The sequence below is a fragment of the Hylobates moloch genome, unplaced genomic scaffold (genome assembly GCF_009828535.3).
Source record: "Hylobates moloch isolate HMO894 unplaced genomic scaffold, HMol_V3 SCAFFOLD_4, whole genome shotgun sequence".
Taxonomy (NCBI): Eukaryota; Metazoa; Chordata; class Mammalia; order Primates; family Hylobatidae; genus Hylobates; species Hylobates moloch.
In genome coordinates this window covers 160299948-160444126 of record NW_026652279.1, presented here as the reverse complement: position 1 = coordinate 160444126, position 144179 = coordinate 160299948, and the positions used below count along the sequence as shown (strand labels likewise).

Genomic DNA, 144179 nt, shown 5'->3' with positions numbered 1-144179 from the left:
AACAATAAACCCTGGGAAAAGGGAGAAATCTGATTTCCAGAGTTGCCCCATTATATTACTTAAAATGTCCAGTTTTCAACAAAAATATACAAGACATGCAAAGAAAAAGAAAGTAAGACCTATACACACAGGAAAAAAGTAGTCAGTACAAACTGTCCCTGAGGAAGTCCAGATGGACTTACTAATTAAATCATCTATTTAAAGTATGCTCAAAAAACTAAAGGAAACTATGCATAAAGAACTGAAGGAGGCCAGGTGCAGTCGTTCATGCCTAGAATCCCACTACTTTGGAGGCCAAGGCAAGAAAATCATTTGAACCCAGGAATTCAAGACCACCCTGGGCAACACTGCAAGACTCTCTGTCTCTTCAAAAAATTTAAAAATTAGCTGGGCATAGTGGTGTGTGCCTGCAGTCCCAGCTACTGGGGAGGCTGTGGCAGGAGGATCACTTGAGCCCAGGAGCTGCAGGCTGCAGTGAGCTACGATCTCACCACTGCACTCCAGCCTGGAGACTCTGTCTCTAAGAGAAAGAAAGAAAAAAAGAACTAAAGGAAAGTATGAGAATGATGTTTCAGTACACAGAGAATATCAATGAAGAGATAGAAACTACAGAAAAGGGCCGGGCATGGTGGCTCATGCCTATAATCCCAATACTATGAGCGACAGAGGCAGGCAGATTGCTTGAGCCCAGTTCAAGACCAGCCTGAGCAACACGGCGAAACCCCATTTCTACACAAAAATATGAACAATTAGCCAGGTGCAGTGGCGCACATCTATAGTCCAAGCTATGTGGGAGGCTGAGGTGGGAGGACGGCTTGAGCCCAGGAGGCAGAGGTTGTAGTGAGCCGAGATTGCACCACTGCACTCCAGCCTGGGTGACAGAGTGAGACTCAGTCTCTAAAAAGAAAGAAGTTCTGGATTAAAATGAAAATGATTTGAGCTAGAAGAGGGAGGAATCAGCAAACCTAAAAACAGGTCGGCTGGGCATGGTGGCTCACACCTGTAATCCCAGCACTTTGGGAGGCCAAGGCAGGCAGATCACAAGGTCAGAAGATCGAGACCATCCTGGCCAACATGGTGAAACCCCGTCTCTACTAAAAATACAAAAATTAGCTGGGCATGGTGGCACGTGCCTGTAATCCCAGCTACTCAGGAAGCTGGAGCAGGAGAATTGCTTGAACCCGGGAGTCAGAGGTTGCAGTGGGCAGAGATCGCGCCACTGAACTCCAGCCTGGTGAGAGAGGGAGACTCTTTCTCAAAAAAAAAAAAAAAAAAAAGACAGGTCAATTGACATTGTCCAGCCTGAGGAACAGAAAGAAAATAGAAGTCTCAAAGACCTGTGGGGTTCCATCAACTACACCAACATATACGCAATGGGAGCCTCAGAAAGAGAAGAGGGGGGTAAGAGAATAGACTTTTTTAAGAGAACAATAGCCAAAAACTTCCCAAATTTGATGTATACACATCCAAGAAACTCAACAAACTTCCAAGAGGATAAATTCAAACAGATCCACACACATCAAAATAAAACCACTGAAAGACCAAGACAAAGAGAATATCTTGAAAGCAAAAAAAAAAAAAAAAAAAAAGACTCATCACTTACATAGAACCCTAATAATATTAACGTCTGAATTCTCATTAGAATAATGGAGGCAAGAAGACAGTGAGATAACACACTTTAAAATGCTCAAAGGAAAAAAAAATGCCAATCAAGAATCCTATATTCAGCAGGCAGACATGTCGAGAACAGAGCCAGTGTGCTAAGCGGGGTGAAGAGCACTGTGAGTTAACCCCCAGCGTACTGGCGTGGGGACTGTGTGTGCCCACTCGCCCCACTACTGAACAGGCCACAGAGGCTGGCCCCCTCAAAAGGAGCCAGAAAAGGACCCTTCTGGACCAGCCTGGATACGCTGCCTGAGCTGCTCCTCTGGGGCGAGGGGTGACTCCCCTGTGCCAGGGGCAGTGGAGGAAATGGGAAAGTGGCATGCATAAGACTAGGTGGGTCCTCCGATAGGACATGGATGACTGAAGAGTCACAGTGCAAGAAGACGTAAGAAGTTCAGACTCAGGCCGGGCACGGTGGCTCACGCCTTTAATCCCAACACTTTGGGAGGCCGAGGCGGGTGGATCACCTGAGGTCAGGAGCTCGAGACCAGCCTGGCCAACATGGTGAAACCTCGTCTCTATTAAAAATACAAAAATTAGCCGGGAGTGGTGGCGGACGCCCTGTAATCCCAACTACTCGGGAGGCTGCGGCAGGAGAATCACTTGAATCGGGGAGGCGGAGGTTGCAGTCAGCTGAGATGGCGCCATTGCACTCTAGCCTGGGTGACAAAAGCGAAACTCCATCTCAAAAAAAAAGAAGTTCCAGACCACCAGGCCGGCCATGGTGGCTCACGCCTGTAATCCCAGCACTTTGGCGGGCTGAGCCGGGTGGACTCTTTGACGTCAGGAGTTCGAGAACAGCCTGGCCAACATGGCGAAACTCTGTCTCTACTAAAAATACAAAAATTAGCCGGGGGTGGTGGTGCACACCTGTAATGCCAGCCACTCGGAAGGCTGAGGCATGAGAATCGCTTGAACTCGGGAGGTGGAGGTTGCAGTAAGCCGAGACTGTACCATTGTACTACAGCCTAGGTGATAGAGCGAGACTCTGTCTCAAAAAATAAAAATAAATAAATAAATAAATAAAGAAGTTCCAGACCAGGAGCCATACTCTTAGTGTTTGAACCAAACTCTCTCATTACTGGTCATAGGGCTTTGAGAATCCTTAACCTTTCTGACCCTGTTTTTTCATCTTTATGAACACAACACACAACTTCTTCACATGGTGGTCAAGCGAACCAAATGAGACCTTGTATGTGCACGTACCTAGGCGATGGGCAAGTGCTAGACCAGCGGTTCTCAAAGTGTGGTCCAAAGACACCTGAGGGGGTCCCTGAGACCCGTTGAGAGGGTCTGCTTGGTCCTCCCTTTCCCAACTAATATCTGCATCTGCATCTGCATGAGCCCAGAATTTCTTTCAAATACTTCCTCCAAAACAGCTGATATGAGACTCCAGCTGTCCTTTATTAAACCAAAGAAATTTTCAAAAATATAAAAACCATGAGCCAATCTTCTCACTTTTCTTTTGAGAATAGTTATTCATTAAAGTGTTATTTGTATTAAAAGTTAATGGGTTTGTTATAAGTGAATACTTTTTAAATTTCTGGTTTAATTCCTCATGCCACAAAAATCAATAGATATAAGCAAAAGCTTTGGGGGTCCTCAAATTATTTTTAGACGGGTCCTGAGACCAAACCGTTTGGGAACCGCTGTGTTAAACGAACCGCAGGTGTTCTTCACCAGGCAAGCTGCCTCTCAGAGATAAAGATTGGCGCGTTCACGTTTGCCATTTGTGGGAGGCAGGCAGTTTTGTTTCCTGGGGCTGAGTCCAGGTAACTCGACTTAAGGTGTGTACCCATTTTCCGGGTGCAACAAGGGCCCTCCCAAAGGGAGGCGCGGTCGGCAGCGACCTTGGACGAGGTCGAGCCAGCGCGTGGGAGGCGCATGGTGCTCCCGTCCGGCTGGGTTCCCGTGAGGGCTTGGGGAGGCCGCGCCCGGCCCGCGGCGCTGCAACGGGAGCCGACCCGCGGCGACACGGGCCGGGAAGGCGGGGAACGGGGACCTGCACTCACAGCCTCAGCAGCGCCGCCGCCACAGCTCCGCGCGCCGCCCTCCGCAGCAGACGTAGCGCCATCTTCCCGACGCGCGCGCCCCGCCCTTTGCCTTTAGACATGCCCACCCCACTTTCCACGCCCCCACGGCCACACCCGGGTCCCAGTCCCCGCCTCTCTCTGTCTTCGCCCCGCCCCGCCGGCCCCGCCCATCCCCGCCAGCCACGCCCTCCTTCCTCCCAGCACCCGCTCCGCCCCGCGGCGAGTCCCGAGGTCAACTGCCCTTCCCGGCCAGGGCTCGGGACCTTCGTCTCCGCTGTCATGGGGGACAGAGCAGAGGATCTGAATGGATGGCGCCTCTTTGAGGGGCCTCTCTGGTGACCGAATCCAACTTTCCCTGAGCTTCTGAGTTTTTGAGGCAACTGTTGACAGACTACGTTTTCCCAGCCAGAAGAGCCAACATTTCTAGGGATTTCTTCGCAGCTTTGTTGTTAAAATACCGCCTAACACTTTGTGAGCCCCACCATGTGCCTATCTTGGTTAGCAATTAATCTACAGTGGTCAAAGAGAATGCAAGAAGGCTGCATCCTGGAACACACGTGCCTGCAATAGGTCAGAGCAGCTGTTGGCACTCTCTGGGCAGGGAAACTGACAGCAGCTCTTTACTCTGCCCCCTGCAGTCGTTCTGCAGCGGTGAGAACACCGAGGCGAGGCGTTAAAACAGGCTGGGCCCTGCCCCTGCCTCTTCTTTCACCTTCCCTGATCCAGCCGGCCTCCACCTGCCGACCTTCACCTGCCCGGGCCCATATTACCCCTTAACCATGTCTTTTCCTTGGCGCTCGGCATATTTCTTTTTCAGCTGTGACTCCGTTCCATTCATGCTCTAGACTTACACCTGAAACCGTTTCTCAGAACCTTCCAGTGGAAGCTGACTTTTCTCTTGGATGCAAAAAGTGGCCGTTTAAACAAACAAAAGCCTGTTCAGCCAGAGTGGGTTCCAAGATTTGGAAAAGTCCAGGTGACCGGGAACATGGATGCTAAACTTCTGCTGAGCCTAATAATTATTGTTATATTCGATACCAATAGGAGAGACTGCTCGACCCCTTGGTGCCCTCCCCGAGCTCCCACGCCTGTTCCACCTCAGGCCTTTCCTGTCTATTCCAATTTGGTCACTTTCTTGTCACCACCTTAGTCCCAGCCAGTGCCCGGCCCAGCCATACTGAAGCCTGAGGCAAAGGCAATTTCAGTAACACCAATCCTGTCTTTAATTAAAATTTTAATATTTTGTTCATAATGGGATTTTTCCATTATCTTGGTTTTTAGTTTAGAATATTACCTTTTTTTTTTTTTTTTTTGAGACAGTCTTGCTCTGTCGCCCAGGCTGGAGTGCAGTGGCACGATCTCAGTTCACACACTGTAACCTCTACCTCCTAGGCTCGAGTGATTCTCATCCCTCAGCCTTCTGAGTAGCTGGGACTACAGGCAAGTGCCACCCCTTCCAGCTAATTGTTTTGTATTTTTAGTAGAGATAGGGTTTCACCATGTTGGCCAGGCTGGTCTCGAACTCGTGGCCTCAAGTCATCCATCCACCTCAGCCTCCCAAAGTGCTGGGCTTACAGGCATGAGCCACCACACCAGGCCAATATTACTTATCTTTTTTTTTTTTCTGAGACGGAGTCTCGCTCTGTCGCCCAGGCTGGAGTGCAGTAATTACTGAGACTTCTCCTTAAATTTTGCATCCCAGGCTGGGGCTGCACTCGCCTCACTCAAGTCTGATTCTGGACATCATCATCCTTTACCTGGATTATTTCAAAGCCTCCTTGCTCCCATTCTTCCCTCCTACAATCACCCCTTTGCCATAAAACCTGGCTGACCTTTTAAAAGCATGACGCAGCTCCTAGTTCCAGAGTTGACTTGCTGTGTGACTTTGGTCAAGTTCCTTAAGCTCTCTGTTTCCTCATCTATAAAATGGAGGTATAAATACCTCATCACCTCATAGGGTTGTTATAATGATAGACTGAGTTTACACATACATAGAGAGAGACTGCACACTTAAAATCTAAGCAAGTTCTCAGTAGTGTTAACTATTCCTCATTATTATTGTCATTGCATCACTTCCCTTCTTAAAACCCTTCAGTGGCTTTAGAATAAAATCCGAGTTCTTCCCCATGACCCTTAAAGCCTCACACGTCTGGCCCCTGCCAGCCTCTCCAACTTATCTCCAGCCCCACTCGTCTTCTGTCTGTGTTTTCTAAGTCCGCGAGGCTCTCTTCCACCGTGGGGCCTTCACACATGCCATTCCTCATCCCCAGAATGCTCATTGCTACACCTGTTCATCATCCAGGACCTTCAGCCTACGTGCCACCTCCTCACAGGGGCCTGTGCTAATAACCTAAAGATCCCCCACGGCCCCTCGCATCTATTTCACTGTCACAGTGCCTGGTCATCTCCACCACAATGTCGATATATGAGTTTGTGAATTTATTAGGTTGGTGCAAAAGTAATTGCGGTTTTTGCCATTCAACGTAATGGCAAGAACAATTTCATCTTATATGTATTGAATACCTGCCAGGTATGAGTCACTGAGCCAGGTGCTGGGTACAAGGTCCCTGCTCTCAAAAAACTTACAGAATTGAAAATAATGGCAAAAACCGCAATTGCTTTTGCACCGACCTAATACTTCTTTATCGTGCCTTTCCCCAGCAGTTCTCAGAGGGTGGGGTGGGATGGGATGACTAACCATCTATCAGGTGGGCTTTGGGATGCAGTATTGTCGTTTAGTGGGCAGGGCTAGTGATGTGCTGGGCAGCCCCCTTGGGAGAAAGGCTGTTGGTGTCTTGACTTAGAAACACCTTCTGTAGGATGAGAAGCAGGGACCTTATATGTCTTTGAGACCTTATAACTTCTTTGAGAGCAGGGACCTTATATGTCTTGTCGCTGCTGTGCCCCCAGCACCTGGCTCAGTGACTCATACCTGGCAGGTATTCAATACATATAAGATGGTGGCTCACGCCTATAATCCCAGCACTTTTGGAGGCCGAGGCGGGCGGATCACCTGAGGTCAGGAGTTCGAGACCAGCCTGGCCAACATGGTGAAGCCCTGTCTCTATTAAAAATACAAAAATTAGCAGGGTGTGGTGGCGTGCGCCTGTAGTCCCAGCTACTTCAGAGGCTGAGGCAGGAGAATTGCTTGAACCTGGGAGGCGGAGGTTGCAGTGAGCTGAGATCACGCCACTGCACTCCAGCCTGGATGACAGAGCGAGACTCCATCTCAAAAAAACAAAACAAAACAAAACAAAATATATATATGATGAAAATGTTCTACCAGCCTCATTACAGTTGAAAACTGCTATATAACTAGTTATGCTTATTTAAAATGTCTTGGATCTAAAGTAGGTCCTACTATGTCTTATTTGCTAATTGGTTCAATTTCAGATTCTTCTGGAAGAAATTGTAACCGTGCCCATTCTCATCAGCAATGGTATGGGGTTGTTGAGTTTCTTCACAAGATTACTGACTCATGCATTTTGCTAATCAGTAGGTAGGTTAACAACTAACTGTTTCCTAATGCTAGTACATGTTAAAATAAAGCTTTATTAACTTTATCTACATAGTATGTGGGTGTCTGGAGGACAAATGTATTAGTCCGTTTTCACACTGCTATAAAGAACTGACTGAAACTGGGTAATTTATAAAGGAAAGAGCTTTAATTGACTCACAGTTCAGCACAGCTGGGGAAGCCACGGGAAACTTACAATCATGGCGGAAGGAGAAGGGGAAGCAAGGCACCTTCTTCTCAAGGTGGCAAGAAGGAGAATGAACACAGGAGGAACTACCAAACTCACTGAGTGAGTTCTCCGATCTCCGATCTCGAGAACAGCATGGGGGAAACTGCCCCCATGACTCAGTGACCTCCACCTGGTCTCTCCCTTGACACGTGGGGATTTGGGGGATTACAATTCAAGATGAGATTTTGGATGGGGACACAGCCAAACCATATCAACATATTTCCAAATATAATAGAGAAAGAGATCCAGAGTTCCTCCTTTAGGGCAGTCAAATCTGTCTTTACTCACAGCTTCCAAAACTGAAAAGAAAAGAAAAGTACCAATTTTCCAAGTGCATTAAGAGAGCATATGAAATTTGGTAGGGTGAATAATTCCGAAATTCACTATCCTGTTGAGTTGAGCAGTCTGGAGGAATAGGCACTTGGCAGAGACGTGGGAAAGAAGGATGGGGCGGGAGCATACCAGGGATAGGGAGCAGCCCCTTATGCTCTAGAGGTTTGATGTTTCTAGCCTACTCATTCTAGGTTTCTGCACGAGGCCCCTGAAATAAAATACAAACTAACAAAAGAAAAACATACGAATGTATTTAATGTAAATTTTACGTGACATGGGAGCCTTCATATGAAAATGAAGACCCAGGCCGGGCGCGGTGGCTCAAGGCTGTAATCCCAGCACTTTGGGAGGCCGAGGTGGGCGGATCACGAGGTCAGGAGATCGAGACCATCCTGGCTAACATGGTGAAAGCCCGTCTCTACTAAAAATACAAAAAAATTAGCCGGGCGTGTTGGCGGGCGCCTGTAGTCCCAGCTACTCGGGAGGCTGAGGCAGGAGAATGGCGTGAACCCGGGAGGCGGAGCTTGCAGTGAGCCAAGATCGTGCCACTGCACTCCAGCCTGGGGGACAAAGAAAGACTCCGTCTCAAAAAAAAAAACAGAAAATGAAGACCCAAAGAAAAAGTGAAACGTATATTTTTTCATGCTTAGGTTTAACGAAGAGTGGACAGTCGTGGAGAAATATGATTGGAGGGCAAAAGCATCTGATCTAATTGTGATAACCTGGAAGGAACTTAGCAAGGCCTGTTTGCTCAGGCTCTTCTCTGTGTCTTCACAGACAAGGATGTTCCTTTCCTCCACCTAAAGGTGGGGGAGACACTTAATCCAATGAGAATCTTATAACCGCCAGGCGCAGTGGCTCATGCCTGTAATCCCAGCACTTTGGGAGGCCAAGGCAGGTGGATCACCTGAGATCAGGAGTTCAAGACCAGCCTGGCCGACATGGCGAAATCCCCTCTCTACTAAAAATACAAAAAAATTAGCTGGGCATGGTGGTGCACCCCGGTAATTCCAGCTACTCAGGAGGCTGAGCCAGGAGAATCGCTTGAACCCGGGAGGCAGAGGTTGCAGTGAGCTGAGATCGCGCCACTGCACTCCAGCTTGGGTAAGAGAGCGAGACTCCATCTTTAAAAAAAAAAAAAAGTCTTATAACCTGCTTCAAGGGAGAAGGGCAGGAGAAAAGTCAGACAGTCCTTCCTGCTTCTGCTGTTTTTCAAATGCCAAGGTGCCATATTTTGAGGAAGTGTGTCTTGAACCCCGTCAACCACAATAAAAGAAAATTTAAAAAAAAGTTTTGTAGACATAGAGTTTCACTCTGTCACTGAGGCTGGGGTACAGTGGCATGATCATAGCTCACTGCAGCCTTGAACTCCTGGGTTCTAGCGATCCTCCTGCCTTGAGCCTCATGAAGAGTTGGAATTACAGGCACGAGCCACTGAGCCTGGCCAAACAACTTTTCAAAGAAGTCATCTGTGTAGTGAAAGAGGTAGACAGATAAATGGGGAAAGGATGGGTTCTGTGGTCCACGGGTGGTATGGGGGAATGGGTACAGAACTGCTGCAATTCCTTCTGCGTGAGGGGGCAGGGAACTGGGGGGCTTTGCAGAGCAGGGAATGGAGACCTGAAATGTGGTGGAGACTGAATTAGTGAAAGTCTTCAGAGGAAGAGCAGAGCAGGCAGAGAGAACACAGCGGGGATCCGAGGGATAGTCTGGGGCCAGACTGTAAATGACCTGAATGCTCAAATCTTAGCCAATGTGACTCTCAACAAATACAGGTCCCCTGAAGAAATGAGTTACATTTTCACCATGTGGTTTTGTAACTGTGATGATCTTGTAACTGTAATTGTGATAGTAAATAACTCTCACTTAGAAATATTTGGGTTTTGTATTGGCTCATTTTTTGGCAAATAGGCACACCCAAGGAGATATTGGACGAAAACATCTAATCAACCTATGGTTTACCGTAACATGTAAATAACTTTCACGTCGCAAGGTGCAGGAACGATTAGGAAAATGAAGCTGAATTCTTCTTTAGTGATCAACACCAAAGGCTCTTTATCAGAAGCCGGTTTTTCCTTCCTTTTGGTGTCTGGCCGATACAGGTTATTTTCACCAAAGTTGAGTCTCAAAGGCTGAGCGGGACCTGTGTCACTGATTTAAGACATCAGAATACTGCACTGAGAAAGAGGCATATTAGAAGTTCTGTGGAATGATTTTTAAACAGTGGCACAGATAGAACTCCACTCTGAGATCATCCATCCCTCCTGCTGCTATGATACAAAACCCTCCCAGCCTCACCTCCTGGCAGAGTCGCCTTTGATAACACTGATGACTCTGTCTGGCCTCCTTGGGGAGAGAGGAGGGGACTGTCTCTCAAATTTAGGCCAAATGCAGAATAACTAACGACCACCTTGTGGCCTTCCGGGCCGTAGCTTCCTCTCTCTAAACTAAGGGAGTTCGTCTACGTGACCTCTAAATCCTTTTCTTATCTCAGCCCCCAAAGCTGTGCTGTAGCTCCCCCTAATGTCAGCAGGCAGATGGTTACCCCCACACGGCTCAGGCCTCTCCGGAGCCCCCTTCCCTGATCCCCCCTTCCTTTTTTCATAGCACATCTGCTTCTAATTACTGAAGAATGTACTTAATATATGATGCCTCTGTTGAACGTAAGACTTTTGGGGGAAGGGGTTCGGCCTGTTTTGTTCACCAATATATCCCGAGCACCTGAAACAGTGCCTGGTGCCTGGCACCTGGTGGAGACCTAAAACATATTTGTTGAGTTCAAAGTGTTGAATCTTGAGGCATCTTCTGCCAAATTTATTTTTTTCATAACTTCCCCTGTTGTTTTTCACTTACCATGTAGGTTGGTCGTTATCTTGTTCCCCAGTGCTGATTCTTAATTCCTGTTGTTTTGTAGGTTGGTTGTTATCTTGTTCCCCACTGTTGATTCTTAGTTCCCTGGTGTGGTCGACCGAGTGATTGCCCCATAAAAATGTCCACATCCTAATCCCCGGCACCTGTGAATATGTTACTCTGTGTAATGAAGTCAAGGATGTGATAAAGTTAAGGATCTTGAGATGGGGACATTATCCTGGATTATCTGGGTGGGCCCAATGTAATCATAGTTTCTTCATATTGATAAAGAGATAGAAATTATAGAAAAGGGCTGGGTGCAGTGGCTTGCACCTCTAATCTCAGCATTTTGGGGTGCCGAGGAGGGCACATTGCTTCAGCCCAGGAGTTCAAGACCAGCCTGGGCAACATGGCAGAACCCTGTCTCTATTTTAAATTATAAAAATTAAAAAAAAATTTCCAAGACTGCTTTTCAGGCCACTTATAAGTCCAAAGTGACACTCTATGATTTAAATGACCACAAATCCCTCTGTTGATGTCTGGCAGAACGAACAGGCTTTTGCTTTGACCAGAGCTTTCTTGAATACAAGAGTTTTTAAAGACAGTAGCTTCAGTAGTTTTTCAAGATGGACTTGGAACCCCTTGTCTGTATGCTGTTTTAAAAGGGTTCTCCATTAAAGACTTAAATGTAAAACCCCAAACTATAAAAATCCTGGAAGACAACATACACAATACCATTCTGGACATAGGAACAGGCAAAGATTTCATGGGGAAGACACCAAAAGCATTTGCAACAAAAGCAAAAATTGACAAATGGGATTTAATTAAACTAAAGAGCTTCTGCATAGCAAGGGAAACTATTAATGGAGTGAATGGGCAACCTATAGATGGGAGAAAAATTTTGCAAACTATGCATTGACAAAGGCCTAATATCTAGTATCTATAAGAAAATTAAACAAATTTACAAGAAACAAACTAACAACCCCATTAAAAAGTGGGCTTAGGACATGAACAGACACTTTTCAAAAGAAGACGTTCATGCAGCCAACAATCATATGAACAAAAGCTCAGCATCACTGATTATTAGAGAAATGCAAAACAAATCACAATGAGATATCGTCTCATACTAGTCAGAATGGCTATTATTGGCCGGGCGCGGTGGCTTATGCCTATAATCCTAGCGCTTTGGAAGGCCGAGGTGGGCGGATCACTTGAAGTCAGGAGTTCCAGACCAGCCTGGCCAACATGGTGAAACCCCGTCTCTACCAAAAATACGAAAATTAGCTGGGTGTGGTGGTGAGCACCTGTAATCCCAGCTACTAGGGAGGCTGAGGCAGGAGAATCACTACTTGAATCTGGGAGGCAGAGGTTTCAGCGAGCCAAGATCATGCCACTGCATTCCAGACTGGGTGACAGAGCAAGACCCTATCCCCACCAAAAAAAAAGCTATTATTAAAAAGTCAAAAAACAGCAGATGCTGGTGAGATTAAGGAGAAAATGGAATGCTTATATGCTATTGGTGGGAGTGTAAATTAGTTCAGCCATTGTAGATGACAGTGTGGTGATTCCTCAAAGACCTAAAAACAGAAATATCATTCAACCCAGCAATCCCATTACTGGGTATATACCCAAAGGAATATAAATCATTCTATCAAAAAGACACATGCATGTGTATGTTCATTGCAGCACTATTCACAATACCAAAGATATGGAATCAGCCTAAATGCCCATCAATGCTAGACTGGATAGCAAAAATGTGGTACATATACACCATGGAATATTATGCAGCCATAAAAGATAATGAGATCAGCTGGGCATGGTGGCTCACGCCTGTAATCCCAGCACTTTGGGAGGCTGAGGTGGGTGGATCACCTGAGGTCAAGAGTTCGAGACCAGCATGGCTAATGTGGTGAAACCCCGTCTCTACTAAAAATACAAAACATTAGCTGGGCATGATGGCGGGCGCCTGTAATCCCAGCTACTTAGGAGGCTGAGGCAGGAGAATCGCCTGAACCCAGGAGGCAGAGGTTGCAGTGAGCCGAGATCACGCCATTGCACTCCAGCCTGGGTAACAAGAGTGAAACTCTGTCTAAAAAAAAAAAAGAATGAGATCATGTCCTTTGCAGGAAGATGGATGGAGCTGAAGGCCATTATCCTTAACAAACTAACACAGAAACAGAAAACCAAACATGGCACATTCTCACTTATAAGTGGGCACTAAATGATGAGAACTCATGGGCACACAGAGGGGAACAATAGATGCTGGGGCCTACTCGAGGGTGGAGGGTGGCGGGAGGGAGAGGATCAGGAAAAATAATGTATAACATATACTGGGCCTAATACCTGGGTGAATAAATAACCTGTTCAGAAAACTCCCATGACACAAGTTTACCTATATAACAAACCTGCACATGTACCCCTAAACCTAAAATAAATGTTAAATAATTCTTTTAAAAAATATATAAAAATAAAAGGGCTCTCTGCCCTGAATTGTTTAAGTAGGGATGCAGAGCATTATCACTGCCTGAAATTATACTATTAATACATATTTATATTTATTGCTTGCCATTACTGTCATTTCATTTGCTTATGATCTGTTACTTCCATGAGGGTGGGAACTGAATTTACTTTGTTTGCTACTGTATTTCAATGCCTGAATTGATGCCTGAGACTCCCTAGGTACTAAATAAGTATATGTTGAATGAATGACTGAGAGTTGACTAGTGATGAAAATGCAAGAAATTATTGAGCAACACTTTGGGCTACTTCTCGGAAGAAATAAATGATTGCAATCCACATGCAGTTTTAAATGATGAGATTAGAAAAGCAAAAGCAAGCCATCTTGGTTTGTTAGTTGTGAGTGTCAAGAGGCAATTAAAAAGGAAACCTGTTGACATGTGAAGGATGAACTGAAAAAATAAATAAAAGAAAAATAAATTAAAAGGAAACATGTAAGCATGGGGGGTGGGCACAGTTCTATCCAGCTTTAGAAATTAGCCTTTGGCAGCTGGGCGAGGTGACTCACGCCTGTAATCCCAGCACTTTGGGAGGCCGAGGCAGGCAGATCACAAGGTCAGTAGATCCAGACCATCCTGGCTAACACGGTGAAACGCCGTCTCTACTAAAAATACAAAAAGTAGCCAGGCGTGGTGGCGGGCACCTGTAGTCCCAGCTACTGGGGAGGCTGAGGCAGGAGAATGGCGTGAACCCGGGAGGCAGAGCTTGCAGTGAGCCGAGATGGCGCCACTGCACTCCAGCCTGGGTGACAGAGCGAGACTCCGTCTCAAAAAAAAAAAAAAAGAAATTAGCCCTTGGCTGTCTCTTTGCAATTCAAGTATTGGGGAAATAAAAGAGGACATGGGGCCATTATAAAAATCTATTAAGAATCTTGGGTTTTGGCCAGGCACAGTGGCTCATGCCTGTAATCCCAGCACTTTGGGAGGCTGAGGCGGGAGGATCACGAGGTCAGGAGATCGAGACCATCCTGGCTAACACAGTGAAACCCCGTCTCTACTAAAAATACAAAAAAATTAGCCAGATGTGGTGGTGGGCGCCTGTAGTCCCAGCTACTCAGGAGGCTGAGGCAGGAGAATAGCGTGAACCTGGTAGGTGGAGCTTGCAGTGAGCCGAGATCACACGACTGCACTCCAGCCTGGGTGACAGAGTGAGACTCCGTCTAAAAAAAAAAAAAAAAAAAAAGCCAGAATCTTGGTTTTTGCCTTACGAGTCAGTGGGAGAGGCCCCTGTCTTGGCCACTGTGTTAGTCCGTTTTCACACTGCTATATAGATGCTACCTGAGACTGGGTAGTTTATAAACAAAAGAAGTTTAATTGACTCACAGTTCTACATGGCTGGGAAGGCCTCAGGAAACTTACAATCATGGCAGAAGGTGAAGGGGAAGCAGGCACCTTCTTCACAAAGTGGCAGGACAGAGAGAGAGCACAAGGGAAAGTGCCACTTTTAAAACCATCAGATCTCGTGAGAACTCCCTCACTATCACGAGAATAACATGGGGAAAACCACCAGGTTTCTCACCAGGTTCCTCCCTTGACACATGGGGATTACAGTTTGAGATGAGATTTGGGTAGGGACACAGGGCCAAACCACATCAGCCACTACTAGGCAGCCCTTTTAAAAAGAAATAATCATAACATAGGAAAGAATTTATGTACAAGGTGACTCATGGCATCATTTTTTATAGCAAAATATTGAAAAAATAAAAATGTCCATCAATAGGGAGTCAATGTTTACAAATATGGTACACAACACAACAGAAAAGTATTCAACTATAAAAAGAATAAAAAGGGTTCACTGCACATAGTAATATAGAAAGATCGCCAAGATGCATCATTATGTAAAAAAGACAAGGCTCGTGGATACAGGAAGGGGAACATCACACTCCGGGGACTGTTGTGGGGCGGGGGGAGGGGGGAGGGACAGCATTAGGAGATATACCTAATGCTAAATGACGAGTTAATGGGTGCAGGAAATCAACATGGCACATGGATACATATGTAACAAACCTGCACATTGTGCACATGTACCCTAAAACCTAAAGTATAATTAAAAAAAAAAAAGAGATACAATGAAGAAAAAAAAGACAAAAAGACAAGGCATGGAACAATCATATTATGTTCCATCTTCTGTGTGAAAGAAGGAGGATACAATAAAAATGTATTTCACGGTTTTTTCTTTTGTTTTGTTTTTCTGAGACGGAGTTACGCTCTTGTTGCCCAGGCTAGAGTGCAATGGCATGATCTTGGCTCACTGCAACCTCTGCCTCCCGGGTTCAAACAATTCTCCTGCCTCAGCTTCCCGTGTAGCTGGGATTACAGGCAGCTGCCACCACGCCCAGCTAACTTTTTGTATTTTTAGTAAAGACGGGGTTTCACCAAATTGGCCAGGCTGGTCTTGAACTCCTGACCTCAGGTGATCCACCCACCTCGGCCTCCCAAAGTGCTGGGATTACAGGCGTGAGCCACTGCTCCCGGCCTGTTTTATTTTTTTATAGTGGTAAACATACATAAAAAAATTGACCATTGTAAGCATTTTAGATGTATAGTTCTATGACATTGAGTACATTCACATTGTTGGGCCACCAACATCATCATCATCCATCTCCAGAACTTTTTCATCATCTCAGAGTGAAACTCTGTCCCCATTAAACATGAACTCCCCATCCCACTCCCCGCAGGCCCTGGCAACCCCCATTCCACTTTCTGTCTCTGTGAATTTGACTGCTCTAGGAACCTAATGTAACTGGGCTATATTTGTTCTTTTGTAACTGGTTTATTTTACTTAGCATAATGTCTTCAATGCTCACCCATATTTGCCTGTATTTATCTTTTTTTTTTTTTTTTTAACTCTGAAAGGATACAATTGTGCTGATGACAGGGATTACCTGTCAGGGAAGTAGGAATAAAGGAAGAGAAGAAAGGGATAGGAAGAAGATTTTTAAAATATCCTTTTCTGTCATTTAAAATTTTTTTAGCCACTTCATATATTACTTATTCAAAATGCCAAATTTTGAACACCATGAGCAATAAAGTGAAAGGAAGAAAAAGGAAACTTCAGTCTTTGCTCAGTGAAGGTGTGGGTCATTAGCTGGACCTGACCCAGAGCCCCTGACGCATCTTTGTGGCCACTGAGTTTTTATGTTGGTTCCATATCCCATGATGGATTAAAAACTCCCCAAGTCCAGCCTGTGTTTTGCACAGGGTGGGGGGCCCAGTGACTTGCACAGTTGACAGAGAGCTGGCAGCCTCTGCAGAGGTGATGCTTGGTAAGACGCGTAATGTTGAACCACATAAAGAAGGCTGTTTGGCTAAGACCCTCTGGGTTGTGTGGAATTATCTTTAATGCACCAGACAAGAAGATTGTTAACCAGCCTTGTTACCAACAATTTCTTATGACCATGGTAGGGCAGGCAGATGATTTGAGGATTATCGGGACGCTGACAAATCCCCTGGGCCCTGACAATCTCATTTAGAAAAGAATCAAATCTGTTTATTGCTGATAATAGATGGCATGCCCCCAGGTTTGCTTGTAAGTAATATGTGCATTGCTTTTTATTTTTTTCTTTTAGCAACAGGAGCCAAACTTGGATTCATCCTGATAAAGTAGACATTTGGGACTTCGTGTGATCTAATTGCTCTGAGCTGTTCCTTAATCCCCATTTGCTAAACCTTTGCATCGCTGCCCACAATGGCATAAACTACCTTGATACAGGATTGCAAAATGGTCCACCCAAAAAAGGAGCCTCATAATTGCTGATGTGGCTGAGATTCTCTAGTGCACCCTTCCTTGTTTTTATTTGTTGTTCTAAGAATTATTTAAGTAAAAGAACAAAGCAAATCTTAAACTTGTCTCTGTGATAAGGTGAACCTCGGAAAGCAAAGTCCATTTCTTCATTCATCTCTGCTTTCACAGCAACAGGTACAGTGGCTCATATATAATAAGTTCTTGACAATGTTTGTGGGATTGCCTCATTCATAAACTATCATAATTGCTCCAGTGAAATGTTCTCAGATATATGAATTTTGGTAGACAACATTTGGAAAACCAAATAGAGATTAATTTTAATTAGATCTGTAAATCTCTTGGATTTATAAGAAATACAATGCCAGCCAGGCACGGTGGCATGCATCTGTATTCCCAGCTACTTGGGAGGCTGAGGTGGGAGAATCACTTGAGCCCAGGAACTCAAGTCCAGCCTAGGCAACATAGTGAGACCTCATGTCTTAAAAAAAAGAAAGAAGGAAGGAAGGAAGGAAGGAAGGAAGGAAGGAAGGAAGGAAGGAAGGAAGGAAAGAAAGAAAGAAAGAAAGAGAAAGAAAGAAAGAAAGAAAAAAGCTATATGACAACATCTAAACCTATGCATATTGCTAGTATTTCTTACTTTTTTTTGAGACAGCGTCTCATTGTTGCCCAGACTAGGGTGTAGTGGTGTGATCATAGCTCACTGCAGCTTTGAACTCCTTGGCTCAAGCAATCCTCCCATCTTAGCCTCTTGCGTAGCTGGGACTACAGACACATGCCACTGCACCTGGCTGAATTTGTTCGTTTTGTAGAGATCAGGGTCTCTCACTATGTTGTCCAGGCTAGTCTTCAACTCCTGGCCTCAAATGATCCTCCCACCTTGGCCTCCCAAAGTGCTGGGATTTATAATATTGCTGGTATTTAATCTTATCCATAATATCGCAATGAATTTTTCAAAGTATCTGCACAAGAAAAAACTTCTAAGCATATAAGTTAACATCTCCTTTAGCAGGATCTGCCTGAAGCTTGAAGGTCTTTTGACTGCTTCCATAGGTAAGTTGCAGATAAAATCACTTACACAAACTCCAGACTCAGATACCTCTAGATGTCTATACTGTCCTTCTACTCTGGGGATCCATTAGTGCCAGCCTCAGGAAGAAGGCATTTACTGGCCTCTAAACTCATGCTTTCTCATGTTTCTTCATTCTAATTTTCTGCCTAGTGAAACAATATTGTTAGCCCTATGATTTCCAGCATCAAACAAGGCCCCACATGGGGATTTTGTTACTAGTTTCCCTAGACTTAGAGAATTTTTACAATTTCTCAGGAAGAAAGACCAAACCGTTAAACATCTATTTCTTCTGTTAAAAAAAAATCCCATTTAGTATTATAAGTAATAATATGTTTATTATAGACAAATTGAACTTGCAAAAATAAGTAGGTACATAGGCAAAAAGCTAACACCTGCTATGGTTTGGATGCACCCTTCAAAACTCATAGTGAAGTTTCATTGCCACACGCTTAATAGTCCCAGCTAATCTGGGGGCTGAGGTGGGAAGATCACCTGAGCCTGGCAGGTCAAGGTGCAGTGAACCACTGACTCTGGACTGGGTGACAGAGTAAGACACCATCTCAAAAAAAAAGATGAAGTTCAGCCCCTATTTCCTCTCAGTCTCACACACTCACTTGCCCTTCTGCCATGTTAGAAGGCAGCACAAAATCCCTCACCAGATGCCAGCACCATGTTCTTGGACTTCTCAGCCTCCAGAACTGTGAGGAATGCATTTATTTTCTTTATAAATTAGTGTTTGTTTGTGCTATTCTGGTATAGCACTAGAAAATGGACTAAAACGACATCTGGGGCTGGGCACAGTGGCTCACACCTGTAATCCCAGCATGTTGGGAGGCGAAGGCAGGTGGATCACCTAAGGTCAGGAGTTCAAGACCAGCCTGGCCTACATGGTGAAACCCCATCTCTACTAAAAATACAAAAATTAGCTGGGTGGGGTGGCAGACGCCTGTAATCCCAGCTACTCAGGAGGCTGAGGCAGGAGAATTGCTTGAACCTGGGAGGCGGAGGCTGCAGTGAGTGATCATACCACCTCACTCCAGCCTGGGCGACAGAGCAAGACTCCATCTCAAACAAACAAACAAACAAAACTAACACTGGAAGGTAACTTCATATTCTGTCTTCCTTATAGTCATGTCTTGTGTCCTTTTTTTTTTTTGAGACAGAGTCTCGCTCTGTCACCCAGGCTGGAGTGCAGTGGCATGATCTCAGCTCACTGCAAGCTCTGCCTCCTGGGTTCACACCATTCTCCTGCCTCAGCCTCCCGAGTAGCTGGGACTACAGGTGCCCGCCACCACGCCCGGCTAATTTTTTTTTTATTTTTAGTAGAGACGGGGTTTCACCATGTTAGCCAGGATGGTCTCGATCTCCTGACCTCGTGATCTGCCCGCCTCAGCCTCCAAAGTGCTGGGATTACAGACTGCGCCCGGCCGTCTTGGGCATTTTTATTCTAGTGCATTTATATATCTCTGGGAAGATATATAAACACGCATATATAGTTCTTAGCAAAAGTAACATCACATATACATACAGTTTTGAAACTTGCTTTTCTCCCCTCAATAAATCACTGAAACATATATTTAGGTAATACTGTAAAACCCATACATGTGAGAATATTCAGATGTTTGTGGGAAAGAAAAGAAACAAAATATATATGGAAAAATACTAAAAACCAATCTACAGAGAGCGCCTGTGTAAGCTGGGAAAATAAGTTCAGAGGTTTATGAAGTTAGTTTCCTTTAATTCAAACTTTTTTGCTCTGGTAAACTTTGAAAAATATTTTCACAGCATATATTCTTTATAAGAATACAGCTGGGAAATTCTTCCACTGTCATGCAGTCTTAAGCTTAAAGTTTGCAAAATATAGTTTTTGCTTCTTCTTTTTCTTCTTCTTCTTTATAAAAAGCCTTTTAATTCAACTTATTGACCCCAGTATTTTTGCTACGTCCATTGCTAGGATCAAATCATTATACTTTTCAAAAGCGTTCCTTTAACCTGAGGTCAAACGAATGTGAAATAGGAGGAAGTTATAAAAAGACTGAAATCTAGAACACCCATAACCCTGATGTACTTTATCCAAATTTTTATGACTTTGAAGTGCACTGAATACAGAAAGAATGCAGAGCTTTTATTTTCCAGCCAGAGAAACCACACACAAAAAAAGAATAAAAAAGTATTTCTTTCTCATTTCTGTAGCCAACCTCTCAATCCAAAAAAAGGAAGTGGGGGAGGATCCAAGTCAGGCCAGCAAAAATAAACTGTTGCCATTGTTTATAGAGAAAATAATTCCTAGAGATATTTTTCCCCAAAAAGCCAAAAAAAAAAAAAAAAAAAATCACAAAGAGAATCCCTGGCTCAGTTTATTTCCTAGAGGAGAAATTGTTTAAGATTTGTTTATTTTGTAAAAACTACCAATAACAAGTGGGCCCAGAAAATTCCTCCCTCTTCCTCATGTGGTGGGAAAGCGAGACCAGGCGAAACTGGGCCTACTGTTGGAACATTGCTCACTGTCTGGAACTGCCCAATCCTGCCTGACTTCTGTGAGATTCCCAAGATCTGCGACAACCTGAAGTCCCCAAGGGAGGGATTTGAGTTAGATGGATGTGGCGGGGCCAGACAATGGTCAGCCTTGACTTTCCCTGTTGTGGATTGGATTGAAGGCTCCAATTCTTGCCTCTTCTCTGCCTCCACATCCTTGTCATGATCTCAGTGTGGGAAGAATATACCTTTCTGTCCCTTAACTTTGAGCTCTGCCAGTGACTGTGTGCCATCTCCAGCTGCAGCCTTGCCCTCTTGCCCTGCAGCCATCGCTGTGAGAAGAGCACGTCCTAGCAGAACCCGTGATGGAGAGGAGGTTGCCCTGCAGTGAAACAGAGCTGCTGCAGCTGCCCAGTCTGCTGCGGAGCCTGCAGCCCAGCCCAGCCCGGGTCAGCCAAACTACAGCAGACTCATGAAGGCATCAGCAGTAATAAATACCTATTGTGTTAAGCCCGTGAGTTCTGGAATGCTCCACATTGCTGCATTGTTATGGTAATACAAATGAATACATACTTTTAAGTAAATATAATAATAATAATAATATATTATTATTATTATTATTCTGAGATGGAGTCTCACTCTGTCACCCAGGCTGGAGTGCAGTGGCGCCATCTCGGCTCACTGCAACCTCCACCTCCCAGGTTCAAGCGATCCTCCAGCCTCTGCCTCCCAAGTTTACAAGCACACGCCACCATAACTAGCTAATACGGGTATTTTTAGTAGAGATGGGGTTTCGTCATGTTGGCCAGGCTGGTCTCGAATTCCTGACCTCAAGTGACCCACCCGCCTTGGCCACCCAAAGTGCTGGGATTACAGCGGTGAGCCACTGCACCTGGCCAGTTCTTTTAATACTTGTACTGTAGGGAGTTTAATATGTGGCTATGTATAGGATAGACTGAAGTAGGGAACAGATAGGATCATGATCCAGATGTCAGGTAATGGACCCACAAACAAGTGTGGAGATTGTGGATATGGGAAAGAACAGGAAGAGGAAAGAGATAGACAAAAGGTTGGCTGCAAGAAAGAAGGAAAAGGCTAAATTTTCACGCTTGGGAGACGAAGGAAATGGTGATAACTTTTGGAGAACTTGAACTTTGGAGATGATTTTAGGAAAAATAATAAGTTTAGTTTGTGTCATCCTGGGTTTGAAGTGACAACAGTTTAATCTAATGGTAGTGTGGTGTAGTGGAAAGGGCTGTGGTTTTCAAATAGACCTGGCTGCTGATTCTGGCTTGGCGTCTTACAGGGTGAGGGGCTTTTCTGAGTAACTTAAACTCTCTAAGCCTCTGTGTCCACCCCTGTATCAGCCCTCAGTTTGTGAGGACTGTGCAGGTGGGTAGTGAGGTAGGCATTGGTGGGCGTTTGGTCTTCTTAGCATCTTTCCTGTTGAGAATGCCACTCTGCTGGTTGGTGGGCTGTAATTTACATGACCAACTTCTGTGTCACCATGATGGATCCAGGCATGGGCACATGACCCAACCAGCCAGAGTCCATTTTGGGGAGATGGATATGAACGTTTGGTGAGAAAGGGGTCTTTTCTTCTGCTATCAAGAGTAGTAAGATCACTGTAAGCCTCATAGTATTATCTTCTAGGCTGCTCTGGGGAGAGAGATTGCCTGAGAATGAAGCTCACACAGAGAAAAGCAAAGATGAGAAATGGAGAAAAAGAGGAGAGAGAGACCCTTATTGATATTGTTTGAACTCTTTTATCAAATAATGTCATTCATTGAACTTCGCAGCTGCCTGAACTAATATGTGTGTATTTTTTTAATTAAGGGCATTTTAATTTGGTTTTTGGCTCTTGAAACCAAGAGTCCTGACTCAGCAGGTATTCACGTAATAGTATGGGAGGCCGAGGTGGGCGGATCACTCGAGCCCAGGAGTGTGAGACCGGCCTGGGCAATAAGGTAAAACCCTGTCTCTATGGAAAAATACAAAAATTAGTTGGGCATGGTGGTGCATGCCTGGGGGCCCATCTGCTTGGGAGGCTGAGGTAGGAGGATCACCTGAGCCTAGGAAGGTTGAGGCTGCAGTGAGCCATGATCATGCCACTGCACTCCAACCTGGGCAGCAGAGTGAGACCCTGAATGAAAGAAAGAAAGAAAGAAAGAAAGAAAGAAAGAAGAAAGGAAGGAAAGAAAGAAAGAGAGAGAGAAAGAAAAGAAAAAGAAGAGAGAAGGAAGGAAGGAAAAAGAAAGAAAAGAAAGAAGAAAGAAAAGAAAGAAGAAAGAAAGAAAGAAAGAAAGAGAGAAAGAAAAGCTAAACAGCATTCAGTGGGGAATGGCCCACTTACAACTTGCCTGACTTCATATTCCCTTCTTCCTGCAAATGACTTACAGCCAAATGTCAGCCAAAAAGGTATGAAGAAGTCTGCATCATTGAAATAGATGTGGATTCGTGGGCCTTTGAAAGGAGATATGAAGAGGTTCATACTGTGAGATATGAAGACATACTACAAAGACATAATAACAATAATAAAATGTGCTCTTGGCAGAGAAACCAGTAAGTAAACCAGTGGAGCAGGGTAAAGAGCTCAAAAGCAAATCTGTTGACTTATGAGAGGCAACAGCACAAACCCGTGTGGGAAGGACAGGTTATTCACTAGATGGTGCTGGGAAAACTGGTTCACTCTATGGAGAAAAAGAAACACCATATGCAAAGGTCAGTTTTGGATAATCCCAAATCTAAATGTGAAGGTAAAAATATAAAATCAATAGGAAAAAAGATGTCCAATAGTTTTGTCATCTTGAGATTGAGAAGGACTTCTGACATCAACTCAGAAGGCACAAGCTATGAGGCAAAAAATTGATGAATTTGAGTCCATCAAAATTACATTGTTCTGCTCAAAAAATGACACCATAGACAGAGTGGGGGAAGATAATCGTAATGTCAGAATCCAGCCAGAACTTCTCGTGAGACAGATTTGTCGAGAACAGCGAACTATGGCCTACCGGCCAAGTCTGGCCCCTCCACCTATTTTTATAAGCAAAACAAAAGTTTGGCCACAGCCATGCCCATTCATCATGTACTGTCTCTGCTCTTGAGCTGAAATAGCAGAGCTGAGCTGGTGCCGCAGAGAACTTCTGGTCTGCAAAGCCTAAAAAAAATCTGCTACCTGGACCCCTTACAGATAATTTTATCAACACTTCATCTAAAATATACAAGGAAATCATCTAGAAAACAAAGAAATTGTCTGGACCCCAGTAGAAAAATGGGGCAAAAATATGAAGAAATGCTCAATCTCACTATTAGAGAAACGCAAATTATAGAAAACAATGAGCTACCACTTTACACCCACGACATAGGAAAAATTAGAAAGTCAGATGATAGCAATTGTTGACAAGGATGTAGGAAAATGGATATTATTATGCACTACAGATGGGAGTGCAGACTGTGTAGTCTTCTGGGGAACAGCCTAGCAGATCTCAGTGAAATTCATCTGTGTACGCCCCATGACCCAGCCGTCCCGGGGTGTAACGCTGAGAAACGTATAGCCAGGTCTGCAGGAGAATGTGTACAGGGATGTGCATCCTGGCCGTTTGTGGTAGCTGGGCCCTTAGTGTCAGCCTCGTAAGGTGAAGTGGAGGAGAGGAGAAATAAACTGTCACTGGTGCTTCCTTGGGGAGGGCTAGGCAGCAGTTAGCAATGAACAAGAGGCACATACAGCCACATGGCTAGATATTAAAAACATACTGTGGATGAGAAAAGACAGACACAGAGTGAGACCCACAGCCCAACACTGTGTATATGTAAAAGTGTGTATGCTACATACACAAAACAATGCTAGGTCTTTTTTGTAATTCTGTACATGTCCAAGCGCATACACCAAACACATTACAGGAGATGGGGTAGTAGAGGAGAAGTGGGAGGGGGTTTTGGAAACTAAGAAACAATTAAAATAAAAGAAGAGAAGGGCCTTCCGTATACAGACGATAAGAGTGGAAGGAACTTAATTCTGTGAATCCGAGGTCCAAACATTTGGCTATGAACTAGAGGATCTTCAGAAAAAGCAGCAGCTTCCAGCCTGTAATAAGACTTGGGTGGGCCGCAGTGGCTCACGCCTGTAATCCCAGCACTTTGGGAGGCCGAGGTGGGTGGATCACCTGAGGTCAGGAGTTCAAGACCAGCCTGACCAACATGGAGAAACCCCCATCTCTACTAAAAATACACACACACACAAAAATTAGCCAAGCATGGTGGCGCATGTCTGTAATCCCAGCTACTTGGGAGGCTGAGGAGGGAGAATTGCTTGAACCTGGGAGGCGGAGGTTGCGGTGAGCTGAGATCACGCCATTGCACTCCAGCCTGGGCAACAAGAGCAAAACTCCATCTCAAACAAACAAAAAAAAGACTTGGGTGAACAGACAGGGCTAGAGATGAAGAGTTGAGAGTTCTCTGTAGAGTGTTGTCACTGGAACTCTGCCATGTGTGCACTTTCTTTTTTTTTAATCAGCAAATCTTCCAGTTTATAAAAGAACAAATGACAGTTAGTGTGACAGCAGCCGACTGGGAATTAAGAAAACCTGACTTGAAATCAAGTATAATTGTCCCAGGGAATGGAGGAGCTAAGACTAAACCCGCATTCCTGAGGAGGTTGTTGGGCCAGACTAAATTTTTATCCTGGCTTGCCTAACTTCCTTCCCTGACCAAAGCCAGAAGTCTGAATTTGGCATTGACTTTAGAAGTAGCAAATTTAGAAGTTTCAGTAGATGAGGGCAGAAAAGTGACTTAATTTATGTACAAATAAAAATAGGAATAATGAAGCAAAAATATAGGCTGTGTGGGGAGGTTGTCATATATCTGAAAATTAAAACATGTGATTCAAAATGTGGGAGATTTCTCGAAGAACTGAAAACAGAACTACCATTTGACACAGCAATCCCATTACTGGGTATATACCCAAAGGAGAACAAATCATTCTACCAAAAAGACATACACTCGTACGTACATCGCAGCACCAGTCACAACAGCAAGGACATGAAACCAACCTAGGTGTCCATCAAGGCAGGTGGATTGCCTGAGCTCAGAAGACCAACCTGGGCAACACGGTGAAACCCTGTCTCTACTAAAATACAAAAGAAATTAGCTGGGCGTGGTGACATGCGCCTGTAATGCCAGCTACTTGGGAGGATGAGGCAGGAGAATTGTTTGAACCCGGGAGGCAGAGGTTGCAGTGAGCCGAGATAGTGTCACTGCACTCGAGCCTGGGTGACAGAGCAAGACTCTGTCTCAAAAAAATATATATATATGAAATCATGTCCTTTCTAGCAACATGAAGGCTTTGGGCTACAAATGATCCCATCACCCAGGTAAAGAGCATAGTAACAAACAGGTAGTTTTTCAGCCCTTGGTTTCCTCCCTCTCTCCCCACTCTAGTAGTTCCTGGGGTCTATTGTCTCTATCTTTGCATCCATGTGCACCCAATGTTTAGCTCTCACTTATAGGTGAGAGCATGTGGTGTTTGGTTTTCTGTTCCTGCATTAATTGGCTTAAGATAATGGCCTCCATGCGTGCACTTTTACAGGTCATGTATCTAATTGGACTGGCTCTTCCACTGTGGAGTGTCCCATTTGAATCAGTTATTGATGTATGGCCTCCAAGCTCCAGATCCACCCTTCCTGGCCCTGCTGGTGACATCAGAGATGGACTCTGTAAATGTGTCTCCCTTGCCACCTGCCACGATGTTACATTTTGTCAGTAGACAGCCATTGAGGGACACTGCACGTGGCAGAGGCTTTCTTCCTGGTGCCAGTGTTTTTCCTCTTGCTCCTGCAATACAGCAGCTCGTGGGGCCAATGGGAGACCCGGAGATGTGAACCCTCCTGGAAGGTTCACTGCCACCCCAACAGGAGGCTTCCTGGAAAGTTTCCCCAGCACCCAGCAGGTGGTTTTCTGCTTGCCAGCCATGGTCTGCAGCACCTCAGCAAACTCTCATCCCATCCAGTGGCCACATCTGTCATCAACGATGTGCATCTCCGCCTTGGAGGAGAGCCTTCGTCCAAGCTTGTCTTCCTTGAATATTTTGCCTCGGCCCTAGAGGTAGTGTTTTTTCTCTACATCTGCTATTCCTATAATCTGTCTTGTTTTGTTTTCTAATTGAAGTCCCTTTCTGGTCCTGCTTATATGAGTGGCGGTGACCAGGTGAAAAGGGAGAGGAATCAGCCGGCCCAGGGAGGGGTCACCTCCACCACATTCCACTCACACACAGAATGGAACACACAAGCACAGAGTCAACAGTTATTGTGATTAGAAGTTGGTAGCATGGGGTGGCCAGGTGCAGTGGCTCATGCCTGTAATCCCAGTACTTTGGGAGGCTGAGGTGGGTGGATCACCTGAGGCCGAGATAAGCCTGACCAACATGGAGAAACCCCGTCTCTACTAAAAATACAAAATTAGTGGGGCATGGTGGCGAATGCCTGTAATCTCAGCTACTCGGGAGGCTGAGGCGGGAGAATCACTTGAACCGGGAGGCAGAGGTTGCAGTGAGTCAAGATCACGCCATTGCACTCCAGCGCAGGCAACAAGAGCAAAACTTTGTCTCAAAAAAAAAAAAACAAAAAAACAGGGCTGTTGTTAAAAAAAAAATGTAGGCTAGGCTGGGTGCAGTGACTCGTGCTTGTAATCCCAGAACTTTGGGACGCTGAAGTGAGTGGGTCATCTGAGGTCAGGAGTTCAAGACCAGCCTGGTCAACATGGTGAAACCCCATCTCTACTAAAAATATTAAAAAAATTAGGCGGTTGTGGTGGATGCCTGTAATCCCAGCTACTAGGGAGGCTGAGGCAGGAGAATCACTTGAGCCTGGGTGGCAGAGGTTGTGGTGAGCCGAGATCATGCCACTGCACTCCAGTCTGGGCGACAGAGTGAGACCCTGTCTCAGAAAACAAACAAACAAGCAAAAAACAAAATACAGGCTCCTCCCAAACTAGGGTGCATGAGGGGAACTTGGTCTGTTTCAATCCAAGAGGAATTAGAAGGTCAAAAGTGGCCTGGGAAAGCCAGAACCATCAGGGATGGAGGGAGGAGGAAGGCCTGGGGGTGAGGGCTATTTGGTAACTGGGGTGAAGGGATTATCCTCCCCTTGCTGGGATCCCCCAAACCTCTCTGGTCTTGGAGGAAGGGGACAGACAACTCTCTGCAGACAGGTCAGGGGCTGCCAGATGCTCCAGGCAGGGGGCTGGAGGGGGTTCACAAAGGCACGCCCTCCAGGAGATGATGGCGCTGCCTCCAAGCTTCTCTGCCAGGGTGCTATGGCCCTTGACCTCCTTGTGATTCATGCTTGATCTCCATCAGCTTCTCCTTGATGACGTCCTTAGAGCTGGCATAGGTCACTTAGCTCTTAGAGGGTACAGACTCAGGGCCCCGGAAGATAAACTCCAGATCTTCCTCCTTGCTGTGCTTGGTCTCAGGTTGCGTCACAGAGGGTGGAGGAGCAGTCCTTGTCTGGCGGCATCTTGACTAAGGTGGCATAGGGCCATCAACAGTCTGGCCTGCACCACCTACTAGGATCTCCTTGCCCCTTCCAGGGTGACATTCTTCTTGGCCTCATTATGTCAGAAGAGCACTACCTTCTTGCACTGCTTCACCTCCTCTGAAGTCACCAACTCATGTGCCTTCATGTCATTGGACACCTTGATGTCGCCATCAGAGATAGCCACACTGAAGGCCATGTTTCTGGAAGTGAAAGGGAGATGTCAGAGAGGGCCAGAGAAGATAAGAGCTGTTGCAGCTGCTGCTGGAATCCTCTATTTCGGTGTGTGTGTGTGTGTGTGTGTGTGTAAGACAAAGTCTTGCTCTGTCACCCAGGCTGGAGTGCAGTAGCGCAATCACAGCTCACTGCAGCCTTAACTTCCCAGGCTCAGGCGATCCTCCCACCTTACCCTCCTGAGTAGCTGGGACTATGGGCGTGCACCACCATGACTGCCTACATTTTTAATTTTTTGTAGAGACAGTGTCTCCCTATGTTGCCCAGACTGGTCTCGCACTCCTGGGCTCAAGCAATCTGTCCACCCCGGCCTCCCAAATTGGTGGGATTACAGGCATGAGCCACCATGCCTGATCTATTACTGTATTTGTTAGGGTTCTCTTTACTCCTTTTATACACACGCACACACCCCAAAATGGACGATTCCAGCAGCAGCTGCAACAGCTCTTATCTTCTCCGGCCCTCTCTGACATCTCCCTTTCACTTCCAGAAGCATGGCCTTCAGTGTGGCTATCTCTGATGGCGACATCAAGGTGTCCGATGACATGAAGGCACACGAGTTGGTGATGGTTAATTTTATGTGTCAACTTAACCGAGCCACAGGATGTCCAGATATTTGATCACATATTTTTCCAGTGCGTCCGTGGGGGCGTTTCTGGAGGAGATGCACCTTTGAATTGGTGGACTGAGTAAAGCAGACCACACTCCCCAATGTGGATGGGCCTCACCCAATCCACTGGAGGCCTGGATAGAACAAAAAGTTGACCCCGGCCCAAGTAAGTGGGAATTCTTCCTGCCTCTGGACTCAGACTGAAACATTGGCTCTTCCTGGATCTCGAGACTGCCAGCCTTTGGACTGGCACTACACCATCACCCTTCCTGGGCCACCAGACTGGCACTTGCCAGTCTCCATACTCTCGTGAGCCAATTCCTTATAATAAATCTCTTTCTGTATCTACATATAACACTAGTACTGTAATATGTGTCTACATGTTATATATCTATATATACAGATACCGCTTAATAGATACATAGATATATATAATGGATAGATATATCCTATTGGTTCTGTTTCTCTGGATAACCCGAATATGGTAGTTAATTCCCCTTTTACTAATTTAAGAACTCTTTACGTTAAATGTTCCCTGTTTGCATTACTGGTGTGCTTTCTGTCTCCTGACTGGGCCCTGGCTGCTACACCATCCTTACAGTAAAACAAGAAACAACAACACAAAACAAACCTTTCCTGTCTTTCTTACACTTCACAGCTGACATTCACTCTCCTTTGCCTCATCTTCTCAATTCATGGCAATCTGACTCTCCCAATTGAAATAGACATTTCATTGATAAATTCCTAATTGTCCAAAGAGGCACCTGACAGGACTTTCCTCTCTTAATCACCTCCTTCTGAAAACATTCTTCTCCCTGATTTCCTCATTGTGTTTCAGACCATTTCTTTTGAGGCCAATGTGGTTCATATACAGTAGGAAGAGTAAAAAGCTATTGGAGATTAGACAAAGCTATCGAAGTTGGACAAAGCTATTGAAATCCCAGCTCTGCCCTTTACAAGTGATATGACCTTGATCTCTGTGAGCTTGGTCAGCCTTCTCATTTGCAAATTTGGGATAATAATAATACGTAGCTTGCAGTGTTGTTTGAAGAATAAATAGGCTGGGTGTGGTAGCTCATGCCTGTGATCCCAGCACTTTGGGAGGCCAAGCAGGAAGGATTGCTTGATACCAGGGGTTTGAGCCCAGCCTGGACAACATAGCAAGACCCCATCTCTACAAAAAATAGAAAAACTTAGCTGGGTGTGGTGGTACAGCCTGTGGTTCCAGCTACTCGGGAACTGAGGTGGGAGGCTCACTCGAGCCCAGGAGGTCGAGGCTGCAGTGAGCATTCATTGCACCACTGCACTCCAGCTTGGGTGAGAGTGAGACCCTGTTTCAAACATAAATAAACAAATAAATAAAGTAATTTATGTAAAGCACCAAGACATACAGCCTGGCACATAGTAGGTGCTCAATAAAGGTTAGTTGCTCTGTTCTCCTAATGACCTCCATCTACCCCGTGGGTTAAGCTGGTGATGCTAGGGGCTCCACTTTTCCACTCTCTCAACTCACTTTCTCTGAGCAATGTTACCACACTTGAGGCATTACGTACCACCCCTTATCCGAAGCTGTATCTTCTTTCCAGACCTCTGTTCTCACCCAGATTGGGGGCTGATGTTGCCTGAGCCCCTATCACACCCAGAAACCCCTGTGAACCACACAACTGTCAGGAGCATCTTGCCTGTGTCTTCAAGGGTCTTGCCACAGCTGATTGCACCACGGGCTGGTGCTGATCTTAGACTGGTCACGGTGCAAAGGCCCCACCCAAATGCGAGAGCTCTGTACGGACACGGGATGTAGAAAGACCCAATTAGAGCCTCTCTGTGTGCTCTTTGAATGTGAGACGGAGGGAAGGAACTTGGTATTGGCAGCCAGAACTGAAAGAAAACAAGAAAATCCAGGACATAGCTTCCTCGTGGCAACCAAACCTAGGGGTAAGCAGCAACATTGAGGAGAAGCAGAAATAGTAACAGTAGAAGCTGAGACATGCATGTGCAGGGGTTCCTAGAGCCAGTGGCAGAGGATGCCTGATACTGTGCAGGAGCTGCTGGGAGTCACTGCTCGTCATGGAGGGCACCCTGAGGCCCCATGGAGCCAAGGTGTTGGGACAATTTCCTGTCTCTTACTTTTCATTGCTTCGTTTCCCTCTTTCACAGAAATATATATATATATTCACCCCTCCACCCCCGATTGTAGTTAAAAGACGCTCATAGCCGTCATTTTGCTACAATACATGCTCTCATCTGAAAAAGCTTTCTTTGCTCCTTAGAGCTTGACCAACACACCTTCAGAGCTGCAGACCCATCTAGACTCATCCACCATAGTGACTATAGGATATCCTTTTCTAGAGTCTGCTGAATGAATGAATGGATGAATGAATGAATGAATGCAAACACACATACAAACAGGGGGATAAAGGAGGAATGAGCCAGACGGGACATAATGAAAAAGCAGGGAAGAATTAAGAAAGTGCAGAGCCACGGGCAGCAGTGATTGAAGCTTTGATGCTCAAGCATCTGTGAGCTCCTCATTTCTGTAGTGGGGAGTAAACACAGAAGCAAAACAGGGCGTGAGTGGGCATCAGAATCACCCCATGGCTTCTCAAAACCCAGATCGTTGTCCCCACCTGCAGAGCGGATTCAGGTCTGGGGAGGGCCTGAGACTTTGAGTTTCTAACCAGTTCTCAGGTGACGCCTGGGGACCCACAGACTCAGCAGAATTCCGAGAAGTGAATGTCTACAAAAGCCAAAGAACTCAGAGGTGCGGCAGGAAGTAAGGGACAGGTTGGGGGAACTTTTACGTTGTTGGTCCAGATAGCGATTTCCAGAGGACAGCAGATTTTGCAGCTTCCTGCCCCCTGAAAAAATACAAAATAAGGATTCCTGTCCCATTGTTAAATTTTGCAGGCAGGGAGGGCGAGTTGTCTTCATTCAAGCTCTTGTCACACTGTCCCCAGCACCTGGCCCCGACTAGGAGAACGACCTGCCTTGGTTAATGGGTCATTCAGCATTCAGTGTTGTCTCACTCAGAATCCTGCACTTTCAGCTAAAACCCACCTCAGGTCAAAGGCACTGAGTGCAATAAAGGCATTTGTGCTCAGAATCCAAATATCAATAGAACAGACACTAAAAATAATCAAAACCACTGAAAGGAGGCAAAGAGTCCTGTCCTGAAAACAGCTATTATCTGCCCATCCTCTAGGTTACAGTCAAAGTAGGACTCAGGAAGCGAAGGCTCTAGAGCTCCCTCAGATGGATATTTTTATTTCAGTTCTATCCCCATGTCAGAGTGTATTTCATTACTTACTAGACTTGGGACGTTATTGGTTGCCTGCTGTATGAGTTTCCGAGGGCTGCTGTACAAAATACCGGCACTGTGCGGCTTAGCAACAGATTGATTCGCTCACAGTTGTGGGGTCAAGGTCCTGAGATCAAGGGCCGTGCTCCCTGTGAAATCAGTAGGGAAAGATCCTTCTCTCTTCTCCCAGCCTCTCATGGTTTGCTGGCGATCCTTGGCCTGCTTCGGCTGCAGCTGCATGTCTCCAATCTCTGTCTTAGCTGTCATGTGGCATTCTCCTATTCTTATAGGGACACCAGTCATCTTGAATTAGGAACCTGTTCCACTCCAGTATGACCTCCTCTTAGCTAATTACAGCTACAAAGACCCTATTTCCAAATGATGTCATGTTCAGAGGTACTGGGGGGTTAGGACTTCAACATATCTTTTTTTGGAGGGGACACAATTAATATCGACCCTAGACCTTTACCGTTTTCTCTAGTCTAATAAATCCCAGATTTTTCCAAAAGCATATTAGCTGATAGGCCTACAAATAAAAATACCCAAGCAGAGACTGGGAAGACCCTGCCAATGTGGTAATGGCTCGTCCCAACAAGTTATTCCTTGTGCATAATAGTTCTTGGGCTAAGCCACAGAATGTGCTCTTTTTATGTATTTACAAGATTAGAAGATCTTGCTCTGTCACCCAGGCTGGAGTCCAGTGATACAATCATAGCTCACTGCAGCCTCTAACTCCTGGGCTCAAGCAATCCTCTTCCCCCAGTTTCCAGAGTAGCTGGGACTACAGGTGTGCACCACCATGTCCAGCTAATTATTTTATTTTTTTTGTAGAGACGGGGTCTTGCTATATTGCCCAGACTGGTCTCAAACTCCCAGCCTCAAGTGATCCTCCTACCTTAGCCTCTCAAAGTGCTGGGATTACAGGCATGAGTGACTGTGCCCAGCCTCTACTATTTCTTATAACTGCATATAAACCTACAATCATCTGTTAAAAAAAAGAAAAAAGAAAAAAAGAAACAGAAATGACCTGCTGGGGTTGGGGTGGTAGGGAGGAGAGCTGGGTCCTGGTCTCCTTTACAGTAACGTGCTTTGATTATGTAACAATTGTGGAGTTCTGGGTCCTTCTGCAGCTGGATCTTTCTCTGGGGATTGGGAAGGTGAGAAAGATAGGGCAGGGAGAAAGTGGGGGTGTTGCATTTACTCCCTAGACCACCCTACGTTTCTATGTGAACGGGACAATGAGCTGGGCCATCCTTCCCTAGGAGAATAACTGGTCACCCGAGCCCAGCAGCAACACCTCAGAACCTTCCAGAAAGCCCAAGAAATCACAAAGTCATGCTGCCAGTGGGCCCACAGGTCAGCACCATGTTGCCAGCGGGATGTCCTCTCCTCAGCCACACAGAGACTTGGATCTGCCGCTTCTGAACGCAGGCTCCCACCCAGGGGAGATGTCTGTGGGTCTTGCTTCAGCCATGTTCCCCCAGGATGCTTGGCCTGGCTCAGGCTCCCCCTGAGCTCCAGCCCCCGAGCAGCTTCTAAAACTTGCCTTTGCCAAGAGGCCCATCAAATTCTGTTTGGAGGCAGGAGGGTTTGTGTGCCAGCAGGATGGTTGCTATATTGCCCAGGCTGGTCTCAAACTGCCCACAGAGAGTTCTGGAATGTCCCCCATGGCATCCCATCCACTGGGAACCTTTGCCCTCAGGAGCTTCTGGGGCATTCACAGACAATGGTACTGTTGGCTTCCTGCTCCTCCCAGTGCAGAGCAGAAAACAAGTCATAGGAACTGAGGGCCATGCCTTGAGCTCTGCCCACTTCAATCAAGAGGCCACTTGGCTTTTTCAGCTAGGCAAGGTGGCTCACACCTGTAATTTCAGCACTTTGGGAGGCCAGGGCAGGCGGATCACCCGAGGTCAGGAGTTCAAGACCAGCCTGGCCAAGATGATGAAACCCTGTCTCTACTAAAAATACAAAAAATTAGCCGGGCGTGGTGACGGGTGCCTGTAATCCCAGCTACTCAGGCAGCTGAGGCAGGAGAATCACTTGAACCCGGGAGGCAGAGGTTGCAGTGAGCGGAGATCACGCCACTCCACTCCAGCCTGGGCAACAGAGCGAGAGTCCCAGGAAAAAAAAAAGAGGCCACTTGGCTTTTTCGGAGAGCAAGAGGCATGATGGCAGGGAGTCAGGCAGATGACTTCATAAAGGAGACCAGTTCACTGCCCTCGTTGGCCTCCCCACACATTGTCTTAGGTCACCCTTCAACTGCTGCGTCCTCTCCTATGTTTGATTGGTGTTTTCAAATGTTCAGCAGCAAACCAGTGGTGTTGGGCTTCTCAGCCAGCAGCTCCCAGTCCATGAGGTCAACCTCCAGATTGGTTTCCACAGTAAAACCATCCTTTCCTCTGATTGGAAGGGATTTAGGCTCCCCCCAACCCCAATCAGCAGCTTGCACCCTCAAAATGAACTACTCCTGCTGAGCTGCCTGGGAGCAAGATTGGGGGAGACACTCTCCTCTCTGCCAGTGAGTCACGCCCTCTAACAATTTCTGTCCTGCTCATATGGTCCCATTATGATTGGGGAAAATAAAGAAAAATATGTTACTCTTTATAATGTATAGAAAATCTAAATATTGTAGCAAATCTGGTAAAATCAACATAAATATTGCCAATGCCAAACCACTGTGTCTGTGTGACTAGAACATGATGAAGGTCACAGGTAGTCCAGGCTTATTGTTCATCTCTACCCAATTCCCTTTCCACCGCTTGTTCCTTGTCCACAGAATTTCACATATATTTATTCACATGTCACTATAGCAACCTCAAGATGAAATATCTGAATGTAAATGTAAGAAAGGATAAAAGTAGATTTCACAGATTTTTCAGCGCTTTGAAAATAGGCTGCATTTCCTTCTGTTTCTACGTGACGGTAATAACCTGGACCATGCTTGCCCAGGAAAACAGGGCAAGGCAACCCCTGGGCACTGGGGTGCTGGGTTGGGCCCCTCCCCAGAGCAGCCTCCACCAATGCCGCCCTTGAGCCAGCATGAGGAGGTGCCTTTGCTTCCTGGGACCATCCTGGGGACACAGGAGGATGTTGTAGGGGCATTGCTGGAACCTGGAGCCTGCATGGGAGGCACCTGAGGTGCGGATGCGCTCGGCCCCACCCTACCTGAGCACAGGTTGGGGAGATTCCTAACCCTATCCCTAACCCCAACCCAACAAAAGGGCATTGCCTTCAAACCAGCCCAGGCTGGCTGCTCCAGAGCCAGCGATGAGCCATCGCCCTGCTTCCAGGTGAGTGGAGGACACAGCCCCCTCCAGGGAGCTGCATCGAGTGTGCTGAGAAGGACCTGTCCTCCCTACCTGTCCACACTCATTTTCTGATTTTTGTTTTTAATATGAAAAGAAGCTTCTCGTTCCACTGTTACTCATATGGTTTTAAAAACTGCCCTGATTGATAGAGTTTGAACAGAAAGAAAAAAATTCACACTGGGGTGGAAATAAACCACAGGGCGACTTCTCCCGAAATGAAGTTTTTCAGATGAAACTGGGGGCTGGGGGAAGGAGCTCCAGGACAGCGTCCCTCTAGGGAGCAGAATCGGAAGGCCCGCGTGCATACAGACGGGCACCTGTACATCACAACCAGACACGTGTTGGGTTTTTTTTTTTTAGACGGAGTTTCACTCTTGTTGCCCAGGCTGGAGTGCAATGGCACAATCTCGGCTCACTGCAACCTCCGCCTCCCGGGTTCAAGCAATTCTCCTGCCTCAGTCTCCTGAGTAGCTGGGATTACAGGCATGCACCACCATGCCCGGCTAATTGTGTATTTTTTTTTTTTGAGACGGAGTCTCGCTCTGTCGCCCAGGCTGGAGTGCGGTGGCGCAATCTCGGCTCACTGCAAGCTCTGCCTCCCGGGTTCACGCCATTTTCCTGCCTCAGCCTCTCTGAATAGCTGGGACTACAGGCGCCCGCCACCACGCCCGGCTAATTTTTTTGTATTTTTTAGTAGAGACAGGGTTTCACCGTGGTCTCGATCTCCTGACCTCGTGATCCGCCCACCTCGGCCTCCCAAAGTGCTGGGATTACAAGCGTGAGCCACCGCGCCCGGCCTGTGTATTTTTAGTTGAGACAGGGTTTCTCCATGTTGGTCAGGCTGGTCTCAAACTCCCGACCTCAGGTGATCCGCCCGCCTCGGCCTTCCAAAGTGCTGGGATTACAGGCGTGAGCCACCACGTCTGGCCCTGTGTTGTTTTTACATTGCTTTTCAGAGATAATTAATAAGGGGGCCACATTTCTGGGTAGCAATGGGCGAAATTAGATGATGCATTGATTAGTTGGTTTCTGACAACGCATTTATTAGAGACGTTGTCATTATGTACTGACTGGGTGGTTGATACGGAGCAATGGTTTCCTCTTCACATTTTGTATACGCTCATTTCTTTCCCCCAACAGGTCCTAAGAGGTGGCTTATGCTTCTGTACATATTTATTAAGTATCACAGAGGCATCATGCAGTAACACCGTCAGCAATGCTTTGTATTAATGTGCTGAACATCCTTTACATGGTAAGAACACAATATCCACAGCTGCCTCTCAAAAACCCACGCACCAGGCTGGGCATGGTGGCTCACACCTGTAATCCCCAGCACTTTGGGAGGCCGAGGCAGGAGGATCACTTGAGGCCAGTATTTCAAAACCAGCCTGGGCAGCATAGTGAGACTCAGTCTCTACAAAAAAAAAAAAAAAAAAGCCAGGTGTGGTGGTACAGGCCTGTAGTCCCAGCTACTCAAGAGGCTGAGGTGGGCAGATTGCTTGAGTCCAGGAGTTCAAGACTAGCCTGGACAACATAGGGAGATCCCATCTCTACAAAAATTTTAAAAATTAGCCAGGTGTGGTGGTGCAAGCCCGTAGTCCCAGCTACTCAGGAGGCTCAGGCAGGAGGATCACTTGTTCCTGGGAGGTTGAAGCTGCAGTGAGCTGTGATGGCACCACTGCACTCCAGCCTGGGTGACAGAGTGAGACCGTGTCTCAAAACACAACAACAAAAAAACAAGCCCTCACACCGATTTTGAAACTAAGTATCATTAATACTGTTATCAAATAGGAATCCAAATAAGAGGGTTTCAAGGACCTAAGTTAAAAATGAAGGTTAGGCTGGGCACAGTGGCTCATGCCTGTAATCCCAGCACTTTGGGAGGCCGAGGCGGGTGGATCACCTGAGGTCGGGAGTTTGAGACCAGCCTGACCAACATGGAGAAACCCCATCTCTATTGAAAATACAAAATTAGCCGGGCGTGTTGGTGCATGCCTGTAATCCCAGCTACTCGGAGGGCTGAGGCAGGAGAATTGCTTGAACCCGGGAGGCGGAGGTCGCGGTGAGCTGAGATCACGCCATTGCACTCCAGCCTGGGCAACAAGAGCGAAATTCCATCTCAAAAAAAAAAAAAAAAAAATGAAGGTTCAACTTCTGGAAAGATACCTAGGGGATGGGTAATAGTGGCTGTCTCCAGGAGAGAGGACTCGGTGCTTGGGACATGACAAGAGTCTTAGTTTTTTCTTTATTCTTTTGTGCATTTTGAATTTTACCTATTCCAAAGGAAAAACTGAATTAAAATAAATAAAATATTCAGAATCTAAGTTGAAGCCTTAGCCACTGAATATCCCCATTAAAATGCCTTTCCTTAAACCTTCAAAAGAAAGGAAACCAAGCTTTGCTTTTTGCAAGAACCCCCCCACCCCACATTTCAATAGCTGTGTATAATTCCTTTAAGGAGCCCAGTCAGCGTGTGTGGGAGTTGAAAATGCTTTTAATCATTCCCCCTCAAGTTTGACAGAAGTGTGGCAAGAAGGGCCATCTGTTTTGCTTGAATGAGAAGCGACCCAGCATTCTGATTTCAATTAGCCTCTTTGTAGCTTTCTGTTTGGGCTGGTTCCATGGGTAACAGTTCAGCTAAGTGTGGAGAGGAGCGGGCCAAGTTCTGCCGGTGCTGATTTGTTTTAACAACTGTCAGTGAACGTAGTACAAGTGTATGAGGCGATGTTGTGGACGCACAGTGAAACACATAATTTTACGGAATCAAGATAGCACGTCCTAGAGTCTGAGAGCTAAACAAAATATTGAAATGGTGTCTTTAAATCATCCTATTAAACGATGACTGAGAGATTTAAAGTCAGTATCACTTCTCATCTAAATTCCTAGTTTCAGTCAATAAATATGCGCCTCCTATGTGCAAAGTACTCTTATGCCCTGGGTGTGAGCCAGAGACAAATAGAAGGGGCCCTTCCTGCCTGTGAGAAGTTCGTGATGTATTTTGGAGGACAGGCCAGCAGAGGTAGACAATAATATGAATGATATTGAGATAGGAGGAGAGCTGGCAAACGTCAGTGCATTAGGAGTGCAGAGTGCACAGGATGGGGAGACATTACTCTGGCCCAGGGCTCTATACTGAGATGCTCAGGGGTCCTAGAGCCGGAGTGAAACACACCCTCAGCTGACACTACAGCCTGTGTCCCTTCATGCCACCTCCTCTTGCACTTTACACACACACACACTCCCTCTCTCACACACAGAGAGTGTGCATTCACGTACACGCACCACAGATATATTGGGCAGGAGGAGGTTGACGAAGGGGGTGGGTGGCTCTGGAATGATGAAAGCTAACCCAAACACGCATCTCTGCATCTAGTTGTCACTGTCTGCCAGCATGTTTGCCAGAGTAGGAAGGGATTTTTGCTGGGGCTACTTTGTGCAATTCCAGCAACAACCAACTCACATTTCTCCAGCGTGAAGCGAATCCATTACACCCAGGTGTTCCCAGTCCTTCCCATGTAGGTTACCAATGTCCGGAAAGAAGATTCTGCCCCTTCGATTCTGTAGCATCATCAGTGTGTCAGCACGTCTCCTCTCCTCAAGGGGCTGGCAAAGTTCTTCCAAGTCACATCATCCAGGGCAGAGTAGTGGCAAGTCTGGAAGGTCGCTCTGGGTCCTGGTGGTGGTGGCCACCTGAGAGGGGACCTGTAGTGTGGCTGTGGCCCCGTGGCAGTGTCTTGGGATGAGTTCTAAGTCCCCAGCTCCTTTCCCTTGGCAATGCTGAAGCAGGAAGCCAGCAGGAGTGCCCTGCAGTGTGGCTCATGCCAGTGTGGCTCACATCAGCTTAGAGCTGGCTATGAGCCGTTCCCAGTCAACAGAGTCACTGCCTCAGTTCACCACTGTCTAGGAAATGGTCCTCGTCAACTGTGGCACAACTTGCCTGGCTTTAGCATGAGCCAGAGGAGCCTTGTTCTCTCTGACTTGGACAGCCTATGATTTTCTTTGATAATAATGCTAACCCTAAAACATTTAGCGTATTTTTAAAACCTGATTTAAATTTGAATGTATACAATGTCATTAATTGTAATCTATCAGTAAAAACCTTTTAAAAAGCGGACTCTAATCCTTAAATATATCATTTCCAACTTTTATCTCATATTTAACTCTTTTCAGAGAAATTAATGACCTGTGACCTATTATAGTGCTATTTATTTATCATGGTCAACACCATTCACGTGGCCTAGACCACTTTTGGCCAAAAATATCCGAAGGAATTAACAGGACTTTTTAGAGCCATGCTTTCTTCTTCACTACATAAAGGAATTAATTATGTTATTATTATTATTTTTTTTTTTTTGACGGAGTTTCGCTCTGTCACCCAGGCTGGAGTGCAGTGGCGCGATCCTGGCTCATTGCAACCTCTGCCTCCTGGGTTCAAGCGATTCTCTTTCCTCAGCCTTCCGAGTAGCCGGGATTACAGGAACCCACCAACACGCCCGGCTAGTTTTTGTATTTTTAATAGAGACAGGGTTTCACTATGTTGGCCAGGCTGGTCTCAAATTCCTGACCTCAGGTGATCCACTCGCCTCAACCTCCCAAAGTGCTGGAATTACAGGCGTAAGCCACCGTGCCCAGCCAAAGAATTCATTATTAATGAGAATGTCAAATAATCATTAGGTCAAAAAATAAAAGGGAAAAAAGAATCAAATTTGAGCATGCGGATATGAAGTTCAAGAGAGTGAGGTGAAGAAATCCAGTGAAGGCCGGGCGTGGTGGCTCACGCCTGTAATCCCAGCACTTTGGGAGGCTGAGGCGGGTGGATCACGAGGTCAGGAGATTGGGACCATCCTGGCAAACACGGTGAAACCTCATCTCTACTAAAAATACAAAAAATTAGCCGGGTGTGGTGGTGGGTGCCTGTGGTCCCAGCTACTCGGGAGGCTGAGGCAGGAGAATGGCGTGAACCCAGGAGGCGGAGCTCGCAGTGAGCCGAGATCACACCACTGCACTCCAGCCTGGTTGACAGAGTGAGACTCCGTCTCAAAAAAAAAAAAAAAAAAAAAATTCCAGTGGAATTCCAAAAGCAAGAGAATGTGAAGAAACAGTGATTTTTAGTGTTTAGACTTCAAATTACATAGTAAAGGAGAGAACAAATCAGTCATAGGAAACAGGTTTGGTTCCATCAAAATATCTGAGAAAGAAAAGTATGATTTTCTACATATAGAACCTTGTAGGCAGATAAATTATGGTCACCATATACTTGGGCTACAGAACACAAAATATAAATATGAAAAAACTTTTTTTTTTTTGAGACAGAGTCTTAGAGTCTCGTATCGTTACTCAGGCTGGAGTGCAGTGGCGCGATCTCAGCTCACTGCAACCTCTGCCTCCCGAGTTCAAGCGATTCTCTTGTCTCAGCCTCCTGAGTAGCTGGGACTACAGGCACGCACCACCATTCTGGCTAATTTTTGTACTTTTTAATAGAAATGGGGTTTCACCGTACTGGCCAGGCTGGTCTTGAACTCCTGACCTCGTGATCCACCCACCTCAGCCTCCCAAAGTGCTGGGATTACAGGCATGAGCCACTGTGCCCAGCCAGAAAAAAATTTTCTTAATGACATATATTTACATATTAATGAAGCCCCAGAATGTCCTGCTATTCATAGGGAGAGATCTTTCTTTCTGAGGGTTTTTTTTTTTTTTTTTTTTTTTTGAGATGGAGTCTCGCTCTGTCGCTCAGGCTGGAGTGCAGTGGCGCAATCTCGGCTCACTGCAAGCTCCACCTCCCGGGTTCACGCCATTCTCCTGCCTCAGCCTCTCCGAGTAGCTGGGACCACAGGCGCCCGCCACCACACCCAGCTAATTTTTTGTATTTTTAGTAGAGACGGGGTTTCACCGTGGTCTCGATCTCCTGACCTCGTGATCCGCCCGCCTCAGCCTCCCAAAGTGCTGGGATTACAAGCGTGAGCCACCGTGCCTGGCCATTTTCTGAGGGTTTTAAAAGGTTTAAAAAACCTTTCCAAATAGCTGAGTTTTTTTTTTTTTTTTTTGAGGCAGGGTCTCACTCTGTTGCCCAGGTTGGAGTGTAGTGGTGCAATCATGGCTCACTGCAGCCTTAACTTCCTGGGTTCAAGTGATCCTCCTGTCTCAGACTCCTGTGTAGCTGGGACCACAGGCACATGAAACCATGCCAATTTTTTTTTTTGTAGAGATGGGGGCTCACTTTGTTGCCCAGGCTGGTCTCGAACTCTTGGACTCAAGCAATCCTCCTACCTCAGCCTTCCAAAGTGCTAGGATTACAGGTATGAGCCATTGCATCCACCCCACCAACCCTGCTTTTTTTTTTTTTTTTTTTTTTTTCCTGAGCAGTTTTGGTTATATCGAAAACAAGACTTCTCAAATAAAACAATTATCTGATTACAGAACACAAACCAAGCCCAGGAAAAAACCCTTTATCCTCTATGGGGTATAATTCTCCAGTTGCTTGCAGAGGCCTTGTCATGGCGCCAATACCCTTGTTGCCTTGTTAATCTCCAGGCTTTGTCTGTCAGGTGTGGGAGCCCTGGCCAGAGGAGTGCCACCCTAGACCCTAGACACTGAGTTCTGTAGGGAGATCCCCTGAAACTATTGCTACGGAATAAAAGATGAAATGCTCCTGATTATTGTAAGTACAAAGTTGCATGCAGGATTGTGTAAAGACAATGCCAGGTTGGACTGCCAGAATGAGCCAACAGCAGGTGATGTGCTTCCCCCTGCAGAGAGCCTATGAATGGACGTGCAGTCAGGGGGGTTTCACATCACCAAGATTCCTATCCCAGAAAAGCAGATGTTCATAGCTCTGGGAATGGAATGCGACCCTTGTGGGGAGCCTATAAACGGACGCATGGGGGGGCGCCTGTCCATATGGATAAGATAGGGCTATAAATGCCCTCATCTTGCCTTCTAGGCCTCTTTAGGGTGAAGGCATACTCCCTTCTGAGAATTTCTGCTCTAACCGGTTGTCTAGCTTTACGTCCTCTTTCTATGGATTATTTGTAACCAGCTTTTGCTGCAACTGTTACTGCTGATTAATATCTTGCTAACCATAGGTTATGGAAAGACTGTGTTTCTGCTTTAAGGCTCTGTTAGAAATTACTGATGCACACACTATATTGTAAATTCTTATCTCTATACTGTGCTTCTGCATACAGATGTTATGTTAAAGAATTACTTCATCCCCATCTGACCACCTCACTTCACAATCAAATGACTCTAAATCCTTCACTAACCTACCCGCACCCTCACTAAACTTAACAATAAATGCTGGTAAATCCAGTGCATTGGCGGCATCGCAGGACCAGAAGGTGGTGACCCCCCAGGACCCAGCTTTCACTATCTTGTGTGTGTCTATTATTTCTCAACCTGCTGATCTACCTAGGAACAAGGAAAGAGCCCCGTTGCATTGGAGGCTGCTGGCCAGATCCCGCAATAGAGTTCCTTCTGGCGGGGGTCACCGACATAACAGTGATCCAAGAGTGAATTCCCTGTGGCGCTTGGTTCAGTGGATGGTTTTGACTTTACTGCCGAAAGGATTCTAGTAAAGAAAAAAAGAATCCTGTTGTTGTCACTTGATACAGCATCTTTAGAGGAAGTGTATTATGGGCCAAATTGTTTCCTCCTAAAATTCATATTTGAAGCCCTAACTCCCAGTACTTCTGAATGTGACTGTGTTTGAAGACAGGGCCTTTAAAGAGGTGACTCAGGTTAAATGAGGTTATATGTATTACAGGTGGGCTCTATCAGTCTGACTGGTGTCCTCATAGGAGGAAATTTGGACACACAAAGAGACACCAGGGATGTGCATGCATGGAGAAAAGACCATTTGAAGACACAGGGACAGGGAGAAGGTGGCTGTGGGCAAGCCCAGGAGCGAGGCCTCAGGAGAAACTAGACCTGTGGACACCCTGCGCTTGGACTTCCAGCATCCAGAACATAAGAAAATACATTTCTGTTGTCTAAGGCACCCAGTCTGTGGTGCTTTATTATGGCAGCCCTTGCAAACTAATACACGTATTAAAACAAAACGAGCCAGGAGTGGTGGCCTGCACCTGTAGTCCCATCTACTTGAAAGGCTGAGGCAGGAGGACTGCTTTGAGCCCAGGAGGTCGAGGTTACAGTGAGCTGTGATTGCACCACTGCACTCCAGCCTGGGCAAGAGTGAGACCCTGTTTCTAAACACAGACACACACACCCCTAAAACAGATCTATATTAAAATGCTTTGTCTTGATGTTTTTATCAGGTCTAAAACAAGGCTTTTGGCAACATGAGACTCATACATGGTCCAGAACTTTGAAGCAGCTGCATTTGAAAGACTTTTAGGTTTTCTTCACTTGTCACCAAAATGTTACAAATTCCAATGTGCAATAGAATTTGTGTATTAAAACAAATTTATATGACCAATGTCGGAAATAGTTTGCTTAAGGAAGCCCTTAATCACTTCTGTGTCTTAAGAAGTTTTAAGATTACGATTTTTATGCTTTCGTCACACCTATAGGAGGGCTTTTTTTCGTTTTTTGAGATGGAGTTTTGCTTTTGTCGCCCAGGCTGGAGTGCAATGGTCTGATCTTGGCTTACTGCAACCTCCGCTTTCTGGGTTCAAGTGATTCTCCTGCCTCAGCCTCCCAAGTAGCCGGGATTACAGCACCCGCCACCACGGCCAGCTAGTTTTTGTATTTTTAGTAGAGACAGCGTTTCACCATGTTGGCCAGGCTGGTCTCGAACTCTTGACCTCAGGTGATCCACCCACTTCGGCCTCCCAAAAGTGCTGGGATTACAGGCGTGAGCCACTGCGCCCAGCCAAGGAGGGCTTTTTCTAATTTCCTGGGTAGATCACATGAACAGGTGGTTTTCATGGATGGCTTGGGTCATGGAGGGAGATGGACAGCGCAGGGGTGTGGTTTGTGGCAGCTCTAGCAGGTTTCCCTGCGGAGGAACATGCATGGAGCAGGGAACCAGCCAGCGTCGCTGCAGCAGTCCAGGAGGACGTCACCGCAGGCGCCAGGGGTGGAAGGGGTGGGCAAGAAGCCATGGATCTGAGGACTTGGAGGATACTCGGTGACCGACTGAAAGGGGCACCCAGGGGAGCTGTGAAGCTCCGCTCAGGGGATGAAGCAGCTAATGGCCCCACCGGAGACAGGGCCTCTAGGGGAGCGGCAGCTGGGGACGGAGGGCAGTGTGCTCACTTCTGTACACCATGCGCTCACTTTTGTACACCATGAGTGTTCCCGAGGACCACGCAGGCTGTGCAGCAAGCAGGTACTGTGAGTGGTGATGGAGGCGCTGACTCTAAACACCAGAGTGAAACTGGACGGAGAACACCAAGTGAGAAGTAGGTCAAAGAGGGAAAGATGGAATAGGGCAGCAGCAACTGCCGCTGCAGGCAGAAGTGGAGCCCCCAGAGGAGACTGACAGAGGCGGAACTACGGGGAAGAGAAGTGGGTAAGCAGCGTCTCCTGTTTTAACGCACTTCTCCAGAACGCGTGCAGGGCAAGCACATATTTGTGACAGTCTCCTGGGGATTCCAGGCGGAAGGTTCAGACCCAGACTATGAGGAACACGGCTTTCAGGACAAGGTTTCCAAGAGAGACTGAGTGTCCTGTCAGTAAAGAGCTGGTAAAATTAGGGCTGGACCAGGTGATGGGGGCGCTGGAGAGCTCGGCAACAAGGTTCCCAGCCGAATCCTCGGAAAGCAAGAAGCCGATGGCAAAGCCAGGTGGGAGAGGCAAGGAGAAGAGGGAGAAATCGGTCAGACGGGTTTTCATTAAAAAAGAAGGAAAAAAAAAACCAATTAGCAGAAAGTTGGACGTGTTTTAAAATGGAAAGCATGGAGAGGGAGGGTTTGAACACAGAAGGGAAAATAAAGAGGAAAGACTCTCGAACAGACAGGAAGAAGGCGGGGTGAGGCTGTAACTAGGTTCGAGGTGAAGGCACAGTTGCAGAAACCGTGGGAGACACCAAGGAGCTAGGGCGCTGCCTGAAGGCCTGGACGGCCTTCTTGATGTGCGGGGCAAAGAGGCAAATGCAGACAGAATGCCGCCCTTAGCCAGCGAGCAGGACAGCCCTGTAGCACGGCTGGGTCTCCAGAAATGACCTGGGCAGACAGAAGGCATGGGAATGGCAGAAGGCCATTTCTCCAGCAGGAAAACACTGCAGTTACCTAGTTTCCCGGTCTTGGCGACATGTCCCCCTCCTTCGCAGCTGCCTGCGGCTATCATGGCTCATGGAGAAGGCTTCTCCCCGGGGTTCGTGGTCACTGGGGTCTCACAACATGCGCAACACAACTGTTTCTGTCCCAGGCTATACTCAAGCTTTAAGGAGATGGACCCCTGCTTCTAACCGCCTGCCATGCCGAGGGATGCTTTCCTGGAGAACTTTCTGGGAAAGCCGCAGCAGCGCACCCCTCAGGACGGCGGGATCCAAGCCCTGGAGAGGGGTCTTTTCTCCACCGCCCTCCTCACTTGGCTCGCCTTCCTTGTCACTGTCTCCTTCCTCGGCTTTCCGCCCTCCCTCCCTCCTAAGTCTTTTCCTTTATCACTCCAATTTCATTTTCCCAATTGCCTCTCCACTGTTTACGTGTGAAATACGGTTACTTAAACATATGAAGAAAAAGGCCGGGCGCGGTGGCTCACGCCTGTAATCCCAGCACTTTGGGAGGCTGAGGTTGCGGGGGGGTGGAACACTTGAGGTCAGGAGTTCGAGACCAGCCTGGCCAACATGGTGAAACCTTGTCTCTACTAAAAATACAAAAAATTAGCTGGGCGCAGTGGCGGGTGTCTATACTCCCAGCTGCTCGGGAGGCTGAGGCAGGAGAATCGCTTGAACCCAGGAGGCGGAAGTTACAGTGAGCCAAGATAGTGCCATTGCACTCCAGCCTGGGCAACAAGAGTGAAACTCCGTCTCACAAACAAAACAAAACCAAATGAAGAAAAAGTTACACCAAATCTATCAGCTGACTTTTAAATCACTAGCTAACTGTTCACTAAAGGAAAAATAAAACGGAAGAATCTTAACTTTGGCCAATAAAAACTAATCTGGTGTCTGAATCAGGATTTTTAAAAAGTAAAACCTTCTCTTTGTTGAGTCAACCAGCCTATCTCAACAGCTCCTTAAGAGAATTACAGTTGGCCTTCCTTATCTGGGGGTTCTGCATATGCAGATTTAAGCAACAACAGATCAAAAATGCTTGAAAATAAATTTTAAAAAACCAATACAATAAAAATACAAATGGAAAATAGAGTATAGCAAGTATTCACAGAGCACTTGCATTGTATTAGGTATTGTGAGTTAACTGGAGATGTACATGGGAGGATACACATAGATTATTTGCAAACACTTTGCCGTTTTTATATCAAGGACTTGAGCATCCATGGATTTTTGGTAACCACAAGGGTCCTGGAACCAATCTCCCATAAATACTAAGGGACAACTCTACCCATAAAAAATAAACACAAGAGATATATAAAACTGAAAGAAACTCTTCTATCTTAAATACTCCATGTGAAAAATGACCAGAGCTCCTCCTTTACTCTTCAAAACCAACAGGTCTGTTTTTTTAAAAAAGGACAGTGACATAAAATTATTCAGTAAGGCTGGGCGCAGTGGCTCACCTGTAATCCCAGCACTTTGGGAGGCTGAGGCGGGCAGATCACCTGAGGCCAGGAGTGTGAGACCAGTGTGACCAACATGGAGAAACGCCATCTCTACTAAAAATACAAAATTAGCCGGGCGTGGTGACGCATGCCTGTAATCCCAGCTACTCAGGAGGCTGAGGCAGGAGAATCGCTTGAACCCGGGAGGTGGAGGTTGTGGTGAGCCGAGATCTCGCCATTGCACTCCAGCCTGGGCAACAAGAACGAAACTCTGTCTCAAAAAAAAAAAAAAAAAAAAAATTATTCAGTAAGAACCCAGCAATATCATATAAATGACAGCTAATAATTTTAGTTGTAAGTTTAACGACAGTATCTGATTTGCTCTCCTAAGCAGCAAGCAGAGAGACCCTAAAATACAAATGAATATGCTCACAGATACAAGCAGACTGATACTTCAGAATCACCCCCCATTCCTATATTCTACATAAATGGATTTCAATTAGTCAGATGAATGTGAAAGACAGTGCATTTCTTAACTCTTAGAAGTAAAACTGTTTGTGAAATCTAAATTAAAACAATGAAATCATAAAGATGAAGACTTGCTAGTCACTGCTAATGTACAGGTAATAAAACCTGACTTAAAATACTGTATTTTGAAAAACAAGTCAAAAATAGAAACTCCTTAACGACAACGTAGTAAGGCCCACCTTAAGTACTTGCAGGTAATTCGTCTGTCTAGATATGCATGACTCAACCTCCTCTACTGCCTCACAGTGAACATTTTAGACAATGCCTTACACAGTGAAATTCCATTCAGATCAAAACTCAGAAAGTGTTACATTAACAAAATCCAGTAAAATCTGATAAAATAGTATAAGTCATTTCAAAACACCTTGGTAAGTAGATCTGTATTTACAGAACCTCCTTGAATATATAATAGGTAATGATGCAATGAAGACATTTTTATAATATTTATTAAGATAACAAATTTATAAATTGAAAGACTCAGAGGCACATAGTTTAAAAGGCCAATACCATGGGAATAATGAAGTCAACACAGAAAAGTAAGAAGATATGAACAGTTACAACCAATACAAGATTTTCTTTAAAAGCCACATTCCCCTGGTGAACACATCATAGGAATCATCCTTCAAAATTACCATGATAAAAAGTTATTTCCTTCAAAGAAAAATAATTCTTTCCGCCTGCCGAGCCTAGAAAATCCTATTTACAATGCAGTGTCCTGCCTTTCATCAGTATTATTTAATATGGCCTCCTCTATTCTGCCATTGAAGTATGGAAAATTTTATAGCTACTGTATTTACAAATGCACATAATATTTAAATTTGCTCTTCATTGAGAACAACCGAATATATACTTAATCAAATCACAATACAAATGCTTTATAGTGTTGAAGACACATCTTATGGGGGAAAGGTGTATGGGAAGAGGTTTATTTAGAATTATGGTGTTTCTGAAGGATTACTAGGCCAATAATTCTGATAAAACTCAAGGTAGTCACAAAAACAGGTCTTTGTTGATGAAGAGTTTAATTTATTTCTGTTTTAACTGGACACACTGGACTTCTTCAGTCAACCTTCACCACACTGTATATTTTGGTAACAAACCAAAAGCATGCAAAGAAGCCAATTGTTCCTATAAGAGAAAAAATAAAAATAAACCCCTTTCAAAGGAAGTGTCATACTTTACACAAAAATACAGACTTACAATGACTGGTTCCTTAAAAAAGTCGCAAAACTATAAACTATTACCCACCAGGAATATACTACAGATCTATGAGCACGTCTGAAAAATATATGACCACCTCAAATCAAGTTTCTTACAAAAATTGGTAGAACTTTTTTCTACTATAAGATTACCTAAGCTTTCTATAATACACATTCTTTTCCTTACTACATAGAAAAGACTGAAGGATGTCAACTGTCCTTTCCTATTTAAGAATATTTTATAACAAAATGGAAAACGCTACTAGAATTTTTTAAGGTATGAGATGAATACATTACACAGGTTCAAATAATGATTAAATGGGGATATTTTCTAAGTACAGTTATTGGAAGTTATCAGTCTTCAAAGAATTATAATAACTCAGTAAGTTTTTACAAAATGTTAAAAGTGACATGATTAGGATAATAACAAAAATGCATCCTAGCTGAAAATGAGAGACGGCATGGTAGCAGAGAACAGAGCAGCTCTGTCACGAGCTGTGTGTGTTATCCTTGGGCAAGTCCACTGACATCTCCAAGCCCATTTATCATATTAACTAGGGAGAAATTTATCTGCCCTCATTGCCTCCACAGACTGTTCTGTAGAGTAAATGAGGTAATTCATGAAAACAGTGTATGGCTTGATTTTCAGGTATCAGTCTAGATCCCAAAGACTTTGAATGCTAGATGGGGACACTCTTTCAATGAGACAAAAATGAGGTTCAAAGGGGTTAAGTGACTGTCTCATGGTCACATGGATGGTACTTGTGGCCAGAATTCAAATGCGTTTTTTCTGACTTCAAGCATAGTACTCCTTGCACACGCACACATAAGGGGCTATAAATAATCCTTGTATAAATTTTACATTTAAAGTCCCAATGGTTTTCAGCATTGTTTTAAATGCAGTACTCTGAGAAAATATTAAAGGAGATTTTCTAAATCAAGAGACTATACATGGGACATTACCGTGGGAAATTACAAACATCATTCTATCCATCCTTACATTGTACATGTATTGAGGCCCTACTATATGCAAAGCACTATGTGTGTTTTGGAGGACGTACAAATACACTTTTTGCATAGTCAAAAGGATTATTATTCAGGCTAGGGCTGGGGTTAATTTCAGAAAAGCAATAATGAAAACTCAATATATTTATATAACTTTGTACTTACTTGCATAAATTTCAAGATGACAAACAATATTTTAAGATGAGAAGAACATTTAATCACTATCCAGGCAACTCTAAGAAACTTTAGTTACTTAATTTTGTTCTTAATATGGAATATATGTACGTTCTAAAAGTGGCGTCTTTCCTTTTGTGACAGAATAATTCTGTTTTGTAAAATGGATTGACTTAAATACAATAAAATGGCATTGCTTTGGAGTACTGAAGCAAATACAGACCATACCCTATTTTAGAGAAAGGTAAGGCATTTAAAGGGCTCACTACTCCCTTATCCAGAACCGTTCCACCTGTTCACTAAAGGAAAAATAAAATTGAAGAAAGTGAAACACACTATAAGTCACTGGTTTAACTGGTTGGTTCAATTTGATATGGCCCCATAATTCAGATTACAAAATTCAACTCTGAATGAATGAAAATATAACACTTTAAAAACCAAAATCAGCTGGGCGCAGTGGCTCACGCCCAATCCGAGCACTTTGGGAGGCCGAGGCAGGCAGATCATCTGAGGTCAGGGGTTCGAGACCAGCCTGGCCAACAGGGTGAAACCCCGTCTCTAATAAAAATACAAAAATTAGCCGGGTGCAGTGGCGGGCACCTGTAGTCCCATCTACTTGGGAGGCTGAGGCAGGAGAATCACTCGAACCTGGGAGGCAGAGGTTGTAGTGAGCTAAGATTGTACCACTGCACTCCAGCCTGGGTGATAAGAGCGAGACTCCATTAAAAAAAAAAAAAAAAAATTGGCCGGGTGCGGTGGCTCACGCCTATAATCCCAGCACTTTGGGAGGCCGAGGCAAGAGGATCACGAGGTCACGAATCGAGACCATCCTGGCTAACACGGTGATACCCCATCTCTACTAAAAATACAAAAAATTAGCCGGGCGCGGTGGTGGGCGCCTGTAGTCCCAGCTACTCGGGAGGCTGAGGCAGGAGAATAGCATGAACCCGGGAGGCAGAGTTTGCAGTGAGCTGAGATTGTGCCACTGCACTCCAGCCTGGGCGATAGAGTGAGACTCTGTCTCAAAAAAAAATAAAATAAAGAAAAATAAAAATCAATAAAATTTAAGTGATGGTTAAGCTATCATTCTCTGTATCATATGTCTGGAAAAACAACAGATATTCACAATGATTGTTATTTTTTGTGTGTAGGCTAGGAATAAATTATTCTCTATATGCATTTACGGACACACAGCACAAAAACAGTCATTCCTTGTTTCACTGGCTACTGCTGTTTTATAGATGATTTATTAAAATTTACAGCTCTGCACCTAAATTTATCACGCAGCACCAAGACACGCACCCCACCATGTCTGATCAATGACCTGGAATACAGAATCGATGGAAGTGCCTTAAGCCTGAGAGAGCAGCAGAGGCCCTTCAAAACCCGATTCCAGGCTCTGAAATGCTAACAGATGAGTGAAAGGTAGAACAGTTTTAAGTGGGGGGAAAAAAAATTTTTTTTTTCTTTTTTCTTTTTGGCTCCTGCATTTTCTTCCATAACATGCATGATGAGCTAAAATTTTAGATGCACACTTCGTGCAGTATTACTTGTGACAAAGAAAGGTGCTATAATTCCTTTTTTAAGTTCAGTCACTCACGTGACAAATGTTTACCAAGCACCCTGGGCTGTGAGATACAGAAAACTTTTATCTAGTTGGATAGAGAAGATATATACATATATAAAATTAATACCAATAAAATACACACTATAGCCTATTCAATGCTTGAATTTTAAAGTGGAGATAAAAGCTTCTAGGTTAAGGAATGTCCCATTATCTTTCCTTGATATCCCCTACCTACTCTCAGTCTCATCTCGACTTCACCTCCTCAATCTCTACTTACTCGTAAACTTAAGTCACTATAGCTTCTACCCTATTTCTGAAGTGGCAAAAAAAAAAAAAAAAAAAAAAAAGACTGTGTGTACCTTTAAGAGGTTAACAGAGGAAAACCATGAGCTGTACTGGCCCACACATCCCTGAACCTTTACCACAACTATGACCCTGTTTAGCCTTCTTCCCCTAGCTTCTGTTTCATCATCTTTATGCAACTCACAGGTGGGCAGACCCAACTATGCCTAGCTGTGCTGAGGACTAAATATGGGAGCACTAACAGAATAAGCCTTCATGGGTTTTTAAAAAGACAAACATTTATAAATTATTTGTCTAAAAACTTACAAAATAAAAATAATCACTTAAATTCTAATTTTACCTGTAAAAAGAAAGAAGATCAAAACCATTATCATGGTATAGCCAAAGTACAGAATTGTGCTTGCTGTTCCTGTGATCTGCAGTTTTGAAAAGAAGTAGTGTATTGCATATATTAAGAAATAAACTGCAGTAAAGCCGCTGGTAAGGAATGAACGCCATTGCCAATGATAATCCTAGGTAGTAAAGAAAAAAGAACAAGAATTACATTCCAATTAATAGATAAGATGTAGCTTACTAAGGTTCAAAGCAAGCATAATAAATGAGACAGTCCCCAATCTAATTTCTGCTATCAGTTCCAGGGTCTTTCTCCTATTGAACTTCACCCATTCCACTCTCCTCACTAAAGGTGCTAAGAAGCACCCACTGTCTTTGGTGGGGCTGCTTAAAAACTGGCTAAAAATGTGTGGAAGCAGCTTAAACTGTTTATGAATAATAAAGCATTAGGCTGTATTTCAAAATGTACTCTTCCCAAAGAAAAGCAATGCGCAAATAGCTTACAACTTACTCACAGGGCTTGACATTAATATTATTTGTATTCAAGTCTGGTCAACTCTGTATTAGGAAGAAGATTATTCTATTAAGGCCTGGTTGGAATCCAATTTCAGTTATTACTAACATAATTTAAACAAGGCAGATGATTAAAATAGCTCTTCTGCTTTTAAGTGGCTTATAGCTTAACAGAAGATCTTTTAAAAGAGAACACTTCACTCTCTCTTGCCCTTTGGAATATGTGAAAAACAAATATATTCGAAAAGCAAACTAAGACTAGAAAATCCTAAATACACACACACACACACACACACAAATGCAACAGCTAATCAACAAATGCAGCAAAATTGCAGGGTATAAGATCAACATACAAAAGTCGGTTTTGTTTTTACACACCAGCAATGAGCAATCTGAGAAGGAAATTAAAAAACCCAATTCCATTTAAAATAGCACCCAAAAGAATAAAATACCTAGGAATAAATTCAACCAAGGAAGTGGAAGACTTGCACAATGAAAACTCTAAAATTCTGCTGAAAGAAATGACAGAAGACCTAGGCAAATGAAAAGACATCCCGTGTTTACGTACTGTTAGACTTAACACTGTTAAGACAGCAATACTCTTCAAAATGATCTACAGATCCAATGTAATCCCTATCATAATTCCAATAATCCAATGATTCCATTTTTGCAGACTGGAAAAGTTAATCCTCAAATTCAAATGGCATTGCAAGGGGCTCCAAATAGTCAAAACAATTATAAAAAAGAGCAAAGCTGGAGGACTCAGCCTTTTTGATTTCAAAACTTACTACAAAGCCACAGTAATCAAAATAGTGTGGTACAGGCCTAAGGGCAGCATATAGACCACTGGAATAGTATTGAGAGTCCAGAAATAAACCCATACATCTATGGCCAATTGATTTTTGACAAGATTGCCAAGACCATTAAATGAGGAAAGAACAGCCTCTTCAACAAATGGTGCTGGATAACTGGATATCCACATGTCAAATAATGTAGCTGGACACTACATCACATAAAATACAAAAGCTAACTCAAAGTAGATCAATGACTTAAATACATGGGTAAACCTATAAAACTTAGAAGAAAATGTGGGGGGTAAATCTTCATAACCTTGATTTTGGCAATAATTCTTTTTTTGGTGGGGGGGTGGGGTAGGGGACAGGGTCTCACTCTGTTGCCCAGGTTCTGGAGTGCAGTGGTGCAATCATGGCTCACTGAAGTCTAGACCTCCTGGGCTCAAGTGATCCTTCCACCTCAGCTTCCCAAGTATGCCACCATGCCCAGCTAATTTTGTTATTTTTTATAAAGACAAGATCTCACTATGCTGCCCAGACTGGTCTCAAAATCCTGGGCTCAAGCGATCCTCCCGCCTCAGCCTTCCAAAGTGTTGGGATTACAGATAGGCGTGAACTACCACACTCAGCCCTAATTTGACAATAATTCTTAGATATGACACCAAAAGCATAAGCAACAGAAGAAAAAAAAACAGATAAATTTGACCTCATCAAAATTTAAAACTTTTGTGCAAAGGACATTATCAAGAAAGTGAAAAGGATAATCTATAGAACCGGAACTGCAAATAACAATCTGATAAAGATCTACTATTCAGAATAAATAAATAAACTCTTACAACTCAACAGAAAGACAAATTTAAAAATAGGCAAAGGACTTGAATAGCTATTTCTCCAAAGAAGATATACAAATGGCTAACAAACACAAATACAAATGCTCATCATTAGTCACTGTGGAAATGCAAATCAAAACCAGAATGAGACACCGCTTCACACCCATGAAGACAGCTACAACTTTTTCAAAAATGGAAGGTAAATGTTGGCAAAGATGCGGAGAATTGGAACCTTTGTACACCACTGCCGGTGGGAATGTAAAACGGCACAACCACTGTGGAAAAGTCTGGCAGTTCCTCAAAAAATTGAACAGAACTACCATATGACCCAGTGATTCCACTCCTAGATATATACCTCAAAACCAAAAACAGGTACTCAAACGAACACTTGTACATGAACGTTCACAGCAGCACTATTCACAACAGCCAAAAAGTAGAAACAATACAAATGCCCACCAATGGATAAATGGATAAACAAATTTATCGTTCTGCCATAAAAAGGAATGAAGTGGCCAGGTGCCGTGGGACCATCCTGGCTAACACAGTGAAACCCCGTCTCTACTAAAAATACAAAAAGAAATTAGCTGGGCATGGTGGTGGGTGCCTGTAGTCCCAGCTACTCAGGAGGCTGAGGCAGGAGAACAGCATGAACCCGGGAGGCGGAGCTTGCAGTGAGCCGAGATCGCACCACTGCGCTCCAGCCTGGGCAGCAGAGCAAGACTCCGTCTCAAAAAAAAAAAAAAGAAAAAAAAAAAGGAATGAAGTACCACTATACATGCCACAATACGATGAACCCTGAAAACATGCTAAGTCAAAGAAGCCACACACAAAAGGTCACATATTATATGATTCAATTTGTAAGAAATGTCTGAACAGGCACAACAGACAGAAAGCAGACCGTTGGCTGCTAAGGCCTGGGGGAAGTGAGGAATGAGGAGCAACTGCTTAGCAAGTATAGGGCTTTAATTAGGGGTGATAAAGATATTCTGGAACTGAACAGAGGTGCTGGTGGTGCAACATTGTAAATGCAGTTAAGTGCCATTAAACTGTCCACTTCAAAATGGTTCATTTTCTGTTATGTAAATTTAACCTCCATTTTTTGAATAACACACTAAGTTTAATAAAGTTAGATTTTCCTCCAATATAGACAATAAATATTAAATAATAGATTTAACACAACCTAAATTTTTAAAATTGAATTCTACCTATTACATAAGGATACTATCATTTTGGTGCTGCCATGAATAGAACTCATTACAATGTGATTATAGAAACTTTTTAATGAACTTTCTTACTAGTTTACTTTTATTAAATTCTCAGTCTAAAATTTTTTTTGTATTTTTTAATATATGATTTTATATTCTTTTATCTCAGGCATGATATAAATATTTGTATCACAAAAGTATTAATTTTTAAGTCAGTTAAAAAACAACAGTAAAAAGCACAACATAGTATTCTCAGAAAATTAACAAGTTAAAGTCTCTAATAGTAATTTCTAACTAAATATACCGAACTGGGATATCTTAATCCTAAAGAAGGTTGCATTTGATTTAGGAATACAGGTCAACGTCTATCATAATAAACATACATCTACAGAAATTATTTTAATTAATAATATACAAATTGCAATATGCCAAAGTTATAAATACTGTCTACAAATTAACATAATACTGGTAATACATACCTCTGCACATAGGTGGAAATAGCAAAGAAGTATAGTTGCTTCAGAACAGGTAATAACCAAAATGATAAACACCAGAAATAGGAAGCCAAACATGTAATACATCTGGTGTGACCTATAATCAAACACGTCAAGAAGAAACTATAAATACTTTCAATCTGACGCAATACATAACACAATCTCTTCACTCTTCTTGAACTGAAAAGGTTTGCTTTTTCTCTCAACTAACCAAACAAGACGAATTATCATAGGTTGGGATGGTGATGGGGTGGGGAAGGGGAGGAGTAGGAAGGATATGTCAGTATCACTGACTTTACCTTCCTGCTCAGGGAGGCCTGAAACTGCTACTTATTTACATATGGCTAGCCTACTCGTCTCCTGGTGACCCAGAGATATTTGATAAAAACTGACTGAAAAGGCAGAGCCAACTAAGAATAGGTAACCGTTTCTTATCACGTATAATAAAACCAGTTGAATTTGGAAAATTAGTATAACGATTGAGAAGCAAAGATATGTTCTAATCACTTAAAAGCTCAAATTTAGTTCTAACTTTCTGTAACCTCCAACCTTGGTACTTTCTGTGACATACGTCAATGTGATCCAATAACAATCATGATATAACACTATATATAGATATACACACACACACAGAATGGCTCAAAATGACTATTATGAGTTTTTACATGTGAACAAGCAATCGGAGAATGAAGGCATCTGAGAATTGCAAAGGACTCTGCAGGTCATCTAGACCAATCCCTTCACCAATCCCCTCCAACAAGTGTTCAGAGGATCTTCTCTGAACAGTGCAGATTAGTTAGGGACATAGGTTTGGAGAAACTTCAGTGAATTTTCTGTCACAGGGTTGCTGTGTAACACAGGCAAATTACTCAACTTACAAAGCCTCATTTACAGCTCTGTAAAATAGGGATAACACTCACCTCACAGAGTTCTGAGAATGAAGTAATAAGAATTAAGGAAGAGTAAGAATTAACAAGCCTTGAATTCATATTATACTAGCTGTTATCATTATTGTTCTTCTTCCCACATAGAAAAGATAAAAATAAGCTTTTGGCTTTTAAGATCTCTGGTTACTGAAGAACTGCTTACATTTATAGGATACAAATAGTAACCCATATAAACAAACAAAAAGCAGTATTACATATAATGGTAATGAGAATAAGAGGACTTTGTCCTTAGCTTACCAAATACTATTCAGAATGAAGAAAAGCTGTATAAAGATGCAGCCAAAGGGCAAAATCCCTCCCATGATAATACCAGGCAAGGGCTTCGTGTAGAATGACTGTTCAGGAATCTGACGTGGAATCTGATTGGTTCGAACTGGGTGTTCAATGGCCTTCAGTAAAGAAAGGAAGGCAGAATTCATAATTATGTATCTGTCTTAAATATTCTTCTCCGCACAAGATTATTTACCTTCTTTTTTTCAGCTTCCATACTGTCACTAATGGCAATGAAGTCTACTTAAGACATCAAACTGAAATTTGTCTTTAGAAGCCATCAACCAGGTACCATCAGGTACAATACTCAGTCTGTCTACTGGAACAAGTTAATACTGTCTCCAGCAGTGATCCACTGACTAATGGCTTTAGACACAGGAAAAAGTACACAGGAGATAAGAGAATACTTGGAAAATAATAGTTAATAAAAAGGTAGAGTTAGGCTCTTCATTTTCATTACATATGTAGTGTAAGAAATCAGCTGGTTCTGGAATTTTGGTCCATGTATTTTTATTTGGAGGTGGGCAATGTCATCTTTATCAAAATTGCTCAATTTTACTAAGACTTAAGAACATGAAAACAAAAATGAATGGCTGTATGAAGCTTTACGACCATAAGGAGTTGGTGATGTTCTCGACTATTCTCCCTTTCATGACACACTACATGGCAGTATAAAAATCAGTGGAACCTAAAGTACACAAGCAGCCACATGAGGGGGGAAGACAGTACAGATGTAGAAAGTCATTTTCTTGTACGAAAGCTCAAAAATATCCTTCTATAGCTTTTGTGATGATAAACCAAAATTTAAAACTTGGTATTTTCATTAAGACCATACTTCCGCAGACTAGATTATTATTTTACATGTAGATACATGAGTATACAGGAAGAGAATCACGTATATCAACTTTTATTTATTTCCCAGGCTAATATTAAATAGAAATACTATAAACTTCAACCCAGCAAAGTTTTGGAATTTCAAGTAATTGTTTAATCAACGTAATTAAAAAATTCAAACCCTGTCAGTACACTACTTCTGAGGTATAAAGTCATAAATTAAACAAAATGCCGAAGAAGTTTAAAAAAATCCTTCAGCAGCCAGGCATGAAAGTGCAGTGGAGGCTGTGGAACAGTGCCAGCTTCCGCCAGGGCCTTCCGGGTCCTGCTCACAAAGCGTACTAACCACACAGTCTTTCTTTTACCCTGCGGACTTGATATTTTCAGAAAAGGACAGGGATAATGAAGTGCGGTTAGAGAAGGATACCGATGAGACGGAAGAATAAGTTTTTTTTTTTCCTTTTAGCCTGAGGGCAGGAGTGGGCAGCAAAGTGAGAGAAGGCCGACTGGAGGGTGAGAGAGAAACCGGAGGAAGGACTGAAACCTGATTATAATCTTCCTTAAAATCCAATATTAGCAGGGAAGCAGATACAATTTATTTCCAGCAGTTACAATTTATTTCAAAGCTACATATCAACCACAAACATTTGCTACTCTTACTCTGCAGCTACTTTTCTTATAGTGACTTCTTCTCTGTTTACTTAGCTAAGCTTTATGCACTTTGGGAGGCCGAGGCAGGTGGATCACCTGAGGTCAGGAGTTCAAGACCAGCCTGGCCAACATGATGAAACCTTGTCTCCACTAAAAATACAAAAATTAGCTGGGTGTGGTGGCACATGCCTGTAATCCCAACTACTCGGGAGGCTGAGGCAGGAAAATCACTTTAACCCCGAAGGCGGAGGTTGCAGTGAGCCGAGATGGCGCCACTGCACTCCAGCCTGGGTGACAGAATGAGACTCCATCTCTAAATGAATGAATGAATGAATGTTTTCATTAGTTTATATCAGCATTTCTTTCCCAATTAATCTACATTAGCTTCTCTTTACTTAAAAAACTTTGAAACCTAAGTTTAGATCTGTAACCTCTACCACGCTCCTAAATAATACTATTTTAAAAATATTCTATGAAATCCAGATCTTAAAGGACAAGTTGACATCTTTACACACTTTTATGATATCTTTTGAGATGGCATATGCTAATTTCTGCAGCTAAAATTCATCTGAATAAGTTAACACCTATAAACTTACATTCTTCTTAAAACCAAAGTATGCACCAATAAATGTCAGAGGCACAGATATGCAGAACCAAAGGGCCAATATGGCAACCAATGTCCCAAAAGGAATAGCTGCTGAAGATCCTTCTCCCCAGAGGATCAGATTCATTATAAAGAAGTCAGCAAATACAATCCTGAAAGACACAACAGGCTTTTGGGTAAAACCAGAGATAACAAAATGCAACAGTAGTATGTAATTAATATTACAACTTCTATGTTTCTAATATATATATACAAAGAAAGTGGAATTGCTGCATCACAGGATGTGTGAATGTAAAACATGACTAGAAACTACCCAATTGCTCTTCAGATTGGCTTTGCCTAACTTAAACTCCTCCCAGCAGCCTATGAAAGTCAGTTTTTTACATGTTTTCATTACACTTGGAATTGTCAATTCTGTTGTTTTAATTTGTATTTCCTATTGAAAACTGCAGCAGGCGTCTGGTGTTTGCCAGCTTTTTTGGTTTTACCTTCTGTGATGGGCTGCTGACATCCACTGCTCGGTTTTCATTTGACCTGCATGTCTTACCAAGTCATGTATATGAGTTATTTACATATTCTACTTACTAATTCCTTGTTAAATATCTTGTCACAGTCTGTGGCTTTTTTTGAACCCAGACATCTAAATGTGTGTAGTTAATTTCCATTCAGTCTTTCTTCTGAATACATTTTTAAAAATATGGTTGTAATCATACAATATTCACTGTACTTCCCCCACATAGTTTTTAAGTGCAACCACTTTCCCCTTTATCCTTTGTGCACTCTGCTTAAGAGAAGAAAGCCTTCCCTAACCTGGGATCATGAAGATGCTCTTCCATATTTTCACACAGTAGTTACGCCTGGTGCATTTAGGTTTGACTCCACCTAGGACTGACGACTTTCTCCCTTCATGAAGAGGATCAGCTGTCCCAGCATCACTTATCTAACAGTTCCTCTGGCTCATGGTGCCACATCTAGCACGCTGCCATGGATACAGGGCCTACTTCTGTATTCTCCATCTCAGCAGCCCCTGGACTCTCCAAACACTTTCACAATGCTTGATCTTTTCATTAAGAAACATGGCGAATTTCCATCTCTTTCGAGTTAATAATCTTGTAGGCTTGTCATATGGATTGTGCATACTTTGAGAGGTTACTTCAGGTACTGTATGGGTTTTCTGGGAATAGAGCCCTCTTCCCAGCACAACTACCACTACCATTAAAACATTTAACTGGTTAATGGTGCTGTTAAGGATCCTGGAATATTAGTTGATACCTAGCCATTTTGCCAAACTCTTTTTATTAATTCTACAAGTTTTACAGTTAAAATGTGTTGGTGTTCTTTGTATACAAATAATGTCATCTATAAATAATAAGATGAAATCCACCTTTTTGTTTCCTCCTTTAGTGTGAACAGAACTTAAATAACAAGCCATGAAAGAGATTTACTGAGAATGTCCCTAGTGTTTTATTATCAGTGATGTTGGTTCTGAATTAGAGATAAGATTCTTTTTAAAAGAAGGAAATATTTCTCTATAAATTTTTTTTAAAACCTGAAACAATGCTCAATATTATCAAAGGCCACTCTACTGCATCTGTTGCAGTAATTATATGCAGGTGTTTATTTATGTAGACTTGTATGACTAGATTTCCTGTTATTAAATGATCCTTCTATTCCTAGGTGAACACCAAGTCCCCTTGCCCCTGAATACTTGAGTTCTTAGCATGCTCTATTCACCTGCTGGTTAACACCCACTGTTAAGAATAGGATGAAGAATATCAATCACAGAAGGGTTGATCAGAGACATAAAAGAAGAACCAGCACAGGATAATTTTTATGAAGCCAAAAAAGGAAGGAGTTTCAAGGAGAAGGTATTCCAATGTTAGACAATACAGAGAAGCAGAGACAGGGAAAATGGTTTCTGGATTTGAAAATGGGAACATTACTGGTAAACTTAAAAGTTTCAGTAAAATGATGGAGAAAAATACGAATGACATGGCTTTACACTGTAAATGTTTACTGAGAAAATGAGAAGAAAGGAGTATAGACTATTTTTTTTAAGGCACTTTGTTGGGAATAGAAAAGAAATGAGATGGAAATAAGAGGGGAAGATGCTTATGATCTCTTTTTAGGGGAGACATGAGCATGTTTGGAGGAATAAAAGAACCACATAAGCAGAACATGTCAGAAGGGAGCAATGGAAGATGTGTGAGATTGGAGGGAGAGGTGCCTGAAAAGCAAGATTCGGAGATTCTGCAGGAAATCACAGTCTTGGTAAGAAAGGACACCTTCGTGAGTTGACAGAGGGAAAGAAAACAAAGGACATGGCTTGAGAAAAGCATTGAAATTTGAATAGAACCAATAACTGAAAAGAATGTGAATCTTCGGTGGAGGTGATAGAGAGAATATTTATCCCAAATGTGTATTAAAATGCTGCTGCCATCACGCTTGCATTTCTAGTCTGCAAATGGAACAGTTCTGGTTTCTAGACTTCCTCATCTTTGGCTTTCTTTATTGCTGTAGCCTGTTCATGTGTCAGTTCTTGCCCACCAGAAATGTGCAGGTTTGAGAGGAAGTGGGTTCTGTTTCTAGGACCAGAACCACATCAGATAATTGAGAGGAGAAGCAGTTCCAGAGAGTGAAGGATTTTTGTTTTGTTTTGGATTTGTGGTGGCTGCTTTTTTTTTTATTTTTGGTGTATATTACTTTACTTAATGGAATAAGCTCTAAAAAATGGCAATGCTTTGGATAAAAATGGGAAAACATATGCTTGCCTGAACTATCTTCAGGATTCCTTCCTGTGCTTGGGTCAAAAGCTTTAAATGCAGCCTACAGAACAACATGTCAGACTGACCACTAAAAACCAAGAAATAGAGAGACTTTGAAGAGAAAGAATTAAAACATTTCTCATGTCTAAAGGTATTTTCCCCAGATAAGACATGTGGTAATAATTTGGCAAATGTTTATAAAATACTTACTTTACCCCTTTTCAAAACTTAAATTTACTTAATTCTTAGGTACATGATTTACAGACACAGAGGATTAAAGACTCAACAACTAAAAATTTGGGGACTAACATGTAACTATGTTAAAAAGTAATTCTTGAAAAATTCACTTACCCAGGACAAAGAAATGATGTTAATAAAACATTTGTTTTCCACTTCTCACCTCCAAAGGCTATAGAAGAAAACAAAAGTGGTATAAATACAGATTTTCTTTAAAGCAAACCAAATATCCATATTACAAGTCTGATACTTGCCAAACTGTCAGACAGCACTGAGTACTCATTCCTAGAAAATGGTACTAGCAAATATGATGTGATATTCCCTTATTAAATAATCCAAATCTGAGACATACAGCATGGGATTCCCTAGATAAGTCCTGCTCTAGAGAATCAGAGGCAAGTCATCAAGATCAGTTCTTCTTTTCCCCTCACAACCAAAAGAATCCTTAAATCCTGAGCCAGTATCAATCAATGGGCCTAGGCACAGGAAGGGCACACGGGATTCTCACTTGTCTTGCAGTCAGTTTCAGAATTTGTTATAAAACTAGGAACCGTCAGGCCTGATGTGCAACCCATTCACATTTCCACAGTAGGCCAACTCTTCCTCTAGCACTGTGGTTTCCAGGAGGAACTGTGGTTCCTAGGAGGTGCGTGTGTCAGATGAGGCAACTAAGAAGAGTAGAAGGGTTATGACCATTTGACAGAACACGTTTGCTAATACACGTTTTACTCTCCTTTGCCCCTCTCCAATTTGTTTTTTTTTTTTCCAGTTTAAAAAATTCAAATACTGAAGTAGCTAGAGTAAAAAATGAAAGTATACCTCTGCTCCCAGTTTAAAAGTCAGAAATGAAACTGGCTGAGATCTCAGAACAGCTGTGATTTTAAAAAAAGTTCTAACATAGCTGATAGGCAAGTTTAAGTGCCACTTGCCCTAAAAGAAAATAATGAAATTATACATACACATAAAATCATATATATGCATCATGATTTGAATTCACAGTGTTTCTGATAAACAGACTGTTATGAAATAATTAATTGTGGGTTTACTACAATTCCAGTCAAAATTCAAGTAATACATGATCTGCAGCTGGGAGACCAGAAGGATGGGGAGGCATTAGTGAGAGGAGCGCAGATGGGAGCAGGGTGTGGGAAAGCGGGCAGCCTGGCCAAGGAACCGACAGAAAGCCAGTGAGGCTGAAATGGTGAGAAAGGGGGAGTGTGGCATGAAGTAAGGCTGGTGTGGCAGGCAAAGGGCTGACTGTATTTTGTATGCATTAAAATCCATATGATGACCCTAATCCTATCTCCTTTAGTAAAGGAGAACAAAGAACATGACAAAACTCACAGAAATTAAAACACACTTAAAACACACATACATACAGGGCTTCACATACTCAAGAGAGAACTGTGTCTGACAAGGTCTAAGTTAATCTTCTACCTGGGGCTGAGACTACCCAACCCCACGTTCAGGTCGTCCATGTAACTCTACTGTGTTTCACCTCAAAACTTTTTCATATTGCTAGACCATGGGGAATTACTGTACATCCCAGACAAGACTGTGGCATTCCCGAGGAGGCCAGCTCTGGTCCCTGCTGACCCTGCCAGCTGCTTTCTAAGCCATCCAGTCCCATCTCAGCCTTACTCTGTGGCCCTGACGCTTTTTTTTCATTGAACTTTATTTTACTTCTAGAAAGCAAGAACACAAGAGATTGTGACTAATGATATTACAAAGGTAACTTTCCAGCTCTCCAAAATAGTGAGATCTTCGTTTACTTGAAACAGTTTATTTTTATAAATATTAAATTGATACAATGTAAGTATGACTTCTCATATGTAAGAAAAGGTACACCTAGATATACTACTTGTTTTAGTGAAAAAAATCAGTGATACTCATTTGTACACTTTTCTCCTTTATTAGTCTATATGTGTGTCTATGGACACAGCAAATCTAAGTTGTTCAGCTCAACCTGTTCAGCCAAAGCTTAAAGAAAAAAGACGGAGGGGATAGTGGGTAAATGGCACAATTTGCTTGTTTCACTAAACATTTTTGAACAAATAAATCTTGGGATAGTCACTCATGTCACAAAAGGAATCACCAAGCAGGCTCCTTTTAACTAAGAACAGACCCCTATGAGGCACACTATTTACAGAGCATCACCATCTGATACCCAGGTCAGACCCACAGCTGCGGCAGAGTCCCTTCCTGATCAGACGCCAGTCACAGTGGCTTTGACTTACACTTATAGAATCTGGCAGCAACGTAGCCTGCAGGAGTGCCCAGCAGCACCCACAGGACCACAGCACACGTCATCAATGCTCCTCGGTTGGCAGGTGACAAAAATCCCAGGCAAGCGAAAACTAAAACACAAATCATGAAAGGTTGTACATGTTATTACTCTGTTTCCTTTGCTGTGAAATGATAGAGAAACCCTCTCATTTTTTAAACAAGAAAAAAGTACAACTTCATGAAAAATCATGTGCTCTCCTACCACGCAGCTCTACTCAATCTTAGTAATATTTAATGTACTGCACCAATCTCATCATACATGAGGCAAACTTGACTTTGGAAGTTTCTTGTCAGAGTCCAGAAGACCTCATCCTTCCTGTGATCAGGGGAGGCTGACTGGATGCTCAAGAGTGCATTTGGCTCTTCTGAGATTCAAGTACAGCCTTTAAAATTGACATAAATGAAAATGTTTCCACTATGAAATATTCCCACTTTTCTTTAATTAAAAAACATGGGGGACCTCTGGGGGTAAAAAAAAAACCCAAAACCTTACAACATTCAAACATAAGAGACATACAGAATCTAATCAAAGAACAAAATGAAGGAGAAAGATTTCATAGGGCCATTAGCTTTTCGCAAATTACTGAAGGACCTGGTCAGCAATGCGGGGAAACCCTGGCCCTACCTCATTCATATGGTTAGCTTTGTTTGTTCCTCCCTATATAAGCCTTCCTACTAATGAGAATTAAAACGCTATATTATATTCATAGAAATTCCCAGCTTTAAGCTGGGGCTCAGAAGTTATAAGGTGCTCAGAATCCCAAGGTGAGTAGGATACTGCCGAGAAGAATTTCAGGAGGCTTTCTAAACCCAGCAGCAAGAAAATCCCCATTGTTTCCCCCAAAACGTGCATGACCAAGCACGTATGTGAGCAACCACGCACACACAGACCTCTGACAAGCACCAGAGTCATGATCAGCAGGAAACACATCAGGGTAGCTTTAGAAGATGTACCAGATCTCAGCTAAAATGCAACTCCCTTCTCCTCCTCGACCTGAGAAATGGACTGCCCTTCAGCAGAAAGTTCCTATTTGAGGACTTAAGGAAAATGATTCCCATCGTATTCTATCCTAGACTCTCTGAAACTTTCCTTCCTTAAAAGTTCATTTTTCTAGCTGACCCCAATAAAGACCAGAGCGTCGCAGAAGACAGCTGCTAATAAGATTTGAAAGCAGGATTGGCTGGGTGCGGTGGCTCACATCTGTAACCCCGGCACTTTGGGAGGTTGAGGCGGGCAGATCACGAGGTTGAGATCGAGACCATCCTGGACAACATGGTGAAACCCTGTCTCTACTAAAAATAGAAAAATCAGCCGGGCATGGTGGCAGGCACCTGTAATCCCAGCTACTTAGGAGGCTGAGGCAGAAGAATCACTTGAACCCAGGAAGTGGAGGTTGCAGTAAGCCAAGATCACGCCACTGCACTCCAGCCTGGTGACAGAGCGAGGCTCCGTCTCAAAAAAAAAAAAAAAAGGAAAGAAAGCAGAAGTTTATCTTCAAGCATTCATTCTGCTCTAAGTCTAGTTTGGCTCTCTGTCATCCAGTGCCTTCACCCTACCTTCTGTCCAAACCTTTTTTATCACACCTTTTCCTGACCTATTCTCTTTAGTATGACTTACTTCTCTTTAGTATGACGTAGTTACAAATTCTAGCTCCACCTATCAAAGTTGTATCTCCTTAAGTTGTTAGTAGATTAAAAAAAAAAGATATCCCAGTCAGTCTTCAAATTGAGCCTGAAGGTATGAGTCAGTGGTTCCCAAACTTATTCAGTGCCAGACATTTGGAAATGATACTGCTCTTTGCAAAGCATTTATATAATTAGTTTTATCATAAAAATTTGGAACAACTTTACTAACAAAAATAATTATAGTATTATGTATTTAATATGTAATCAAACATAAAAAATAAATGTTTACTAAAAAATTATTAAAGGTTAGTTTCTGAATTCTCCCAGTATATTCATTTGTTGCTATTTATCAGTAGGAGGCATCAATAAAGTAAAATACATTAAATAAAGGTAAAATTTAGAAAATTCTATTCATAAACATTTTTTATCTTCCAAATAAGGAAACCGGAAGACAGTGGAATTAACACATACCCAGAGGTAGTTTCATAACAACCCCTGTGACTATCAATACCTCTAAGGAACATTTATTTAAAAAAAAAAAAAAAAAAAGATTGTCCTAGTTGGCAAAAATTTAAATACAATTTCTGAAGTTGCTGAGGTAGCTCAAAGAAGAGAATTTTTTTATGGAGGAAGGAAGGTCTTTCCTACACACTCACTTTCTCTAGAGGAGAGAGATCCTGCTTCCTAAATCCTCCTCAGATGAGAAGGGTCTACACAGTGCTTCCTGCCCCATCCCTTCTTTTCCCACCCTCCTCCCTCCGTGAAAGCCAAGAATATCCTGGAACCCTAACCAGACTGTGCCTGCCCACGATGGCTAGGTAAAAGAGACCCTAAATGGTCCTGGTTCTGTGCTGTTTAGACTCAGATGCTGATGGTCTTAAGGACCTGTTCATCTCCAGCCCGGTGCTTCCCTGACAAAGGCTTGGTCTAGGAAGAGCTGAAGGGAGAAACCAAGAGTCAGTCTTTGGGTGCAGCTAACCCTGCCCCAAGTCACTTAGATTTTGAGAACCTAAAGGACTCTCAGAAATAATCTGGCTTACCTACCCACTTAGAAAAACTGTGGGTTTTTTTTGTTTGTTTGTTTGTTTTGAGATGGAGTCTTGCACTGTCACCCGGGCTGGAGTGCAGTGGCGCAATTTCAGTTCACTGCAACCTCCGCCTCCCAGGTTCAAGTGACTCTCCTGCCTCAGCCCCCCAAGTAGCTGGGATTACAGGCACCTGCTACCATGCCCAGCTAATGTTTTTGCATTTTCAGTAGAGAGATGGGGTTTCACTTTATTGGCCAGGCTGGTCTCGAACTCCTGATGTCATCATCCGCCTGCCTTGGCCTCCCAAAGTGCTGGGATTACAGGCATGAACCACCACGCCCAGCCAGAAAAACTGGTTTTTAAGCAATTACTGTATTTAGAAAGTATTTTCTACTTGAAAATTTTCAGTTAACACTTACATAGAGTCACAAAGGTCATAATTAAAATCTGTGTCCCAGATCCTAGAAAGACTGATAGCAGCATCCCTTTTCTTGGAGGACGGAATATATCACCATGAACAAGTTTCCAGCCAAATTCTTCCTGGGCATCTTCCTAAAAGGGGAACGAAATCAGTTCAATTGTCTTATGGTATCAACAAGACAACTATAGACAGTTTGTTCACTGTTGAATATGCTGTTACAGAAAAAAGTTTTTTTTAAACTTAAAAATGTTAGTATCTATTTCAATTTTGAAGAATAGAGCTTGACTCATCTCATGGAACTTAATATGGCTTTGTTGAACTGTCTTATATGTCAGTTTCTTGAATTTATGACATTAAGGTCTGCAAATATACTTATTGAGAAACTTTACAAATACAATGTGATTGCTACCTAGTTCTACTCTAAGTCAAGCTTTGTGATCTGACTTGATGACGATTTTTAGTCACATTCTATCCTATTCATCCTACTCTTAATTATCTCCACAATAAGCAAATGACATTAGCTCTCATATTCTAGCTACTTTGCTAATACAGTAAGCATGGATGTAAACATTCATGAGCACCAACTATAAGCTCGGCTCTGTTTAAAACACCAGATACCACAGTGAGTGTAACAGAAAAACTCCTACTCTCAGGAGTACATGATCTCATTGGGAAGGCAGACAATAAACAAAGTCAGTCAGGAAAGTATACTGTACATTAGATGGTAATAAGCGCTATACAGAAAAACAGGATGTATGGGTGTGTGCAGGACAGGATGTAACTTAAATGCGATGGCTGGGAGGGGCTCGATGGGAAGATCACATTTTGTAAAGATTGGAGGGAGGTAAGGGAACTAGCCATGTAAATGAGGGGCGGACGTTCTTAGCAGATAGAACAGTGAGCTTCGTGAAGGCTCTGAGGTAGGAACCTGTGTCTGCCTGGTCTGAGGCACGGCAAGGTAGCCGGCACGGGTGCAGCTGAGTGCTGAGGTAACGTGGGGCCTTACAGGCCACTGTAAAGCCTCTGACTCTTGCTCTGAGTGAATAGAAGTCCCTGGAGGGCTGTGCTCAGGAATGAAATGATCTGACTTCTGTTTGAGCAGTTTCACTCTGACTGCTGTGCTAAGAGATGGGAAGTAGGACAGGGGTGGAATAAGGGTCGCCACTGGCCCGGTTCCACATGGCAACGCTGTGCAAATTAAGATAAAACTCCATTAACAGCAATTATGTGGAACAGCCAATTATGAGCAGAGTATTTTAAAATCACTTTAATATTTAATAAGACATAAAATCAATAAAAATCATAGGAAAGACTATAGAGTACAAATGTTAAAAGCTTATAAATATTCATATATATTTTTCCCAATCAGAACAGGTCAGAGAGGTTGGGGGAGAGGAGGCTGAAAAAGCTGGGGGAAGAGAATACAATAAAAACCTGAGTTTTGTGCATTCATTCCAAATTACTGTGATTCTTGAGAAAATTCTTTTATTATGCTGCCATGAAATGAAGAGTAGAAAATGTGTAACATTGTGCATCTTAAAAAGTTTGAGACTAAAGAGGCTGGGACATGCAATTATTTTAAATATACCAAAAAGCTGAAATGATACAAATTTGTTAAAATTAATTTAAAAAAATTAAACAACCACACAAATAAAAATTGCTTAGGAGTTATTCCATTCAACTTTGTGGTTTCACAAACGGGTATGTGTCAGGGATGGAGAAATTTTACAGAGTTGTAACTGTGCACCTACACCCCATGCTGCACCAGTCCATTCCCACACAGAAGGCTGTGAACAGGTCAGCTCCCAAGGCTGTGCTGACTCCATTTCTAGAGAGTATCAATTCTTTTTTTTTTTTTTTGAGACAGAGTCTTGCTCTGTTGCCTAGGCTGGAGTGCAGTGGCACGATCTTGGCTCACTGCAGCCTCCGCCTCCTGGGTTCAAGCAATTCTCCTGCCTCAGCCTCCTGAGGTAGCTGGGACTACAAGTACCCGCCACCACACCCAGCTAATTTTTGTGTTTTTAGGAGAAATGGGGTTTCACCATGTTGGTCAGGCTGGTCTTGAACTCCTGACCTCAGGTGATCCGCCCACCCCGGCCTCCCAAAGTGCTGGGATTACAGGTGTGAACCACTGTGCCCGGCCAAGAATATTAATTCTTAAGTATCACTTTCTTATTTGAAAATGTGAATTCAAGATAACTTTTGAGAAGAATTTCTTTCTTTTTTTGTTTTTTTAAGAAGAATGTTTTAAAAGCAGATTCTAAAGCTATTATTTTACCTTTTCGCAAAATAACAATAAACAGTGTCCTTGGAAGACTAAAGACTAAAATGTTTCCACTTACTGTAGAGTCCATCTGATTATATCTGGCAATATCTTTGTGCAGTGTCCGTAACATAATCATAGCTACCATTCCAGATAAGAAAAGGACAATGACCAGGGAATTCATAATGCTGTAGAAATAAGCAAGCACATCATGAGTCATCTGCAGCTTAATCCTAGGAACAGTAAAACTCTTTTAAAAACTGTTTACTGAGTAACATTAAAACAGTCTTAATCAAAATCAAAATGAAAGCTACCTAAAATCCAACAAATTCAATGAACTGTGTTCTTTCATGTTTCCCTCCAGTAGATAAATAACATTACATACCTATCATAATACAGTTTCATAGTCTGTTTAGAACTAGAATTTTTTGGTACATGGTCAATATTATGAAATAACTACTGTGCCCAAATCACTGCCACAACAAAGGACTGGCTTGTGCCCTCAAGAAATTTACTGAAGAACAACTTTACTCAGTAAATTAGTGAGTGTCAAAAAGATCAGACAGCAATAGGAAAAGGAGGGTTATGGCAACATGAACAGCTTTCTAGATAAAAGTTTTGAATCATGTTTGAAGGGGATAATAATAAAGTCATAGCAACAACAGCAGCTTCTGTTTTTGAACACTCTTATGTGCCAGACAATGTCCTCAAATGCTCTGTCCCATTATGTCCTTTAATCCTCACAACGATCCCATGAGATGGGTATTTCTAGATAAAGAAACAGATGCTGAGAAATTAAGGGACCTGCCGTGACTCACAGACAGTGGCTGAAAGCCAGGATTTGAACCCAAGGCCAGATTTTTGAATAAAGTAGTGAGGATTTGAGAGTAAATGAGATGTTCAAAGGGACAGAGGGTAGAAAAGTAGAAAGCAAAAGCAGGCTAACTCTGTACTCTTACCTAAACCACTGAATGTGGGTATGAGGCATAGACTCCAGAATATAGTCCCATCTAGATGCCCATCTGATCTTTTTATCTTCCTAGAGGAGATTAAAAAATCTCTTTAAGTAAACATCTGCTGACAGCACATTAAGAACAAAAAAAATCCCACTCAAAGCTTGCCCTTCCATTGAGTCAACAATTGCAATTTCTAAATTATCTAACTTTGGTTAGTCCTGAGATTCGGAGAGTTTCAGATTTACTAAAGTCTAGGGGAAATCAGAGTAAGATTATGCAGCCAAAAAAAAAAAAATTCCTAGTAATACCTACTAAAAGTATTGCTTTAAATTATAACTAGATGTTTAGATGTCAACATTTAGAGCTATATGTGGGTTATTTTTTTTTTTTTTTAAAGAAAATAATGGAATGGAATGGAATAATTATTCTTTTCTTTATGCCAGGGGCAGCTAAGCAGACCAGTCATCCCAGGCACATTGAGCTCTTAATATCTAGAAATACATACTGTTTACTGCACCAGGTTTGCAAAATGAAACATTATACGGGGATATTAAACATCACAACTATATTGGATTGCCAAAAGTTTTAAGAAATAGAGGTGGAACACTGCCTAAGATTCTTGCATTTTAACGATAAACTTGCATTTTAAGAAACTTCGTTAATAAAAATACTCTCTTCAATTTTCTAAGACAATCTCCCAAAAGGAAACTCTTCATTTAAAGTTCATAGTTAAATCTTGATTTTAAAAATGATGAAAAAATAGAGGTAGAATACTAAGATTCTCATAACAATGAATTTGCATTTTAAGAAACTTCGTTAATGAAAACACTCCCTTCGATTTTCTAAGACAATCTACCAATCGGAAGTTCTCCATTTAAAGTTCACACTTAAATCCTTTAAAGTATGGTGTTGATTTCCCAATGGTTTCTGAATATATCTCTGGCATTTCCATCCCGTCCCCTATGCCTATTTTCTACTTTTGTTTTATATGTATCTCTTATGCTTAACACTAAATCAGGCTCAAGTCTCCAACTTCCTCTATACTCTCATTTAAACTAAGACTCAGTTACAAGAGTGATTATGTTGCTTGGTACACTGATAAACTATCCTAAAAATCAGCTCATTAATAGCTTCTTTATTTGACAAGCATAATCAGTAACATTTTAATTAGTTTAAGTAGTACAAATTTAAAATCAATTTCAGAGTTATACTAAAGATAACAACAGACTCACCTCGAAGCTAACAGCGTAAGTATAGGCAATTTTTATCTCCCCAGAAGCCTTGTTACTTATGTCCATGGGAGGCCCTGAGCAGTCTGGTTTATCTATATGGGTATGTTTGAAGCTGTGGGAAGAAACATTTTGGCAAGATGCTGATAAAGTACAATTTTTTTTAAATGAGGTAAAGTAAAGGTTACAGATTTTGTACGTATTTTAAAATGCTGTTGACAAAGGTGAAATTATTCACGTCATATTTAATAGCATAAATATTTACTTCATATAAATATGTGTACAAAATTATAAACATACTTTTGAAAACACTATACTTGAAGAGCATTTAAATAATCTTTTTTTTTTTTCTTTTTGGGACAGGGTCTTGCTCTCTTACCCAGGCCTGAGTGTGGTGGTGCCATCACAGTTCAATGCAGCTACAAACTCCTGGGCTCAAGTGATCCTCCCACCTCAGTCTCCCAAGTAGATGGGACTACAGGTGTGTGCCACTACACCCCACACCCAGCTAATTTTTCATTTTTTGTAGAGACAAGGTCTTGCTATGTTGCCCAAGCTGGTCTTGAACTCCTGGGCTCAAGCAATCCTCCTGCCTCAGCCTCTCAAAGTGCTGGGATTACAGCATGAGCCACCATGCCTGGCCTTTTTTGTTTGTTTTGTTTTGTTTTTGAGACAAGGTCTTGCTCTGTCACCCAGGCTGGTGTGCAGTAGTGTGATCTCAGCTCATTGCAGCTTCAAACTCCTGGGTTCAAGTGATCCTCCCACTTCAGCCTCCTACAGGCACGGGCCACAGTGCCCAGCTAATTTGCAAATTTTCTGTAGAGACAGGGTCTCACTATGTTGCCCAGGCTGGTCTTGAACTCCTAGGTTCAAGTGATCCTCCCACTTCAGCCTCCTACAGGCACATGCCATCATGCCCAGCTAATTTATTTTCTGTAGAGACAGGGTCTCACTATGTTGCCTAGGCTGGTCTTGAACTCCTGGCCTGAAGTGATCCTCCTGCCTTGGCCTCTCTAAAGTGTTCAGATTACAGGTGTGAGCCACTGTGCCTGGCTAAATAATCTTGTTTAAAAAAAAAAAATACTGATGGAGTTTAACTGCCATCTTATTATGTCATGTATTTCTTTACCACCAGTGCATGAGAAAAAGGCTAATACAATGGCAGAAAAAGTCATGAAAAAAATGAAATATTAAAAAAAAAAAGATCTCATAAATAACCAATATGTACGTTCATGATAAAAAATAATAAACAAGTTGAAGAGATCTCTTTCAATGGCTAGTATTTCATACTGGCATCTAACACTGCATAGGGGCTTGAGAAATCACAGTACTTGTCCACTCATTTGGGCCTCTGACCAGAGGAAAGCCACAGATTATCTGAGGCAGTGTTCTTTCCACTACGAAGGAGACCACTGTCCCAACCACTCAACTTCTCCTTCCCCACTGACACGCGGAAAAGCTGTCAAAACCTCCTGACTGAAAAACAAAACACAAAGGCAGCTTGGCTTGACCGCTAATCATGACAGGAAAATAACTATTGGTATGGTTTTCTGGACAACCCATAATTCAATAACAAATCACGCCAAAGGGAGTTTTAGTAAAATCAATCCTGAAATGTCAGAATATTAAGGAGTAATTGAGCCCCAAATACTTATTCTTTGGGTCTAAATTTCACTTATACTTGTTTACTTTTTATCATTAATATAATTACCTTTTTGGTTCAAGTTTAGCAGCCACTAATCTTGCTCCCATGGACCCAGTTTCAACAACATGATAGTATATTTTGATGTCAACATGGTTGAAGATGTAAAATGTATCTCTTTCATGGAATTCTGACTGTGGAACAGAACTTAAAAGTTAAAGGTAGAAAATTGACTACATAAGAGCCAAAATTTAAAACTTTAAAATGGGCTACAACAAGTAAGAAAATTTAAGTTTGAACGGAATTTTAAGCCTTTCACATTAACATGTTTCAATTTTATACTTAAACTCTTTTTAAGCCAAAAATTAATTGGGGAAGGTATATGCTTCTGAAAGTTTTACATAAAATTTAATAAGTACCAATTCAAAAGAACACTAATCTAGTATTTTCCAGCCTTTCACTTAAAATGAAACAAAATAAAATTTAAAATATTATGATCACACTAATGCTTAAACATTTAAACACTTTTCCTGCCTGGAAGCTTGTAAGTTTGGACTAAACTCATAACCTAAATTATTCAAGTATCTCTGGTCAGCACTCACAAAAGCACTAACTGATATAATCAGTTTCATGATTAACTCATGCTAACTTCCACTGAATCAGATCCATTAACAGATTTAAATCAGGTTGATCTGATTACACAAAATTCATTTTAATATATATCCCCACCTAGTCCTAATTACCTTCTATAGTAATGTCTCTATTTGATTAATCTATTTTTAAATATAAAAGAATGGCCTCAAAGACAGATAGGTCTTAAAAAGGGTATAATATCTGACTTCTGCAATACAAATTTAGTTAACTTATAATGAAGCCTTTTTTGACACTCTACTATGTACATTTCGTAATATATAAGATTTATGAGAGTTAGGACAAAGTTCTAGACATTACCATAGCATTTAACATACAACAGACAATCCAGTGAATGTTGAACTGAATCTGAATTATTCCAATTCTAAAGCTCAATTTATACATTACTAATCTGCTGTAAGTTTAAGATTGAAGTAGTTGTACTTCAGAACATCTGAACTGTACACTCATTCAACGAATATAACAATTTTTTGTCCAGGTAAAGACTGAATTCTATCAAAAGCCATGTTTTAAAAAGCAGCAAAGAGTTTATCATGAACTTACATTAATAACACAGGCATCTTTTGCATGGCCTTTATCTGTAATGTAACAGCCAATAGGAAATCCAGGATTACAGAACCTCTGACCATCTTCAACATCATAACACCATGTTACAGGCATATTATCCACAATCCTACACACGGAAAGAAGAGTTAAGTTAGAAAAGAACCCACCAAACACGACAAAGAATTACTGCCTAAATCAGTGTCATCACTTTGTAAAATTTAAATATGTAAATGCCTTAAGATTTCAAAAACCACAAAGAATGTTAATGAAATGTGCTATTTCATAAGCAATAACAATATGCCAGTATCTGATACACTGCAGTGATGGAAAAAACTACAGGCTGGTCCGAGTGCAGTGGTGTTTACAACTAATTGATCACAACCAGGTACAGCACTGCTTCATTTGACTAGCCTTAAACAAAGAAAAAAAAACAAAACAAAAAACTTTGTACCTTTTTTGAAAGGATGAATGGTAGGTAGGAAAGAGTTTTATAAACTAATTTATTGTAATTGCTAACTTAACAATACTATTTAGACACTTCACTGTAATTTACCTTTAGCAGAACACTCACAGCTCTAAATAGGTACACAAAGCAATATAGCTAGTTCCTCAGGAACAGTTTATTAAACAGTAGAGAAGGAAATGCCTCTTACTACTCAGGTTATTCAATAAAAAAGGAATACAACTGCAAGATATAGGAAAATATTAAACTAAAGGGCCAGGAGGAAAAGTGAAAGTTACACAAAAAAATTCTGTTAAAACTATAAATCCAAGTTATTTCTACAAGAAATACTGTTACAAAGCTAGCAAACCAAATCTTTCAAGTTCTATAGTGAAAAAGAACTTAAATAATAAAAGCAGAAAATAAAGTTCTGTAGCACCATATAACTACATTACAGTCCAAGCACGTGGCCCCCTGTGCCCAGAGTACACTGCGGGATACAAATAAAAAAACTACTCAAAATATAGCAGCTATATTAGAGTCATAAGATGACACTCCAGGGCATGTTTTATTTGTTAATTAATGTGTGCCTTAGGAAGTAAAATTATGATTCTATATTCACCCAAGGTGTACCTTAATGACCTAATAAAACATGTCTCGTCACCTTTAAATGCTATTTAATAGTACCCAGTGTACAAAATTTTAGAATCACCTATACTATTAAACTGCTTATTATTATAATCAGCAGGCTAGTGGTTCCAATGAAAAGACTATAAAATATTAGAAGCATAAACGCAGTTATATAAAATAAATAATTCAGATTTTCTGAAAGCTTAACGAATCTGTTAATTGCTTCAATTTTTTAGATAGAGATGAAGTTCAATTAATGAATATATACTAGCAATATATAGTATCTTCATGCTACCATACTGGAGGGAAAGTACTACATAAAAATTATAGTGCTAGTTACAAAATGAGAAATTAAGGGGTAATTTAGGTTTTATAAAAGCCAACATCCTAAACGTATCATTTATATAATACCTTGACATAATAGCTTTTTCTGGTAATAGGAAGCATTTTTTAAAAAAAAATCCCTTTGAAATAAATTTAAGAAAACTTAAAGGATATCTTTTTTTCCCTCGAGACAGGGTCTTGTGCTGTCACCCAGGCTGGAGTGCAGTAGCACGATCATGGCTTTCTGCAGCCTCAACCTCCCAGGCTCAAGTGATCCTCCCATCTGTGCCTCCCGAGCAGCTGGGACTACAAGTGCATGCCATCACACTTGGCTAATTTTTAAATTTTTTTTGTAGAGTTGGGGTCTCACTATGTTGCCGGGGCTGGTCTCAAACTCCTGGGCTCAAGTGGTCCTCCTACCCTGGCCTCCCAAAGTGCTGGGATTACAGGTGTGAGCCACCATGCCTGGCCAAAGAATATGATTTTCAATCACTGTCTTCCTAAATTAACAAGTAGTATTTATTTAAATTTCTAATATCAAAAAAATTAAAACTCTTATTTCCAATCTGACAGACTGAATAATGGGAAGACTCGCAAAGATAAAGGCTGAATGACTCCCAACTTTTTATCATGAAGAACTCCTTTCCTTTACTTCTGTCTGCTCTCCAAGGACTCCATTTGAAACAGTTCTACCAATCAAGCTTCATTTAGTAATAACTTGTTTTTCCAATAAATTAATTCCAAAAGTTTCTAATCAGAATAACCCATATTGTCACAATGCACTCAGAAAATTACAGCCCAAAGCAAAGAAACTTGGCATTTAACAAGTTGGCATTTTTTTCTTTTTTTTTTTTTGCAGTTGCAAGATTTAGTAGAGTGAAAACAGAGCTCCCATACAAAGGGAGGGGACCCAAAGAGGGTAGCCCACAGTTGGCATTTCTATGTAGTTTTAACATGAGTACATTTGTACTATTCATTAGGATTTTGAATTTTTGAAAACAGCACATCATTCTCCTTTGCTAACTTGGTGGGATCTGGGATTGGAACTCACTAAAGTATCTTCAGGACCCCTTTATAATTCAATAAGCTATACTCCAGTGGTTCTATGATACTAAAAAATTGTAAGTACTCTGATAACTAATTATATTTTTATAAATAAAATGTCATCAAGATTTGGAAACTCAGGCAAGAAGTATAATCACAAACCACACAGAGCACAGCTGAAGAGAGTTTTAAGTGTCTGGTGCTGGTATCAAAGAAATAGTTTCAGGAATCACAAAATAGCTTAGCAGCTTAGCAGCTACTGACAGAGTAAGCCAAAAAGATCCTCAAATTACGTTCTAAAGCCCCAAATAAGAATAAAAAGTATGGCCGGGAGCGGTGGCTCACACCTGTAATCCCAGCACTTTGGCAGGGCGAGGCAGGTGAATCACCTGAGGTCAGGAGTTCGAGAGCAGCCTGGCCAACATAGTGAAACCCTGTCTCTACTAGAAATACAAAAATTAGCCAGGTGTGGTGGCAAGCACCTGTAGTCCCAGCTAGTCAGGAGGCGGAGGCAGAAGAATCACTTGAACCCGGGAGGCTGAGGTTGCAGTGAGTCGAGACTGTGCCACTGCACTCCAGCCTGGGTGACAGAGCGAGACTCTGTCTCAACAACAAATAAAAAAAATAAAAAGTATTCGTCAATTTATATAAGAAACTATTATTAACTGTTCTTTATAGTGAGAATAATAAACTAGAGCATGGTTCCAATGTCATGGGGGAGAAATTATGATAGATTCATGCAGTGAATTATGAAATTATGAAAAAAATGGAGGAGATTATAGATTTACAAATGTTACCTGACCTGAAAAAAGTCCATAATATTTTCTTAAACAAAATGAGCAAGTTGCAGAATAATGTGTACAACAATATTTTAGTTGCATTATTTTAAAAAGGGACACACCCTTTTCTATACCTCCATATGCACAGTAAATATAGAAACATACATGAGAAATAATAGTGTTAGTTCTGTAGAATAGAAATGAGGCTGAGAGTGACAGAAGACTTGCTTTTACTTAATATTTTCTTGTACTGCTTGTGTTTTTTCATCAACATGTATTGCTTTATGATTTAGAAAATGACTATGCTCTCCCAGTGTGTCTTAGTGCAAAGCATAAAATAAAATGTGCTATATTCACAATCAAACTCCCTAACAGAATACTGTAAATTCCCATGGGTACATGGTATTTTACGTGTCAACTCTGTCTATGCTTAAAATCAAGTTACACAGTAAAATCTTTCTGAAATAGGTCATGGACAGAATATACTCAAATAATGGTTTCAATAAATTCATCAATGTGAATCAACATTTTCCAAATGTATACTGAACTGATTTAAGGGTTACACTTAAAATCATCAACTTTTCTGATTCAACTGCAAAATCATTATTTACCAGCACTTTCCCAGGTAATTTTTTAAAGCAGAATACTTTAAGTTTGCAACTGACATACCGATTACAAATCATTCAGTAAACTTTACTGTCTGATGCTGTCTTAGTTTGTACATTATTTTATTTATTCTTTCTTGTTATTAAGCATCTTGGCATTATAATGAAATCTTTGTTAACTGCATCATAAATTAGTTAAAAACATCTCTAAGTACTTTCCTGTCAGGAGGCTACTGAAGAACTGCTTCTATTACCTTCGGGAGCAAGACTAAACAGTATTCTTTGGTTCAAGCAATTCTCCTGCCTCAGCCTCCCGAGTAGCTGGGATTACAGATGCCTGCCACCACACCCAGCTAATTTTTGTATTTTTAGTAGAGATGGGGTTTCGCCATGTTGGCCAGGCTGGTCTCGAACTCCTGGCTCAGGTGATCTGCCTGCCTTGGCCTCCCAAAATGCTGGGATTATAGGCATGAGCCACGGTGCCGGGCTGCCTAAACAGTATTCTAAGCACAGAGGGTAGAAGAACGAGCTAAAAAATCACCCACAGACCTTAAGAGTCATTCTTTCAGTCAGTCAACAAACTGACGGCTACTGCAGTAAACGCAGGTGGATAGGGCTAATATGAGAAGGTAAGAACTGAGGCTTAAATATTATTTTGAAGATGACAAAGAAAAACACCAAGGGAAATTTCAATTACTTAAGAACAAGTAAACATATCCCAAGTTGATATGCAATTGATATGCATTGATCTAGCAAATAAGCAGTATTCCTATGGTAGTTTAGGGGAAAAAAGCTCTTCATTTACCAGAAACCAAAGAAATGGGGAGACAAAGGAGTCTTTAAAGTTCCTATTTGCACTGAGGGTCAGATGAGAAAGAAGCTGACACAAGCATAACAGGCAGGTTTCTAACAGCACTATCTCCTTCCTTCCAACAGAGCCCCACTAGCCTACACGGAACCCATTCTTATGGGGTTCAGGTAGATGTTACCCAGGTCTGGCAGGTCAGAATGAATCCTTCCCATCACAAACTAGTTCATGGCTGTGCACAGGACTCAGCAACCCAGGGTTCTATGCGTATGGGGGTTGGGTGGGGTGGAGGAGGAGGAAAACTAAGGGGTAGGAGGGAATTCGAGGCCACAGGATCTGGTCAGGTCTCAGCTCAGATCCACGGTTCCTAACCTCACTGGTGTGAGCAAACAATGTGATCTAAAATACTGACAGGACAAATATCCAAAAGGAAGTGCATGAAGACAGTCCTCCTGTTCGCCACTGAAAGCATCTTACACTTTCTAGAAAAGGCAAAACATATGGAAACTATGATCCCCACAGAATACAGGCATTTCCAAGCAAAATTACTCAGAAGAATAGCAATGGTTATACTTCAAATGTTGGATTTTGAAAGTCTTTAAAAATATTCTGGCCGGGCGCGGTGGCTCACACTTGTAATCTCAGCACTTTGGGAGGCCGAGGTGGGCGGATCACGAGGTCACGAGATCGAGACCACGGTGAAACCCCGTCTCTACTAAAAATACAAAAAAATTTGCCGGGCATGGTGGCGGGTGCCTGTAGTCGGAGAGGCTGAGGCAGGAGAATGGCGTGAACCCGGGAGGCGGAGCTTGCAGTGAGCCGAGACTGTGCCACTGCACTCCAGCCTGGGCGACAGAGCGAGACTCTGCCTCAAAAAAAAAAAAAAAAAATTCTATGTTTGACCGGGTGCAGTGGCTCACTTTGGGAGGCTGAGAGGGGTGGATCAGGAGTTCGAGACCAGCCTGGCCAACATGGTAAAACCCCATGTCTATTAAAAATACAAAAATTAGCCAGATGTGGTGGTGGGCACATGTAATCTCAGCTACTCAGGAGGCTAAAGTGCAAGAATCACTTGACCCCGGGAGACGGAGGTTGCAGTAAGCCGAGATCACGCCACAGCACTCCAGCCTAGGGAACAGTGTGAAACTCCGTCTCAGAAAAAAAAAAAAAAATTCTATGTTTGAATATTGTATAATAAGTACATACTACTTTGGAAGGAAAAACAGGACAGTTTTAAATGCTTTTTGATTCTGATACAAATTGGTACAGAATTTGTTAAGGTTATGTCATGTTTACAAAATAAAAGGCTAAGCAAAATGTAAGCGTTTTATTTGAGGTTGATGCTATTTATCAAACAAAAGTTAAGTTTTGTTTTCCTGTGATTTCTTTTCATAGCCCACAAGTATAAAACAATGTTTTCACTAGAAGACTGACCCAGGCCCTTTTCCCCAAAGCATAATATGCTACTGTTAACTATTCAGGCATACTTCGTTTTATTGCACTTCACTTTATTGTGCTTTGCAGATATGGTGTTTTTTAGAAATTGAAGGTTTGTGGCATCCATGCATTAAGCAAATCTATCAGTGCCATTCTTTCTTTTTTTTTTTATTTTTGAGACGGAGTCTCACTCTGTCGCCCAGGCGGGAGTGCAGTGGCACGATCTCGGCTCACTGCAAGCTCTGCCTCTGGGGTTCACACCATTCTCCTGCCTCAGCCTCCCGAGTAGTTGGGACTAGAGGAGCCCACCACCATGCCTGGCTAATTTTTTGTATTTTTAGTAGAGATGGGGTTTCATCATGTTAGCCAGGATGGTCTCGATCTCCTGACCTCGTGATCCACCCGCCTCAGCCTCCCGAGTGCTGGGATTACAGGCGTGAGCCACCATGCCTGTATCAGTGCCATTTTTTCAACAGCATGTGTTCACTTTATGTCTTTGTGTCAGCCTTTTTTTTTTTTAAGCAATAATGTATTTTTTAATTACAGTACTTACGGAGTTGTTTTAGACATAATGTTATTGCACACTTAATAGACTATATATAGTATAAACATAACTTTTATATGCACTGGGAAACCAAGAAAAATTTTATGTGACTCACTTTATTCTGATATTTGCTTTATTGCAGTGGCATGGAACTGAACCTCAGTATCCCCAAGGTATGCCTGTATGTGAATAAAAATAACTACTCTATGTACCAGATCTATGTATCAAAAGAAGTACCAGATATTACAGTAATCTAAACACAGTTAAAAGACGATACTTTAAATGATGTTGTCCTCTTTAACTAAGAGTCACTACTTCAAGCTATGACCACTAGTAACAAAAAAAGGAAATCAATTAATTTGCTATATTTTACACAATCAAGTAATTTATATAGTCAATATAACAGAGATTTCATATGGAAAGGATAAACCCCAAAATCAAAAATATTCATGCCTTACCAGTGATGTTGATAATTCAATAACATGCTTTTTTTCAAGAATTCTAACTTTTGTTTGTCTTCAGCTTTCTCTGTATGGTATGTTTTTGTACAAACAAGCTTACAGGTCTCCTCCTTATTAAACGTAAACTGTATTAAAAGGAAGTGGAAAGCAAATTCAGAAAAACTATCTAGGTTCTTCATAACAATATCACAAATAGAGTAAAAGTGTTAGTCCCATTAAATTACTTAAGTGCATTAATATTGGCAATAAGTAAATTTTTTAATTCCTCATAGCTCAATCATTTAAATTTTAATCCTACTGTGTTTCTCTAAAGACTTGTCATCAAGTTTTCCTTTGATACGTTCTTTTTGGTAATTTCAATTGACTTACCTTTTAAATGTAAATAAGTTCTAGAAGAGAAAAAAAAAATCCCATGTAGAACAAAAATGGAACTTTAGTCTCTCCTAGTAATATCCCATGGTCATGCCTTAGGAATTCTGGAGTTGATGGCTTTCTAGTAACAAGCAGACAAATTTTTATGTTCAAATAATCGACAGATGTTAAGTGCCCTCCTTAAGTGTCAGGTGATAGACATTCAGCAGTGAACAAGAGAGCATGTGATAATATAAGAAAAAGTGACATTCAGATGTCTAAAATCAGGGTAAACATGACTCCAGAAGGCTGAAATTTACCAGCTATACGACCAGCCATAATTGTATCTTTTAATAAATTCAAACTTTATTACATAAGGTGGTAAAAAAAACATGGCATGGTTCACTTCTAAGCAGCCCACTCTTTTGTATGTATGTATTTATTAACATCCCTAAAGCAGGTGCAGTGAAGCAGCTAAGTGAATGTTTAAGCATAGTCCACTGCTGCCACCTGTCAGCCAATGCTTTCATTCTGTCTGCATTGCTATTTCCAATACAGCTGTATCTGTACCACTAGTTGATATTTTAAACCTTATATGAACCTTACTCATTCTTATAAAGTGAAAAATGGAAAAATAGAAAAGTATACACACTAAGGAATCAGAAGCACAGACACCAAACTTAAAGTAAGTTAAGCAGAGAGAGACAATATTACACCAAAACGGCAAATCTGACACCTCAATCCAGTGCTCACTTCAATAGGTGAGTCAACCTGTGTGTTCAATTGTGAAGGAAATAGCAAGACTAAGGTGACATTAATGTAGTAACAGGTAACATCTGTTTAGTGCTTCCTATGTTCCATGTACTTTGTATATATCAAGCCTCATGTAATCCTCCAAACGACCCTTGTCCATCTTTTACAGATGAGAAAACTGGAGCACCAAGTCACACAACTGAGCATCGGCATAGCCAGGATCTGAGCCAAGCGAGTTGAGCTCCGGAGAACATGCTCTTCAGCACAACACCCTACGGCCTCTCCCTGTCATGTGTTTAGTTGGGAATTTTATAATATTTTAAATCATGTTTGGTTATGGATGGAATTGTATTTTATTTATGTTTTGCTAAGGATTTTTAAATATTCTTAGCTCCCAAGGGAAACAAATCCTCCTTGTAACACGCAAGCACAGCACTGTTCTGTTTCTATTTGGGAAAACGTGGGATTATAATTTTTCCTGAATTATTTCAGTGAGGATTTAAACTTCTCCTTGGAATAATTCTGAAAATCAAAATATCAATCTAGAGTCAGACCTGGGTACAAGTCAACTCCATCTTGTTAGGAGACCAGGGAAAGCTGCATAACCCTGCCTCAGCTTCAGTTAACTTATGTGTAAAATGGGAGCAGTACCTGCCTTGCAGGGTTGTCGGATTAAATACAGAATGTGTGTGCAAAACACCTAGCATGCTGACTGATGAAAATTGGTATTCACTAAATAACAGTTATTGTTATGTATCTCACCACCAGCTTTTAGCAAATAACGGAAAAATTATATCAAAGTTCATATCTGAGGGAAATCATATAAGGGGGCACACTCCTGGCAAGACTTCTCCCCCATGCAGCCTGAGACCATCAGGACTGATGTGGTTTGGCTTGGTGTCCCCACCCAAATCTCACCTCCAATTGTGATCTGAATTGTAACCCCCACGTGTTGGGGGAGGGACCTTGTGGGAGGTGATTAGATCATGGGGGCGGTACCCCATGCTGTTCTTGTGATAGTGAGTAAGCGCTCGTAAGATCTGATGGTTTTATAAGGGGCTTTCCCCGCTTCCCTCTGCACTTCTCTTTTCTGCCGCCATGTGAAGAAGGACATGGTTGCTTCTCCTTCTGCCATGATTGTTTTCCTGAGGCCTCCCCAGCCATGTGGAACTGTGAGTCAATTAAATCGCTTTTCTTTATAAGTTACCCTGTCTCTGGTGTTTCTTCATAGCAGCGTGAGAACGGACTACTACACATTAGGACTAATGGGCAGGACTAATCCCATTGTGCCCCCTACCCTCTGAATATTAGTCACCACCAGAAGTCCAGAATGTCCATGTCATCCTTCCATTCCCACATTTGAATCCCAAAATGTATCCCCCTCAACTGCTTAATCTCTTCCATTATGCCCTGAAACTCACGTGTCACCAGTAGAACACCCTCTAGTTCCTCAATCTCTTCTCAGAATGTTTTCTGGAGCCTGTTCTGATGGAAACCTGGCTGTCCCTGAGGGACGCTGCCTCACTGGAGTCTTGCTGGTGGTGCCTGTTTTCTCTCATAGGCCCCAGCGCTGGGCCAGACCATTCTCCCTCCTCCAGAAACCTCTAGCTTTGACTCCCATGTGATCAGACCACACTGCCCCTACTCCTTCCTGTTCTTGTCATCTACCAACCCCAGGTCACTGGCCCTCAGCTCCTGGCTCACTGTCACTGCAACACTCCTCCTCGCTCCTGATTCTTGGTGATTATATTTATATAAACGATCCTTCCAAAACAATGACCTTTTGATCCTCTGCCCTCTCCTCCAGCAACTCTGGTCTTCATCCAACTTCAAAGCACTCCCTCCTCTGGTCACATTCCACCCTGCCTTTATCAATGACAGCAGTCCCAGCCGTTATCTTCATTTCAAGCTTCCCAGTGTCAAAGCACCTCCTCCCGTTGCTCCAACTCACTGGCTCAAATGTTCATCACCTCCAACAAGCCCTGGACTCCACTTGAATCGACAGATCCTACAATCTTTTCACTGTCTCTTACTCCTTTTGTGGCCTCACATGCCCCCTGTGCAAGCTCAAACTCCAAGCTCAACAGTACCTCCATCTTTCATAACATCCAAGGATGTCCTCACATCCTGTGTTCTTCTCTCATTTTTTTGGTATTCACTTGTTAAAACCACAAACCTGGTTAAATCCAACTCAGCAGCACAGCTGGAAATAGCTGGAGATACAATTAAGCAGGCTGGCTGCTGTTACTTCAAACCATCAGCTAGCCAGAGGGTCCCTGATGCAGCCTAGAAGCCGCTCCACACTCCTGCTCTATTAGCTCTCCTGGATCCTACTTGGCTGCTGCCTCCCTCCTCACTCACAGGTGGGGTGGCCATGCTGCCTACTTCACTGAGGAATCAGGAGCAATTGCCACATTTACCTCCCAGCATCATGCCCCATGTCTCTGCCTTTCCTCCAGTTACCACGGATGAACGAGCTCATTGAGGCCAACCTCTCCAACAGTACACTGGGTCCCATCCCTTCTTGTCAGAGCAAGGATACCCACAGCAATCCTTCCCTCTCCTAAATCATCACTTTTCCCATATCTACTGATCACACTCATCCACATACACACCTTGCTTAAAGATCTATCACAAGTCCTCTTGGCCGGGCGCGGTGGCTCACGCCTGTAATCCCAGCACTTTGGGAGGCCGAGGCAGGCAGATCACAAGGTCAGGAGATTGAGACCATCTTGGCTAACACGGTGAAATCCCGTCTGTACTAAAAATACAAAAAATTAGCTGGGCATAGTGGCGGGCGCCTGTAGTCCCAGCTACACGGGAGGCTGAGGGAGGAGAATGGTGTGAACCCAGGAGGCAGAGCTTGCAGTGAGCCGAGATCACGCCACTGCACTCCAGCCTGGGCTACAGAGCAAGACTCTGTCTCAAAAAAAAAAAAAAAAAAAAAAAAAAAAAAAAAAAAAAAAAAAAAAAAGAAAAAAAAGATCTATCACAAGTCCTCTTTGGGGCGGGTGCCTTGGCTTATTCCCAGCACTTTGGGAGGCCAAGGTGGGCAGATCACCTAAGGTCGGGAGTTTGAGACCAGCCTGGCCAACATGGCAAAGCCCTGTCCCTACTAAAAATACAGAAATTAACTAGGTGTGGTGGCAGGCACCTGTAATCCCAGCTGCTCGGGAGGCTAAGGCAAGAGAAGCACTGGAGCCTCAGAGGTGGAGGTTGCAGTGAGCTGAGATCACACCACTGCACTCGAGCCTGGACGACAGAGTAAGACTCTGTCTCTAAACAAACAAACAAACAAATAAACAGTCCTCTTTGAACCATGCCATCCTCCAGCTACCATTCTTTTTCTCACTGCCAGTAAAATAAAAGTCCTCAAGACAGTTGTAGATGTGTCCACCTGCAACTGGTCTTTCCAATCTCTCTCCACCTGGCTATTCTATCATGGCTGCTTTCTCATCAATGACCTCCACATTGAAGGCTAAACCCAAGGTCAATCCTCTGTCCTTATCTCACCTGACCCATCAGTGACAAATCAACCAATCCCTCCTCCTAGAAACACTTTCTTGCCTTGGCCTCCAGGGACCACATTCTCCCTGTTACCCTTCTTTCTCATCAGTGGCTCCTTCTCAGTGTCCTTTGCTAGACTCTCCTCATCCTCCTGACCTATAAAACCAGGTGCCCCAAGGGTCTAAGCCTCACGTCTGTAATTCAGCACTTTGGGAGGCTGAGAGGGGTGGATCTCTTAAGGTCAGGAGTTCGAGACCAGCCTGACCAACATGGTAAAACCCTGTTTCTACTAAAAATACAATACCAGGAGCCCTTGGAGCACCTGGTATTATAGGTCAAGAGGATGGGGAGAGTCCTGTGCCTCTTTGAATCTTGTCTTCTTCATCTATACCCACTCTCTTGGGGATCTCTTCAATTCTGTGGCTGTAAATACCACCTATACACTGATGATTCTCAAATATATACTGTGTATATATCCAGGATGAAGCCCTCCTCCAAACTCCAGAAGCATATATTTGGCTGTTTATTCAGCATCTCTGCTCGAACACCTAATAAACACCTCTCACTTACCACATCCAAAACTAACTCTTCCCCATTCCCCAACCTGGCTCGTCCCACAGACTGTCCCATCTTAGAAAATAGAAACTCCACACTCCACATCCCATCCCTTGGCAAATTCTGTCAGCCACCTTCAAAACACAGCCAGATTCACAGATTCTGACCTCTTCACCACCCCCTCTCCCCTCCCGAGACAGATCATACTTAGATGAGGGAGAAGGCCTCCTACTGGTCTCCTGGCTTCTCCCCTCGCACCCCCACAGTCCATTCTCAGTACAGCAGCCAGGGTGACCCTGGTAAAATCGAAGCCTACTCAAAACCCTCCAGTGTTAACTAACTATCTTGCTCAGATGTAAAGGCCAATCCTCACAGTGGCCTCTGAGTCATTCTATAATGTGGTCCTGTTACTTCTCTGTGCTCATTGCCTACTATGCTCTATCTTGCTCACCTGCTCAAGTTGCACACCTTGGGGCCTCTCTTCAGCTAGAACACCTCCCCCACATATTCACATGGCTCACTCCCTTACTTGCTTCAGGTCTTCTGCTCAAATGTCACCTTCTCGGTAAGGCTTTTTAAATTTAAGATTTTAAATTCACCTTTGCAGTAAGCCTATTTAAAATTAGAAATTCCCCACACACCTTCCCAGATTTATTTTCAATAGTTGTTTCATCAGTAATTGAAACATATATTCTGGTAATTTATTTTGTCTCCTTCTCCCCATCAGCATAAAAGATCCATGAGGACAGAGATTTTTGTTTTGCTCACTGCTGTATCCCATCACAGTGCCTGGCACATGAAAGGTACTGAGCAAATGTGTTAACTGAGTGAATGAATATGAGTGCTTAGATCTGAGATGAGATTTTATGGTCCTATGAAATGTGGTTCCAGCTTCACATAATACACACAATGTCTTGCACTGTTGTTTTCCTGACCTAAACAGAAGCCAAATATAAAAGACGGCAAAGCAGACTGGGATTTTATTTTGTGGCTGGTTGTTACCTCAGTTTTTACAGCAGATCTAAAATAAGATAAAGCTGGGTGTAGTGGTTCACACCTACAATCCCAGAACTTTGGGTGGCTAAGGCAGGAGGATTGCTTGAGCCCAGGAGTTCAAGACCAGCCTGGGCAACATAGTGAGACCCTGTCTCTCCAAAAAATAAAAAAATTACCTGGGCATGGTGGGCATACCTGTAGTCCCAGATAATCAGGAGGCTGAGGTGAGAGGATTTATTGAGCCTGGGAGTTCAAGGCTGCAGTGAGCCGTGGCCCAGCCCAGGCCACAGAGTGACACTCAAAAAAAAAAAAATAATAATAATAATAAATATATACATAAAGATAAAAATCCTTGAAAATAAAGAATCAACAGTGAAATGAAAAATATTGGTCAATACATTTATGGCTGGCTTACACCTTGGCCTTAAAATGTGCCTGCTCTGTCCCTTTAAGTTTGGGGCTTAGAGAATTTGTTTTGGTACAGACATGGATCCTGAAACATTCCACAAGACTCAGGGAAAATGTTGGGTACACAATTTCTCCATTCTAAAGCTCTCCTTTTATTATATTTAACCTCAACTTCTACAACAAAGGATTAAATCTGAAAAGCACTAGGCCCCAAAAAGGGTCCTGTGTATGAGCAATGAACAGTCCTTGCACAGAAACAGAAATGTGCCCAATGACGTCCTACTAAGGGGAGTAACCTGCCTTCAAAGTCTGCCCCAAGGGGCAACACCTCCCCATGGGTTTGAGTATTTTGCTGGGTTTCCCTCTGTTTCCTGCTAGGGAATCCTGCTGTCTTCCCAGTTCACTAAGGGCATTACTGATGTTCTTCTCACCCATCATTTCTCAAGGGCAAGACATAAATAGAGAGATGGGGCTGAGAGGCTGCTGGAATATTTAAGATTGTAAAATTTAATAAGCATGCCTGAAAACAGTCATCTGCTATAAGAAGAATGCAATATCATTCAAAGTAATCTTCCAAATATCCCAAGAGGGAAGAGGTGTTTCACAAATTACATGCCTGCCCTGCTCAATGGCACCCATGTCCATACACTTTGTGTTCCTTCCTCCTCAATGACTTCATCCCATTAGGCCTTTGAATCTACTATGTTTAGGAAACTTTAAAAGTTACTGGCAATTTTAGGGTAGACAATTTCAGATTAGAATATTTGAAAGGGGGCCGGGCGTGGTGGCTCAGACCCGTAATCTCAGCACTTTGTGAGGTCAAGACAGGCAGATCACCTGAGGTCGACAGTTTGAGACTAGCTTGGCCAACACGGCAAAACCCCGTCTCTATGAAAAATACAAAAATTAGCTGGGCATGGTGGCACATGCCTGTAATTCCAGCTACTTGGGAGGCTGAGGCAGGAGAATCACTTGAACCCAGGAGGTGGAGGTTACAGTGAGCTGAGATCTTGCCACTGCACTCCAGCCTGAGCAATAGAGTGAGACTCTGTCCCGAAAAAGAAAAAAAAAAAAGTATTTGAAAGGCGTCAGACGGTGGCTCACGTCTATGTCTATAATCCCAACCCTTTGGGAGGTTGAGGCAGAAGGACTGCTTGAAGCCAGAAGTTCAGGACAAGCCTGGGCAACAGAGTGAGACCTTATCTCTATAAAAATTTTAAAAATTGGCTGGATGTGGTGGTATGCATCTGTAGTCCTAGCCACTCAGGGGAGTGAGACAGGAGGATCACCTGAGCCTAGGAGTCTGAGGCTGCAGTGACCTATGATTGTGCCACGTCACTCCAGCCTGGGTGACAGAGCAAGGCTCCATCTCTTAAAAAAGAAAAGAAAAAAAAGAATATTTGAAGAGGATATATTTACGGTCAGAAACGATCAACTTGTAGTGGATTAAATTTGCACAGTGGTTTCTTTTCCCCCAGGGCTTCACAGTGTAGGTGCAGGTGCTGGAGGGAGTAAGATGGTTGGTGAGACGAATCTAGGCTTCGGGATTTGCTGGACAGATAATAAATGTTGTGCTCCATGTAATAAAATGTTGAGGGAGATGGGGGTGCCTCGCGAGAAAGCAGGGAAGGTGGGTATGTATGAGGTCTAAGACATAGCAGAGACGCGAAGCCAGGAGAGGAAGCTGTCGGGCTGGGGAATAACACCTGGAGTCAAGTTAGAGCCATCAGAACACACATTCTCATGTGGACAGATGCCCACGGTAGAGAGTTATAGGAAAAATGCAAAGTGTGGCATATAGTATGTTAAAACAAATAAGTAAATCTAATCTATTTAATATAAGCTTATAGGTGTATGAAAATTTTCAGGAAATTTTAATAACAAACTGTGAAGTGGAACTGCACATTTATTATTATTTATTCTTCTGCATCATTTAATTTTTTTATATGGTGATACATTATTATAATGAACTACTTTAATGTTTCTAAAAGCAAAAGACCATTGTTCTTTGTATAGTAGGAGAACAGATACAAAACAAACAGGGACTATGCAATGTGGAAGGATAACAGGCTTAAAAGATAATAGATTTAAAGGCAAAAGAATTCTGAGAGATGATGAAGTACAAATGTTGAAAAGAATACCTTATATTGTTCTTAGTTTGGTTTCACTGGTATTCGAAAAATGTACCAAAGATGTTCCAAATACATCAACATAGAAAGGTTAGGCTAGGCATACTGGCTCAAATCTGTAATCTCAACACTTTGGGAGGTTGAGGCAGGCAAATCACTTGAGTTCAGGAGTTTGAGACCAGCCTGACCAATATGGTAGAACCCCATCTCTACTAAAAATACAAAAAGTTAGCCGGGCATGGTGCTATGCACCTATAGTCCCAGCTACTCGGGAAGCTGAGGCACAAGAATTGCTTCAACCCAGGAGGCAGAGGTTGCAGTGAGCTGAGATCTCACCACTACACTGCAGCCTGGGCCACAGAGCGAGACTCTGTCTCGGAAAAAAAAAAAAAAAAAAAAAAGAAAGATTAGCTTCCAAAAATCCCAATGCGGGAGCCCAGGCAGCATTATACGTGCTAACGGAGAGTGTCTGTAGATACTGCTGGAAAACGGGGAAAGAGACACAGAGCAGCTGAGACAACCTCTCATGACTGGAAGCTGGGTTCCAGGACCCGGGTTTCAGGACCCTCTGTGAAGGAGGCAGAGCATCTGAGCCCTGCCCCTTAAGCCACCGTCTTAACATTCCTAACATTAGTTGCGTGAATGTTCATTAAGACAGACTTATCAATGACACACTGTGAGAAGGAGAAGGATCCTTCTAACTTTGATTTTAAGAAACTATTCCTAGATGAAAAAGAGAAATGAACTCTTCCTTCGCAATGATAGCTGAGTTATCTCAGGCTTTTCTTAAATAACAAAAACAAAAGCTGTAAGTAAACAATTATTATGTAACACTAAATACAAACCTTATATGGTGAAGGTTCAATTCTTTCCCCGAATAGTACCTGACCAAGATTTTCAGATGGGCGCTTTCCTTCTGATGCTTGGCAAAAATCAAACCTGGGAGAAGAATATTTAAATTTTTACACATAAAAGGGAACGATGAAATATCAAACACCTAGCCAATCTTGAGAGCAGATTAGGTACTGATCATTCTAGCAGCTCTAGTAGATGAGTAAGAAATCTATCCACACTCCAACTCCTATGTACCACATCTCCCCCATAAAAAAACAAAACACCTAAAATTATGCCTTCAAATATTTTTTTCTAAATAACATTCTCTTATTAGAATGCATATTACAAGATCTTTTAAATGGACTCACTATAATTTATTTTTGTTCACTCCAATAAAATTATTTAGATCCTTATTATTCAAGCAAATTTTGCATAACTTATCTCCTTTCTATATCTAATTCAAATCTTTAATTAAAAATGACATTTCAGTAATGTACGTCAAGTCTACCTGCAGTTCTGTCTCATCTCAGTACACTTGCCAACGCATCCCAATATGTGAAGCACAGCTAAACAGACCCTCTGTGAAGAGTGCTGTGGAGAAGATGTAGTCCGTCACCTATCAGATTCTCTGTGTTGTAATTCCCTTGTGTTACTAACCAACTTTAATAAAGTTCTGTTTAAACATTACAGCTTAATTTCAGCTTTGCCACAGAAAATTAAAAGGGCAGTTCTGTGCTCACCCTGGAATGATATGGGGAATATCCGAGATCAGTACAGTAATAGTAACACATTAGTGAGATTCCTAAAGAGGAAGGTGGGTCTGGTGATTAAAAAAAAAAACTGGGGCTGGGAAGTTCCCAAATGAAGATTCTCCACAGATCCACTGACTTTTCCTAAGAATATCCACAAAGATTTAAAGATGTTTAACAAAACAAAAACTAGAAAAAAATTTAAGTATCCAATAATTAGATGAATTATAGTCTACCCATTCATGTATTTTGTATTCTTTTCTTAGACATACTTAGGTATATGAATTCTTTAGGATAGTCTTAACTTTTTTGTGTATGCTTTTCTCTACAGCAAACTATTTTCTTTTAAAACTCTTAAACAGCAGAGAAATTAAACTAAATTTTAGCAACAGTTTTAGACCCAATATGGTATACAATGGTCAAACGAATAAAGGATATTCATGGAGCGTTTTTTACAATATCAAAAAACTGGGCCAGGCGCAATGGCTCATGCCTGTGATCCCAGCACTTTGGGAGGCCAAAGTGTAAGGATCACTTGAACCCAAGAGTTTGAGACCAGCCTGGACAACATAGTGGTACTCCATCACCACAAAAAATTAAAAAAAAAAAAAAAAAAATTAGCCGGGCATGGTTGCATATGCCTGTGGTCCCAGCTATTCAGAAGGCTGAGATGAGAGGATCACCTAAGCCCAGGATGTTGTGGCTGCAGTGAGCCATGATCGCGCCACTGCACCCAGCCTGGGCAACAGAGCAAGACCTTGCCTCAAAAACAAACAAACAAAAAACCTGGAAAAAATCAAATGTTGGTAAATAGGAAACTAGTGAAACTAACTGTACATGGAATCTATAAAATTTCTAAAATGGGAATAATAACAGATACTAAAAAGAGTGAGGTAGCTATGTATTGACATGGAAAGATGCCCACAATATACTCAACGAGAAAAACAAGGTGCCAATCAAAAATAGTAGTATGGGCCAGGTGCAGTGGCTCACGCCTATAATCCCAGCACTTTGGGAGGCCGAGGTGGGTGAATCATTTGAGCCCAGGAGTTTGAGACCAGCCTGGCTAACATGGTGAAACCTGTCTCTACTAAAAATACAAAACTTAGCCGGATGTGGTGGCATGCGCCTATAATCCCAACTACTTGGGAGGCTAAGGCAGAAGAATCGCCTGAACGTGGGAGGCAGAGGTTGCAGCAAGCCAAGATCGCGCCACTGCACTCGAGCCTGGGCAATACAGTGAGACTCTGTCTCAAAAAATAAAAATAAATACTATGAATCCACTTCTGTTTAAAACAAAAATGTATAAATGTGATTATATAGATTAGACTATTCAGAGAAAAAATGTGGAGGTAGACATCAAAGTAGTTATTTCTGGGAACTGATTATGAGGGACATAAAAATTTTGTTTAAAAATATGTGGAGCTGGCTGGGCGCGGTGGCTCACGCTTGTAATCCCAGCACTTTGGGGGGCCAAGGTGGGCGGATCACGAGGTCGGGAGATTGAGACCACGGTGAAACCCCGTCTCTACTAAAAAATACAAAAAAAAAATTAGCCGGGCGTGGTGGCGGGCGCCTGTAGTCCCAGCTACTCGGACAGGCTGAGGCAGGAGAATGGCGTGAACCCGGGAGGCGGAGCTTGCAGTGAGCCGAGATTGCGCCACTGCACTCCAGCCTGGGCAACAGAGCGAGACTCCGTCTCAAAAAAAAAAAAAAAATATGTGGAGCTATTTATAATTTTAAAACGTTAAGAAAACAAAATAGCTTTTTGTTTAGTCAGATAAAAAAGGAAATCCATTGTTTAGTCAGTGCTTCTGTTGTATTACAAAGAAACATTAAAAAAAAGATCACATTTTTAACCACACCTTGGAAGAGTACACCTTAAAAAATATTTTCAGGCCTCGTACATTTTTAAAATGCCTATCAATTTGTCCATAACTGTGAGAAAACAAAGTTCTCAATGTACAAAATTCTGATGAGTCACACAAAATTTTATATAAAAGCCAAGCTGAAAAACTTACGCTGTGTATTCATAAGGAAGAACTGATTCCACTGAATCAAGTCTGTTCACAAATAGTTCTATTTCGGCCTGAAAATAAGGAAACACAAAATTAGAATATAAACAACAGGACACAAAGCCTTAAGTCATGCTTAGAACTGAAAAACAATTTGACATGTCTGAAATGTAAAATGTTATAATTCCAGTCAACTTTAAATAATTCTCTTACAAATCCATTCACTGAGTGGATTTATATACATTTAAAATATACCAAAATAGGGCCAGGAATGGTGGCTCACACCTGTAATCCCAGCCCCTTAGGAGGCTGAGGTGGGAGATCACTTGAGGCCAGCAGTTTGTGACTAGCCTGGGCAATACAGCGAGACCCCATTCCTACAAAAAAATTTTTTTTAATTTTTTAAAATTAGCGGGGCACAATGGCATGAGCCTGTATTCCTAGCTACTTGTGAGGCTGAGGCAGGAAGATCACTTGAGCCCAGGAGTTTGAAGTTACAGTGAGCTATGATGGCGCCACTGCACTCCAGCTTGGGTGACAGAGCAAGACTCTGTCTTAAAATTTTTTTTAATATTTAATTTTAAAAATACACTAAAATAATTTTCAGAGTTGCAAATGTCTCCAATAGTTTTTAAATGCTTTCTAAATTTTCTAAAAAATTAATAAGATATTTTAACTAAAAGCATTTATCATATTAATATAGATGCTGTTTTTAAAAATCTGGTTTCCAAATTTGGTATTACACTCTGCAGCACAAAAATTTTTATTTTTAAATAATTTTTTTAGCATTTTCACAGCAAGCAACCAAGAAATGCTGCCAAGTTGGTTAGAAATTTCTAGATTAACTATACTGGAAATACAATTCCATGCACATGTGTACTCTTAAACACACGGGGATAGACAATGACCACATGGTCTAACTTTGAAGGACCTCTTCCATCAATTTAAGAACACTGAACCACAAGGTAGTAGCAGTGAAGATGGTGGCAATGACCAGATCAAGCTCAACAACAGGGTAGAGGGAGATAAGCTGTATCAACTTCCTGGGAAATATAGGCTAATTTTAAGCTACACTTTCCTACTGGAGCTTCCAAAATTTCTCCCAGGTATAGCTGAAGTTCTACAGGACCCATAACACTGACCTACCCTCTCAAAAAAGGAGCTCAGGCTACTCATGACAGAATTTACTAGCTGAAGAAGCCAGCAAGTCATGTGTGCCCTGAAGTACTTTTGGTGCTAATCAAAAAATGATTAAGAGCTGTTTAGCTGGGACAAGTATTTATTTTATAGAGTTAGAGCTGTACACTGCCTTTGGACTAGTCATGAGGCTTCTGGGAGTGCCACAGAGCCACATTTGTCATTTTGATCTCACTTACTAGTGCTGTCAACAGTCCTCTACACTTGCTAACATCCCCCAAAGCAAGATGAGATGGCTGGTGTACAATTAAAACAAATCAATAGTCCATTGCCACCAGAAAGGCAGCAACACACAGCAGGCAATATTACAGGTTCTGTGGCCAGACTGCCTGGGTTCAAATCCCGGTGCTATCACTTGTCTAACTGTGTGACTGTGGTCAAATTATTAAACATTTGACCACATGGGTCAAATGTGCTTCATGGGTGCTTCAGTTTCCTTATCTGCAAAATGAGGATAACAGTATTTCTCGGCTGGCGTGGTGGCTCATGCCTGTAACCCCAGCACTTTGGGAGGCCAAGGTGGGTGGATCACCTGAGGTCAGGAGATTGAGACCAGCCTGGTCAACATGGCGAAACCCCGTTTCTACTAAAAATACAAAATTAGCCAGGTGTATTGGCACATACCTGTAATCCTAGCTACTGGGGAGGCTGGGGCAGGAGAACTGCTTGAACCCTGGAGGCGGAGGTTGCAGTGAGCCAAGATCACACCACTACACTCCAGCCTGGGCGACAGAGTGAGACTCCGTTTCAAAAAAAAAAAAAAACAGTATTTCTCTCATAGGGATAGGGAGATTAAATAAGTTAACGTTTATAAAGTACTCCAAATAGTGCCTGACACATGAAATGCTATGCATTTGTTAAAATAAAATCAAACAAATTTAGTAATATTCAGAAGAGGGAAGTGTTCATCCACTAAAATGCTCACCCAATATTCATGCTCTACAACAGAGGGCATTAGCCTTTGCATGTAATACCAAAAACAGTATCGTATGTGGCCCCTACACCTCTACTCAAGTGAAATTATAACTCAACGGCAACACAGCCTTCAACACAGCTAAAAAGGTAATAGGACATGATATTGTAGCACTACAGCATGCTTGAATTAACACAAATACATACAACCGTTGTGAAGGCAAAATTCCCATTTAATGGCTTTCTTTGCCAAAATAATTTCCACTAATTAGAAAGGGTCAACACTGCTATGAAGATATGTCAGAATTCAAATGATCCATTTAACATAAAGAAGACTGAGGCCGGGCATGATGGCTCACACTTGTAATCCCAGCAGTTTGGGAGGCCGAGGCGGGTGGATCACGAGGTCAGGAGATCGAGACCATGGTGAAACCCCGTCTCTACTAAAAATACAAAAAATCAGCCAGGCGTGGTGGCGGGTGCCTGTAGTCCCAGCTACTTGGAGAGGCTGAGGCAGGAGAACGGCGTGAACCCGGGAGGCGGAGCTTGCAGTGAGCCGAGATCGCGCCACTGCACTCCAGCCTGGGTGACAGAGCGAGACTCTGTCTCCAAAAAAAAAAAAAAGACTGAAAGGTCTCCAAAACACTAGTCCAGTTCCTATCGCTCGATTTCCTTCTAGGAAGGAATGTAGCTATTATACTCTACACAACTTTCCTATGTTTTGTGTTTCAAAATCTGTACAGCACTGTCAACACATAGGCCATGTCCCTCTTGCTACAATTAAGCGTATTCCTCACTCTCAACCTTTCTCAGCATGAAATGATTAAGAAGCAAGACTTTGAAGCTAGGCTGCCTGGGTTTAAATCCTGCCCGACACTAGCTGTGTGATTCTAGGCAAGTTTCTTCACTTCCCTGTTCCTCAACGTTCTGATCTGTAAAACAGAAGTGATAATAATCCCTACTTCAAGAAGTTTCTGAGAAGATTCAAGAGCAGCACCTGGCACAAAGTACCATATTTACTACTATATAGCCATGTCCAGCAGAGTTTTAAGCGATGATGGAAATGTTCTTCAAACATGGTGGCCACCAGCCACATGTGGCTATTGGGCACTTAGAATGCAGTCAATGTAGCTGAAGAACTGAATTTTAAGTTGTATTTAGTTAAATGTAAATAGTCTCAGGAGGCTAATGGCCTCTGTGTCAGACCAGAAACAGAAAGAACAGCACGGGAAAGAACAGCATGATGCTCAGCACCATTTACAGCCATGTGCCACTTAACGACAGGGGTGTGTTTGGAGAAACGTGTCATTAGGGTATTTTGGCATGGGACCATCACAGAGCATACCTGCACAAATCTAGATGATGCAACCTATTGCACACCTGGGGTATATATATGGTGTGGTCCATCACATACTTAACATGTGATTGTACTAAATACCATGGGCAACTGTTAACACAATGTTATTTGTGTAGCTAAACACATCTAAACATAGAATAGGTACAATCAAAATGCTGTCTAAAAGAAGAAAATGTTACACCTGCATAGGGCACTTACCATGAATAGAACTTGCAAGGCTGGCAGCTGCTCTGGGTGAGTGAGCGGTGAATGAATGTGAAGGCCTAGGATATTACTGTACATAACTGTAGACTTACACACTGTAAACTCGGGCTATGCTAAATTTTTAAAAAATAAGGTAATCACACTACGATGTTACAATGGCTATGATGTCACTAGCCAATAGGAATTTTTAGCTCCATTATCATCTTATAAGGCCACTGGTCTGTCATTGACTGAAACGTTATGCGGTTCATGACTGTATACGGTGTTTCTTCATCTATTTAACATTTTTCCTCTAGTCACTACAATCTTTTCTTTTCCTGGAAAAACGACGCTAGTTTTATTAGTCTATCCAAGAGGCTGGCAAACTTTTCCTGTAAAGGGCCAGAGAGTAATCTTAGGCTTTACAGGACATTGGGTCTCTGCCACTGCCGTAGTGCAAAAGGAGCCGTAGACACTACATCCACAAGTGAGCATGGCTGCAGCCCAATGAAACTTTCACTTCCGGCACTGATATTTTATTCTCATGTAATTTTCACTCATCACTAAATATTATCCTTCTTTTGATTATTTTTCTCCAACCACTTAAAAATGTAAAAACAATTCTTAGCCTGAAGGCCCTACAAAAACAAGCAGTAAGATGGATTAGAATTCTAGTACATCCTTCAGCACGGTTTTCCAGGTATTTTTCAATATTATTTGAATTCAAATCTCAGCGGGTCGAACACAAGGCATAAAGTTTGAAAGTCTGAGGCCATGTGAAAAATTTTAGGACACTGTCTCAGGGCATACAAATTTAGGGTAAATGTTTCTCCCATTTCTACCCAATTGATGAAGTAATACAAATTTTTGCTTAGCTTATGATGTCCTCTCTGAAGTTTCATGGGACAACTTTTGGCTCTAAGAGTCTAAGATTGAGGGAAAACATTATTCTCATTTTCTGCACTCTCTCCTATCTCCTTTGAGTCTCAATCTTCTGAATCACCTATCTCCTTGATCATGCCAGCTGCTCTTCTCAGGACCTTGCCCTATTCTCATATCGTTCTTGAAAGGCATGTCATGGAGAATTATAGCAGAGTTTAAGATTTACATGTTACGGATCACGAGGTCAGGAGATCGAGACCACGGTGAAACCCCGTCTCTCCTAAATATACAAAAAAATTAGCCGGGCATGGTGGCGGGCGCCTGTAGCCCCAGCTACTCGGACAGGCTGAGGCAGGAGAATGGTGTGAACCCGGGAGGCGGAGCTTAGCAGTGAGCCGAGATCGCGCCACTGCACTCCAGCCTGGGCGACAGAGCGAGACTCCGTCTCAAAAAAAAAAAAAAAAGATTTACATGTTAAAGTTTCATGTAAGTATAGAATAATACTGTTACTTTCATTAGCCTTTCTACCCAGAAGCTTACATTCTTCAAGGACAGTTCTTTATTTCCTTCCTATGTTCTACACTGATAGCTTGGAGCTCATCATCTCAAAAACATGGTAACTGTTTCTCTTCAGATACACTTTCTCAATTTGTCCTTGACCAAATTAATTTACTTTTTTGCTGTCTCATATAACTTGAAGAGAGCTTCTGAAAATATATTTTCATTAGCTTTACATTATGCTACATACAGAGATTTGTACCACTGGCAAATTAAAACATTTCATGTGCATTCTCTTTTCCAAATTTAAAACCCAAATTAGCCTCAAGCACCAGTCCTGGAAATCTCCACTGTCAGCACTCCCCATGGATTTCTCTCACTCCACCTCACTCAGCCCTTAAGCCAACCCACGCCACACTTCCTTTAAATTCCATTTTAACCTTTAAAAAACAATGGTGTCAAAACTTTAGAAATCAAATTCATTGGCTCCTTCTAAAACTACAGCAAATCTTCCAGTAACTTTAGAAACCAGGAAAACTTCTTTTCCAGAAACCATGTTAATCTTCTGTTTATATAACTTGGTGTCATTAAACCAATTACTATCACTCTTATTCCATTTTAGTGCATAGCCCAAGGGGGGTTTTCACACCCTTTCCTCCCTCATTTTCTTATCTACATGTTACTAGTTTTTATCCATCTACATTTGGCATTTCATCTAATATCTAATACCCATTAAATTTACCTTATTTGTCAACCCTTCCTGATCTGATGAAGCAGTTTCCAATTCTCCTCCTTAGAAAGAATGTATCATCAGAATGCTGGGTTCACTTCAAATACTAGGTCTACTCTTATTAAGTGTTCTTGGGCAAGTAATAATTTTGAAAGTGGGAACTGAATGATATCATAATAAAATAGAAAATAGTACACGCAGAAGCTGGTCCATAATTGGCAGGCAATAACTATAACAAATAATAAACACAGCAGCTGTACTCTATTATCTTAAAGAAACTGGCCATTCCTGAGTCTGAATAAAGGTTTATCATTGTAAGGGTTTCTGTGAAAGGCTCTTCCTTCCTCTCGTCTCCCATCCATCCAAGTAGTGCAACTAGGCTATTCCAGTGTTTTTAAAGGACACTAAGACAGTCAGCCTTCTGAACTTTGTTAATGCCTATCCATTATACTCGTCTTGGCCACTAGTCTAGGGAAAAGGAAGATAATAACTATCATGCACAATTCTGATAGTAGCCTCATGAACTAGGCATTCTTTGCTTCTTTAACATGAGGAAACAAGTTAAAAAGCTGGACTGCAGAAACAAAGTAGGTAAACTCAACTGTTGCTACCATAACTTTTTATTTCTGATGCTTTTATTCCTCTACTTTTCTCCCTTCTTGTCTCTTCTGACACCTTTCCACACTACTTTTGTAAGTCTATCATAGATATCAACACTAAATTATGGACCTATTTTTGATGTTCAGCAAAGTAATCAAACACAGCTTGAATATTCAGTTCATCTTAGCTTTCATAGCACTTCCATTCTTCCTTTTCTAAATTGTGAGAATCTGAAATTTTAAGAATTACCATCTCACACATGCTGAGGAATGTGAAGTCAATTAAAATTAAAGTCAACCTTAACACAGAATATAGAATAGAGCCATTTACAATATATTTGTAAATACGCTACATTTGCAATAACTCTAAATATCAACTCTTGCAGCAAGACAAAGAAATTTCAAAAGTGTCATACGAATGAGATCCTCCTAATATGGCAGTGGAACAATTGTTAAAAATTGGAAGAAAGGAAATGAGACTGCCGGGGAGTTTATATGGTTTCATAAAGGGCTTCAAGCTGAACCATGTGAAAGTATGCCACAGATGTCATGACATTCACCCCTATGAAACATAAGGACACACAAATAAGACAAGTATGAAAAAATGTAAACAATTGTTGATTCTAGGTGGTCTAGGTGAGTGAAATGTGATCATTACACTACTCTTTCAACTTTTTTGAATTTTGAAAACTGTCACAATTAAAAGCTAGAAAAAGGGCTTTAAAGTTGAGAGTAGACCTTAGTCTCACTGTAAAGCAATAGAAGGCAAATGAAAACAATAAGAAAGATTTAAAAAGTAAAATTTAGGGTGGAAAACTGTTCCAGGTGCAGGAACGATGATCTCAGGAGAAGCCAATTTATTAAATAGGAAAAAATAGTAGAATTTGCAATATATTTGAAAACCAAAGAACATTCACAACAACAGATCCTGAAGACCACAAGAAACTCAATCAGCCAACACATGTATTTAATGCCCACAAAGCCCTATACTAGACATTTTGGATGATAACACAAATTCATGGACACTTGCCTTCAAAGAATTTATAATCCAGATGGAAACACAAGGCATGTGTTTGAATATATGTCCTTGTCTAAATCTCATGTCAAATTGTATTCTCCAGTGTTGGAGGTGGAGCTTGCTGGGAGGAGACTGGATCATGAGGGTGGATTTCTAATGAATGGTTTAGCACCATCTCTCTTGGTGCTGTCCTCCTGATAATGAGTTCTTGTGAGATCTGGTTGTTTGTAAAGTGTGGCACCTGCCCCCACACTCTCTCTTGCTCCTGCTGTAACCATATGACACGCCTGCTCCTGCTTCATCTCCTGCCATGAGTAAAAGCTCCCTGAGGCCTCCCCAGAAGCAGACTGATGTCAGTGCATGCTTGTACAGCCTGCAGAATCGTGAGCCAGTTAAACCTCTTTTCTTTATAAATTACCCAGTCTCAGGTATTTCTTTATAGCAATGTAAGAATAGCCTAATAAAGGAAATTGGTGCCGAGGATGGGGTGTTGTTATAAAGATACCTGAAAATGTGGAACTGGTTTTGGAACTGGGAAACAGGCAGAGTTTGGGGGTTCAGAAGAAGATGGGAAGATGAGGCAAAGTTTGGAACTTCTTAGAGACTGTTTAAATGGTTGTGACCAAAACGTTGATAGTGATATGGACAGTAAAGTCAGGCTGCTGAGGTCTGAGATAGAAATGAGAAGGTTACTGGGAATCTGAGCAAAGGTCACACGTGTTATGTCTCAGCAAAGAGCTTGACTGCATTCTATTCATGCCCTAGGGATCTGTGGAACTCTGCACTAAAGAGTGACAACCTAGTATATCTGGTAGAAGAAATTTTTAAGCAGCAAAGTATTCAAGAGGTAACCTGGCTGCTTCTAACAGCCTACCTTAGCTGAAGGGTCAACTAAATGATTTAAAGCTGGAATTTATATTTAAACAGGAAGCAGAGCATAAACATTCAGAAAATTTGCAGCCTAACCATGTGGCAAAGAAAAAAAAAAGTTTTTTCTGGAGAGAAATTCAAGCAGGCTGTGGGGCAACTACATGCTAGAGATATCTGTATAACTAAAATGCAGCCAAGTGCTAATATCCAAGACTATGGGGAAAAGGCTTCAAAGGCATTTCAGAGACCTTTGCAGCAGCCCCTCCCACCACAGGCCCAGAGGCCCAGGAGGACTGAATGGGTTTATAGGTCAGACCCAGGGCCCCACTGCCCTGTGCAGCCTTGGGATCCCAGCATCCAGGCCACTCCTGCTCCAGCCATAGCTCAAAGAGGCTGAGACCTCGGGCTGCCACTTACAGAATGCAAGCTGTAAGTCTTGGTGGCTTCCATGTGGTGTTAAGCCTGCAGGCACACAGAGTTCAAGAGCGAAGAATGCTTGGCTGCCTCTGCCTAGATTTCAGAGGATGAGAAAACCTGGGTGCCCAGGGAGAAGCCTGCTGCAGGAGCCCCCACAAAGCACTTTTAGTAGGGCAGCGTGGAGGGGAAATGTGGTGTTGGAGCCCCATTCAGAGTCTCCGCCAGGGGACTGCCTAGTGGAGCTGTGAGAAGGGGGACATTGTCCTCCAGACTCCAGAATAGTAGATTCGCTGGCAGCTTACATCCTGTGCCTGGAAAAGCTACAGGCGCTGAACAACCTGTAAGAGCAGCTGTGGGGGTTGAACCTTGTAAAGCTACAATGGTGGAGCTGCCCAAGGCCTGGGAATATTTACCCAATGCCTATAGCCCCTTTGTGTCTTGGAAGTAAGTAACTTGTTTTTGCTTTTTTTATTTTACAGGCTCATAGGTAGAAGGGACTTTCCTTGTCTCAAATGAGACTTTTGAATTAATGCTGAAGTGAGTTAAGATTTTGGGAGACTATTAGGAAGGCATGATTGTATTTTGCAATATAAGAAGGACACGAGATTTGAGTATTTTTCCCCACTCAAATCTTATGTCAAACTGTAATCCCTAATGCTGGAGGTAGGGCCTGGTGGGAGGTGACTAGATCATGGGGGTAGACGTCTAATGAATGGGTTAGCACCATTCCCTTGGTGCTGTCCTTATGATGGTGAGTGAGTTCTTGTGAGATCTGCTTGTTGTAAAGTGTGGCATCTCGCCCAACAGAAAACTCTTTCACTCTTGCTTTTACCATGTGACATGCCTGCTCCTGCTTCACCTTCTGCCATGAGTAAAAATTTCCTGAGGTTCCCCTACAAGTCGAGCGACGTCCGTGCCATGCTTGTACAGCCTGCAGAACTGTGGGCCAATTAAACAACTTTTCTTTATAAATTACCCAGTCTCAGGTATTTCTTTATAGCAACACAAGAACAGCCTAATACAGCATATATTAAAAAAAAAAAAAAAAAGTGACAGCACTTATTTATATGTTCTTGGAGTAGCTACTGAATCTCTGTGGGGGTGTGTGTGTGTGTGTGTGTTTGTGTTTTGTTTGTTTGCCTTTTTTTTCCACTCTAAACATCTTTATTCACTATCCAAAAGAGTTAAGTCCACCTCCTCCCAGAAATTTGCCTTAAATAGAGATGGACAACTCTAGATTATCACTGATGTGACTAGAAAGAGCTTCAAGGGTTACTTGCTTCACATTCCCACTTTCAAACTGTCCCCACCTAGGTTATTTCAAGAATGCAAAGTTTTGACAACATGAAACATTTTAAGGAAGTTGCAAAATCCTATGTCACTTAGAGAAAGCAGGACTGATTACAATCCTGCACTACGAAATGTTTTATGGAAGTGGTTTTATTTACAACTCTACAGCCTTCCTTTTAAATTTCTCTCCCAAATGTACAATTTTATTTCTAGTCCTGATCCGCCGATTCCATACCTGATCCCAGCTATGGTCACAACTAGTCTATTTTTTTGTTTTAACAAGGCACATAGGCCATGCCACAGGACTATACTTTTTCCCGTTTCCTGGTTCCTTTGTTTCTGCTTTTATTCCCAACTTATTCTGCTATCATCACATCTGTCCCACCCCACACTTACAACTGGATTTTCAAGGGAGAAAGAAATTTCAGTGAAGAGATGTGACTGTACAAGGGTCATGGCAAATAACAAGTCACAGAAGGTTTTGAGATATGGAGGCCATAAAAAAGGAAATCTATGGAGCTTCAACTCCTTAATATTAGAGCAGTTCACAGTTGCGCCTTCCTGAAGAAGGGAAGTCTTAACTCAGGCACAATAAAAGTCTCAAGGGCAATGCTGGGCCTCACAAATGCTTATTTATGAGCTCTGAGTTATCCAATCAGCAATGCCCAGAAATTTATCTCCTAGATAATTACCAGGGTTCTTTCCCCAAAGCCCTGACAAACACAATTTCAATTTTAGACTGTAGCAACAAAAGACGTAAATATAAAACCTGACTACTTAAAAATTACACAGACAGGTCAACGCTGCAATGAGCTATGACTGCACCACTGCACTCTAGCCTGGGTGACAGAGCAAGACTGTTTCTAAAAAATAAAATAAAATGAAAATTACATATAATAGATACAGAGTATTTTCTGGAACTGTCAAAGTCCAGGGTGATAAACGGTCAGGGGTCCCCAGGGGAAAGGCAAAGAAGAAGAAGAGTGCTCAGAGTAGAAGGCAGTGGCGAAGAGCCTAGGCTTTGGACTCAGTCTTGGGCTTGTTTGCATTCTGGCTTTACTACTTACTAGCTTTGTACACTTGAGACAGCTACTAAATCTTATTAAGCTTCTGTTTCCTCATCTAAATATCATAGGGATGTTATGAAATTTAGCTAAGGCATATACAACACACAAATTGTAGTCTTTACCATTATTATTAGCAAAGGGCAATAAACACGTTTGAAAAGTGAGAAGAGGAGCAAAAAAAGAAAAAATTCACAAATTTCCTCCAAAGCCTTTCATAGATAGTTAATTTGAGTGAGAATAGAATGAAATTGTTGGACACAAGTAAAGCAGCTACAATTAACTACAAAACTTACTGAGAGACCATGGTGACAGGAAGCTACAGGAGAGAATACGGAAGTAAGGGTTTGGGCAGCTGGGCTCTAAGGCTGACAGTGCACAGACCAATCTCTGTAGTGCCAATGCGTGTTTGTGTGTTTGTGTTGGCGGTGTGAGGTGTGGAACATATGTCTGTGATTTGTTTCAGATGTTCCAGTTTACACCTTTGGAAGTTCAAGTTTACACCCACCTTGGTGAGGGGCCACAGGCAGAAAGACACAATTTTATTCACAGACTTTTGTTGCTTTCTTCATTCTCTCAGATTCACTATAATGAACAATCACAGTCTTAAAATAATTTTACTTAAAAATTTAATTTCTGAAAGGCAAACTATCTCAGTTTCACACACCTTTTCAGAAGAAGAAGAAACAATTGTTGGAATGTATATTTACCATAGTCAAAGTAAGTCCTTCCACTGCCAGATTTCAGATTTGAAACAGCAACACCCAAATACTAATGAGTTCCCAGAAGCTAAGAATCAATGCTCTTATTCCAGAGAAAAGTATGAGAATGTGAAACTACATATCGATAAATATTTATCACTATACCAATAAATACACATACAAATTATTTTTTTTTCTTTAAATACTTCAAAATCTTCAAACTACTTCTATGGTCAAATTAAAACAGGAACATATATATTCATTCTGTGTCTGTTCAGATCAACATTCAGGACTATTTTCTTAAAGTTGACTCATTCCAATATTTATACACAACTGCTCCCAGAATAACAAACACAACTTATAAAATGCTTCTAAAAATAACTACCAAGAAAGGAAAGTATGACTGAGTAATTTTCCTTTTTATTAAAAAGTTGTTAAACTAATTCATTTAAACATTGTTTTTAACCACTAGGGGGTATAATTGGTCATTTTTCCTTACAGCAAAGGAAAAAAAATCTTAATTTTTCATCTAAGAACGTGATCTATCCATCAAACATTTTAAAAGTGGCAGACATTTTGGAGAATTAATACTATTTTTAGTTCTTAGTTCTGAATTCTGGTTGACAACCCAATAATTACTTGAAAGTTAAAAGCAGCAAAGGTGAACTGCTCACTAATCTTCACCTCTTAGCCATCAGAATGCCACTCGGCACACTAAGATTTGATCTAAAGCTAAAAAGAACAAAGCTAACTGAAATAGTCAAAACTTTTACAAACTAAATTAGAACTGTGTATTTTATCCCGGAATATCTATTCACTTATAATCAGGGCTTTATTCTACTTATTTCAGTCACACAGCGTCCCTTGATTTTAAGAAAGTAAAGTGAATTCTACAGGAAAGGAATACCATAGCTCAATCTTTTATTACTATGGTTTCAAAACCTAACAAAATAAGGCAAATAAAAGAAAAATATTGGGCCGGGCGCGGTGGCTCACGCTTGTAATCCCAGCACTTTGGGAGGCCGAGGTGGGCGGATCACGAGGTCAGGAGATCGAGACCACGGTGAAACCCCGTCTCTACTAAAAATACAAAAAATTAGCCGGGCGTGGTGGCAGGCGCCTGTAGTCCCAGCTACTTGGAGAGGCTGAGGCAGGAGAATGGCGTGAACCCGGGAGGCGGAGCTTGCAGTGAGCCGAGATCGCGCCACTGCACTCCAGCCTGGGTGAAAGAGCGAGACTCCGTCTCAAAAAAATTTAAAGAAAATTTCAAAGACAGAATTTCAGCAATGCCTAGTAAAACATTTTAAAAAAGTGTACAGGTGGGTGGTGGTCAGCCTACAATCCCAACATTTGAGGGTGTGTTGAATCACCTGAGAGTCAGATTCAGAGCCTGGCCAAGTGGTGAAACCTGTCTCTATAAAATACAAAATTAGTGGGATGGTAGGGCCTGTAATCCAGTATCAGGTAAGGTGGAGGTGGAGGTTGCAGTGAGCCAAGATCGCGCCACTACACTCCGGCCTGGGTGATAAGAGCAAAACTCTGTCTCAAAAAAAAAAAAAAAAAAAAAGTCTTAGGGATCATCACATCACTATTAAACTGATAAATAAAAATTAAAATAATGTGGCAACACAAGGTATTATTTAGTTAAAGGAAATCAAACCTATCATTGTTGAAAGAAATCTGGCAATACTAAACAGAACTAAAAACTTCTTCTTGTCTTTACCTAGAATTTTATATTTGAGGATATGCAAATAATTACTGCTAAATACACTGTAGCAAAGCTATTCATAATAGAGAAAAATTGGGCCCAATCTAAATGCTCTACAAGTAAGAATGGTTAGGCAAACCATAGATCGTACAGGAACAGAATGAAATAGTATAGGCTATAAAAAGCAGTAAGAATGTGCACCTCCTCAATATCCAAATGCACGCACATGTAAAATAAGTTAAAAAAAGGAAGCCATGAAAACATACTCACGGTATCTATGAAGGTTAAGAAAATTAATCAGATGTTACAGCAATATAAATAGAATTTTATGTTCACTGGACTCCTGTTTCTCTGCCAGTAAATTCAACGTAAGATAATTTTTAAAGAGAGAAAATTACTAAATCCTCAGCGTTCTTCTGATTCTCTCTCAATTTACATCCTGAGCTAAATGCATGAGACAAAGCTTTACAATATATAAAAACACTCTACTATCTAAATTTTATATAAGTTGAAGATATATTTGCTTCATCTCTACACTATCACAACAATGACAAATATTGCACTTTTCCTCTAAGAAATGCAAAATACCTTTCAAGGGGAATATGTCATAATCAAATATGATTATCCCTACTTCACAGATGGAAAAACTGTTGGTAACACTACCAATGACCTGCCCAATTTCTCCAACTTCAGATTCACTAATTTAACAGCATCTTTTGGAAAGAATTATTTCCATTTCACAACTCTCATTTCTAATTTTTTTTTTTTTTTTTGAGACGGAGTCTCGCTCTGTCTGTCACCCAGGCTGGAGTGCAGTGACGCAATCTCGGCTCACTGCAAGCTCCGCCTCCCGGGTTCACGCCATTCTCCTGCCTCAGCCTCTCCAAGTAGCTGGGACTACAGGCGCCCGCCACCATGCCCGGCTAATTTTTTGTATTTTTAGTAGAGACGGGGTTTCACCGTGGTCTCGATCTCCTGACCTCGTGATCCGCCCGCCTCGGCCTCCCAAAGTGCTGGGATTACAAGCGTGAGCCACCGCGCCTGGCCTCATTTCTAATTTTTAAAAGAAGTTCCTTCCACTTTTCTGAATAATGTGTACAAGACCGTCCTCCTTAACAAATACGAAATAGATGAGAATAAATTATTAACCTCCTGATTGAAGTAATACAAATTTCAACTGTTTACTGTTATTTACAGCATCCTCTTTGAAAGGCAAAGAAAATAAGTATTAAAGTGTATTTCAAATTCTCTACAGCAGTTAGTCATATCGTAAGAAAAAAGCTGAAAGTACACCCTCCTGCTCTTCTAAGAGTTGTTTCCATTAACCAGATGTGAGTGTAGCTGGCAATAAAGATAAAAATCCAAACATTTCAGAAAAATGATCTACTCTGCCTGTTTTATCCCTATACCTATGAAAATTAAACATCCAAACTGACACCCAAGATTAACTAAAAAATAACTAGAATACAACCTAGCCACTTACCAAAGGACCTGCTGAGAAAACAATCATCTAACTGGCAGACCACCTATAAGTTTCACTTATTCATTTTCTAAGTCCATCTCAAATGTCACTTCTTCTATTTTTTTTTTTTGAGACAAAGTCTCGCTCTGTTGCCCAGGCTGGAGTGCAATGGCGCGATCTCAGCTCACTGCAACCTCCGCCTCCAGAGTTCAAGTGATTCTTCCTGCTTCAGCCTCCCGAGTAGCTGGGATTACAGATGCCCGCCACCACGCCCGGCTAATTTTTGTATTTTTAGTAGAGACAGGGTTTCCCCATATTGGCCAAGTGGTCTTAAACTCCTGACTTCAGGTGATCCACTCGCCTCGGCCTCCCAACGTGCTGGGATTATAGGCGTGAGCCACCACGCCTGGCCGTGTCACTTCCTCTATAGAGCTTTCCCTAAAGACTCTAGTCCACTGATGTTTCCTCATTTGTGTTTTAGCATACTTTGCACATCATCCTGTGTAATAGATCAGATTTCAATAATCTGTTCATAAGCTTATGACCTTTACTTTGAGGTTCCTAGAGAGCAGGAAATATATTTTTCATCTTTGAGGCACTAGGAATAGAATATACAACTCCTGTTAAAATTAAACTAAGACCAAACACTAGGCCTTAAAGGTTGGTTACTAAAATATTTAATGGAAAAACCAGTGTACTTGCAAGTCTAGATCTCCCTTCCGCTTGGAAGCACAAGTCTTTCAGTCAGAATCCTCAAAAAGGAGTGAAGCCTTCTCGCACTGCAGAGTATGAACTTAAGTACTGAAACACTAACTGCAGACTTGAGTAAACCTTAAATATCCTAAGATATTTTTTCAGATACGAGGTTTTGCACAGATGTATAAATATGTCATTCAGGACAGCTGACAACCTAAAAACAAACTGCAAAATATTATGAAAAATTTAAAGCTTAATGCCCTAAAATAACCGCAAAATTCACAGCTATAGTAAAGCTAACTGTAATAAAATAAACACCAGCTTAAAAAAATAAACTTAATAAATAAGCCTATTTATAGATTGTAAAAGTTTGTTGAACGATTATTTGAATTGTTAAAATCATTAAAGGTTTCAAAGAGATCCTCATCCCCCAAATGTTAAGTTTTAAATAAACTTAACAAAATAACTGTGTATGTATACTGTAAAGCCCTACACCGTATAACCTAAAAGCAGATTACTTTATTTACGCCTCTTTTACTAGCAATTAAACTGAAAACCTTGAGTGTGAATGTTGTAAGATATCAAAGTTTTCAAGACTTGCCCTAGGAAAATACCAGTTTCTCCCATCATTTGCCCCTTTTTTAAGTGTTTAAAACCATCTCAGAGAAAATAGTGAGACCTCGTATCTTTTTTTGTGTATTAAAATCTTTTACACTTAAAAGTCAGAAATCTAGTGTCTCAACCATTACAGCAACTCTTAATTAATGCACTTTGTGCGGTTTTGGGTGTCATATTCCACAAACAAGGAACCAACTTCTAAACGTGAAGCGAGATATCAAAGTCCTAGAAAGAACAAGCTCTCCTAACCAACTTCTAAACGTGAAGCGAGATATCAAACTCCTAGAAAGAACAAGCTCTCCTAACCAACTAGGAGGTTCCAGGAAAACACAATTAAACAGGAAGCAATGAAGTTAAAAGCTAATGGAAACTGTAACTAGGCTGAGTGTTGCTCACATGCAGGGAGTCGGTCACCTGCTTCCTCAGCGTACATGATACAGGGCTGTGAGCGAACACTCACGCGTGGACCTGCATACATCCAACTCCAAAGCTCTGAGGCGTGAAGCCCAACTCCAAGGGCGCTCCACGCGCTTTCTATTCCAGGAAAACTGAATACAGCTGCTTGTGCTACTTGGCCCGCAAGACAGGAGGCGAGTCTGAGGCCCACTGAGTCCTCCAGAAACTACCCTTGCAAGGGCTGTTCCAGAGCCCCCCACCCACAGCCCAGCAGACCCCAAAAGCTTCTGGGGAAACTCAGGCCCACCCACTGCTACGCCCCCTTCCCTCGCTCCCACCCGAGGATCAGCTACCCCGGATAGGGACGACTTCCCCTTCCGACAGTGCATAAGAGGGCTCGTCAGGCCTCACCCACCTTGCACTCGTCGCTCTTTTTTTCTTCGTCGCAGAAGTTGACGGGCGCCAGGCCGGGCAGGTAGAAAGCGCCGCTCCGGCGGGGGCCAGGAACCGCCCCCAGCAGGAGCAGCGACAGCAGCAACAGCCGCGGCCACCGAGGTGGAGACAACACCGGCAGCCTCGCGCTCATGATAGTTGTTTCGGGGAAAGGGCAATCAAACCTAGGGGGTGAAGAGGGAGGGAGGGTTGGGGAGGCTCGGAGACGACTACAAGGCCGCCGGAGATAAAGGAAGCCGGCCCCCGGACGGCTAGTTCCGGTTGCGCTAGGAGACACCCTGGGTCCCGCAACAGAAAAGGAACCGGACCGCGACAGAGCATGCGCACCGCCGTCTGCACATGCTCAGTGAGAACGGTCGCAAGCACCAGGAGTTGTTTCCGGGAGGGAGCGGGGGCCAAATCCACTTTCCGGGTTTTCCGAGCGCCAGCTGAGGTGGTTACTGCGAGAGGTGGTTACTGGGAGAGCTGTTCCGGCACTCAGGTTCCAATTCCAAATTACAAATTCCAATCTAGAGCTCCCACGCTTGGGGGCTGTGGAGCACTCGCCAGCCGCTCCCCGTTTGCTGCTGGGTCTTACGAATTTCTCATATCCATCATACAGTTTCTTTATCACACTGTCCGCGGCACGCCAGTCCCTATGACAGAAAGCACCTGCTGATGGAGGCGGAGTTAGTGGCGGAGAGAAAAAGTTCGGGAGACACCTGGTTGGGAGCAGGCTAAGGAAACAAATGGGGAGGAATTAGCCACAAATCCTCAAATAGCTACTCAAAGGCATTTTCACGGACAATTTCCAAGCATTGGATGCATCTACAGAACCAGTGATGCATTCTTGTGTTGGGCAGTGATTGTGTGCACACATCTCTTTAAGGGAGAGTGGAAATGGGGTGAGGAGGAAAACGGGAGTAGAATAGAGGGTAGCGTTGACATTTATATTCTTCGAAGAAAGACCCAAGCATACCTGAGAGCTCAGTGAAGAAAGTAGTTCTGGCGAATCGGATTAATAGGGTATGATCAGCCTTTAGCAAGATTCTATCACTTCCCACTGATGATGTGATACGGTGTCCGCGTGTGTAAGTGCACACACGTGTGTGTGTGTGTTGCATCTTCTGAGTATTTTTCAAGGAGAAGCTTTTTAGTGACCTGAAAAAGTCAATTCAGTTAGCCACTAGAGTTCAATCAAAAACTTCGGAAGAATGCATCATCTTAAAGTACATAAGAGAGAATCATGACCTCCAGCTCAGAATTCAAGAATAAGCAAGTGTGTGAAATAGTAAGCTCAGAAAAGTTGAGGGCCAGTGAACTCCTATTTAAAGTTCTTGCGGGTGTTTGTACTTTTTTCCCAGGTAAGGTTTATAACTTTCATCAGATTTTCAAAGGGACCTAGGATGCTGCAAATTGATCCATATAGTGGGGTAGCCAAGTTAATCAAGAGAGAACTGGGAAGTAGAAAAAAACGTTCATCTTAAGGTTGTTGTGAAGATTAAATCAAAAATGGAGGGAAAGTGCTGAGCACATAGCTTGGCCCAAGGAATGGCACTTTTTTTTTTTTTTTAATAACAAAAACTAATCTGATGGGGCCTGAGCAGAAAATTGTGCCTAGGTGGCTTCCCTTTTATGTCCTCTCCCTCAAGTAAATCAACATATTCGCTGAACTTTGGGATAGGGAAAAATTGTAAAATATTCTGTATTTGGAAGTCATGGAGATTTCCAATATAACAAAAGGAAGCAGACATTTTCTCCAAATATCAAGAGGAAACAAAAATTAATATTTTTGCTCACTATCTTCTTTTTCTAGCACCACTAAAACTTGACCTTCCACCGGTGCGGTGGCTCACGCCTGTAATCCCAGCACTTTGGGAGGCCGAGATGGGCAGATCACGAGGTCAGGACATCGAGACCATCCTGGCTAACACGGTGAAACCCCGTCTCTACTAAAAATACAAAAAAATTAGCCAGGCGTGGTGGCGGGCGCCTGTAGTCCCAGCTACTTGGGAGGCTGAGGCAGGAGAATGGCGTGAGCCCGGGGGGTGGAGCTTGCGGTGAGCCGACATCGTGCCACTGCACTCCAGCCTGGGCGACTGAGCGAGACTCCGTCTCAAAAAAAAAACAAAAAACTTGACCTTCATTATATCTCACTGCCCTCATCCCAAACATTTCCTCTCCCAGTTTTCCAGGAAACGGCATCGCTGCCCATCTCTTCTCAGGCCCCAACCCTGGAGGAGAACCTAAATTTCTCATTTCCTCACTCGCTACCTCCAGTCCTTCAGCAAGTCCCGTTGGTTGGGCTGCTAAACTATGGACTAAATCCTTTCAGTACTTTCCATGCCCACAGCTACCACCCTGGTCCGAGCCAAATTCTTAGTTCCCCTGGACTTCCTACTGCAGTAGCCTCTCAGCTTCCACTCTTGGCAAAAATCAATTTTATAAAAACTTGAAATCCCTTAATACCACTCGTCTGCTTAAACCTCGGCATCCCACATTTACCACTATCAGGAAGGATCACATTTGTTTGTTTGCTGTCTCATTCCCCCATTTGTATGTGAATTCCAAGGGTAAGGGCCTGCTCCTACATCCCACACCGCCTAGAGACCGCAGGCGCGGGGAAAGCACTCCGCGACCATCACTGGCCAGGCCACACGAGTGCTGGATCTAAATTCGGAACTGGACTTTCAGAGCTGAAATAAACCTGAGGTTTTCCAGAGGCTTTTAACCTCCTTTTACAGCCAAGGATGCGCCTAAGAAGGGAGAGGCTTCCGTGACTTCCTGCAGTAACGCAGCCACTATAGAGATTGAGACCACAACGACTTGGGAGTCTAAAAGTCTGCAACCTTTTCCACTCCAAAGCTCGATGTTTCCTCAATCCCCCGGGCTCGGCATCAGCAAAAACCCGGAGAAGCGGAGCCTTTCTCAAAGAAAATGACCTCCAGACTCATGCTTCCAACTCGACCGGTGCACGTATCTCGCATGCGCAGAGCCAGCCGGCCGCACCTTGCCAACTCCTATTCGGACACGTCATCTAGGTCGGCCGGGGTCCGGTGGGAGGGGGCCGGGGGCGGGGCTCGGATGCGGGGCGGAGTGGTCCCTCCACTTCCGGATCCGGCCTCTCCTGGGCAATGCCTCACTTGGGGTTCCTTGGTTACCTGGCTGCGGTGTCTACCCGGTGCCGGGGCGTGGCGGAGAGAGATCGCCCCGCCCTCCACGCAGGCCACAAAATGGAGGCCCTGCCCTGTGGGTGTTTGTGGCCTGGGTGCTGTCGTGCCGAAAGACGAAAGTTAGAGTGACAATTCTAGTTGCAAACTGGAAAGAAATGGAGTTTTTCCTTCATTCTCCCTACGATCATGACGGTCCTTTTCTCAAAGTACTAATACTTTTAATGGGACTGTAAAACTTGAGGGATATGACTCTGTCCTTCAGATTGCATTTGCCAACTCTGATTTACCGCCAATAATATGGTGCTGTCATATTCATAGAGACAGAAAGTAGAGCAGTGGTTGTAGAGACAGTCTACGGAAGGAGGGATGGGGATTTACTGTTTAATGGCATAGTTTCAGTATGGGTTGGTGAAAAAGTTGGGATGAATGGTGATGACTGCACAACAATGCAAATATGCTAATGTCACAGAAGTGTACACTTAAAAATGGTTAGATGGTAAGTTTTCTATTATGTGTATTTTACCACAATTTTTTTTTTTTAATGCAACTGAATCTCGCTGTTGCCTAGGCTGGAGTGCGGTGGCGTGATCTCAGCTCACTGCAACCTCTGCCTCCCTGGTTCAAGTGATTCTCGTGCCTCAGCCTCCCAAGTAATTGGGATTACAGGTGCCAGCCACCACACCCAGCTAATTTTTGTATTTTTAGTAGAGACGATTTCACCATGTTGGCCAGGCTAGGCTGTTCTCGAACTCCTGAACTCAGGTGATCCGCCTGCCTTGGTGTCCCACAGTGCTGGGATTACACGCGTGAGCCACCACGCCCGGCCCCACAGTTTTTTGTGTTTTTTTAAAATTATTTTTTTAATGGCATTTGTGTCTTTTTTCTTTTTTGTTTTTGAAACAGAATCTCGCTCTGTCGCCAAGCTGGGGTGCAGCGGCGCCATCTTGGCTCACTGCAACCTCTGACTCCCTGGTTCAAGCAATTCTCCTGCCTCAGCCTCTCCAGTAGCTGGGGTTACAGGCACGCACCACCCCGCCCAGCTAATTTTTGTATTTTTAGTGGAGACGGGGTTTCACCATATTGGCCAGGATGGTCTCCATCTCCTGACCTCGTGATCCACCTTGGCTTCCCAACGTGCTGGGATTACAGGTATGAGCCACTGCACCCAACCTAAATGGCATTTGTTTCTTCTACTCCTCTCTGCCAAAATAATTTGGACAGTGTTTTCCATGACGACTTCTGTATAAGATTGTCGGATATAGCAAATAAAAGTACAGTATGCCCAGGTAAATTTTAATTTCAGATGATCAATGAATAATTTTCTAGTTTAAGTACATTCCAACTATTGCATGGGACATAAGAGTATTTTATCTGATCACCCTACTTTGGTGTCAAGTTAAAATTATTAGCAAAAGTTCTTCCGTTTTCAGGAAGTGCACACTGTACTCTAGTAGTGAGGCAGGAGAACAGGGTCTGGAAGCAGGGAACCTAAGGTCATTTCACACTGACTTCCTAGAGCCATTTGGAAAGGAAAACCCTAACTTTCCACTCCTAAGTAACAAAAGGCCCAGAGGCCACTCCCTTTGCAAATCCCCACCTTTTCTGTGCCGCAGCTGGAAAATTGAAAGTACCTCTGATTGGTTGCTTTCTGCAACCAATCAGATGTTTGCATAGAGTGTAACTTTGTAACTTCACTTCAGCCTCTGATTGGTTGCTCTCCCCAACCAATCAGACTGATTGTGGGCCAAGGCTTCTTTTGCATAGAAGTGCTACTTTGTAACTTCACTTTAGCCTCTGACTGGGGGCCACCACTTCATTTACATGGGGTGAGCACCAAGTAAGTGGCCAATGGGAAACCTCTAGAGGGTATTTGGACCTGAGAAGATTCTGTATCTGGGGCCCTTGAGTTGCTGCTCGGCCTGCTCCCACACTGTGAAGTGTACTTTCACTTTCAAAAAATCTCTGCTTTCCTTACTTCATTCTTTCTTAGCTTTACTGTGTGTTTTGTCCAATTATTTGTTCAAAACGCCAAGAACCTGGACAACTTGCTGTCCGCAACCAATCAGACTGATTGTGGGCTGAGTCTTCATTTGCATGGAAGTGCAACTTTGTAACTTCACTTTAGCCTCTGATTGCGGGCCACCACTTCATTTACATGAGGTGAACACCAAGTAGGTGGCCAATGGGAAACCTCTAGAGGGTATTTGGACCTGAGAAGATTCTGTATCTGGGGTTCTTGAGCTGCTGCTTGGGCTCACTCCCACACTGTGAAGTGTACTTTCACTTTCAATAAATCTCTGCTTTCCTTGCCTTGCTGTGCGTTTTGTTCACTTCTTTGTTCAAAACCCAAAGAATCTGGACGACTTGCAGTCAAGACCCTCTACCGGTTTGGTGAGCCAGGTAGGAGGGAAGCCCAAAGTATGGGATTTATTTTTCTCCTTTCTTCTTTTCCTTTCTGCTACATGCAGGGGAATCGTTCTCTCTTTCTTTTCCTTTCCAACTCGGGACTCTCGGTGGACAGCACCTAAGCATGGCGACAACTGCAAGTTTCTGGCCAGAACCTCTCTCTGGTGAAACTGAAAGGCTTCCATGAGGAAGCGCCTGAGTAACACTGCTGGGTTTGGGTGAGGGACCAGAGTCCTTTTCCTTGTTTTTGTTTTTCTGAGTCCTATTCCTTTTTTCCGAGTTATTTCCCTTTTTTCTTTTCCAGTCTTTCAGTGGCTGTTTTCTAATAGCTCCTTGGCAATTGAGGGGAACTGGCCAGGGCCACTCTCTGGTGTTGTCTGAAGGCCAAGGAGTGAACAGGGATGGCTGCCCTGCCTTGAAGAGGGAAGGACTCTTTTCTATCCTTTCCAGCTATAGTCCCTGATCCCTACATGTGATGCAGTTGGCAGCGGAAGCTCATCCTGGGCGAACTCACACACATTTCAGGCGACTTAAACATTTTCTTGTGCTAAATTCTTCCCTTCCCCTACTCATCTGGCTAAAGGACAGACTATGCAAACAAGGTTATACAAGTCAGAGGGTCTGGGCATGTAGGAGATGGTCTGTGTGGGGCATGGAGTGGGGGGGAAATTCATGAAAGGCAATTTATTGCCTAAATTTAAAGGCTTAAAGGGTTGCTTTAAGTGGGATAGAAAAACCTTAAGGAAAGTTCATAGTAGGTCTTCAGTGGTGAAGTGTTGCGGGAAGTCAGGGACCCCGAATGAAGGGATTGGCTGAAGCCATGGCGGAAGAACATAAATTGTGACGATTTCATGGACATTTATTAGTTCCCCATTCAATACTCTTGTGATTTCCTATGCCTGTCTTTACTTTAATCTCTTAATTCCTTCATCTTCATAAGCCGAGGAGGATGTATGTCGCCTCAGGACCCTGCGATGATTGCGTTAACTGCACAAATTGTTCGTAGAGTATGTGTGTTTGAACAATATCAAATCTGGGCACCTTAAGAACAGGATAACAGCAATGTTCAAGGAACAAGGGAGATAACCTTAAAGTCTGGCTGCCTATGGGCCAGGCAGAACAGAGCCATATTTCTCTTCTTTCAAAAGCAAATAGGAGAAATATCGCTGAATTCTTTTTCTCAGCAAGGAACAGCCCTGAGAAAGAGAATGCGTGCCTAGGGGTAGTCCTCTAAAATGGCCGCTCTGGGGACAGCTGTCTTTTATGGTTGTAGATAAGGGATGAAATAAGCCCCGGACTCCCATAGCGCTCCCAGGCTTATTAGGACGAGGAAATTCCCACCTAATAAATTTTGGTCAGACTGGTTGTCTGCTCTCCCTGTCTCCTGATAAGATGTTATCAATGACAATGCGTGCCCAAAACTTCATTAGCAATTTTAATTTCGCCCGGTCGTGTGGTCCTGTGATCTCACCCTGCCTCAATTTGCCTTGTGATATGTTATTACCTTGTGAAGCATATGATCTCTGTGACCCACACCCTATGCATACACTCCCTCCCCTTTTGGAAATCACTAATAAAAACTTGCTGGTTTTACGGCTCAGGGGGCATCACAGAACCTGCTGACATGTGATGTCTCCCCTGGACACCCAGCTTTAAAATTTCTCTCTTTGTACTCTTTCCCTTTATTTCTCAGACCAGCCCACACTTAGGGAAAATAGAAAAGGACCCACATGAAATATCAGGGGCTGAATTTCCCTCGATAGTGGAGGGAACCATCCCAAAGCAGTGCCAGCCCCCATCTAAGGTCAGAGACATCTGACAGACTAAATCAGGGCCCTAAAGTAGGGACGCCCCTGGGGACCCTAGTCTGGGTTCAGAATTTTTTTCAGGGGGATGCCCTGGGTAAAATTTGGGTCACCTAATGGGCCCTCTACTTTTCAAAGTCCTCTTCTCTATTCCAGGCCACTATGGGCAACTCTCTATCTATTCGACCTGATTCCGCTATGGGCAATTCTACACCTCTTCCCCTGGATTCCTCACTTGGCTACATCATCCACCATTGGAATAAATTTCACCCTGACACTCTAAAGGGAAAATGTATAATTTTTTTTCTGCAATACTGTTTGGCCCCATTATGAGCTGCCCAGCCCCCAACAATGGGCAGTCAGTGGTAGCCTTAATTATGACACCATCCTGCAATTAGACCTACTTTGCAAGAGGCTGGGAAGATGGTCAGAAGTCCCATATGTACAGGCTTTTATCATAATATCAAAAACCAATATCAAAAACCTAACAATCTGTGAAACTCCCAGAACCCACCCCCCCAAAGGAAAGTACTAAGGCAGAACTAGATATTACAGATGACCCTCTTTTACAAAGGCTAGCTGTCTCTCAGGGTGAACAGCAACCACCCCCATAAAGCCCCTTGCCAAGTGCTCCTGAGGCTAAAACCCAGGAGCAAACACCAGGGACCCTACTAAATCCCCCTCACACTTGGAGAGGAACACCATGTTCAATTCTCTCTCCAGCCCTGCTACCTCTTAGGGAAGTAGCACAAACCAAGGGGCCAGTCCTAGTGCAGGCCCCCTTCTCTATAATTTATATATACAATATAAGGAAAAGCTAGGAAACTATTCTGAGAATCCTAAGAAATTTGCAGATGGGTTCCAACCTTTGACCTTAGCCTCTGATCTATCATGGAGAGATGTTCAATTCATTCTAGCAACCTGTTGCACACCCTCAGAAAAGGAATGAATCTTTGAGGCTGCCCACCTGCAAGCAATGAATTATTTGCCCAAAACTCTCAGGGCAGTCATCCCGGCCCAGACACAGTTCCCACTATTGATCCTAATTGGGACTATAACACTCCTGAGGGAATGAACAACTGGGCTAAATTTCTTAAGGCTCTCCTTGGAGGAATGAGAAAGGGAATAACTAAAGGCAGTAAATTATGATAAAGTAAGGGAGGTTACACAAGGCAAGGAGGAAAATCCAGCCGTGTTTTATGGCAGGCTGGAGGGAGCCTTTAAAAAATATACTAATCTGGACGCTTCCTCTCCCCAAGGCAAAATATTAATAGCACAGCATTTCATTAGCCAATCTGCCCCAGACATTAGAGATAAGCTCCAAAAGCTACAGATGGGGCCACAAACTAATCAAAATCAGCTTATTTATATCACCTTTATGATGTATAACAATCGTGACCTGAAGGAAGGGAAAAGGGAACAGAATAAACAAAATGGCAAGCCAAAAGTATGGCAGCCATCATTGGTGATGCCCTGAATGTCCAAAGAGTGTCTAAGGGAAACTCGAAGGGCCATAAAGATGATGCCAGCAAAGGCTCTTGCTTCAAATGCAAAAGAAGACATTGGGCAAAGGATTGTACTAAGTCCCTGCCAGGCCCCTGCCATCAATGCAAGGGCACCAGTCATGACCCCTGGTACTGGAGAATTGACTGCCCATGTTCCCACTGAGGGGCTCAGTCAGTCAAAACTCTAGCAGTGTGAAACGAGGAATTAGATGAAGACTGAAGGGGCCTGGGGTCTTCCTCACTGCCCGTGTCCAGGAACATTGTAATTACTACTGAGGAGCCCCAGGTAACTCTGGACGTCATGGGCACCCAAATTCAGTTTCTTTTTGATGCAGGGGCAAATTACTCTGTTCTTACTGCTTATGCAGGAAAGCGTTCCTCCCAGTCCACAAGTGTTATGGGAACAGAACGGAAGCCACAAACAAGATTTTATTTTATTTTATTTTATTTATTTTATTTTATTTTATTTTATTTTTTTTTTTATTTGTATTGTATTGTATTGTATTGTATTGTATTGTATTGTATTGTATTGTATTTTACTTTAAGTTCTGGGATACCTATGCAGAATGTGCAGGTTTGTTACATAGGTATACATGTGCCATGGTGGTTTGCTGCACCTATCGACCCATCATCTAGGTTTTAAGTCCCACATGCATTAGGTATTTGTCCTAATGCTCTTCCTCCCCTTGCCTCCAACCCCCCAACAGGCCTTGGTGTGTGATGTTCCCCTCCCTGTGTCCATGTGTTCTCATTGTTCAACTCCCACTTATTAGTAAGAACATGCAGTGTTTGGTTTTCTGTTCCTGTGTTAGTTTGCTGAGAATGATGGTTTCCAAGTTCATCCATGTCCCTACAAAGGACATGAACTCATTCTTTTTTATGGTTGCACAGTATTCCATGGTGTATATGTGCCATATTTTCTTTATCCCATCTATCACTGATGGGCATTTGGGTTGGTTCCAAGTCTTTGCCATGGTAAATAGTGCTGCAATAAACGTACGTGTGCATATATCTTTATAGTAGAATGATTTATAATCCTTTGGATATATATCCAGTAATGGGATTGCTGGGTCAAATGGTATTTCTGGTTCTAGATCCTTGAGGAATCACCACACTGTCTTCCACAATGGTTGAACTAATTTACACTCCCACCAACAGTGTAAAAGTGTTCCTACTTCTCCACAGCCTCACCAGCCTGTTTCCTGACTTTTTAATGATTGCCATTCTAACTGGTGTGAGATGGTATCTCATTGTGATTTTGATTTGCATTTCTCTAACAACCAGTGATGAGCATTTTTTCATATGTTTGTTGGCTGCATAAACGTCTTCTTTTGAGAAGTGTCTGTTCATATCTTTTGCCCACTTTTTGATGGGGTTGACAAACAAGATTCTTTACTCCTCCTTTGTCAATTTGAGAAACAACTCTTCCAACAGGATTTCCTAGTAGTACCAAGCTGCCCAATCCCCCTATTGGGAAGAGATATTATGGTTAAAATGGGGGCACTAGTACAATTTAAGCATCACCCATTGAAATTGCTGATAGTCAAAAATACAGTGTTCCAGACCACATTAATAAACAGGTTAACCTGCTGGCATTGGTATACTGGAAAACCAGGGAAGGCTAAAACGGCAGTGCCAGTCAAAATACATTTTAAAGACCTCAGCTAGTTTCCCAGTTGAAAATAATATCCAATTAAGCAGGAAGCAAGAAAAGGCCTAGCACCCATAGTTGAGGTATTACATATTACATGGGCTCTTAAAACCCTGTAATTCCCCCTGCAATACCCATTCTAAAGCCTTTGGGGGAATACCAGTTAGTATAGGACCTGAGAATAATTAATGAGGCTGTTATCCCTGTCCGTCCACTGGTGGCAGATCCACATATCCTCATGGCTCAGGTACCAGGGGATGCAAAATGGTTCTCAGTCCTAGACCTAAAAGATGCCTTCTTCTCCATCCCTGTGGCCCCAGAGTCCCAAAACCTTTTTGCCTTTGAATGGGAAAATCCTAATATGAGAGAAAAACAGTACTATACTTGGACAGTGCTCCCTTAGGGCATTCAGGATAGCCCCTATTGGATTGCCCGAGCCTTAGAGAGGCATCTGAAGGATCTGAAAGTGAAAAATGGGAATATACTCCGGTATATGTATGACTTTCTTGTGTGTAGCCCAAACCCAGGAGGTTTCTGACCAAACTACTATAAAAACTTTGAATTTCCTGGCAGACAGGGGATACAGTGTCCAACAAGAAGGCACAGATTATCCTCCAACGAGTGCAATATTTAGGGTATGTCTTAACACCAAGAGCCTGACAAATATCCCCAGAACGAGGGCAAGCCATAGGTGGTGTGCCCCCTGCCCCCTCCTCAGCCCCCGCACCCGCCACACCAAGTAGCAGCTTTGTTCCTTTTTGGGAATGGCCAGGTTTTGCAGAATATGGGTACCAAATTTCAGACTCATAGCAAAGCCCCTATATGAAGCAACAAAGGGGCCTGAAAATGAGCTAATGGAATGAACCCCAGAGTTGAGAAAAGCCTTTGCCAAGTTAAAACAGGCTCTCGCTCTTGGCATCCCAGACCTACCTAAGCCCTTCTCTTTGTATGTAGCAGAGAAGAAGGGCATAGCTGTGGGCGTAGTAGCCCAGACATTAGGATCAGAACCCAGACTAACCACTGACTTTCCAAAGAAGTTGGATGGAGTGGCCTCAAGGTGACCAAGTTGCCTGTGGCCAATAGCAGCCACTGCTATGTTAGTGGAGGAAGCCACTAAAATCGCTCTGAGCCAACCACTGGAAGTTCTCACCTCCTCATCAGGTTAAGTCTGTCTTAGAGATAAAGGGACACATCTGGATGACAGGGGAAAGATTAACCAAATACCGGGCCATGCTCCTAGACAATCCAGATGTAACCCTTAAAACCTGCAACACTTTGAATCCAGCTTCAGTGCTGCCCACAGGCCCAATAACTGATCATTCCTGTGAGCAGGTCATTGCACATACATAATGTTAGCCAGCCTGCTTTAAAAGACCAGCCTCTCCCAGATTCTGAGGATGAGTGGTTCACAGATGGCAGTAGTTTTGTGTCTAATGGGGTTTGACACAGCACTGAGCTGGATATGCAGTAGTAATTATCGAAGCCCAGCCACTGCTCCTTGGCACATCAGCACAAAAGGCTGAAATCATTGCTCTTACTTGAGCATTAATGTTGGGACAAGGAAAAAAGCTTAACATCTATATCGATTCTAAATATGCATTCCTTGTGGTTCATGCTCATGCTACAGTCTGGAAAGAAAAGGGATTTCTAACTAGAAAACAGTCCTCTATAAAGCCTGGGCCTGAAATTCTTCAGCTATTGGAAGCAATACACTTGCCAAAGGCCTTAACTGTAATTAATTGTTAGGGCATCAAAGGGACTTAACCCCTATAGCACAAGGGAACAGAAAGACTGATGGAGAACCAAAGCCGCATCCCTCAGGGTGCAATCCCAACAGACCCTAGCCCTACTTCCTTTCTATGATTCCCCAACAGCACCTGAGTACACAGTACAGAAAGAACAGTTAATAGAGGAACAAAGGGAACACAAAAAAAGGATCCTGGTGGTATATGGGGTCAAAAACGTATCTCCCTCAGACTCTGAGGGGAAAGATGACATGCATTTTCCTTTATAAAGGTGTTCCCTTCTCCTCTACCAGGAAGACCTGAGATGGCACCAAAATGAATCTGCCTAACAAACCTTACTGCACAATTCTTATCTACCATACATTTCATAGTCACCTTCCCATAATTGACTGCCCTTAGGAACCCAAGTCCCTTTCCTTTGACTAGTCACCTCTCCACAATTTATTGCCCTTTGTTAAAATGGTATATAAGCTCCTATATTTAACTACATATTTGGGTTTTCACTTCTTATCTTTGAAGCTACTATGTATGTAAAAATATTAATAAAATTTGTGTGCTTTTTCTCCTGTTAATTGTATGTCTTTTATCAACTTAAATTACAGGCCCCAAGTACATAATTAAGAGAGTAAAAGTTTTTTCTCTCCTACACCTCCCTTCCCTGTTAGTCTAAATACTGCAGCATGGAAGTAAAACTTATCCTGAACGACAGGCTTATAAATGCAACTAGTGCCCGGGTACAGTGGCTCACACCTGTAATCCTAGCACTTTGGGAGGCCGAGGCAGGTCGATCACCTGAGGTCAGGAGTTCAAGACCAGCCTGGCCAACATGGAGAAACCCTGTCTCTACTAAAAATACAAAAATTAGCTGGCATGGTGGTGCACATGTGTAATCCCAGCTACTCAGGAGGCTGAGATTGGAGAATTGCTTAAACCCAGGAGGCAAAAGTTGCAGTAAGCCAAGATCACTCCACTGCACTCCAGACTGGGCATCAGAGCAAGACTCCATCTCAAAAAAAAAAAAAAATAAATGCAACTCATGGTAGATTGGAGCCGAGGTATGAAAAACATTAAGCTTTAGGATAAATAATGGTTCTCAGGACATAACTTAGCTAACATAGAAGCTATTTATAAGCTAACATAGAAGTTGCAACCAGAAGGGGGATTCTTTTGGCCAGCAGAACCTGGAAAAATGAAAGCCACAGAGGCAAATACTAAAGTATCATTCAGGAAAGACGAGAGTGTAGCTCTGTGATGTAGACGGATATATTCTAATCATAAAACTCATTCTACTTCTTCCAAATTTATGCCCACAAACCAACTTTCTGCTTCTTTCTTGTCTCGTATGCATTTTTTAACTTAATAATCTTTAAACACTTTTATAAGAGTTTTTATCTTCTTCATAGAAACACTTCGTTAGCTATATGAATTGCAAACATTGCTTCATTAAAAGATTCCTAGAGTCATGAAAGAAGGCAAAGTACTAATATTGTGGTTCACTGCTTCACTTAGAAGACAAAATGCATACCATTTATAAATCTATAAACAATGTCACAATTTGAGGTTGAATGTTAGAATTTACCCAGTAATCTAGTATTTCTGTAGAAATGTCAAAAAAAGGGCAAAATTATATAGTACAGAGGAGTGAGTGGCTGGAGGTTGTCTAGACAATGTATCCACTGGATGTCATTATCTTAGTGAAAAAGAGAAAGAGAAAAGCAGTCACTGACATGAGGAGTTGGCCTGGTTCTTACAGATAGGACTTGGCATTCTCCTGTCAAATATAAGCAATTTCACAGAACATGAACATTAGACAAGGCCGTGCTGTGATGTTGATCTAGCAAGACAAAAACACTGTAACCCTCTGTAATCCTATCTCAACAATCCACTACAACCCGAATGTGGTCCAAACCACAAAATGACCAAACATCCCCTGTCTTGCCTAAGGGTAGTGACTGCTGCCTCTTTAGCAATCACAACTTAAGCCTCAGACGAGTCCGCCCTCCTTCTAGATAAGTTATTAGATATCTAATTTTAAGAATTACCCCCTGCTTCCTGACAGCATTTGATCCAGAGCAAAGCTCCACCTCTTTAAAACACTCCCCAAACCACAAAACACAAGCTCAATTCTTATAAATTTCTTTCCAATCCCCTCTTACTGAGATGTCCCCTGGTTCCTCATACTGTGCATTCTCTCTTGCTGCAACAAGGAAGTAAACCCAACTACAGTCGTGTTCCTGATGGTCTTCAGCTGAAGAGCATTGACACTGCAGAATCCAGGAGAATCCAGGACAATTCAAGAGCTGGAGACAGCTTACTTGTCAGGACACTAAAAATAGACCTATCTCTCAAGGGTGAATTTGTATTAGCCACAGACACAGAAACTGATGGATAAGTAACATTACTAATTTGTTAATTAATAAAAATGAAATAAAGCTCTAGAAGAGTCAGAAAAGGCAAATGTATAGAGTGAGAAGGTAGATGAATGGTTTCCTGAAGGTGGGTGTGAAAAGGGGGATTAAATGTTAAAGGGCATGGGTGGTCTTATTGGGGTGATAGAAATGTTCTAAAAACTATTATTGTGATGATCACATAGCTTGGTAAATTTACTAAAAATCATTGAACACTAAAAATGAGTGAATTGCATGCTATGTAAATTATAGCTCAGTGAAGTTGTTAAAACAACAATGATAATCCAGAGGAGAACAGCTACTTGAATCCAGCCAGCAAATATTCTTCTATAGATAGCCAATGGTCAACAAAAATGAAAACATGTTCAATCTTATTACTCATCAAGAAACTACTAATAGAAGCCTCAATGAGATGCAGCAATACAAGCATTAAAATAGCTAAAATTTGAAAGACTGACAATTCCAAGTGTTGATAAGGATGTAGAACAACTAGAATGCTTATACACTGCTGATGAGAGTGTAAATTTGTGGAAAATTGTTTGGCACACATATTCTGTAACCCAGAAATTCCACTCCTAGCTCTAAATGCTTACATATATTCACTAAAATATATGTTCACCAAAACAGAACTGAAATGTCCATCTATAGTAGAATGGATAAAGAATTTGTAGTGTAGTTTCATAAAATTACTATTAAGCACAACAGCATATATCCATCTCACAAATATGATGTTAAGCACAAGAAGTTAAACACTCATATGATTCCATTTATATAAAATTCAAAAACAGGCAGAACAAATCTGGAATGTTAGAAGTCAAGATAGTAGTTTCCTTGTGGGAATTACAAGGATGTAGTGAGTAGGAGAGCCTGGGGCTTCTGCAGTGCTGGTAAAGTTTATGTCTTCATCTGGGTAGTGGTTATCTGGATGTGGTCATTTTGTGATAATTCATCAGACTATACACTTATGATCTGTATATTCTTCTGTATGTATGTTACACTGCAAAAGAATTTACTAAAATAGATAAAATTATTGTGAAAAAGTTGATAATCACTGAAATTGAGTGTTGGGTACATGGAAGTTGATTTTACCATTCCCTCTACTTTCGTGCATTTGAGTTTTTTCATGATAAATACAAACTTCAAATATGTATATATGTTTGCACGTATCTGTATGCGTATGTGTGTACGTATATAGGAACGTGTATTTATGTATATGTATATGTATTTGTGAATGTTTGAGTTTCTCCTTGTCCTGCCAATCTATTCAAAAGTGAACAAGATTTCCCAGAGACCATAGCAGTATGAATAGAACCAGGTGATTGTTTTATACCAGACATACTAGGTCAGTGTGCTTAGATAACATTAACCGACAAAAGCAATATATCTAACATGTAAGATGAACATGTAAATGCATGTATTAATATAAATATATTGACTATGTATGTAACTGTAGATATAGATAAAAATATATTGAATGAAATGTAGACAATCTGACAGTGTCTTTTTTACAGTCCAAATCCTATTAAAATGAACTTTGGTGGCCGGGCGTGGTGGCTCACACCTGTAATCCCAGCACTTTGGAAGGCCGAGGCAGGCAGATCACAAGGTCAGGAGTTCCAGACCAGCCTGCCCAGCATGGTGAAACCCCGTCTCTACTAAAAATACAAAAAATTAGCCGGGCATGGTGGCATGTGCCTGTAGTCCCAGCTACTTCAGAGGGTGAGGCACTGACTCGTAAGGCAAAAACCAAGATTCTGGCTTTTTTTTTTTTTTTATATGGAGTCTCACTCTGTCACCCAGGCTGGAGTGCAGTGGTGCAATCTCGGCTCACTGCAAGCTCCACCTACCAGGTTCACGCTGTTCTCCTGCCTCAGCCTCCTGAGTAGCTGGGACTACAGGCGCCCACCACCACGTCTGGATAATTTTTTTGTATTTTTAGTAGAGACGGGGTTTCACTGTGTTAGCCAGGATGGTCTCGATCTCCTGACCTCAGCTGATCTGCCCACCTCGGCCTCCCAAAGTGCTGGGATTATAGGCATGAGCCACTGTGCCCGGCCACTGTTCACCATTTTTTTTTTTTTTTTTTTTTTGAGATGGAGTCTTGCTCTGTCCCCCAGGCTAGAGTGTAGTGGCGCGATCTCAGCTCACTGTGAGCTCCGCCTCCCAGGTTCACGCCACTCTCCTGCCTCAGCCTCCCGAGTAGCTGGGACTACAGGTGCCCGCCACCACGCTTGGCTAATTTTTTGTATTTTTAGTAGAGACGGGGTTTCACCGTGTTAGCCAGGATGGTCTCGATCTCCTGACCTCGTGATCCACCTGCCTCAGCCTCCCAAAGTACTGGGATTACAGGCCTGAGCCACCGTGCCCAGCCAAGTTCACCTTCTTTAAAAGGACAGATTTTTTTTTTTTTAGAAATGTTTTCCTATAAATATATTTTATTGGAAAATACTCAAATAATGAAATATTTATCATTTAGTTTAATATAACTTTAGATTCCAAATTATGAGTTTATCTACAAGTATTTATCCTATTACATTTAACTAATTATTTCATTTTAATTCTTTACCTAGATTATTTATGAAAACTGTGATAGTCATCATGCTATGGAACTGCCATTGCAAAACTGTAACTGAGACAGTGAAAAGATTTGACCTAACTGACTCCATTTTGCTTTTAACCTCCAAGTCGTCCTTGTTCATTCCTGGGCATAGGCCAAACTAACTTTGGGAGGAACTTAGTTTATAGTTTAGTTTGAATCAAAGATGATAACAAACCTTACTGCCCGTGGACTAGACCACCTAAAGCCATAAGATTAGAAGTTATGGTAATCTTACTAAATTCGAGATGTAGCTATTTTTATTAAACCAATATCAATGTCTTATTTATAAAGACTACACAAGTAAAGATCATTCTGTTTTGGGCTGGGTTTATAGTTTTGTAACCCCTATGCCAAATTTTGATGCTTTATAGTATCTGGTAGGGATAAGTATGGGTCTCCAAAAAGGGAGAATTATTATGAGGCTAGACCATGTGATGCTCTTACAGTGCACTTAAAGAAAAAAACATTGTTTTAACAAACATATTTCTAAGTGTCTAAACCACACTCTTCCTTAAAAACCCAAGGGTAACCTCTGTTGCAATAACTGTTTTAGTTGAAAAACACACCAGGTAACACAATACGAAAGTAAGCAGTTTAAGAGCTGAGATGAACTTGTCTGTTTACATTCTTGGGGTTCCATAAGGAAAAACAGGTTTCTCCCTCAAAGGGAGTCTGGCGCCTTCTCAGTTTTCTTTAAGGAACCCCAGGCTATTCTAAACTATTTTAGGTCACCTATGCTACAGAGAGTGCAAGAGAAAGGAGACACAGCAGAAGTAAATGAAGAAAACAGAGTTCAGTCAACTGAGAAGAAATAAACTTTTGCTGAAAAAGAAGACAAGGTCCTAGGAGAAAAACAAAAGCAAAAATATGAAGGCCTTTTAAATACAAACACACACACACGCATACATACACACACACACATACATGCACACATACACCCACATGCACACCCATATGCACACATACACACACATGCACACATACACACATGCGTACACACACATGCACACATACGACACATGCACACATACACACATGCGTACACACACATGCACACATACACACATGCACACATACACACACACTTCTTGAATGTTAGTTTTTAATTAAGCTGACTTTTCACCATTGAGGTCCTTTAAAAAAAATCTTTTAAAATCTTATTACCATATTTCAGCTAGGACAAATTGCTGCTATTTCAGAAGTACAGCCATTGCTCTCTCGGTTGGGCCTGGCTAGCAAAAAGCTGGTCTTGTTATGTAAATAAAGCTCCTTAGTAGTCAAAATGAAAAATCTTTCCTTTTTTTTTTTGTTTCCTTTTGCCGGCCGTTTTTCTCCCCCACCATACTGTAAACTTTTGTGTGTGTGTCGGGGGCGGGAATTTAGCCACTTCAGAGGCCTTGTTCCCCATAGTTTGGAACTTTCCTTTGGATTTGATCAAGCCAGATAGAGTTGATCAAACCCAATGGGAAAAAGACTGAAACAACAACAAGAACAGAAACAAACAACAACAACAAAAAACCCAGTTAAGCAAAACAAATGATCGCACAACTTACATAACTACTGAGTGCTCTAGTGGTAAGGAGAAATTAAGACAAGCTGGTTGTTAATCTTAACTTTAGCCAAGACAAACCCCGATTCAGTTACTTACCTAGGGATGGATCTCAGGCTGAAGACTGCTCTCTACCTCCCTAAAAGCAGGAAAAAAACCCTCATTCTTCTTGTTGGAAGTGAGCTCAAACTCCATAAAGGAGTTACCTGCCTTCCGTTGTCATGGAAGCAGGAAAAACTTGCCTTCCTTGTTGGAAGCAAGTAAAACTCAAAAAAAAAAAGGGAGTTGTACAGCAAAATAAACTTTAGATCTTGACCAAATTTTGGGAGATCAGGGATTCTCTGGAGGGGGTGCTCCCAGACCTCAGCAAATTGTCCTATTGGCTTGAGCCATAAAATTAGCTTATGCTGGTACCAAGCACCAATAGATTTGTCAAAGGTCAGGGGCACCTCCACTCAGAATCCTTTCGTGGTTACCAAAATTTGAACCCAGAAAATTTGAGACAGGTCTCAGTTAAATTAGAAAGTTTATTTTGCCAAATTTGAGGTCACACACTCATGACACAGCCTCAGGAGGTCCTGATGACATGTGGCCAAAATGGTCAGAGCACATTATGCTTTTATACATTTTAGGGAGACATGAGACATCAATCAACAGATGTAAGGTGAACATTGGTTCAGTCCAGAAAGATGGGACAACTCAAAGTGGGGAGGGGGTGTCCAGGTCATAGGTAGATAAGAGACAAATGGTTGCATTCTTTTGAGTTTCTGGTTAGCCTCTCCAAAGAAAATAATCAGATATGCATTTATCTCAGTGAGCAGAGGGGTGACTGAATAGAATGGGAGACAGGTTTGCCCTAAGCAGTTCCCAGCTTGACTTTTCCTTTTAACTTAGTGATTTTGGGGCCCCAAGATATTTTCCTTTTACACACTTTTAAACAACCAGATCTCATGAGGACAGTACCAAGAGAATGATATTTAACCATTCATGAGAAATCTGCACCCATGATCCAATCACCTCCCACCAAGCCCCATCTCCAACACTGGGGATTACATTTCAACCTGAGATTTGGATAGGGACAACATCCAAACTATATCAGACTGGGTCTTGCTATGTTGCTCAGGTGGGAAGTTTGGCAGTTTCTTACAAAGTTAAACATACACTTACCATATGATCCATTAATCCCACTCCTAGGTATTTAAACCCTAGAGAAATGAAAGCTTATGCTCACACGAAAATTTGTGTGTAACTATTTATAGCAGCTTTATTCACAATCACCAAAATTGGAAACAACACAAATGCCTTTCAACCAGTAAATGAATAAACAAACCATGGGAACAGTTATACAATGGAATAGTACTTAGCAATAAAAAGGAATGAACTATTGATATATACGACACCATGGATTAATGTCATACATTAACCTCTTAGGAGGTTACATTCTCTATGACTCTATTTATATGACATTTCAAAAACCCAACACTATAGTGACTGAGAACAGATCAGTAGATGCAGAGATTCAAGGGACGGAGGTGTGACTATCAAGGTATATAAGAGGATAAGAGGGGATTTTGAGGGGGTGATAGAACTGTTGGATAGTCTGATTTTGGTGGGGGCCACACAAATCCATACATATCTTAAAATTCACAGGAAGATTTTTAAAAAAATATATACATATAAACAAAAAAGAATGGAAAGACACACATGAAAATACTAACAGTGGGTTATTTCTTTGCAGTTGAATAAAGGTGATAGTTGAATAAAGGTGATTGCCGCCGTTTGACTATGTAATATTTCTATTTTTAGAAATAATGAACACATGTTTTCTTTGTAAAGAGATGTCATCGGCCGTGCGCGGTGGCCCATGCCTGCAATCCCAGCACTTTGGGAGGCCAAGGCAGGCAGATCACCTGAGGTTAGGAGTTCAATACCAGCCTGACAAACATGGAGAAACCCCATCTCTACTAAAAATACAAAATTAGCTGGGCATGGTGGTGCATGCCTGTAATCCCAGCTACTTGGGAGGCTGAGGCAAGAGAATCGCTTGAACCCAGGAGGCAGAGGTTGGGATGAGCCAAGATCATGCCATTGCACTCCAGCCTAGGCAACAAGAGCGAAACTCCATCTCAAAAAAAAAAAAAAAAAGAGAGAGAGAGAGAGAGAGATGTCATCGTATAGAAAGGTAATATACATATTTATTTACATATGTAAATATATTTTGCTATTAGACTAACTTGAGTGATGCCTGGCCTTGTTTCGTACTGGTTCAGCCTTCTGTGGGTAAAGGAGCTTCACCCCATTACTGGAGAAACATCTTTTGGATAAGATGTTTCTTTTACTTATAAAAGAACTGGCAGTGCTCTCATCTCTCCATCAATCTTCCGCTTTGCCATGGGCCATAGTGCGAAAAGTGCTGGCCTCTACTGCCTCATTAGGTTTCCCATTAGCATCCATTAACCAACAACTTTCATTTCTTGGTGTGCAGCCAGCGTTCCTTAGGAAATGAAAAAAAACATCAACGTGATGATGCCATCATCGACTAAATATCGGTTTCCCGTCCTCATCAAGTCTGGCTTGTCTTGCAGGACTTTCACCAAGTATTAAGTATTAGGAAGCTACCAGGAGTTCCAATGGCACTTGGCTTGTTTGATTTTGCTTTACAAAAATAAACAAAGTTACGCTGGGCAAAATTTTTAAATTGTTTTATCCAAAGATCTAGAGAGAAGAATGTAAACCAAGTGCATTTGGCCTCCTTAGTCAGTTTTTGCAGCACCCACGACAGAATTCTGAGATTCTGAGAAGCAGCATGGACCTGAGAAGCACACCCCTATGGGAAGATGGCAGTCAACACTCCCAGCCACGCTGGGGGATCCCAGCCTCCCGCATCCATTCCTGCCATGACTACCAGCAGCAAGTGAGGCCACAGGCATCACAGGGCAATGCTGTTTCTCAAAAATCCACAGTTGTTATCAGACATTATGCTTCAAGTTGGCAATTTGGTAGAGCAATTGTCTGCCTTTGAGAATGACAACACACAGCACAAGGATATCACTAAAGGCCATTAACATTAAAGATTTGGCCTTGACTTCCATTATTAGTTCTGGAACTTAAAATAAAATCAAATAATTCTTGTTTTTTTGTTTGTTTGTTTGTTTGTTTTGTTTTGTTTGAGATGGAATTTTGCTCTTGTCACCCAGGCTAGAGTGCAATGGCATGATCTTGGCTCACTGCAACCTCCACCTCCTGGGTTCAGGTGATTCTCCTGCTTCAGCCTCCCGAGTAGCTGGGCTTAACAGGCACGCGTCACCACGCCTGTCTAATTTTTGTATTTTTAGTAGAGATGGGGTTTCACCACGTTGGCCAGGCCAGTCTCAAACTCCTGACTTCAGGTGATCCACCCGCCTCGGCCTCCCAAAGTGCTGGGATTACAGGCATGAGCCACCGCTCCTGGCCCACAATCAAATAATTCTATATGCTGCAACAGCTACCCAAACATATATGTTAGTGCATAGAAAATACTCTGGAAGGATACACACCAGCTTAGTGAAAGCAGGTATTAAGATTGGAAGTGAGAAGTCTTTAAATTTATCTATAACTCTTGAAGTTATTTATATTATTTGTGTAATTTAAAATTAATTTAAAACAACCTAAGTTTTAGAATCTTTTTTTTTTTTTTTTTTTTTTTGAGACAAGGTCTTGTTCTGCCCCCAAGGCTGGAGTGCAGTGGTGGGAACACAGCTCATTGTAGCCTTGACCTCCTGGGCTCAAGTGATCCTCCCAACTCAGTCTCCCAAGTAGCTGGGACTACAGGTACGTGCCACCATGCCCAGCTGTCTCTTAAATTTTTTGTAGCGACAGGATCTTGCTGTGTTGTTCAGGCTGGTCTGGAACTCCTGGGCTCAAGCGATCTTCCCACCTTGGACTCCCAAAGTGGTGGAATTGTAGGCATGAGCTATCATACCTGGCTAGAATCTTGTTTTTTTGTTTTAAAGATGGATAAATTCACCATTTTGTCATTGTATAAGAGCAGGTGTTCTGAGGAGTTAAAGACAGATGGATTTGAGAGGAGTAAGGGTCTTCTATTACTTCCTCAGCTGTGGAAGTCTTGAGGGGTACACAGCACCCAAAGAAGGAACTGGGGTTTTATTGGCACTGAATAGAGAAGGGAGCTTGATAGTGGAAAGGACTGTGGAGAAGTGGTGCAATGGGAGTCGATTTCTAGAGAGACTCAAACAGTCCTCACATGGGAGTCTGTCTGTTCTTCCTGCTGAGTGAATGTGAAAAGGAAGAATATCCAGAAATAAAGGGAAGAGAAAAAAGAGCACAAGGGAAAACAGAAGAGAGGAGATTGGGCGGGCGCCTGTGGAGGGCAGTTTATGAAGACAGGAAAGCAAGCAGCTGGCCACGGTAGGGGACAGTCTCAGAACCATCCCCACCATAGGAGGGTGGAGATTTCACATAAAGGAGCTTGAGGGGCCGTATGAGGCCTTAGAGAAAGAGCATCACTCAAGCTGTGCGCCAGCTCAAAGAAAGGTAGTGGCTTTTCCCTCCCTCCCTTCCTTCCTTCTCTCTCCTCCATCCCTTCCTTCCTTCTTTCCTTCCTTTCTTCTTTCCCCTTCCTTCCTTTCTTCCTTCCTTCCATCTCCTTCCTTCCTTCCATTCTCCTTCCTTCACTCCCTCCTTCTTCCTTCTTTTCTTCCTACCTTCTTTCCCCCCTTTCTTCCTTTCTCTTTCTTTCTCTTCCTTCCTCCCTCTTCCTTCCCTCTATCCTGTGTTTTTTCCTTTCTTCTTACCCTCCTTCCTTGCTTCTCTCCTTCTTTCTTTCCTTTTTCTGGAGAATCAAGAATGAGGACGTTTCAAAGAGGCCATGCCAGATAATGCAATGATCTTTTATCAGGAAATTACAGTCAGCGATTCAGTGCAGGAACATGAGTCACTATATTAGGCTAAAAGCAACAGAAATTCACAAAAGTAACAGGGATGAATGATCTACCAGGAAGGGAACAAGTTACTCAAATAAAATGCCATTGTTCTTAAATATAACCCACTTCTAACTGTGCAGGATTTCCAACAGAGAAACTTAAATTCCCTGATGATGCCCTTAAATTCTACTATTGTTTTTATGCTGGGTACAATGTGACATATTTTAATATAAAAAGTAATATAATATTTCATATGACCCTCTTTTGTATACATAATTGTATTTTTCCCCTTTATTAAAATTGAATATATTACTGTCCAAGACATTATTAAAATGACGTGCATACTCGGTGTCTCTCAGAAAATAAAGTTCCAAGAATGATGATGGGTCATTTGACATTTGAAGAAAAGCATCTGTTTTTGAGAAAATTTTCTTTCCTTAATACATTTATTCATTGAATTCACTCACTCTTTCAGGTGTTTTGCATAGTTCTCTCTGGTAATAAAGTGAAAGAAATTTACCTGAAGATCAAGACTGTTTCTTGGCCAGGTGCGGTGGCTCATGCCTGTAACCCCAGCACTTGGGAGGCCAAGGCAGGCAGATCACTTAAGGTCAGGAGTTTGAGACCAGCCTGGCCAACATGGTGAAACCCCGTCTCTACTAAAAATACAAAAAATTAGCCAGGAGTGGTAGCGCGTGCCTGTAATCCCAGCTACTTGGGAGGCTGAGGCAGGAGAATCGATTGAACCCAGGAGGCAGTGAGCTGAGAGCGCCCCAATGCACACTCCAGCCTGGGCGACAGAACGAGATGCTATCTAAAAAAAAAAAAAAAAATCTGTAAAGACTGTTGCTTGTAAGTTGCATTGTCATCATAAAGCTGAACAGGGACTCAGAGCCCCCGGTGGCATTGAGGACACAGAGCTTGAGAGAGAGACTTACATGGAGGGGGACATAAGAGGACAAGCCGAGTTCATAAAAATTACTTTCCTAGGATTCCCCATATTAACTCTTTCCAGCTCGCTGAAGAGAACTGTAAAGGTTTCCATTCTGTTGAATAGAAAACATGAACCGAGTGAGGTGCTCTGCTAGGGAGCTGTGGGAGACGCCAGGCCGGTAGTGTAGTTGTTATCCTCTGGGAGTTTGCAATAAAATAGGGGAGAAGAAGGTTTTGGTCTGGTTTTTTTGAGACAGGATCTTGCTCTATTATCCGGGCTGGGGTGAAGTGACACCATCATAGCTCACTGTAGCCTTGACCTCCTGGGCTCAAGCAATCCTCCCAGTTCAGCCTCCCAAGTAGCTGGGACTACAGGTGCATGCCACGGTGCCCAGTGGGCTCTCACTATGTTGCCTAGTCTGGTCTTGAACTCCTGGCTTCAAGGGATCCTCCCACTTTGCCACCCCGAAGCACTGGGATTACAGGCTTATACGAGCCACCACACTCAGCCAAGCAAAGACTTTTGATCGAGACTCTCATTAGAGACAAGCAATGGAAGTACAATAATTCGGGGCACAAACAAAGTACAACTGGTCAACTGCAAGATAAAGAAATATGGTCATTTGACCAGGTAGGTCTAAGAAGTCAATGAGTAGGATGTTAGCAGGTCCCTGAAGGTGGTTAGAATGTTGACTGATGAGGTACTGAGAAAAAAAAGGGAAGAGATTCCCGTGCTGGATCAGGCACAGAAGATGAAGAATGCAGGGTGTAGAATGGCTTGTTTAATTGGCCTGGCCTTGGGTGCCAGATGGTGTGAAAGGGAGAGGCATGCAGTGAATGGTGATGCTGAGAAAACCAGCGGGAGGCAGATGCAGTGTCTTGAAGCCCTTTTGGATCTTAGTATTTATTGTAATGGAGCGCCACTGAAGGTTTTCAAGGAAAGAAATGACAGATTGATATGTGTTCTTTAGAAAGACAGCCCCTGACAGGAGTCTCTAGAATAGACATTGCAACAGAGCCACGACTTGCACAATGCCAAGGAGACCATTCACAACTCCATGCAATACAATATGAATGGCACCTTCTGGAATTATGTGGTGGGCAGACCCGGGGAGTGGAGATGTCGGAGACAGTGATAGAGGTAGCAAGTAGGGATCTTTGATTGCAAGCAACAGAAACCGACTGTAAGTAACTTAAGGAGGAAAAAATACATTGGAAGGATGGGGGTCATTCAAAGAGTCAAAAGACAAGAAAACACTTAGAGGAATCAGAGCTACTTCATAGATCTAATGGAGAATCTCTTCAGGATATTGCCACGGGGACAAATCACTTTCCATCACTTCCAGTCTTTTTGACACTCTACTCAAGAGTCAAGTTCCAGGGAGAGAGGATGATTGATTTATTTAAGGTCATGTGCTCTCTCCTTGGCCAACAGAATATAAGCGCATCTTGGCCGAGTGCTGTGGAGCAGCACTGTGGGAACAGTTCTCAGGTGTGGTTTAGCCAATTTCTTTTTTTGTTTATTTTTGCTTTGGCCAATTTCTATGAGACAACACTGCAAAGATACCATCTCAACGCTTGGCACAAAGAAAGTCCTGAAAAAAGTGATATTTTCCCCCTTTTCCCTGCAGGGAATCTTTGCAAATGTACCCCTTTACTTGAGATAAAGCATTTTTATTTATTTATTTATTGGAGATGGAGTCTCGTTCTGTTGCCAGGCTGGAGTGCAGTGGCGCGATCTCGGCTCACTGCAACCTCCGCCTCCCGGGTTCAAGCAATTCTCCTTCCTCAGTCCCCCGAGTAGCTGGGACTACAGGCGTGTGCCACCACGCCCAGCTAATTTTTGTATTTTTAGTAGAGACAGGGTTTCACCATGTTGACCAGGATTGTCTCGATCTCTTGACCTCGTGATCTGCCCACCTCGGCCTCCAAACGTGCTGGGATTACAGACGTGAGCCACCGCACCCACCCTGAAATAAAGCATTTTAAAACATGCTCAAAGATTGAAGGCCGGGCGCGGTGGCTCACGCTTGTAATCCCAGCACTTTGGGAGGCCGAGGCGGGCGGATCAGGAGGTCAGGAGATCGAGACCATGGTGAAACCCCGTCTCTACTAAAAATACAAAAAAATTAGCCGGGCGTAGTGGCGGGCGCCTGTAGTCCCAGCTACTCGGAGAGGCTGAGGCAGGAGAAGATTGCATGACCGGAGATTGCACTCACTCACCTGGCGACAGACGAGACGTTCAAAAAAAAAAAAAAAAAAAAAGATTGAAAAAAGCTCTATGAGGAAAAACGTGTTTATCATACACACATACACACACACACACACACACACACGGTTGCTGTGGAGCTAGCTGAGTTCCTCCTTCATTTGCAGTGACTAACTTTATTAAGGCATTAGCAAACCTAGTTCCAGGAAAGCCTTGCCTTTCGAATGAAAATATCCAGGATTAGGTGAACACAGCTCGAGTCGCCCTATATGGGTAATGACTCAGATTAGATATCCAGCTGTCAGTAATGCTAGTGTTTGCTTGGGTTTATGAAATATTTTATTGATCTAGGCATTTTGGTTTTTTTTTTTTTTCATTCTCCACCTGTTTGTGGGTAGATTTTTATGACTGGTATCAAATTCCTTATTTTACATGTGGACCTATATTTCATGCTTGATATTTGATAAAGGAAATTGAGCTGTTCTTTCTATTGCTTTAAGAGCAGTAGATCCTGGGGGTGAATGCTGTTGTGTGACACATCAAGACCAGCAAAAGCACAAAAGAAATGAGCTTTGAAAAGAGAGGTAATTCCTTCCTTCCCTCCCTCCCTCCTCCGCTCCTTCCTTCCCTTTCCTTTCCGGCCGGTCTCCCTCTGTTGCCCAGGCTGGAGTGCGGGCGGCATAATCTCAGCTCACTGCAACCTCCCTGCCTCGGGGTCCCGTGATTCTCCTGCCTCGGCCTACCGAATACCTGGGATTGCAGGCGCACACCACCACGCCTGGCTGGTTTTTGTATTTTGGGTGGAGACGAGGTTTCGCAGTGTTGGCCAGGCTGGTCTCCAACTCCTGACCTCGAGTGATCTGCCCGCCTCCGCCTCCTGAAGTGCTGGGATTACAGACGGAGTCTCGCTCACTCAATGCTCAATGTTGCCCAGGCTGGAGTGCAGTGGCGTGATCTTGGCTCGCTACAACCTCCACCTCCCAGCCGCCTGCCTTGGCCTCCCAAAGTGCTAAGATTACAGCCTCTGCCCGGCCGCCCATCGTCTGGGAAGTGAGGAGCGCCTCTGCCTGGCCTCTGTGCAACCTTCCAAGTGTGAAGTGACAGCCTTCATTGTAGAATGAATGAAGACACTGGCACTGATTATATAACACCTTGGCAGCTATCTCAAGTCGTTGATGGTGGAAGTATTGGAATTATAGAAGAAAGCAAACACACAAATTTGACTAAAGGTGATTATGTGACTTCTTTCTATTGGCCCTGGCAAACCAAGGTTATTCTGGATGGAAATAGCCTTGAAAAGGTCATATATATATGAACGTAACTGATTTTTTTTCCCCGTATAATTCTTACTTTGTGCATTTGATATTCAGTTGTGTTTGTAATCACGGAAAAATAAAAGCATATAAAAAAATAAAATAAATAAAAAATACATAAAAAAGAATGCAATAAAAAGAAAAAGAAAAGAGAGGTAATTACCTAAAATTAGATCAAGCCGAAACTGTTCTGTTAGGTAAATCCTGCTGCTACATTGCCTTTAGCAAGCTAAGCATGGGATAATATTATGTTTTACCAAAAAAAAAAAAAATCTAAAACCTTAGCCACAGGAGAGTGTGCTGAATATCTAGTGTTTTCAAGCCTTCTCTTATTTTTCTTTATTACTTTCCCGACTTGAAAGAAGACATGGCAAAGTGTAGGGACAATTGATCTAGGGCATGGGAAAGGGTAACCCGATTTTTTAAAATGTTCTCATAAATCAACAAATTAGTCTCCTTGAGATCATTAAGTGATGTTTTTGAGAAATTAGTGGCCTCATTCTAGAACCTAGTGGACAAGCTGTGTTTTCAAAGCTAACAGCTTGTTCTAGTTGCCTTGCTTTAATTGAAGTCTTAGTACCTCTACCAAAAGCTTCAAAGTAACACGGGCATTGAGCTTCCCCAAGAAAAGGGCAGTAAAACAAACAATGTAGAAGCAAAGAACCAGGTGTCTTGGCAACATTGTAATTATGGCTGCTTGTGACTTTCTACAGGGATTTCTTCTTCAGGACTATGAATTTGGCCCATCGGGAGAACTTTGTCTAGCTAATATCTGCTGGGGAAATGTATGGGATCAGATCTCTGATTTATGAGATCCCTTCCAAGTGGGATCTGATAAATTATTAAAATAATAATTTTGAAATCTGTAACAATTTGACAAAATACTTCTGACATAATGTTCCATGAAAGAAGCAAGATTTAAAAAATAAACTTTTCTGTGATTACAACTGTGAAATAATTATGGATATGTACAAACAAAGTCTCTAAAACAATAGCTAAAAATGAAAAAGGCCAGGTGTGGTGGCTCACGTCTGTAATCCCAGCACTTTGGGAGGCTGAGGAGGGAAGATAGCTACAGCCTGAGTTCAAGACTAGCCTGTGCCATCAGCAGTAGACTGGATAAAGAAAATGTGGTGCCTGTACACCATGGAATACTACACAGACATGAAAAAGAATGAGATCATGTCCTTTGCAGAAGCATGGATGGAGCTGGAGGCTGTCATCCTATGCGAACTAACATAAGAGCAGAAAACCAAATGCCATATGTTCTCACTTATAAGTGGGAGCTAAAGAGTGAGTAGATATGGACACAAAGAAGGGAAAGACAGACACTCGGACCTACTTGAGGGTGGAGGGTTGGGGGAGGGTGAGGATCAAAAAACTACCTATTGAGCTCATGCCTGTAATTGCAGCACTTTGGGAGGCAGAAGCAGGCAGATCACCTGAGGTCAGAAGTTCAAGACCAGCCTGGCCAACATGATGAAACCCTGTCTCTACTAAAAATACAAAAATTAGCTGGGCATGGTGGCACACGCCTGTAATCCCAGCTATTTGGGAGGTTGAGGTAGGAGAATCGCTTGAACCTGGGAGGTGGAGTTTGCAGTGAGCCGAGAATGTGCCACTGCACTCCAGCTTGGGCGACAGAGCAAGACTCCATCTAAAAAAAAAAAAAAAAAAAAAAAAACCACACATACAATCCCCAAAACCCTACCTATTGGGTACTAGGCTTATTTATTACTTGAGTGATGAAATAATCTGTACACCAAACCCCCATGACATGGAATTTACCTATATAACAAACTTGCACATGGACCCTTGAACCTAAAAGTTTTTTTTTAAAAAGACTAGCTTGAACAACATACAAAAAAATTAAAAAAAATTTTTAACAGAAAAACATTTAATTTCTGGTGAGATTTTAGAAAATGCTTAGTTGATTTTGCCTTAATTCTGTTGCAGTTGATGCAAAAAGCAAAAGAAAGGCAGGGTGACATTCAAAATATTTTGTATGCTGTATTCTACACTGTGGAGGCTGCTCCAATAAGCAGCTGTAGTAATTACAGAGGGCACCAGATGGTGGCACGTAAACAGCTTAGAGAGCCAGGTGGACACTGGGGTTTTCCCACTGGGGTTCCAGAGTGGCCTCTCCCCTTCCAAGGTCTGGGCCCAGTCTGTCTGGGGGAGTGTCAAATGTGGATGGGAGCTGTTGGAGGCCCAGCAGGTTTCTGGAGAGGGGTAGACACCAGGGCAGCCCCTCAGAACGCCCTACCTCAGCCCAGAGCAATGGGTGTGTTGGAGGCACTTGATGTGTTCAGGCATCATCTCATTGCCATCTAGTACTGTAGTAGTTCCAGATTTTAACAAGTGGCACAGCTGTAACAATGCCAATGAGCTGACAGGAGCCCTGATTACGAACAGTCTTGAAAGAGAGGGCCTGAGAGAATGCTTGCAAAGATCTTACTTCCTATAATCCCAGCACATGGGAAAGACTCCATAAATGCTGGCAGTTGTAATAGGATAGCAGTCCTGCTTACACTTTTATTATTATCAATAAGCAAAAAGCACACACCCTAGAGATTTTTCGAGGTTCCTTGAGGGGAGGATGGATGTCGGGTGTGGCCATCAGCCCCAGCGCTGAGAAGGACTTATACAGACAGAAGCATCAGGTGGTATGATGACTTAGCTTCCCTGGCCTTTCTCCCCAGTTCTGCCCATCAGTCGTTACCTACCTCAGGACCCTCTAGTCATTAACGTGGAGAGGGGGACAAAGAAGGGAAATGCAGGTAGTTGAACCTGAGAGATGGTGCCAAATTGTCTTTTAATAACAGTTTTTTCTTCCAAACAACACAGAAATGCATGTCTGCACACAACAGGGACAGGATTCAGGAATTAGGAAGCTCCAACGAGAGTGCCAGGAGCACCCCAGACAACCAGACACAAGGCTATGGCTGACCTTCTAACCTTCTCACTTCATAAAAACAGAACAAGTTCCTTCCTCAACTTGATACGTTAGCGTTTCTTGTAAATACATTTCCTGTGTCTAGTTCATCTTACTTCATAAACACAGACATCTGCTTTCAGTTTTGTTAAGAATGTGCTAAGAAACTTAGTTGAAAAACAGAATAAAGGATCCACAGAGGTCTGTCCTGACAGAACGAATTAGTGTTCAAACTAGTTCTGGAGGGAAACATTCAACGCCACAGGGCTACAAGCCAGCATTCCGGCTCGCTGAAGAAAGGCAACACTCGACACCCATGACCATCAATCCCATCCATCGGGGTGGAGCATGGGGGATGCCTTCCATTACAGACTCAGTGTGACCCGTCTTCCCCGTCCTCCCACAAGGAGTCAGAGCCTTGGGAAGATGCCTGCAGAGTCATCACCACTGCATCCTCATCATGACCTGTATCTATAGATTTTTCTCCCTTCAAGTACTATAATTTCCCACAGAACTCTGCTCTTTCTATTGGCTGACATACAGTATGTGCTTACTATGTGCTAGACATTGTACTAAGCAGTTTACATGGATTATTTCACTCTATGCTATTAGGCAAATAGTCTTATTGTGCCCATTTTACAGAAGGAAAAACTGAGGCTATCGATGGATGGATGGATGGATGGATGGATGGATGGATGGATGGATAGATAGACAAATAGATGGCCGGGCGCTGTGGCTCACGCCTGTAATCCCAGCACTTTGGGAGGCCGAGACGGGCGGATCACGAGGTCAGGAGATCGAGACCATCCTGGCTAACACGGTGAAACCCCGTCTCTACTAAAATATACAAAAAAAAATTAGCCGGGCGCGGCAGCAGGCGCCTGTAGTCCCAGCTACTCGGGAGGCTGAGGCAGGAGAATGGCGTGAACCCAGGAGGCGGAGCTTGCAGTGAGCCGAGATCGCGCCACTGCACTCCAGCCTGGGGGAAAGCGCGAGACTCCGTCTCAAAAAAAAAAAAAAAAAAAAAAAGATAGACAAATAGATGAATGGTGGGTAAAGCTGAGATACAAACCCAGTCTTAACCATTAAAACTGCCTTTATGAATAATAATTAAGACAAAATAAATTTGAACTTCTTTAATTCAAGTCTACTGAATGATAGTGATAAGTATAAAATAATAATCATATCAAACACTTATAACAATCTTATAAGATAGGAGCCATAATCATATCTGTTTTACAGAAATGCCTAAAGTATTACTGGCCCTTTCAATGAAACCACATGCAGAAGAAGGAGAAACACACATAGACACATAGGCACACAGAACAGAAGCAATCACATGTGCATTTGGAGCTGGATGCAGAAGTATACTTACAGGCAGAAGCAGATTGCCTTAGGTTGAGCTGTTGTAACTTACAGGCAGAAGCAGATTGCCTTAGGCTGAGCTGTTGTAACTTACAGGCAGAAGCAGATTGCTTTAGGTTGAGCTGTTGTAACTTACAGGCAGAAGCAGATTGCCTTAGGTTGAGCTGTTGTAACTTACAGGCAGAAGCAGATTGCCTTAGGTTGAGCTGTTGTAACAAAATACCATAGACTGGAAGGTGTTATCCAGGTGGATAGATCATCCCTCTATCCATAGATGCCTTAAGCAACAGACATTCATTTTTCATTGTTCTATAGCCTGGGAA

General features: G+C 42.5%; 2 protein-coding genes and 1 long non-coding RNA gene across 3 annotated transcripts in view; 1 reads left to right on the top strand and 2 right to left on the bottom strand.

The window, feature by feature from the left end:
- The window catches only part of CLYBL (citramalyl-CoA lyase), a 290759-nt gene extending 287020 nt beyond the window's left edge, over nt 1-3739 (bottom strand). Inside the window, exon 1 of the mRNA XM_032151200.1 lies at nt 3678-3739. Within this exon, the coding sequence (XP_032007091.1) occupies nt 3678-3739 (62 nt within the window). The remainder of the gene's footprint in view (nt 1-3677) is intronic.
- A 157-nt stretch (nt 3740-3896) lies between these two features.
- On the top strand, nt 3897-16988 carry LOC131383177 (uncharacterized). Its single transcript, XR_009212992.1, has 3 exons — nt 3897-4674; nt 7092-7197; nt 16713-16988. It is a non-coding gene; the product is annotated as an uncharacterized LOC131383177 (long non-coding RNA).
- Nucleotides 16989-47992: 31004 nt separating this feature from the next.
- TM9SF2 (transmembrane 9 superfamily member 2) lies at nt 47993-111735 on the bottom strand. The gene is made up of 17 exons (XM_032151193.2): nt 111322-111735; nt 94315-94382; nt 91556-91649; nt 82009-82136; nt 74935-75064; nt 73810-73934; nt 72102-72213; nt 70873-70952; nt 69993-70101; nt 67649-67781; nt 64527-64646; nt 62404-62461; nt 59280-59439; nt 57166-57317; nt 55967-56078; nt 52153-52324; nt 47993-48692 (listed from the first exon to the last, which is right to left on the bottom strand). Exons 1-17 carry the CDS (start codon nt 111490-111492, stop codon nt 48625-48627), a joined length of 1992 nt encoding a protein of 663 aa, XP_032007084.1. The 5' UTR covers nt 111493-111735; the 3' UTR covers nt 47993-48624.
- Between the last annotated feature and the right edge of the window lie 32444 nt (nt 111736-144179).

Coding starts and splice junctions, on each gene's coding strand:
- TM9SF2 (XM_032151193.2), bottom strand. CDS start 111,492: ATGAGCGCGAGGCTGCCGGTGTTGTCTCCACCTCGGTGGCCGCGGCTG. Junction 82,137..91,555: donor TTGAACCTTCACCATATAAG/GTTTGTATTTAG, acceptor CTTTTAATACAG/TTTACGTTTAATAAGGAGGA. Junction 67,782..69,992: donor ATAATCAGATGGACTCTACA/GTAAGTGGAAAC, acceptor TTCCCCTTTTAG/GAAGATGCCCAGGAAGAATT.